At 35.7% G+C, this 144,179-nt stretch overlaps 3 protein-coding genes across 8 annotated transcripts; 1 reads left to right on the forward strand and 2 right to left on the reverse strand.

Annotated features, from left to right (window-relative positions):
- Window positions 1-8,652: 8,652 nt before the first annotated feature.
- Window positions 8,653-44,238, reverse strand: LOC123526374 (uncharacterized). 5 transcript variants are annotated; one of them, XM_053520738.1, is made up of 13 exons: window positions 44,093-44,156; window positions 37,556-37,713; window positions 31,295-31,441; window positions 30,068-30,213; window positions 29,264-29,344; window positions 28,406-28,497; window positions 23,867-23,996; window positions 21,499-21,659; window positions 20,354-20,422; window positions 19,779-19,829; window positions 18,827-19,023; window positions 15,152-15,254; window positions 8,653-10,302 (listed from the first exon to the last, which is right to left on the reverse strand). In XM_053520738.1, the coding sequence occupies exons 5-13, from the start codon at window positions 29,313-29,315 to the stop codon at window positions 10,171-10,173; spliced, it is 987 nt and encodes a 328-aa protein (XP_053376713.1). In that variant the 5' UTR covers window positions 29,316-29,344; window positions 30,068-30,213; window positions 31,295-31,441; window positions 37,556-37,713; window positions 44,093-44,156; the 3' UTR covers window positions 8,653-10,170. The 5 variants fall into 5 exon arrangements, with proteins under 5 accessions (XP_053376713.1, XP_053376700.1, XP_053376705.1 ...); XM_053520725.1 differs by lacking the exon at window positions 30,068-30,213 and having other exon boundaries at window positions 44,093-44,160; XM_053520733.1 differs by lacking the exons at window positions 8,653-10,302; window positions 30,068-30,213 and adding an exon at window positions 13,167-14,455 and having other exon boundaries at window positions 44,093-44,166.
- A 93-nt stretch (window positions 44,239-44,331) lies between these two features.
- On the forward strand, window positions 44,332-102,095 carry LOC123526360 (uncharacterized). Of its 2 annotated transcripts, none has more exons than XM_053520715.1 (17): window positions 44,332-44,420; window positions 56,823-57,970; window positions 64,040-64,189; window positions 66,300-66,410; window positions 66,866-66,966; window positions 69,245-69,272; window positions 71,854-72,325; window positions 73,464-73,617; window positions 76,215-77,866; window positions 78,558-78,609; window positions 80,529-80,615; window positions 82,309-82,523; window positions 87,182-87,335; window positions 87,657-87,764; window positions 93,136-93,242; window positions 95,945-96,056; window positions 96,365-102,095. In XM_053520715.1, exons 2-17 carry the CDS (start codon window positions 56,881-56,883, stop codon window positions 96,680-96,682), a joined length of 4,911 nt encoding a protein of 1,636 aa, XP_053376690.1. In that variant the 5' UTR covers window positions 44,332-44,420; window positions 56,823-56,880; the 3' UTR covers window positions 96,683-102,095. The 2 variants fall into 2 exon arrangements, with proteins under 2 accessions (XP_053376690.1, XP_053376693.1); XM_053520718.1 differs by lacking the exon at window positions 44,332-44,420 and adding an exon at window positions 44,512-44,747.
- A 4,229-nt stretch (window positions 102,096-106,324) lies between these two features.
- Window positions 106,325-131,576, reverse strand: LOC123526339 (regulator of microtubule dynamics protein 2-like). Its single transcript, XM_045305460.2, has 9 exons — window positions 131,227-131,576; window positions 128,887-129,052; window positions 127,305-127,477; window positions 124,684-124,759; window positions 122,404-122,481; window positions 119,379-119,477; window positions 114,756-114,809; window positions 113,479-113,559; window positions 106,325-110,922 (listed from the first exon to the last, which is right to left on the reverse strand). Exons 1-9 carry the CDS (start codon window positions 131,496-131,498, stop codon window positions 110,866-110,868), a joined length of 1,056 nt encoding a protein of 351 aa, XP_045161395.1. The 5' UTR covers window positions 131,499-131,576; the 3' UTR covers window positions 106,325-110,865.
- Window positions 131,577-144,179: the final 12,603 nt, after the last annotated feature.

Below are 144,179 nucleotides of genomic sequence, written 5' to 3' on the forward strand. Positions count from 1 at the left end.
ATATAATACATCCTGATTTTCCAGAAAGGGCACATAAAAACAACTGAACAAAATTTTTTTTAAAGAGGCATGCTACTTTCCCTTTTCTGATATATATAGTAAACAAGAGCTGTCAGTGGACAGCGCGCTCGACTATTCTCAGTGCTTGATAGTATAATATAAGCAATGAGTAAAACTTTAATTCTAAGTCGAAAAGGGGCCATAATTCAGTCAAAATAATTGATAGAGTTGCCTCCTCCTTTATACAGACTGGGATCATGATGGTAAACAAGTATGCAAAATATGAAAGCAATATCTCAATAGACTTTGAAAATATTTGGGGTGGTACGCAAACTTTAACATTTATTCTAAGTCGAAAAGGGGCCATAATTCAGTCAAAATGCTTGACAGAGTTGCCTCCTCCTTTTTACAGACTGGGGTCATGATGGTAAACAAGTATGCAAAATATGAAAGCAATATCTAAATGGACTTTGAAAATATTTGGGGTGGTACGCAAACTTTAACATTTGTGTGACGCTCATGCTAACGCTCACGCACACGCCGGGGCTACTAGGATAGCTCCCCTATTCTTCGAATAGTCGAGCTAAAAACTGATCCCTCGAGGTCACAAGGGGTTAACTTTAACCCTTATCATGCTGAACACGATTGATTCTGCCTTTGCCACCAGCGTAGATCATAATCAGCCTACACATCTGTCCAGTCTGATCATGATCTGCACAGTTCACCATTCATCTTTTTGGTAAGCACCCCTTTTTACAGTTAATGGTACTGTCCAAATTTAAAGATGGACAAGTTCATTGTAGAAATTTATTCAAATATAATATAATAAAAAAATATTCAATTTATGTAGAGTTTTAAATTAGCAATCAGAATGGAAGGGCCACAAGGAACTGCTGAAACAAGCCCAGGTATTCAGGTTGTCGATGCTTCACTGGATTTATATAATTTCATTTCGTAATCTGTTCAAATCAGATAGTGCTGGCAATATACAAAATAGATCCTTCAGAGAAAGTTTCGTTGAAATGCAGAACCAATTTTAACCTTTAGCCTAGCTACTGTTGGCAAGTGATTCTGCCTTTGTGACCAGTGCAGATCAGACCATGGTCTGCACTGTTCGCTATTCAGTCAGTAAATTTTCATTAAACACTCCTTCAAATAATAAATGGTACTGCCCAAATTGAATGATAGACCGGTCCATTTTAGAAATTTAGCAGGCTACAGGTTAATTACCAAAAACTTTAAGGCAATGACTCTATAACAATTCATACCTTGACTAGACAGGACACTGATTCATCTTGTAAAGTTTGGTTGAAATACAAACACCAATCTTTTTAGAAGTCCAGAAAATTTAAAAGGCAATAACAATACAAAAATTAACTCTTGAATGTTCAAAAGTATAATTAGTACTGATTCTTCCTACAAAGTTTGGTTGGAGTAAAAGCACCTGTTTTAGGTCTGAGCAACAGAGTTTATTTTCAAGGAAAGCCCATTTACCACAAAAAATCTCTAAAAAGGGATATTAAATTGCATTCTCAGACAACTGCCTATAAATGGCAAATTCTAGTCATCTACTGTTTTTGTGTTAAAATTAAAATTAAAAAAAAAAAAGAGGGCAAAGTAAGTTACATTTAAAGGGGTAGTAAGTAAGATGACTAGTGAAAGTGTAATAATACTTTAACCTGAATGCAATGTGTTGACAGTACTGATGTGCTGACAGTGAGTAAAGTTTTCCAGTTGTCAAAGGGTAATCTAGTGCACTCATGAGACAAATATTACCTTGATTACAAACTTTTTTGATCTTCCATATCTGACGAAATTTGAAAGCTGTATCGGTCAAGAGGTACAAAATACTTCAATTTTTTAAAGTTTAAACTTCTATCAGTATGAAATACTTTTTAGTTTAAACAAACAGGATTACAAAATAATGAAAGGACAGAATGTTATATATTGGATTATTCTGACATTAGGTCATGTTCTAGGTCAATGCCATATAATTGTATAGGAACACTGTAATGATATAAAAGTATATCACTTCATTCTCCACAAGTATTGCTGACAAACTGTCCTCAGTGTAAGTTGTTGCAGAGAACAGCTGCCTCGTCCTAGAATCAGACCTCCCACCTCTGAGCTGGTTTTCAGCCTAAGCAGTGATGTATTTAGCCCCACTATTGTGCCCCCACCATCTGCCCCCCTTAACCCACCTCCACCAACTTTGAGTTCGCTCCTACGCCACTGCAAATAGCATATTTAGCAGCAAATTAACACAGCAGGTTACATTTCATACAATCATGTACATCAGCTATATTCAGGACAGTCAAACCTTTGCTTACAGATCACCTTAAAATTTAAACAAAGAGTACCGGGTACTAAACACCACTAGATTCCTTTTCAGTTTAAACATTTGCAGAATACCAGCATTTCAATCTGTAATAAAAGATCGCCTGCAGATCAGGACTTCATTGAGGCTCTCCAAAGCACTGTTGTTATGAACAAGTTTGACCGTATTATTTTCAAATGCTTCGCAGCAGCAGAAATGACCAAATATGGACACATCACAAAAACAATGGAATCTAAGGGGATTTCTCTAAAAATTCAACACTGGGTATTTCATTTACGTAACATGATAAATCTTTTGTCAGTGTCTTATCTTTAAAAATCAGCAAATATTAAAAAAACAAATGATGATTAACTGCTGACACTTTAAAACATCAAAGTATACAAACATAAATATCCTGATTTGACTAAAAAAATTACAAGTAGTTTAGGAAGTGGTGACCCATTGCAAGATAAATTTCTTTATACAAACAACAATATATTTGTAATTAGCTACTCTGATACAGTGTTAAAATGTTTGTAAACAAAAAAAATTACTTTGATGTAATCAAAACATACGGGTATACTTTTGGGGGATAACCTGCATTCGTCTTTCATTCATAAAAGTATGTGAATTTATCGGTATAACATTTTTGGCAAGTTGACTGAATAATTACATTACATCATCAGAATTTAGGTGTCTTCTATTATCACAATAAACTATATAGGTTGTAGTATCAGCTGAACTGTTCAGTAGGATATTTTGGGGGATTTAAGATCAATTACTGAATGTTTACTAGCTGATAAAATAAATGAAATGTCAGCATATTTAAAACTAAAGTACTTTGACCTTGTAAATGTGAGCACTCTACCTACAGGGAGACACTTGTTAAATTTTTCAGCAATACAAAAGTTCACATGCTGAGACCCTTAAATTCCAATCACCATAAAAATGTGGCCTGTGGTTCAACTAAGGACAAGAAGAATATTGAAAAATGTAGGGATATTCCCCTCAACATGGGTTGGTAAAAAAGATGCAATGAAGCTAAAATGCAATAGAATTTAAAGAAGTTGACTGTAATGAATTTAAACAGGTGTTCATCCAGACATGTAAACACTTCACTTGATGTTATTCAAAACAATTAATGTGGAGAAGTTGGCAGTTACATGTGGAGACAAAGTTACAGCCTTAGGAATCGGCAAGAAACAGCTGAATATGAGAAAACATGAATTATACAAACACTATGACCAAGAGTCAGTTAACCTTCAGCCTGCTATCTCTGCGACAAGTGCAGACCATGATCAGCCTGCAATGACACCTGCATGTCTGTGCGAGCTGATCATGGTCTGCACTGTTCGCTAGTCAATCAGTCAGTAAATTTTTAGTGAACAACCCTTTGATAAACAAGTGGTACTGCCCAATTTGAATGATGGACTTATCTTTTTCAGGAATTTAGCAGGGTAAAGGCTAAACTAAAATCTGACATGATATGATCCTCCACCCCCATATCAAATCTATTTTTGGTAAATAAATCAACTTCACATAACCAGGCTTGTAGCTCACTGAGAAAAAGGGTGAACTGATATAAAGGAGTCAAGTGGTTCTTAACCTTAACTGTTTTCTGTAAGTGTGTAGTACAGGGGATAGACTAGGACCACCTCCAGTTTTCTGTAAGTGTGTAGTACAGGGGATAGACTAGGACGACCTCCAGAAAGATTTAAGTATTGCTATTCCTTGAAATTCACATGAAAACAAGGAAAATGACAAGCCTATTCAAACAAATTAACAATATTTCTCTTTCAAGGTCACCTCCAGCAGACTGACTAGCCTTTTCTAAGAAATTTCCAGTATTTCCCATCAAAGGTCAGTCTTAGCAGACTGTTTACAAAATAAAGAAAAAAAAAAAAAGAAAGCAGGTTAGTAATCTTTCTCAATTTATTCATCCATGGAAAGGAGCAAAATAACTGAAGTTCTAAGATCATTTTCTTAGTATGTGTTTCAGTGCTGCTGGTTACATATTTACGTTGCAGTATCAATTTTTCAAAAACAAGTTTTTTATTTTATAAAATCTACTTGTGATTTTATAAACTTGACAGCTCAGTGAACACAAGCATTACAGATATCAAATTATCACTAGTTTAACAATCTTGTGATACTTTTAACTGAAGCAATCTGATACATTAAGGCGGCCAGATCTAAGTATGTTAACCAGATCAATGATTTAACTAATCACAGTCATGGCTATTGTACTATAAAAACATTTCAATTATTTTAAATTTGATAGAAATTTTTTATTCTGATTTCCCCTTTTTTCTCCAAGGTTTAAAAATGCGCTTCTAATACAAACAAGGTGAATAACATAGGAGGCATTAAATCACTACAGGAAATAGTATGCACTGCTCATGCATGCAAAAAAATTGACCTATAAAAACATATTTCCATATTTTTTTTAATTTTAAAACTTCAATTATGGCCAATCCTATTATTTCGTAATCCCACTATAAATAGAAATGATGGCCAGTAACATATATAATATTGTAAACATGTTTATGCTACCACCTTGACCGACCTTATTTACAGACTTTATTGACGTATATGGAAAGTCCAGCTGATCAATGGAAAATCTTCATGATCATTGGATAAAACAGGATGTAACCTTCCTTCATTGCAATAAGAAAAACAACATTCTTTACACTGCACATGATCTGATATCATAAACTCATGCATCAAGGTTTAAATATGCAAATAAGTGCATTCTTTGACTGATAAAAGTTTCGAACATGTCCATCCGAAACTTACAAAATTTCTAAAATGTAACATTATACCTCCCACACATAGTTTCATATGTATTGGGTACATGCAATGCACTTAATCTATGCACCCAGTATCAACTAGTAAATTGATTATTCTTTCTGCTCCAATGCATGTTTTTTATTGTAAAGAGAGTTCTGATATTTATAAACATACTTAACATACATTTTTCACATTTCTGCACAAAAACAAAAAAAATCTGGACTATCTACATTTTTCCTCCCGAATACCAATTTTCATGGCAAAATATTAAATACTTTTGATACACATCACTTTGCCTAATTTAAATATTCTTAAATCAAGAACTATTTTCAATTTGTTGTATTACAATTTCGTCTGCATGTTCACTATTTTGAAAATAAGAACATTCTTTTACAACTGGTAATAGTTAATAATAAAGATTTTTGAAAAAATAAGAATTTTATGGTGTTAAGGATATTAGAAATCTTTCAAATATATTGATGTTTCGAAATAATCTGATCTGGGAATTGCCAAAATATTACACACAGGGGTATTTTTATATTTTTGACAGCATCTTTCTTTTTATAGAAATATGTTGGTTTTCTATGACATATTATTTATTCATAGAAACATGTAATAAACAAAATGTAGTAACAGGCTGGTATTTTCTGACATAATTCCTTATTAATAGCAGTTAGCAGGTATACCCCACTGTGAAACCCAGGTAATACTACAGTAACTTGTGGGTTTTTCTTTTTGGCATAAATATAAAATTGTGTGTAATTCGGACCATCTACAGAAATAGGCTCTGTTAAAATATTTTGTTTCCTACAAGTATCATCATAAAAACATGTGATACTTCTAACAGACTAGTACTGAAAACTGAGCAGTAGAGCAGAACCATTTTAACAGAGCATCCCCATTGAAGGCGAATTTAAAACTGCATTTTCTAAAAAAAAAATGCTTTAGTATGCCATCCATTGAATTCCCTTAAGTGGAGTCAGACATTGTCAAACTGTTGATGACAGACCATGAAAGTCACAGCGCACCTTAAGCTCTTTGTGGTCTGGTGATTTTCAAAATGCTAAAAATTAAGTACTAGTATAGGAAGGGAAATAACTCTAAATTCCTTTGCTCTACACTACACTTCCCGTAATTGCAATTTATCCATCTGTATCAAGTTAAGTTGAGTAATCGTCTTAAACTTAGAAGAATGTAAAAACATTAAGTACAAATAGGGAAATAATTCTAAACTAATTCAAAATAGAGTATGATTCTTGTGTTGTACACATCCTCTCATTGTCATCATTGACTGTTTCAAGTGAAGTTGAATTCCCCTTTTTTGTCTTAAATATCAAGAAGTGTGAAAAAATAGATACAAAGGGCTACTGTGAAATCATTAATATTCGTGGGGGACTAATTTTTGTGGATTTCGTGGTCGAGTCAATACACGAAATTTAATCCCAAGAAACAAGTAAAATTCCCATTCAATTTATGTTCAAAAGTTGAAATCCACGAATTCATATCCCCACGAAATTACCATTTTGACCAAAACCACAAAATTTCATGTCCACGAAATTAAATGATTTTACAGTATTCAAGAAGGAGTTATGTTTTTTTATGCTCTACATTTTCTCTCATTGCAATGCAATATAGTGTCAAGCTATATTAAATCATATTTTTGTGGTCTCAAGCCATTGCCTTAAAAGTTTCTGAGGGACATAAGAGTGGAGGGACAATGCTATTCCAATACAGCCTCCAAACTTGTTTTGTGGCTTAGGGGTGCGATAGGAGTTTGGGGTGTATAACAAGAGGACCATCATGGTCCTGAATCGCTCACCTGTCCCCACATGACCCAGTTTTGAACTGAGTATGAAGTCGTTTTTTCTATTATTTGACATAGTGACCTAGATTTTGAGCTCATGTGACCCAGTTTTGAACTTGACCTAGATATCATCGAGATAAAAATTCTGACCAATTTTCATGAAGATCCATTGATAAATATGGCCTCTTGAGAGGTCACAAGGTTTTTCTATTATTTGACCTAATGACCTAGTTTTTGAATATTCTGACCAACTTTCATAAAGATCCCATGAAAAATGTGACCTCTAGAGTGGTCACAAGCAGAAGTTTACGGACGGACGAACACGCGCATGGATGGACGCCATGCGCACGTGACAAACTGACCTAGTTTTTGACCGCATGTAACCTACTTTCGAACTTGACCTAGATATCATCAAGGTGAACATTCAGACCAACTTTCATGAACATCCATTGAAAAATATGGCCTCTAGAGAGGTCACAAGGTTTTTCTATTTTTAGACCTACTGACCTAGTTTTGGATCACACGTGACCCAGTTTCGATCTTGACCTAGATATCATCAAGATGAACATTCTGACCAATTTTCATAAAGATCCCATGAAAAATGTGACCTCTAGAGTGGTCACAAACAAAAGTTTACGGACGCACTGACGGACGACGGACGCCACACGATCACAAAAGCTCACCTTGTCACTTTGTCCAGAGGCGAAACATGGTTCACAAACACTCAACTCTTAACAAGAGTATAAAACTATCACAATACTCTATTTATTCAGCACACTAGTTGTCTATTTTCTCAACTGCGACTAATTAAAAACGAGTCATGAGTAGAGCAAGACAAAAGACTACCTGACTGGTTTTAGAAGATGGCCAAGACGATATGCCAATAAACATTCTGATTAAGTTTGGTGAACATTGGATAGGAACTACTCAAGTTAGAGAGTAGACTGTCAATTTTTGAAATTTTAAGTAACTCAAGGACCATCACTCCACAGCCACAGCGACAACCTGGATGGTTATTGAACCTGGCCAAGGTATTATGGCAATAAACCTTGTGACCCATTTTGGTGAACATTATACCAAGAGCGGTCACTGTCAGTTTTCACTACTTTGGGTAATTCAAAGGTTGTAACTCCAGAGAGATCCAGCTGGTTATTAAACTTGGCCGAGATATATGCCTACAGACATTGTGACCTTTGGTGACCTTTAGTTAAGAACTGCTCAGGTTAAAGAGCAGACAGCTTTTGTGGATGCTGCCCACTGCAAACTCCGGTAGGTAATCCAATAGTTTATCAATTTCACAAGCGTATAAAAATATTCCATCTGGAGCTCATTTCATGAAAGCTGTTCTGACCTTACTGAGAAACAATAAATATCTTCTGTGAATTAATTTCATTAACTACAAGAACAAATTTCAATGCTATTAAACTTTATTGTCATTTTCAATATAATAATCATTTATCATTAACAAAGCCTCTGCCTAACAGCTGATTTTGAACAAATTTCACTTCCATATGAGCCGCACCATGAGAAAACCAACATAGTGGGTTTGCGACCAGCATGGATCCAGACCAGCCTGCGCATCTGCGCAGTCTGGTCAGGATCCATGCTGTTCGCTAACAGTTTCTTCTATTCCAATAGGCTTTAAAAGCGAACAGCATGGAGCCTGACCAGACTGCGCGGATGCGCAGGCTGGTCTGGATCCATGCTGGTCGCAAACCCACTATGTTGGTTTTCTCATGGCACGGCTCAATTATGTATCATTAACACATATATCTCGACCACTTCAAAAACTATTAACAACCAAAAAGGTATGCTCATTTTTTTTCTAAATATCACAACAGATTCTAGTCCAGCCACATGTACTTGACACAAACTATGGGGATAATATAGAGCCTGTCCCTGTATAGTTAAAGGTATGCAACCAAACATAACAAATGCCTGGAACAGCCCAAAACAGTTACATGCATGACATCAATGTGCTTTACAAAACTAAAAAGGGTACAGGTAGTTTCAGCTGCAAGCATGCTGCTTACAATATTATGCTCATGCAACTTTAGATGGGAAAATATTCATGAATATTTTATTTTTGATAATATTCGCGATCAGAGTGACACACCAATTCAGATGTCTTGTGAATATCAAGAACCAGTATCTCCAAAGTATAAAACTAGAAGATGCTTTTGTAGAAAAGCGCATGTCTCCTCCAATGCATAGTCGTATAGGCAGACAGGAGCGATACATAAAAATATGAAGCATAAATTCTAAGTTGTAACTAGGCTGTTGTCTGTCAAATTGCAAAAACAACAGTGACATGAAAATGACCAAATTTACAGTATATGCAAAGCTGTTTCAGTGTTTTACCACTCATGTGTTTCAGGGGAAGTAACTTAAGCAATGAACACAACTTGCTCATGTTGATTTCCCTACCCTATGATTGTGCATGCTAGAGCTGTTCATCATAATTAGTAGAGGAGACAGCATGTGGATGTTAGTACTGATACAGACAATTTGAACAACATTACTATGCAATCCTTGAATTTAGTAAGCATAAAATTTTGTAAATTTCAATAAAATTGCTATTTCATAATAGATATGACTTTGTGATTCAACTTTTTATTTATTTTTGTGGATTGACGCAATCTTGAATTTCATAATAATTATTCCCCTTCATATACTTAAGAAATAATTTATAGCAAAAGAGTGTTTAAACACTTATTTATGCACGATGGGTGGTTATATGTCAGGCGTAATAATTTCACGAGGGCGCAGCCCGTGATATTATTTGTACGATGTATTACTGCCCGAGTGTACAAATAGTGTTAAAATACAGTTTTGGTATAAATTATTTCGATTCTAATATGCCCTTAATCTAAAACAGTAGATAAAATATAGAAGCGCTCTTTCTTGGTCGCAACAAAAACATTGACGTCACCGCATGTTAATGTGACATCATTCTAGCGTAAGAGTGTTTTAACAGAGAAAAGCATATTAGAATAATGATTTCACAATGTTATTAATGAATTGTGGGAAATAGATGTCTTCACAACTCTTTCATGTAACTTTTTAACTCCTGGTAGGCAAACATCTCCACATTGTCCTAACCACATCTCAACCCTTGCACTTCCATTATACAGTCCAATAGGTCCACTGTGCCATTGCCGGCTTTAATGGGATATTCTTTTCTTAAGACAGTCTCATAATTCTTTTCACAACCAATTCCCATTCCTTTCTTGATGCAGATCTAATTTCCAAAATACTATTATCTTTTTTCTTGTCCACTCCACCATTGCCCTGCAATGTCAAAATAATCTGCCTCCTCCTTATGCACTTCTTTACCTGCTAACAGGTGATGTAACGCTGAACCGTCATATTCCGGGAGACTTATAACATCCTGAAATAAAATGTGAAGCTGAATCTTTGTATTCTGGCATACTTTTAACATTCTGTTGCGATTACATTCCATTTTTCTGGAGCTCATGCATGGACAAACTATCCAAAGTCATGATATTAAACTATCTACATGTACTTCAACAATGGAACAACTGAATTACCCTGAGCTTAACCAAAGAAAAAACGATACAAAGAATTTTAAGTTAATATGTTTTCGTGAAATCACATATTATCAATTAATCAGTCATACTATTAGGTTATTTAACATTGTTCTGTACAATACAGAGATATATTTGGACGTGTACCCAGCTGAGAAAACCATATTGAACTCGCCTAACACGAGTACCCAGCTGAGAAAACCATATTGGACGAGCCGTTAGGCGAGTTCAATATGGTTTTCTCAGCTGGGTACTCGTCCAAATATATCTCGTATTGTACAGTACAATGTTAAATAACCTTTTTATTCTATATCTATTTTATCTTACTATAATAATAGTTTAAATTAACAAGAGCTGTCGGAGGACAGCAACGCTCGACTATTCAACAGTCTTGTCGATTGAATGAATACGAAAGTCGAAAAAGGGGCATAATTTAGTAAAATGCGAAGTTGAGTTATTGACCCTTTGCACTGCAAGTCATATCATGACAGTGAACAAGTGTGTGAAGTTTCAATCCTTTCCCATTAGTGGATACTGAGATACCAGCTTACATACAACAACTTAACCAAAAATTTCTATGTTGAAAAAAGGGCATAATTTTGTAAAAAAGCAAACAAAAGTTATGGGACCTGCTTTGTGCATGTTAGATCATGACAGTGAACAAGTGTGTGAAGTTTCAATCCATTCCAATTAGTGAGTACTGAGATACCAGCTTACATACAAAACCTTAACCAAAAAATTCTAAGTCGAAAAAGGGGCATAATTTTGTAAAAAAAGCAAAACAAAGTTATGGAACTTGTGCAATGTAAGTCAGTTTATCACAGTAATTAAGTGTGTGAAGCTTCAATCAATTCCCACAAGTGGTTGCTGAGATACCAGCTTACATATAAAAACTTAACCAAATAGGGATGCGGACGCATGGGCTAGTCCAATAGCTCTACTATTCTATGAATAGTCGAGCTAAAAATGTTTCACTGAATATTGTATTCCTGCCTTTTCTAGTTTTTCCAAGCTTGGTATGAGTGCAAATATATATTATACAGAACAATGTTAGGCCTTAAATAACCTTTTTATTCTATATTTATTTCACTTCATATGTAATATACGTAATTCACTGAATGTTGTTTTTTCTGCGTATCATTATTCTAAGATTCAATTTCATAAAATTACCAACCCGTGATAAGTTTTTTCAATTTATTCAATTATAATAATATCCGTTAAACCAAAACATTATTCTAATTCAAACATAGTAGATTCATTTCAGATAATATGGAGCAAGATGGTCATGTCCGCGGTAGTTTCAATAGTTAACAGCTATTGAAATTGAAAAATTCTCATGCATGGAGACAACCAAGGGCGTATAATGAAGAAAACCAACCCCCGTTGCGCTCCCGATTATTTATACCTATCGAGCACACTCCTCTCGTGCTATGAAATAGTACCAGGTACCCCTTTGGTACCTTAATAGAACCAGGTACTCCGTTAGTACCAAAATAACACCAGGTACCCCAATGGTACCATAATAACACCAGGTACCCCAATGGTACCATAATAACACCAGATACCCCACTGGTACCAATATAGAACCACTAGCGCAACGTTTTGTAATTCCTTCTACGAAATATTCCTATTAAAACGGGGGAGTTATTATAAGAACGGCAAGCCCTTTTCGCTCTGGCCAGTTCTTAAACCCAACCTAGTCACAAAAAACTATAATGTTTTAGCCACACGAGGCCAATGCCTTCAAAGTTAACAGCTCTGATAGGCTTGGACACTCATGTGTATGCAAAAAAAGAGTTTAGATATGATATTTAATGCCCCTGTTCATATCTTATACCCTCGATCGCCTCCAAGCATAAGAATTTTCCGCAGACATAACAAAGAAAAGAATAGAAGATAGAATGAGCTGTTAGATATGAATCAAGTGATGATTAAATCATATGATAAACATAAGTACATATAATATCAATCAACGTGTATAAAGTAAGAATCAATGAACATGACCTTTTACAGTATTAATATATATAGTACACATGAAGCTACTCATTAATTGTTCCAATATTGTCATAATTCCCGTGGCGCGTGAAATTAATAATTCACTTGAGACTGTAACAAATTTGTACACATAAACCTACAAGACTGGCTTTCAAACCACACTGAACTGGTACTGTAATGTTTATGCAGACAAGATATATCCACCAAGTAATTCCAATCTGTGTGAGCTATCCAGTTCCGTATTGTTCCATATATGATTAACCCAAATTACGCAGCAGTTCAGCTGTATATGTAATTGGTGTGGTAGCTTGCATGGCTCATATGTGTACTTCATGTCCGTAAAACAATGAACTGAAATATATAAACAAACTGGGCGACAGAATATGCCATAATCGTTATTAAAACAGTGAAAAAATAAAGCTTGGATTTAAACCAAAGTAATATTAACTTTCAAGGGTGCGGTGGGTGGGTTTACGTTGTTTCGACTTCTGAACAAATCGGTTGTGCGCGACAACGTGGCGGTCACATGACCTTTTATACCGGTTTCTATCCCGTGAGATATCGCGAGGATATCCATGGAAACGATCTAAGCGTCGCTTGAAATATATATATCATCCGTATACATGTGATAACCGATTCAGAAAGAAATTGTACCAGAATAAATTAGATTAATCGAGAATATTAATCCTTATTATTAAAAAAGTATATGGTGCAACCTCCCTACAACAGCCATTTGGCGATTTGGGTGGTAATACTACCTGGCTGAGATATTATGCCCACATTTATTGTCAGCAAGTTTGGTGAAGATCGGACTATAATCAAAGAGTGCCTGGTACAATTCGGCTGGTTATCGAAATTGGCTGAGATGTTATGCCCACAAACATTGTCAGCAAGTTTGGTGAAGATCCGATGAAAACTGAATTAGAGAGCAGACATGTTTTGGATGCTGACCGCCCGTCCGCTGTCATTCATAATCTTCTCCATTTTGTTTCTTGTCCATTAAATTAAAACTGCTGAGGTAGCTATTCAGACAGTCAGGGCTGATATCTTCCAATTTCTAGGTTTCATCCGGAACGGCTTCTTTTAGCGACTTTTCAAATATTCCAACATCTGATGATCTTTTTTACTGTATTTTTAAGTTTTTAATTTTTAACGAACGTTTTAATATCTAAATCAGATAGCATTGTAATCACTTGAATCATTTTTGTGTGTTGTAAACAAAAAACTCAAATTAAATCCAGATTTCAAGACGCATAATCAAACTCTGTACATAGAGCGCCTACTTCATCCGATTTACATTTGGAACATTTTCACGCGTTTCGGGCTTTATCATATGTTTAACATGGGACTGTTGAACCGTCCAAATACAGAAAATACAGGATTTTATGTATGCGCTTGCGTCCAAATACAGAAAATACAGGATTTTTGTACGCACATGCATCCAAATACCGTAATATATTGTACGGTCATGTGTTGCAAATGAACGTTCGCGATTGGATAGATAAAATAGATATAGAATAAAGATATTTACTGAGACAAGAGTGGAAAAAGCAATCTCCCCTGGTTCTCACAAGATTTAACTAAGTTCTTGTTTCAGTTCTGTGTTAGTTCACAGATCACTGGCTTTAACAACTTTAAGATAAACAACAAAGAAGGAAAAGGCTAGTTTTTTTTTTATAGCATATTACGATGATTCTTTTAAAGAATTTGCTTAAAGTCATTAGAGAAGTTATTAATAACAAATACAGGAATGGGAAAAATGCTCTTTTACATTTTTGAGTTACTGCTTAAAGGCCTTAAATCAACACCAGTACCTTTTGTTGTTTTCAGAAGAGCAGAAGAAATAAAATGCCTTGCAAACTTGAGGGCTTCGTTGGGAGACATCACATCCACTGGTACTGATTACGTGTGATTATTTGAACAAATGTAATCAATTACAGCTGCAGTGTTGTAACTACATTAAGGCACACTGAGGCAGCTACCCAAAACTCCCAATTATGCCTGCAAGTAGTTTGCACATTTCAGGCTGATTTGTACAGACTTTTTTCTAAGAAATGGCTTAAAATGTACAATTCTGTCTTGCAGAATTTCCATTTTTTCTGAGAGGACCTGAACCCCCATCTCTACTTGTACTACAAATATGCAGCAAGTAGTGTGTACATTTCAACCAGACTTGCTAAGATCAGCAAAGTATCAGAAATGGCTTAAAATGCACCACTTTATATTGTAGAATGTCAAATTCCTTGGGGAGGAACTCTGAAGCCCCAACTCTACCTGTACTCCAATTATCTAGGCTAGTAGGGTGTACTTGCCACCCTGATTTGCTCAGAATTTGTTATCTTAAAATGGACTTAAAAATGCACCATTTTATCTTGTACAATGACAAAATTTCTCAGGAAGAACCCCTGAATGCCAGCATAAACATATGCCACAATGCTATATACAGAATGAAGAAAAAATGTTAAAATTGATGCCGACTAGTTTGTTTTTAAGGTCATGAAAGCAACACTCTTTTCTGAAAAATTCTGCATCAGTGTATGGCAATGAGCTGATTAAAATTATTGGTTACAATAACCTCATGTCTAATATACTGCTGCATGAAAATCTTGCATGGAGATAAAACAAGTTGACACTTTTATATTCAAAATTAAGCCTCTCTTACATTAAGTTACTGACATTAATCGATTACTCTGATACCTTGTAAACTTGTAGGAATTGTTCACGTGGGATCTGATTAACTTCATCTGCCATTCCGTATCCTAGCTCTATCAATCCAAGACCACAGCCGGGTACCAACTTCCTAAACACAGAGGTTATACATTGTATTTATTAAAAGCTAAAATCAAACAATATTTTTAAATGATTTTCTTTAAGATTCTTCCTCCTGACATAGACTAAGACAATGTTGTTAAGATAAAACTGAAGCTGGTTTGAAAGTTTCAAAATGATGTCTTGAAACATCAATTCTTGGTTTATGCCGCAGCAGTGACAAAAAAATGCATTTTTATTTCAAAGTTGCATCTCTGTTCCATCTTGCAAAACTGTTTGGACAGAGCAAATTAATCCGAAGTTCATTACATTTACATTCACTATGCCTGCTATAAAGAAAGAAAAAAATGTTTGTTTTCATATAAATATTACTGATGCAATATAATATCAAGGGTGGCCTATTCCTTAACCCTTACCCTGCTAAATTTATAAAATGGACTGGTCCATCATTTGTTTGTTTGTTTGTTTTGGGTTTAACGCCGTTTTTCAACAGTATTTCAGTCATGTAACGGCGGGCAGTTAACCTAACCAGTGTTCCTGGATTTTGTACCAGTACAAACCTGTTCTCCGCAAGTAACTGCCAACTTCCCCACATGAACCAGAGGTGGAGGACTAATGATTTCAGACACAATGTCGTTTATCAAATAGTCACGGAGAACATACGCCCCGCCCGAGGATCGAACTCACGACCCCGCGATCCGTAGACCAACGCTCTTACCTACTGAGCTAACGGTCCATCATTCAATTTGGGCAGCATCACTTATTATTCAAAGGGGTGTTCACTGAAAATTGACTGACAGAATAGCAAACAGTGCAGACCATGACTGATCTTGGTCTGCACTGGTTGCATAGACAAAATCACTTGCCACCAGCAGGCAAAGGGTTAAGAGTGCAAATGCGAACCAACATCATTCATGAAAGAAAAGAACAAGATGAAGAAATCTTTCGAAATCAGACAGCAAAATTTCTAAAAGAACATTGAATTATAGCTCAAACTTACTTTTCTGACGGTAAAGATCCAGGGTTTTTTCTTGCTAATTTGGGAACATAGCCTATATCCCCAAAATTGGGAATATTAGCGCATAAATGTTCCAAATTGGGAAATATTTGGTCCCATAGGATATAGTAAGGATGTGTTTAAGCACTTTCTCATACACTTGTTCAACACTGTACAACCTCTTTAACATACTTCCATTACAAAATTGACCATAATCTGGTCAATGTGCAATTTTGATGAAATTTTTTTCAGAATGTAGATTGGAAATTTTGCACTCATTTTGGGAAAAATACATACTTTTTGGCATTGGGAATATAGCCGAATAATGGCTATAAAAACGGCCGAAAAAAACCCTCCTGAGATCAAAACTGAATTGACACTACTATGTGAGATTTTTCTGGATTTAAGGTCACTCTAAAGAAAAATCACAAACTGTATTTTTATCAGAAGGCAAATTACAATGTACATGTAACACAGGGCGGGTCTTTTTGGCTGTTCTATTTAGATGATTAAAATATCTATAGCTTAACCGCTTTTCTTTTATATTTTTGACACCCTCCAAATGAAAACAACTTCTTTTTCTTTTTAGTAAGCTACTGTAAAAATCTAAATATACTGACTGAATGTTATTTTTTGGTGTAAATAGATATCCCTTTCCAAGACAAAGTACTGCTATGAAATATGGGCACTGTTATCAGCCTTAACAAAAAGATAATATTGTGTGCGAGAACTTTTTTTGCAACTTATGTAAAATACATTGTATATACAGTCTAACCTGTCTTAAGCAGCCAGCCAGGGGAAACAGACAACTTGGCCGCTTAAGCCAGGTAAACGCTGATCGGAGGGGCAGCCAGTATATATACATATATTTCAGACTTCTGACCAGTGTTCAATTGGGAAAGAGTTTCTAGAAAAAGCTTATTAGCTTACTACTCGATCCCTTGCTATTGTAAAAATGTATTGTAATCACATGCTATTTGTTGAATAAAATATTGTTTAAACCAATCATGATTTTAGCCTTTACACCCATTTCTTTTTCGTTTTACTATTATCATTTTACCAGGATACATTGACATGCATTTGCCATCGCAATACGAATGATCTTCTTAGCAATCAACAACTCCAGAGTGTTTTATACAACAAAAATTGTCATAGACGATTTTCCAACTTCAAAACAAGTTTGTTTACGATTTTTCGCTATTTAAGTAAAGGGAAGCTACTCTCCGCGCTTATTATCTATGCTAAAATCTAAGATTGCTATAACATTCCATAAAAGATCAAGTGGTTTATATTTCTTTTAAACAAAATTAATTTCATATAAATTTAATAGTATTTTGATGAAAGAAATAAACAAGAGCTGTCACTTATGGCGACAAATGCCCCCGCAGCGCCTTGACCTTTGATCTGGTGACCTTGACCTTTGATGTGGTGACCCCAAAGTCAGTAGGGGTCGTGTACTCAGTAAGTACTATTAGCATGTGAAGTTTGAAGGTCCTGGGTGCAGTGGTTCGCGAGTAAAGTGCCTTCATGCAAAAAGTTAACGCTGGCCCCTGTGACCTTGACCTTTGACCTGGTGACCCCAAAGTCAGTCGGGGTCGTGTACTCAGTAAGTACTATCAGCAGGCGAAGTTTGAAGGTCCTGGATGCAGTTGTTCGCGAGTAAAGTGCTTTCATGCAAAAAGTTTACATTGGTCCCTGTGACCTTGACCTTTGACCTGGTGACCCCAAAGTCACTAGGGGTCGTGTACTGAATGAGTACTATCAACACGTGAAGTTTGAAGGTCCTGGGTGAAGTGGTTCGAGAGTAAAGTGCGTTCATGCAAAAAGTTAGCGCTGGCCCCTGTGACCCTGACCTTTAACCTGGTAACCCCAAAGTCAGTAGGGGTCGTGTGCATGATGAGTACTATTAGCATGTGAAGTTTGAAGGTCCTGGGTGCAGTGGTTCGTTAGTAAAATGTCTTCATGCAAAAAGTTAACGTTGGCCCCTGTGACCTTGACCTTTGACCCCAAAGTCAGTAGGGGTCGTGTACTCAATGAGTAATATCAGCATGTGAAGTTTGAAGGTCCTGGGTGCAGTGGTTCGCGAGTAAACTGCGTTCATGCAAAAAGTTAACGTTGGCCCCTGTGACCTTGACCTTTGACCTGGTGACCCCAAAGTCAGTAGGGATCCTGTACTCAATGAGTACTAACAGCAGGTGAAGTTTGAAGGTCCAGGGTGCAGTGGTTCGCGAGTAAAGTGGCTTCATGCAAAAAGTTAACGTTGTGACTAACGAACAGACGGACAGTTGAAAACTAATATGCCTCCCTTTGGGGGCATAACAAAACTGACACAAGGTAACACGCTTATTGCCGATAATCACTGCCATTTGATCGTAACAAAAAGAGGATCACACAATTGGTTATCAGTTTGAATTGAGAAGCTCATGTCATTGTGTCGTTTTTGCGGTGAAGTCATGCGAAACTTAGCAATCACGAGGTTCTCAAAATGTCATCATTGCACATCAAATATACAACTTCTATTGTATACCGTTAAGGCAGGTTAGACTGTATAGGTTTTAACTGATTGCAACAAGGTGACAAGGACTAGAACTTCAATAGGAACTTACTCTAAGGCTGGAATCAACCTCTGTGGTCCACTGATCAAGCGTATAAATGTCCTATATGCTTGCCTCTCATCCAGATCAAACTGTCTGAGCACATCAAACTTTGGCATGAAGTGTACAAAACATACATCATTCTGTTTTATTGTTGATACTTTCCTCTGGTGACCTACTATATCTGACTGTGATATCTGATGCAATTTCTGAAATTACAAAAATTATATGCTTGTATTATATTTGTAGAGGAATACTTTTCGTGCAGGCTGATCATGGTCTGCACTGTTCGCCATTCAGTCAGTAAATTTCCAGTGAACATCCCTCTGAATAATAAGTGGTACTGCCCAAATTGCATGATGGACTAGTTCATTTTAGAAATTGGTTAATCAGATTCAATTACAAAAATCACAACTTTTTTGTTTTAGTCAAAAATGCTTTGTTTGCACCAAGGTTTAAATCCCATTTATTTAGAATAAGCAGCACAAGTAAAACATGCAAATTTGGTTTAATGGGAATCACTTGAACTTCAGAGATTACCTCAATTACATCAATATTACCAGTATTCGATTTTTCGGATTTATTTATAATATCTGTGCAGCACTTTTTTTAATAACTAAGTCAACTGTACAAGCAATTTCAAGTTAAGGTCTTACACAAATGAGAATGTCCAATTTAACTTACAAGTGAAACATGTAAAATTGAAAATTTTGCAGCAAAAATTTTTTTAATGTAAAATCATTAACTTTTATGATCGATTGATTTTCAGGGATTTAGTGGTTGAATAAATATATGAAATTAAATCTTAGTGAGTAAGTAAAATTCCCATTCATTTTATATCCACATATTCATGTTCCCACAAAATAGCCATTTTGACCAAAACCGCAAGATTTCATACTAAACATCAAACCATTACAAAGTATTTAGTTAAACTTGGTTTTTAGATAGAAAACATCAAACTTACCTTTGAATCAATATCAGTATGAAATATTGAGCTTGTATCATCATATTTAATCTGAAAAAAAGAGCATCGTTACAAAACAAAAAGTTAAGAAGGATGTCAACTCTTTACAAAATTGGAAAATCTTGATTTCATACCTTACATGTAAAATTGTAAACACAATTTTACCATTCATGAAAATACCGCATCTGGTGTTCACTCCATGAAAGGTATTTTGATTTTACATCAAAACAAGCAAAATGTCTTCTATATATTTTCCCAGAATAGAAACAACTATCAATTCACTGAACAGTCATGGTGGTATAAATGCCTACAGTTTCAAGTAAATCTACCTATGGACCTTTCATTGATTTCCCATTGAATAGTTGGTAATAATATTACATATTAACTTTATGTCATTAGCAATTATGACAGAGGCGGTAATTGGTAATTCTGACTTCCTAAATTTCAGGATCATGTCAGTCAAAGGTATTTTCATTTATCCATACTAAAATACGTACAAAATGTATTGCTAAAACAGGCATTCAACCACTTAGACAGAAACAAAAATTTCTGCTTTAAAATTGTAAAATACTTACCGATATACCAGTCTGGTATTCATAAAATGAATTAAGAAGTGTAACAACTGTATGGCTACTTTGTAAATGCTGAAAAAGAAAAGTGCATCCTGGGTAAATCCTGGGTAATCAATAATATTAATAGGGCATTAATTTCTGTGGAATTTGTGTTTGTGTCAATCTAACGTCAACACAAAAATAAAATATCTATTTATTTCATCCATTTTGGCTAGACTTATTTCATAACTCTCTTTCTTACTTCAAACTTATTTAATTTTATTTACTAAATCAATTAATAAATACTGTTATATCATTTTGTTATAGATAATAGTAGATCAAATATGGTAGCACTATTTCTTGGCCCTTGTATGGTGTCAAATATTATATATCGACATGAAGTCACTATTACAGTGTTTTACTGAAGATAAAGAGACTCCATATATTAGAATTAAAAATTAAATTATAAATAGTAAACAAATTCTAACATGTTTAAGATATTCCAATACATGTATGTTAAAAAACAACATGCACACCTTCAATATACAAGTATATACATGCCAGAACATAGCCCACCCACTAAACTCAATAGGGAGAGCACAGATCTACGCATCGCGAGTTCGATCCACAGGCGGAACGTATGTTCTCAATGACGATTTGATAGAGAACATTGTGTCTGAAATCATTTGTCCTCCACCTCTGATTCATGTGGGGAAGTTGGCAGTTACTTGCAGAGAACAGGTTTGTACTGGTGCAGAATCCAACAACACTGGTTAGGTTAACTGCCCGCCGTTACATTACTGAAATACTGTTGAAAAACGGTGTTAAACCCAAAATGAACGTACATGCCAGAACATGGTTATGTAAATTTGTTGCAGTAATATTTAATCTATTTAACAAATTTAATAAAGTAATCACTTTAAAGCAAAATTTTTTTTCACTATATTGGCAAAATGTTTTAATTAGTGAACACAGATTTTCGTGAAAGTGCTCTTCTTTACATAAATAGCCAGATATGTTTCACTAGATGGACATAGGTAATGAATATTCTGCCTTGCTAACCTATTCCAGTTTTAACTATTGCACACTTTTAGCCTGACAGTAACAGTTTAAGTACAACATTACTTTAAGCACTCCAGTATTTCTAACTACATGTAACAATTCAGTACCTTTTTCACTTTAATACTTCTTTCAGATAAAGCAAAGAACCAGTCAATTTGATGTAGTCTGCAGAAGCCGTCTGCTTCCCTTGTCATAGTTCTGTTTATAAGGCTGCGATGTATATCCAGTTTCTCTTTATTAGAAACACCTGATGACAGTATGGTAAGACCTACAATAAACTGTTATAATGTACTATATATACAGGTAACTAGTGTTACCTTTCCCCAAATATAGAATTCAAACAAACGCGCTGTCACACATTTCATAATACAAAAATGTTGCAGTGGACAAACTAGTTGAATTCTTAAAGATAATAAATTTTAGCTAGCTTGAAAAAAAGAGCTTAATGATTACTTGAATTACATCGTTGGAACAACTGGTCCAGTTTCATATAATGTGCAGTCACAACCTCAGTGCCAGCACTGGTGTCATATATGGAGGTGCACAGTCACAACCTCAGTGCCAGCACTGGTGTCATATATGGAGGTGCACAGTCACAACCTCAGTGCCAGCACTGGTGTCATATATGGAGGTGCACAGTCACAACCTCAGTGCCAGCACTGGTGTCATATATGGAGGTGCACAGTCACAACCTCAGTGCCAGTACTGGTGTCATATATGGAGGTGCACAGTCACAACCTCGATGCCAGCACTGGTGTCATATATGGAGGTGCAAAGTCACAACCTCAGTGCCAGTATTGGTGTCATATATGGGGGTGCACAGTCACAAACTCAGTGTAAGTACTGGTGTACTGATGTAATATATCGGGGTGCTCAGTCACAACCTCAGTGCAGGCACTGGTGTCATATATGGAGGTGCAGAGTCACAAACTCAGTGTAAGTACTGGTGTACTGCTGTAATATATCGGGGTGCTCAGTCACAACCTCAGTGCAGGCACTGGTGTCATATATTGAGGTGCACAGTCACAACCTCAGTGCCAGCACTGGTGTCATATATAGAGGTGCACAGTCACAACCTCAGTGCCAGTACTGGTGTCATATATGGAGGTGCACAGTCACAACCTCAGTGCCAGCACTGGTGTCATATATGGAGGTGCACAGTCACAACCTCAGTGCCAGTACTGGTGTCAAATATGGAGGTGCACAGTCACAACCTCAGTGCCAGTACTGGTGTCAAATATGGAGGTGCACAGTCACAACCTCAGTGCCAGTACTGGTGTCAAATATGGGGGTGCACAGTCACAACCTCAGTGCCAGTACTGGTGTCATATATGGAGGTGCACAGTCACAACCTCAGTGCCAGTACTGGTGTCAAATATGGGGGTGCACAGTCACAACCTCAGTGCCAGTACTGGTGTCATATATGGAGGTGCACAGTCACAACCTCAGTGCCAGCACTGGTGTCATATATGGAGGTGCACAGTCACAACCTCGGTGCCCGCACTGGTGTCATATATGGAGGTGCACAGTCATAACCTCAGTGCCAGTACTGGTGTCATATATGGGGGTGCACAGTCACAAACTCAGTGCAAGTACTGGTGTACTGATGTAATATATGGGGGTGCTCAGTCACAAACTCAGTGCAGGTACTAGTGTCATATTAGGAGGTGCAGAGTCACAAACTCAGTGTAAGTACTGGTGTACTGATGTAATATATCGGGGTGCTCAGTCACAACCTCAGTGCAGGTACTGGTGTCATATATGGAGGTGCACAGTCACAACCTCAGTGCTAGTACTGGCGTCATACATGGGGGTGTAGTCACAACCTCAGTGCCAGTGCTGGTGTCATATATGGATGTGCACAGTCACAACCTCAGTGCCAGCACTGGTGTCATACATGGGAGTGCAGTCACAACCTCAGTGCCAGCACTGGTGTCATACATGGGGGTGCACAGTCATAACCTCAGTGCCAGTACTGGTGTCATATATAGGGGTGCACATTCACAACCTCAGTGCCAGCACTGGTGTCATATATGGGGGTGCACAGTCACAACCTCAGTGTCAGCACAGGTGTCATATATGGGGGTGCACAGTCACAACCTCAGTGCTAGTACTGGTGTCATATATAGGGGTGCACATTCACAACCTCAGTGTCAGCACAGGTGTCATATATGGGGGTGCACAGTCACAACCTCAGTGCCAGTACTGGTGTCATACATGGGGGTGCACATTCACAACCTCAGTGCCAGCACTGGTGTCATATATGGGGGTGCACAGTCACAACCTCAGTGCTAGTACTGATGTCATACATGGGGATGCACAATTAAAACCTCAGTGCCAGTACTGGTGTCATATATGGGGGTGCACAGTCACGACCTCATTTTCGGTACTGGTGTCATATAAATTTGAACAGGCAAACCTGACACATTTCCCATAGATGACAATCCTGAGATATTCGTCTCAAAAAAGACAAACCTGATATATTCTCTATGGATGATAAGATCTGCTCTTCCTTCTCGACAGCCCTGGACAGTTTCATGGTTCCTTTTTTATTTGTCCTCAATAAATCATAGTGGAAGATGTGTTTTGAACTTGGCAGCTGCTCCTAGCAAATATAAACATTACCGTTTGCCTACTTTTTCTCTTTGCATTTGCACTACAAGACCACACAATATATTTCAGTATTGAACAAGAGCTGTCGGAGGACAGCAACGCTCGACTATTCAACAGCCTTGTCGATTGAATGAATAAGAAAGTCGAAAAAGGGGCATAATTTAGTAAAAAAAGCAAAATAGGGTTATGGAACCTGCATAGTGCTTATCAGCTCATGACAGTGGACAAGTGTATGAAGTTTCAATCCATTCCCATAAGTGGGTACTGAGATACCAGCTTACATATAAGAATTTAACCAAAAACTCCTAAGTTGAAAAAGGGGCATAATTTTGTAAAATGCGAAGTTGAGTTATTGACCCTTTGCACTGCATGTCATATCATGACAGTGAACAAGTGTGTGAAGTTTCAATCCATTCCCATTAGTGAGTACTGAGATACCAGCTTACATACAAAACCTTAACCAAAAATTTCTAAGTCGAAAAAGGGGCATAATTTTGTAAAAAAGCAAAATAGAGTTATGGAACCTGTGCAATGTAAGTCAGTTTATCACAGTTAATAGGTGTGTGAAGTTTCAATCCATTCCCACAAGTGGTTACCAAGATACCAGCTTACATACAAAACCTTAACCAAAAATTTCTAAGTCAAAAAAGGGGCATAATTTTTTAAAAAAGCAAAATAGAGTTATGGAACTTGTGCAATGTAAGTCAGTTTATCACAGTGAATAAGTGTGTGAAGTTTCAATCCATTCCCACAAGTGGTTGCTGAGATACCAGCTTACATACAAAAACTTAACCAAATCGGGATGCGGACGCGGACGCCGACGCATGGGCGAGTCCAATAGCTCTACTATTCTATGAATAGTCGAGCTAAAAACAATGTATTCTATACTGGTTGTAATAGACTTGTCATAAATTCTTATAGTAAATGAATGCTGAAGGTGTTAAAAAGCATCAATAAGAAATTCAACTTTAAAAACACTTGATGCGGTTTCCATTTTACACTGAAGTTATTTAATAGTTGTTTTGGCCATCTATCATAAGGTCATGCCCATCTGATTTTTTTTCTCCTTTTCATCAACAAAAATAAGGATCATAAGAATAACAAGTGGACCAAGAAGAAACTGTATTGCTCACCTGGCCTAGTTTTAACTCCCAGATGATTTAATTTAAACTTGAAACTAGAAGAAGTCCTGTCACCCTATTAAGTTCGAAGGTTCTGGGTCAAATGGTTCTCAAGTTATTGATCGGAAATGGATTTCCATGTTCTGGTCCCTTTGACCTTGACCCTTAAAAGAGTAAACCCAAAAAACAATAGGGGTCATCTACTCTGCAAGTCAAATCATCCTATGAAGTTTCAACATTCTGGGTCAAGTGGTTCTCAAGTTATTGATTGTAAATGGTTTTCCATGTTCAGGCCCCTGTGACATTGACCTTTAACAAAGTGACCCCAAAATCACTAGGGGTCATCTACTTTGCATGTCCAATCATCTTATGAAGTTTCAACATTCTGGGTCAAGTGGTTCTCAAGTTATTGGCCGAAAATGGCTTTCCATGTTCAGGTCCCTGTGACATTGACCTTTGATGGAGTGACCCCAAAAACCACCCTATGAAGTTTGTTCTAGGTCAAATGGTTCTCCAGTTAATGATCGGAAATGAAGTGTGACATATGGATGGAAGGACTGGGCAAAAACAATATGTCTAACCCAGTGTCTCCCCACAAATATAAATAATTTCAAAGCATAGCAAATGAAACAAGAGGACCATGATGGTCCTGAATCGTTCACCTCTTCCCACATGATCCAGTTTTGAGTATGACGTCGTTTTTTTCTATCATTTGACATAGTGACCTAGTTTTTGAGCTCATGTGACCCAGTTTTGAACTTGACCTAGATATTATCAAGATAAAAATTCTGACCAATTTTCATGAAGATCCATTGAAAAATATGGTCTCTAGAGAGGTCACAAGGTTTTTCTATTATTTGACCTATTGACCTAGTTTTTTAAGGCACGTGACCCAGTTTCAAATTTGACCTAGATATCATCAAGTTGAACATTCTGACCAATTTTCATGAAGATCGATTCAAGGGTATGGCCTCTAGAGAGGTCACAAGGTTTTTCTATTTCAAGACCTACTGACCTAGTTTTTGATCGCAGTTGACCCAGTTTCAAACTTGACCTAGATATCATCAAGATAAATACTTAGACCAACTTTCATACAGATCCCATGAAAAATATGGCCTCTAGAGAGGTCACGTTTTTTCATTATTTGACCTACTGACCTACTTTTTGATGGCACGTGACCCACTTTCGAACTTGACCTAGATATCATCAAGATAAACATTCTGACCAATTTTTATGGAGATCCATTCACAAGTATGGCCTCTAGAAAGGTCTCAAGGTTTTTCTATTTTTAGACCTACTGACCTAGTTTTTGAAGGCATGTGACCCACTTTCGAACTTGACCTAGATATCATCAAGATGTACATTCAGACCAACTTTCATACAGATCCCATGGAAAATATGGCCTCTAGAGAGGTCACAAGGTTTTTCTATTATTTGACCTACTGACCTAGTTTTTGATGGCACGTGACCCACTTTCAAATTTGACCTAGATATCATCAAGGTGAACATTCTGACCAATTTTCATGAAGATTTCATGAAATATATGGCCTCTAGAGGTCACAAGGTTTTTCTATTTTTAGACCTACTGACCTAGTTTTTGATCGCACGTGACCCAGTTTCGAACCTGACCTAGTTATCATCAAGATGAACATTCAGACCAACTTTCATACAGATCCCATGAAAAATATGGCCTTTAGAGAGGTCACAAGGTTTTTCTATTATTTGACCTACTGACCTAGTTTTTGATGGCACATGACCCAGTTTCGAATTTGATCTAGATATCATCAAGGTGAACATTCTGATCAATTTTCATGAAGATCTTATGAAATATATGGCTTCTAGAAAGGTCACAAGGTTTTTCTATTTTTAGACCTACTGACCTAGTTTTTGACCACACGTGACCCAGTTTCGAACTTGACCTAGATATCATCAAGGTGAACATTCTGACCAATTTTCATGAAGATCTTGTGAAATATATGGCCTCTAGAGAGGTTTCAAGGTTTTTCTATTTTTAGACCTCCTGACCTAGTTTTTGATGGCACATGACCCAGTTTCAAATTTGACCTAGACATAATCAAGGTGAACATTCTGACCAATTTTCATGAAGATTTTGTGAAATATATGGCCTCTAGAGAGGTCACAAGGTTTTTCTATTTTTAGACCTACTGACCTAGTTTTTGACCGCACATGACCCAGTTTCGAACTTGACTTTGATATCATCAAGGTGAACATTCTGACCAATTTTCATGAAGATCTATTGAAAATTATGGCTTCTAGAGAGGTCACAAGGTTTTTCTATTTTTAGACCTACTGACCTAGTTTTTGATGGCACGTGACCCAGTTTCGAACTTGACCTAGAATTTACCAAGATGAACATTCTGACCCATTTTCATAAAGATCCCATGAAAAATGTGACCTCTAGATATGTCACAAGGAAAAGTTTACGCACGGACGGACGGACGGACGACGGACACCGCACGATCACAAAAGCTCACCTTGTCACTTTGTGACAGGTGAGCTAAAAACATACAAGATTTGAATATCAGCTTGTCAAATCAGGCACTCCAAATATAATAGGGTTATTATAACAGTAGCTGGGTCTGGGATGCAGTATTCGACTCGAGTGGATTTTGCTAGATTGGATCTCACGAGGCGCACAAGCGCCGAGTGTGATCCGACCTTGCAAAATCCACAAGAGCCGAATACAAAGTCCCAGATCCAGATACTGTTATAATGACCCTTTTATTATATACCTTTACCATTTTGATTCTTGTTTTGTTCTTGAACGAAATCTTCAATGTTTATCGATATTAATTAGAACTTAGTGAAGTTTTTATGTGCGCCATTTATAGAAATGTGTCGTGTCATGCATATTAATGAAAATAGTCCGGCAGCATACAATACGGAAGGTACAATACGGAATTCAAAAGGTACAATACGGAATTCTTGTCTGTGTGTTCATATTTAATTGTAAAATACAAGCTGATCTTTTACAGAATTTATTTAGGTATATAATAAATCTCCATATTGTACAGAACAATGTCAAATAACCTGCTATTAGTGCAACAGGTACTATTTTGGGGTTTGGGAGTAAAACTAGTCTGCTCATCTTTTTCTATGGACTAATAAAGCTTTCATGTTGATAATATTGAAATAAAAAAAAATGCAAAGATTAACCAACCTACAGTTAGGCAACCAACTAAAATAAATAAATCAAATAAATATATTCTGGAGAGATAACACTTTATAATTATGCTTCACCCTAGACAGATTTTGTTACCTGAATTTTTGAAAAATGGTCCTCATCTCTTATTGTACATGCTATCTTTTTTACACCAGCCTTTTTAAATTTTTTCACAACCTCTCCACTAGCTGAAAGACACCAGGTGTTCTGTATATGATACATATCAGTCTATCTAAAGTTTGTTTTTTCAGTTTATTACTAATACGCAATAAAAGGTGTAATAACTTATATTCTAACACTATTAAGATTTTCTTTTATATAAACAAACAAGGATTTTACCGTGTATTGTCTTGTCGGTTAGAACACATTTGGCAAAATGACCTACTTTTGACTATTCTGGTTTACTCCCTCATATTTAAAACCGCATTTTATTCCAGATTAGTATCCCTTCCTGGTGTAATTCGAACGTGTTAGAATGGAAACAGATTTTAGTTGTGTGCTTTGTTGGCAAATAAAACACGTTCTTTTCGGCCTTCGTGATTAGTTTACTATTCATCTGAACTCAAAACCAAGTTTTATTTGCCAACAAAGCACGCAAATCTGAAATCTGTTTCCCAAATACATATCTTACAACATAAATAAAGCACACTTGTAGTAACAGAACTTTTTATTTACATGAAAATTTAACACTTTATTTACTTTCCAAGTATAATTTCAGGCACAGTCTCAAAACTCTAGCATCTGATTGGTTGATTTTGAGGTCAGTCTTGAAACTGACCAATGACAACACTGAGACTGGTCTCCAAATTCAATTTTATAATCCTTGATCAGTGAGTTTCCAGTTAGAACCACCAGCTTTCTACAACTGAGCTGGAATTCTTATGATGTATAATATTCTAGCTTCAGCACCTACCTGGGTTATCAAGCACATTTCCTAGATTATCAAGTACCTACCTGGGTTATCAAGCACTAACAAATTCCTTTCTATTTTCCCTTGTTGTTTCATGTGACTGGATATAGAGGTTACCACAGCATCTGAGGAATCAAAGAAAATAAGGTTTCTCCTTGGTTCAAAATTTGTCATAAGATTATGTTAACCTTTAGCCTGCTGGACGAAAGTGATTCTGCCTTTGCTTTCAGGCTGATCATGGTCTGCAATGTTGCGCAGGCTGACCATGGTCTGCACTGTTCGCTATTCAGTCAGTTAATTTTCAGTGAACACTCCTTCGAATAATAAATGGTACTGCCAAAATTGAATGATGGAGCAGTCCATTTTTGAAATTTAGCAGGCTAAAGGTTAGAGTATGTAACCCATAATCAAAATTTAAGAAGTCACAGTTTTGTTAAGCAGTTCCTTAGCTAGTTGCTGAAACATAACATTTCCAACAATAAACACAACTAGGCTTGGCACTGAGCACTCCTGTGAAGTTTGGTGAAATTTTAACAAACGGTATAGGAAAAGTAGCACAAAGTTTGACAAATCAAGTCATAACGCTGCTGAAAATCATTAAACTAGAACATGCCGATGATACACAACTTTGCTTCACACTGAACACTTTTGAAGTTTTGTGAACCTCAGCCAAATGGTCTATGTCTAATGGTGTAAACACTGTAAAATACAACTGACCAAGGGTCATTACTTTGCTGAAGATCAATGAACAGGATCAATCAGACAATATCCACAATCAGGCTTGGCATGATCACTCCTGTAAGGTTTAGTGGAAAAAATGCCTATTAATATAACAGAAATGGTCATACCATGATAAAACTTGACGAATCAAGAGCCATAACTTTGCTGAAAATATTGGAACCAATTCATGCCAATGACATGCACAATAAGGCTTGGCAATGATCGCTTTTGTGAAGTTTGGTGTAATTCCTCATGGTGGTAACAAAGCAGTTGCCTGGACAAGGTAAAATACAACAAATTAAGTGCCATAACTCTGCTGAAAATCAATGAATTGGAAAATGTCAACAAAATGCACACTGAGGCTTAGCACTGGTCACTCTGAAAGGTTTCATGGAAATTCATCCAATAATATTAGAGAAGTGGCCAAAAACATCATAAAACTTGATGCAAGGGCCGTAACTCTGCTGAAAATCAATGAAACAGAAACTTACAACAATGTGCACATGTACCCAGCCCTGGCAATGATCATTTTTACGAAGTTTGGTCTAAATCCACCTGATTTTGTCAGAGCAGTTGCATTGTGACATACAGACAGACTGAACAGACAGAAGGACATCACTAAATCGATGTCACCCCACCACATGTGGGAGACATAATTAAAAATAAACCTTCAGATGTGACTTTAGCTGAGGTCCTGCTTAGAGTGCTTTACACCAAAATCTAATGTCTAACATCCTTCTGAATGAGACATGTATTGAGGAAACTGGTGGTAACTATAAAATGAAGGTGACTACCGGTAAATAAAGTAAGAAACACATAAAATATGAATAAAGATACTAGAATTTCTTTTTGCTGCCTTTTTGTAAAGAAAATGAACAACTGAAAATATTCAATCATAACAATTTTCAAGAATAAGTTCCTATCAACAAGGTCTACAGATATTTTAGAAATTTCAGAAGTTGCTAATACTACCCATTCCATTCTTGAGAATCAGTTTTGGTTTTTGTTGGGTTTATTGCCACAAACAGAATTAAGGTCATATGGTGTCTTTTCAGCTTTGTTTGTGCCCTTCCAGGCATTGTTTCATCACAGACTGGCATGTGGGTAGACCACTGACCTTCCATAAGCCAGCCGGATGGCTTCCAAACATGAAGAATTCTACATCTCAAGTGATGTCTCGAATCCACAGCGGTTAGAGGCAAAAGATTTGAAGTCAGCAACCTTAACCACTCAGCCTCCTCTGGAGTAGCAGGTGTAATATCAATGATGAATAGAAAACAATAAAAAACCTTGAATTTTACAGAATATTTCCTCAAAAGTGAATCAAACCTTAGAAATATTGCAAAAAAATTTACCTAATCCAGTCTTGTTGTGGTAACTCTGTTTATTTGATTTAGAGCTGTATGAGCGTGAAATGGTACATTGAAGAACTTTTTTCAGGCACAAAGTATCAATAGAACATAATCTCTTCAAGTATATAGGATTCATATTGCTGCCGGCATCTGAAAATACATACAATGTATATTGGTACATATGAATGTGTTGAACAGATATCAACATTTAGTATCTTTAATTACACAAAGCAAGAGAAAACTAGAAGATGCTTTTGTAGAAAAGCGCATGTCTCCCCCAATGCATAGTCATAGGCAGGAAGTTAATAGGGGACAGGAGCAAAAGTCTAAGCAACACTGGTGGCTGGATGCAATAGGAATCATCTATTTGACATGTCCAATCATTCCACAAAGTTTCAACATTCTGGGCTAAGTGGTTCTCAAGTTATGAATTGGAAACTGTTTTCCATGTTCAAGCCCCTGTGACCTTGACTTTTGATCGGGTGACCCCAAAATCAGTAGGGGTCATCTACTCTGCATGTCCAATCATCCTATGAAGTTTCAAAATTCTGGGTCAAGTAGTTCTCAAGTTACTGACCGGAAATGTTTTTCCATGTTCAGGCCCCTGTGACCTTGACCTTCAATACAGTGATCCCAAATTCAATAGGGGTCATCTACTATGCATATCCAATCATCTTATGAAGTTTCAACATTCTGAATCAAGTGGTTCTCAAGTTATTGATCAGAAATGGTTTTCCATGTTCAGGCCCCTGTGACCTTGACCTTCAACGGAGTGACCCCAAAATCAATAGGGGTCATCTACTCTGCAAGACCAACCATCCTATTAAGTTTCAACACTCTGTGTCAAGTGGTTCTCAAGTTATTGACCAGAAATGGTTTTCAATGTTCAGGCCCCTGTGACCTTGACCTTTAATGGAGTGACCCCAAAATCGATAGGGGTCATTTACTGTGCATGTACAATCACCTTATGAAGTTTCAACATTCTGGGTCAAGTGGTACTCAAGTTACTGATCGAAAATGGTTATCAATGTTCAGGTCCCTGTGACCTTGACCTTTGACAGAGTGACACCAAAATCAATAGAGGTCATCTACTTTGCATGTACAATCATCCTATGAAGTTTCAACATTCTGGGTCAAGTGGTTCTCTAGTTATTGATCGGAAATGGTTTTCAATGACCAGGCCCCTGTGACCTTGACCTTTGACGGAGTGACCCCAAAATCAATAGGGGTCATCTATTCTTCATGACCAATCATCCTATGAAGTTTCAACTTTCTGGGTCAAGTGGTTCTCTAGTTATTGATCGGAAATGGTTTTCAATGTTCAGGCCCCTGTGACCTTGACCTTTGACAGAGTGACCCCAAAAACAATAGGGGTCGTCTACTCCAGCAGCCCTACAACCCTATGAAGTTTGAAGGTTCTAGGTCAAATGGTTCTCCAGTTATTGCTCTGAAATGAAGTGTGACGTACGGACGGACGACCGGACGTAAGGACGGACAGGGCAAAAACAATATGTCTCCCCCAGAGGTGTGGGGGGGGGGGGAGACATAATAATTCTGGGCCAAAGAACATACTGCTTTCAACGTGTTTGTTGAATGGTGAACTTAATAGGTACAACATATATAGGGTACTAAAGTGTCACTTATAAATACATGCCATTACACTTGGATATGTATGGAAGGCCAGTGTGCCATATCAAAATCCCTTTACAGATGGCAGAGTTGTGGAGCAAATCAGTTAATACCATGTTAACTTTTGACCTCCAGGTATGACCTAAGCCTTGAGCTGAAGTCTGCAAGCTGTGCATGACACATCCTCCCATTATGGGGAACATTTGTGCCAGATAAATCATACTATAGAAAACCCTTCATGGATGGCGGTCAGGGACAGGCAAAGAACCATATTGACAATTGTAAGCTTGCTTTTTGAGCTAGGGATCTGGGTGTTGAGCATGACATGTTCTCTTGTATATTTTCCTTATTACTTAACCTATTTTCGTAAGATAAAGAGCATCAAAGACAGCAAAATGAGTGCTTTCCTCCATATATAATGTCTGCAATCAGCCCTTACAGAAGCAAGCCTCTGTGGCGTACATGCTGCGTATTTGCTGTGTATATGCCGCGAACACAGTAGTACGCCAGAGGAGTACATTTTACATACACCGCATGCCGCGTACATGCCGCGTACTATTTCGACGAGTACACAGCATGTACGCAGGAGGTCACTAGTACACTTCAAGTACGCAGCACAGACTCTGAAAATTTAAGGAGTACACTGCATGTACGCAGGAGGGACTTGTACAAGAAAATAGTACACTGCATGTACACCGCAGATACTTTGAAATTTGTGCAGTACACTTCATATACACAGGAAAGACTTGTACAGTTTCTTTTGGCATTTATACTTAGTTTTTTTTTATAAGTTAAAGTCTGAAGTAAACTTCATATACGCGGGAGGGACTTGTTCATTTTCTTTTGGTGTTTATACTTTGAATTTTTTTAGGTAAAAGTCTGAAGTACACTTCATGCAGGAAGGATTTGTACATTTTTTTTTTTTTTTTTGGAAGCAAGAACTTGACTTCCAAGTAACTTTTATAGAAAAGTTCAGATTACCGGTATTCTGAACAATAAAAATTTGCCATTTACTATTTGCAATGTTCATTTGTGAAGCTTACATCTTAGTGATTTCTGAGCTGCACCTTGCATGCAGTGTAAAAATATATTCTTTTTCATTTTGAATTAATCCTGGAGCTTTCTAACTTGGATAATTGAAAAGCCTTATTTGAACTTCGTTGCATTACATTTTGTAATACATGAAATAATTACCAAGACAATGCCTCAACAGCGCCCGAATGAGAAGAATTAATAGCTCACACTGTTATTTGAATACTCTTAAGCAAAACACCATTCTATCATGTTTTATAAAGGCTTTAATGCTCATTATGTTAACTCATTAAGGCCTCACCAGATTAAAAAGTTGTTTATCGGATTTGGCGCTCGTATATTTTCAGAACGTTTTTGGCTAATTGCGCTCGCCCCATTGGAAAAAATCAATCCAAAATTTTTTGGTGCGCTACTTTTTACGGACGTAAAAGTGTATAAATGCTTATATAATTCCAGTCCTAGAATATTGTTCTCAGACGGATTTTAATCAAAATAAATACATACTACGCACACATCGTCTATAATAAATCATAACACTTATATTTAGTTGCATTAAAGTTGTTTCCCCTTGATGCAGTTACGCCATTTTCTTCAAATGTTTACCAAATTACATGCTACAAAAATTGATTTATTTCATTGAAAAGTGGATGAAGAAAAGCATACTTATTTATTTGATAACATCAATCTACATTATTTTGGTAAGGGTAAATACTTATTGATGCATGTCACTTATCTTTTTTCTGTTTTTTTCTGTCCAAATGATCAGCATTTGCATACAAAAGTTGGTGGGGTAAGGAATTTACATTATCACAGCAGTTTCGCCACAAGAGTACACAGCATGTATGCAGCAGGAGTACACAGCATGTACACCGCAGGACTCGAGCCAGGAGTACACAGCATGTACGCCGCAGGGGTAGTACACCGCAGGCTCATTTACATGTGAAGAGTGTATGTGCCGCGTACATGCTGCGTACTATTTCCCGCATACTAAATTCCTCCAGCGTACATCCTGTGTACTATGTAGTCCACAGCATGTACGCAGCAAGTAGTACACGGCAGAGCTCATTTGCATGTCAAAAGTGTACTACAAACGTACTATCGGTGTATGTGCGGTGTATATCCTGCGTACTATTTAAAGCCCTTGATTTCAGTACACATCATGTACGCATCATATACGCTGTATGTACACAGCAAGAGTACGCAGCAGGCCTTTTTCTTCTGTAAGGGAGGTCTCATGAATTTTCTCAAACGCTTTGCCCAACCGTGAAAGTGTGTATGTTATATACACAGTTAGTCCATGAAAAGCAGTTGTTTGAAAAAAGTATTGAGAACTGATGGCAAACACTTTGTATGGAGGAACACTCACTTTGCTGTCTTCGATGCACTTTAATCAACGTAAATCCTATATACCATTGGACTTGAGAATATTTTCTACTAAGCACTGTTTTGTTGTTGTTGCTTGTGACATCGCTCGCTACTGGCACCAACACTGCTTCACAGTAGGCATCATTTGACAGATCAATGAGTCCTATGGGACTAGCTTCCATTTAATTAAAGATAACAATAATTTACAAATATATGTTTGAAAGGAAATGGAATATAACTGCCTTTATTCCTAGAAGCTGGGATCAAATGATGTCATGTTTATTGCATGACATCATTATGCCACATGCAAGGTTATGCCAGCGAAATGTGTAACAAGAGCTCCGTAAAGTAGAGCAATATACGCCCAGACTTCTAGATCAGAGGAAAAAAAAAAATAATAAAGAAAAGAAGTTTTAGTGTGCGTGTCAGAAGGAGGATATCAAGTGGCAGTTGTTTTTCTTGGAGGTGTGGGGGGGGGGGGGGGGGTGTACATTGACCTTTGACCTACAGGTCTGGTTCATGCTCTTTGTAAATTGTCTCATTGCCACCTGCCTATGTGCCGAAATTGAAGTCAATACCTTGAATGGTTATGAAGTAACTTATACTCTGGACATGGAATGTGAAGGACAATTTTGACCTATCAGCTCCATTTGTGATCTACTGATCTTGTTTATGTAATCTCCACATTGTCTCATTACTACCTACCTACTTGCCAAGTTTAAAATCAACACCTTTCATAGTTATAAATTTAAGCCCCAGAAACGAAATATGAGGGTACATTTGTGACCTTGACCTTTGATCAATACCTGGTTCATGCATATTGTCACATTACCATTGTGTTCTAATATCTTAGCAAGGATGGCATTCATCTCCTTTAAATTACCTCATGTGTTTTTCACCCATTTGTATATATGATGTACATTTATAAAACTATAAAGATTCATGTGGTTCAGTGTTCCCACAACATTTTTTCTCTAAGGGTCTTTTGCACCACCTGTGAGTGACCAATTTGAAATTCTGGGGGTTTTCTATGAAAATTGAGGGTGCAAGTATAAAATATGTTTGGACTCGCAGGAAGATTTCGTTTGGCAATTGTAAGGTAATGTAGCGTAGTATTGCCCTTAACATATCGTAACTAAGAAATTATGGATACGGTAACCAATTGTTTTAAAATTTCTATGGTCTAATCTCTTTTTTGGCACTGTTTTTTGCAACGTCATTAGTAGATAGTTAAATGTAGATTAATCCCCATCAAAAATTATTTCAGTATCTCTTTTTGAAAAAAAAAACAAAACATTTAGAAATTTTGAATAATTTGAAATTTTCATAACCTCAACAAGTTGCCAAAAAGATGTCAAAATTTGTAAAATCCTAACCCATGTATATAAATGCATCTCCATAACGATGGTCTCTAAATCTCTTTACTTTTCAACTTCATTTTTTTTATCATATAACACAAAAGCAAAAAAAAAAAAAAAATGTCATTAGTTTTAAAATGCGACCGAAACTCATAAATAACAGTGCAGACCAATATTAAAAACAAGATCGCTCACCTGTTAAACTTGGCCTTGGAACCATCAAGAAAAACATTCTGACCAAGTTTCATGAAGATAGGGTCATAAATGTGGCATCTACAGTGTTAACAAGCTGTTCCTTTGATTTGAGTGGTGACCTAGTTTTTGACTCCACATGACCCAGTTTCGGACTTGGCAAAGGAATCGTCAAGATAACTTACCAAGTTTCATGAAGATAAGGTCAAAGGTATGGCCTCTAGTGTGTTAACAAGCATTTCTTTTTATTTAAGCGGGTGATCTAGTTTTTGACCCCAGCTAACCCAGTTTTTAACTTGGCCTAGAAATTATCAAGATGAACATTCTGACCAAGTTTCATAAAGATAGGGTCATAAATGTGGCTCAAGAGTGTTAACAAACTGTTCCTTTCATTTGACTGGGAGACCTAGTTTTTGACAACAGATGACCCAGTTTTGAACTTGGCATAGGAATCATCAAGATGAACATTCTGACCAAGTTTCATGAAGATAGGGTCATAAATACGGCCTCTAAAATGTTAACAAGCATGTCCTTTGATTTGAGAGGGTGACCTAGTTTTTGACCCCACATAACCCAGTTTTGAACTCGGCCTTGGAATCATTAGTTTTAAAATGCGACCGAAACTCAGAAATAACAGTGCAGACTAATATTAAAAACAAGAGGTTCATGATGACCCTATATCACTCACCTGTTAAACTTGGCCTTGGAATCATCAAGATAAACATTCTGACCAAGTTTCATGAAGATAGGATCATAAATGTGGCTTCTAGGGGTTAACAAGCTTTTCCTTTGATTTGGCCTGGTGACATAGTTTCTGACCCCACATGAATCTGTTTAGAACTTGGCCTAGAGATCATCAAGATGAACATTCTGTGCAAGTTTGTATCAAATCAAAGCATAAATGAAACCTCTATATAATGGCTGAAAGGGCCAATATAGAAAACCACTCACTCAGTTGCCCCTTTCAAGGAAAATCTAGCTGGTTTTCGAAATGGACCAAGATCTTATTGTGACTTAAGTTCTGTGTAAGTGTGGTTAAAATCGAATGTAAAATGTCACTTCTATCGTGTTCACAAGGTAAAATTAACAAATTTTGGCTCTTTCAGGGGTAATCAGGGGCCGTAACTCCGGAACCTATGATTGGATCTGCCGGATTCATCATTGAATCCAAGATCTATTGTTCTTTAAGATATTTTGCAAGTTTGTATCAAATCAAAACATAAATGAAGTCTCTATATGGCTGCAAAAGCCAAAATAACAGTTTTTGGCTCTTTAAGGGGCCATAATTCTGCAACCTATGATTGGATCTGGCAAGTTTTCAAAAGGAACTGAGATATTATGCCAATACAAGATGTGTGCAAGTTTTATTAAAATCAATTGCAAACTTTGGTCTCTATCTTGTTCACAAGCTAAAAATAGCAAATTTTAGCCCTTTAAGGGGCCATAACTCTGGAACCTATCATGGGAACTGGCCAGTTTTCGAAAGGAACTGAGATATTATGCCAATACAAGTTGTGTGTAAGTATTATTAAAATCAATTGCAAAATGTGGTCTCTATCGTGTTCACAAGCCCAAAATAGCAAATTTTGGCTCTTTAAGGGGCCACAACTCTGGAACCCATGATGGCCATTTTCGAAAGCAACAGAGATATTATGCCAATACAAGTTGTATGCAAGTTTGAATAAAATCAGTTGCAAAATATGGTCTCTATCGTGTTCACAAGAAATTGTGAATGGCAGATGACGGACAGCTGACAGACAATCACAAAACCTCACCCTGTCACAGGTGAGCTAACAAGAAAGAACGATCTGTCGTGATAATTCTTTCAAAAGATTAATTAACGCAGATTAATTACAAAGGAAACTAGAACTGTCACAGGAGTGACAAATACCCACACAATACAGTCTTGTCACTGAAGAATGGCAACCATAAGAAAGACATGGCCACAAGAAGGTGCAATTTAAATCGAACTTGACCTGTATTTTATGATGTTACTTATGTGTACCAAAATTTATCTAAATCTGTCAAGCCTTTTATGAGTTATTGTCCGGCAACCATGAGTTTGACAAATTTTAAGTTGGAAAGGGGCCATAACTACATATAAAATTGGTGGTTTGCAGCCAAAGTCAAACTTTACCTGTATTTTATGATGTTACACCTGTGTACCAAAAACATTTAAATCTGTCAAGAACTGTCATTGGAGTGTTTAATGACTCCAATGGTGGATGAATATTGCACAGTAGCTTGAGTCTGTGTTAAAAAATATCAAATAATAAGAGAGGTACAGATAAAGTGTATCAAAACACTATATAAGTATAATTCTAAGCAAAAAGGGGTCATAATTCAGGAAATATTGGTGCAAGAGTTATGCACCTTGTGTCATATGATGTTATTATTTTTCTGAAAGAACCTAATATGCCCCATGCACAACTACTGTTGTTACTGATCACTTGTGTGAAGTTTCATTAAATTGTTTCAAGGGGATGAGGAGAGATGGAGCGCACAAGATTGTGTCTACGGACAGACAGACAACCTGAAACCAGTATACCCCCCCTTACAACTTTGTTGTCGGGGGGTACAATTAGATGTTTACAATGTGCAAACATAAATTACATCATTACTGGTTTATTTTTGTAGAAAAACTGATTAACCCGCTCGACTTTTTGTCAAGGTACAGAAAAATAATGCAGTATACTCTGCATAATTATGTGCATTGCACGTACAAAAACATCAGACTACGTTTTTTCTGTGTCTTGTGCATGTTTCATATATGTAAATGAATGGGAACACTGGTTTCTTTTAAAACATTGCAAAATAAGTTGCTGAGCAGAATAAATCAAAAGTGGTAGCATACCCCTTACCTGGTAGGAAGTGGCTATTCATACAGTTCTGTAGGAATAGCCTCGCAGGCTATTCTTACGGCTCTCTCGTAAGAATAGTGAAAAGCCCGCAGGTGGTTATTCCTGAGGCAGTTTTGTATTACAATACATTGTACTGAAGTCATTCAACTGATATATTTTCAATCGATTTCGGAAATGACTTGTAATCACATTTGGTCATCGTGTTACAAATAAAGTGTCAGTTGATGCAATCATGTCAATCTGATGTGTGACAAACGTCAAGTATAAAACTAAACTAGAGCTATCACTAAAGGTGATGAATGTACCCCCCGCATGCACTGACACAGTACCTTGCAATTTGACACACACAAGATTGCATAATTATGCGGACTGTATGTATACAGTATAGTAACAAGAAACAAAGTCCCATAACTATGCAGAATATTTATCTAAAAGAACGTAACATACACCATGCACAACTAGGGTTGGTACTGATCACTTGTGTTAAGTTTCATTAAATTGTGTGCAAGGGTTCAGAAGATTAGGCACGCACAAGATTGCATAGGCAGACTGTATGTACATTGTATGTTAACAAGAAACAAAGTCCCATAACTCTGCAATTTTTGTTGTTGAAAGAACCTAACATGCCCCATGCACAACTATTGTTGTTACTGATCACTTGTGTGAAGTTTCATTAAATTGTGTAAAGGCGATGAGGAGAGAAGGTGTGCGCATAAGATTGTGTCTATGTATATAGTATAGTAACAAAAAACAAAGTCCCGTAACTCTGCAAAACTTTTTTCTGAAAGAACCTAACATGTCCCATGCACAACTACTGTTGTTACTGATCACTTGTGTGAAGTTTCATTAAACTGTGTCAAGGTGATGAGGAAAGATGGTGCGCACAAGATTGTGTCTATGTATATATTATTATTATCATTATTATTATACCAGATTTATATAGCGCCCTTTTCATGATAAACACGTTCAAAGGCGCTTTACATATACTGCAGCCACACAGGGCGCGAAATCATCCTCTGCTAGTACAGACACAGAGCGATCTGACCAGAGGGACAGAGTGAGATAAAGCCCCCAGAACAGACAGAGAGAACTTTTCAGATACAGACGTGTCTGGCCAACTTAGCCTAGCTCTTTTCGAATAGACAGTCTGGTTCTTTATCGTGCCCGGTGTATAGCACCGATAAACGTGAAGCCGTCTTTCCTGGGAAGAACCAGTACAGGCCTCTAGTTAGGTGGGAGACACTCAAGAGCATCTCAGAAATTTCCAGTGCCTGGACCAGGATTCGAACCTCGGACCTCTGGATTGACAGTCAAGCGTGTTACCACTAGACCACCGGCCCACCCTATAGTATAGTAACAAAAAACAAAGTCCCGTAACTCTGCAATTATTTTTTCTGAAAGAACCTAACATGCCCCATGCACAACTTCTGTTGTTACTGACCACTTGTGTGAAGTTTCATTAAATTGTGTCAAGGGGATGAAGAGAAATGGTGCGCACAAGATTGTGTCTACGGACAGACGGATGGACAGACAGACAACCTGAAACCAGTATACCCTTCCCCACTTACAACTTTGTTGTTGGGGGGTACAATTAAAGGGCAATAAACATGTTTAGAGTGGTAAGAGATTTGTACTGTTGTGAAAAATGTGCACGTATATACACGAAACATAGAACTATAATTCTTTAACTAGTTTAGTTGAGAACACTTGGTCAATATTTTTTATTGTTTCAATATTAATAACATATGCAATATGTTTTTAGAAGACAAATTTCAGTTAAATAAGTATTTTACACTTACGATAAATTCATTGTATTAAAATTGTTTGTTTATGTAACAAATGGAAGCTGGAACAACTGATACACATTAGACCTTCCTGATGGAAGTAATAAAATGCATTATACTAGAGGAAATCACTTCCCGTCTATTGACATCTCTGGATTTCCTTTCCGGAAAAGTAACAAAGTTGGGTGAAATTATATCAGTCGAATGAATTCAGTACGATGTGTAACACAAAACTGCTGTAGTAATAACCACCTGCGGGCTTTCACGGGACCGTACGAATAGCCATTTCCATTCTGACCGGTATTTATTGATCAAGATTGTTTTGGGAAAAAACGTCTTCATAAACGAAAGCAAATGTAGGCCTATAGTACCTGCAAGCAACTTATTAATATATAAATACCATTAGCAGGCCCAATTAAGTTACTTGAAAATTATAATTTCTATGTTTGTGCACAGGTGGCAGAAACGTACCTAGGATACAGTATGGGTCCATGAGCCATATGCACTTAAATTTATTACAGTTATAATGTTTTCTTAGGAAAAAAATGACAAAAAGCCATTTTGAAAAATTTTTTGCACCTGTGACAATGAGCCATGAGAAAGGTAGGTAAGAACAGTTTGACATATGTATTGCTTCCAGGTCCATATATTTTTTTCAAAACAATATTTCCAGATCAATGATTGACCGTCTTTCGGGCAAAAGAATAATCTTTCAGAAAAACCTTACTTCAAAGCCCAGTTCCAAACCGTTATGCATCACGAGTGAGCAGCGGCGTACAAAACGGTACTGTTTTCTCTGTCCGAAAAAATCCCACACATTTTTCGCACCGAATCTCTCCCCTAAAACACATTAAGCACAACGTGCCACTTTAAAATAACTTTATTACCGTTCAGAACAGGCTAAACGCAAACTAACAAGACCGAAAATCAGGTTCAATCCTACTTTGTTACTTACAAATTTGCTATTTAACTTTTTCGCTTTCACAAATTACCTTCGCCTGCCATGATTACTGATGACAAGACGGTGGTTGTAAAGAACGTTTTCATTGGCGGAGACGGTTTACGCATTTCAAAGGTAGCGATAAAATCAGAAGAGTACCCGAATATAAACAAGCAGCGATGGCTCACGAAGATTATTTACCAAATTCAAATTAAAATTTAAATAGCAACTGGTAAGTAACTAAGTAGAATTGAACCTTATTTTTAGTCTTGTTAGTTTACATTTAGCATATTCTGACTGCTTGTAGTGCTATTTTTAACTGGCATGGTGTACTTGATTTGTTTTAGGGGGGAGACTATGGTGCGAAAAATGTGTGGGGTTTATTCAGATAGAGAAAACACTACCGTTTTGTACGCCGTTGCTCGTTCGTGATGCGTAAACGGTTTGGAACTGGGCTTTGAACTAAGGTTTTTCTGAAAGATTATTCTTTTGCTCAAAAGATGGCCAATCATTGATAAGGAAATATTGTTTTGAAAAAAATATACAGACCTGGAAGCAATGCACATATCAAACTGTTCTTACCTACCTTTTTCATGGCTCATTGTCACAGGTGCAATTTTTTTTTCAAAACGGCTTTTTGTCATTTTTTTCCTAAGAAAACATTATAATTGTAGTAAATTTAAGTGCATATGGCTCATGGACACATACTGTATCCTGGGTACGTTACTGCCACTTGCGTGTTTGTGGTGCACTTCTTTAATAATTTGCCACAGGCACGGGTCCAGTGTATATTTTTTTGTTTAATATAATTTTTTTTCATACAAATATACTTTATATATGTTAGTCAAATGAAAAAAATCGATGACAAAAAATCCGGTCACAGTGTCATATTCATTGAAAAGGTGAACTATGCAAGCGTAACGCTATGGGAAGCTACTCGGCAAACTTGTAGAACATTTCAAAATCGGAGTTTATACACTTGCAGTCGCTACCTGCATGATTGCTCCCTCGAAACATTTAAAGCCTTCCATAAATACTAAGCTGACCCCATAATTTGCTTTGAAATTCACAGAATAAGTCTCTAGTAGCTACACATTTCAAATATCCCCGGCGATTTCAGCTGCCAAACGAAATGATAAAAACCAGGAACATGTCTGTTATCCGGAATGAAATCACGTTCCGGGATAACTGAAATATTTCACTCCTAGAGACTTGTACTGTGTTTTTCAAAGCAATTTATGGGGTCAGTTTAGCATTTATGGAAGGCTTTAAATGTTTCGAAGGTGCGATCATGCAGGTAGTGGCTGCAAGTGTATAAACTCCGATTCTGAAATATTCTACAAGTTTGCCGAGTAGCTTCACACAGTGTTACGCTCGCATAGTTCACCTTTTCAATGTATATGATACCGTGACCGGATTTTTTTGTCATCGATTTTTTTTTCATTTAACTAATATATAAAAGGTTAACTGTGTGAAAAAAAAAGATTTTTATATTAAACAAAAAAATGATACTGGACCGGTGCCTGTGTAATTTGCAGACTCCAGTGCAATTTATATTGCACTGTGCACCAGTGCTCACCACCCTGTACTGGGTATAAATGGATAAATTTTAATAGCAATATGAACACTGTCATTGATACCCCAAAGCCTTAATGTGATCAGATGTACACCTTCTCCCAAATCCTGGTTTTTGGAAGAGCAAGTCTACTTTCGTTTCTGATTTAGTCTCTAAGATCAAATATACATCCGAAAACCCACATCATGGTGTTATTGACCTCCTGAATTATTTGAATTATTTTATTTGTATTTTAATTCATACTGATACTTTTTAAGTATTGTCATTGTCAGTTTTCTGAATAATGTTATTTTTTAAAACGTTTAGGGTTAGAGACTGTCGTATTTCCGGAACGGGCGGACGGAGTTATCGTAAAATTTATCTATTATTTTTGCATTTCCCCAATGACATCCGTGAGTAGTTTATAGATGCGCGTTTTTTGTATATGTTTAAATTAATTTCCTTCATTTTACAATTTGAAATTTGATGAAACTCATTTTGTATGGGCTTTAGCCGTAGTAAACAACTGGACTGTAAAAGTTACTTTCATTTTTGAGCTATTTTTAGACTCAGTAGCGGGACGAAAAATTAACGATAATACATGACCGAGTTATTTTGTTAATTATCTTGGACAAATATAAGGGTTGTTTGTGGTGGAGAATGGCTTTTTCAACATGGCTGATACACACATTTTCTCACAATTTAATCACCAGAGGGCGCTTCAGCCAATGAAACGAAAGGTGATTGTGCATAAATCTAAATTTAGCGCATAAAAGTAGGTCAGTATGCAAGGTGTTGTACATAATCTAGTGCAGTAAAATAACTTGTAGGTTGACAATGAACAAAGCAAGAAAGAACGTCTGGTAAGATTATGGATTTCATAAATACGACCTGTGATCTATACGTCATGCGTCTTATCGCAGTTGCTGATGTTAATTTTGCGTTTTCGACGTTATTTTGGAGAAAAAATTAGTTTAAACATATTTTATTGCCAATATATAAACAGATAACTACGTCAATTGTACATATAATAGGCAAAAGGGTCAACCGACTAGTTCTCACAACATTAGTAACGGGTCTTCCCTAAAGACTTCCCTGGAGAAAAATTTGTGGCGTTATCAGATTTTGCCCAGATGGACAATAAACAGCAAACGTTTTAATATATCTAATGGCCTTTGTTCTTATTCTTCTGACTGGGGATGAATTAACATCTGGAAAGTATAGTGGTTATTTGACGTCTTGTTGAATCACACCAGCCTGACTGACCTTTGTAGTTTTTGTGGTGATAAGTTTTTCTCAAGTTTTTACAGGTAGATCAGCTCATATCACTGTCACATAGTATGCATCTTACATTTGTTGTTATGTTTGATTTGTTTGTTTTAAACCTACCATTTTTCCAGATTAATTATTATAAGATACAGTAGAAGGCCTCAGGACTGGTACATTGACTGCTCGGGAGGTAGCTTTTCAATATATGATGCTAACTTATAACTTGTGATGGGCAGCCGGTCCGAAACAGTCAAGTAATTGTTGGCAAGAGCTTGACTATCGCGACTGCCAGCTTCCTTCAATGCTATCCAATTTATTTCTGGGTTTCTGAAGTGAAAATGGATATCTTTTGTTGTAACGTTCCTCATTTTCTGGTATTAACAGGCAATTAAAACAGGGGAAGCTACTCAAAGAACTCCCTTGAAAATTGAATCATCTATACAGGTGAAAGATTAAATTGGTTGAATATTTCAGCTTAGAGATTTTTCTATGCACTGTTAAAGTGTTATAGAGTTATAGACAGCTCTTATTGATAAGGTTTCTTGCAGATAGTAATCATAGTTACTTTTTCTCGACTTTTGGTATTTAGTTGAACCTTTTGTAATGACAGTGGTTTGAATCAGCAAGGGTTGAGCACTGTCGTCCTGATATTGTTTGGACTTTATTAATATTAAAAGTATTATACTTTTTCATCTGGAGCTCGTTTCGTCTTCGTTGAATCGTATTGAAGAAAAAGAAATTAAATACAGTTTTAAAAACAAAATATTTATGGGTCTGAGAATCGAACTCCCGATGAAAAAGTATAATACAAATACTGTTACTGCTCGGCCAATGAGGAATCTGACTGACTGCATCATAAATGTAGTGTATTGACTTAATTTTATGTTATTTTTTTGTTTGTTTACATTTCAAATCGCCATAATACTTTGCGATACCTAGATATGTGTTTTGTTTGTTTGTTTTGGGTTTAATGCCGTTTTTCAACAGTATTTCAGTGTGTGCTCTATTGATTATTAGTGACAGAAGCAAAATATGCGCATACATATGCAGTTATAGTTTCCTGCCCACGTGATGATAATGTTTACAAAAGTAAATCGTTGCAATGGTTTATAAAAGTGCATGAGAAAAACTGCATAAACTCGAATGTTCCCATAATTCTGGAAACTAGAAACTAATCAACCATAAGGTTTCAGGTAAAAAACGGAACTGTAGCGGCATATAGTGTAATCAATGCTAAAAAAGGGAAAGTCCAAATTTTAAACCAAGCCATCAGAGCTTTGAGATAACAGGCACAGTACCAATTTGCAAAAACTGATGCGAATGTACATTGAACTTTGATGACAATTAAACACAGTTATGATGTCGTAATTAGGCCATAAATAAAAATCATTTGTTTGTAGTGCTCCAGCCCTGATTTTTGGGAGTGGTTAGGCAGGTAGGGAGTTTTTTTATCACTTTTTAGCTCACCTGAGCAGTGCTCAGGTGAGTTTTTCTGATCGCTCAGTGTCCGTCATCTGTCGTCTGTCTGTCAACATTTAGCTTGTGTATGCGATAGAGGCTGTATTTTTCAACTGATCTTCATGAAAATTGGTCAGAATGATTACCTTGATGAAAACTAGGCCGAGTTCGAAAATGGGTCATCTGGGGTCAAAAACTAGGTCACTAGGTCAAATCAAAGAAAAACCTTGTGTATGCGATAGAGACTGTTTTTTTCAACTGATCTTCATGAAATTTGGTCAGAATGATTACCTTGATGAAATCTAGGCCGAGTTTGAAAGTGGGTCATTTGGGATCAAAAACTAGGCTACTAGGTCGAATCAAAGAAAAACCTTGTGTATGCGATAGAGGCTGTATTTTTCAATTAATCTTCATGAGAATTGGTCAGAATGATTATCTTGATGAAATCTAGGCCGAGTTCGAAAATGGGTCATCTAGGGTCAAAAACTAGGTCACTAGGTCAAATCAAAGAAAAACCTTGTGTATGCGATAGAGACTGTTTTTTTCAGGTAATCTTCATGAAATTTAGTCAGAATGATTACCTTGATGAAATTTAGGCCGAGATTGAAATTGGGTCATCTGGGGTCAAAAACCAGGTCACCAGGTCAAATCAAAGAAAAACCTTGTGTATGCGATAGAGGCTGTATTTTTCAATTAATCTTCATGAATTTTGGTCAGAATGATTACCTTGATGACATCTAGGCCGAATACGAAAACGGGTCAGAAACTAGGTCACTAGGTCAAATCAAAGAAAAACCTTGTGTATGCGATAGAGGCTGTATTTTTCAATTAATCTTCATGAATTTTGGTCAGAATGATTGCCTTGATGAAATCTAGGTCGAGTTCGAATATGGGTCCTCTGAGGTCAAAAAGTAGGTCACTAGGTCAAATCAAAGGAAAAGCTTGTATATGCATGGGTATATATAGTAAATCAACAGATAGTTTCTCAAGGTTTGCTCTTGACTGTGCAAGTGTTCACGCTGTCCTATTTCTTTATCCCCGCGTGGTTTATAAGACACATTTTCTAACGATGTTAATTTATTGCATTGAATGTAATGTATATAAAACTTATATTGGTTGGTGTGCTTCAGATTTTACCGTTGTTCGAAAACAAAACTGCAAGTTATAAAAACATAAGTGTTGAGATGTCTATAGCCATGAGCTTAGTCATACAAAATTGATTACAAATTAAAAGAATATGAATACTACAGATTGGTATTCTGTTCTAAACTGAAACGAAAGTGTATAAATAAAAAAAATGCTATCGTTTTAATGTATTACATGCTTGCCTCAAATAAAATACTGAGAAGTAAATACAAAAGGCGGCCGTTTTGTTTTTGCGGTGGCCATCTTGAAAACGACATTATTTCAAGTGGCCCTTGATCTTATGTTAAAGCGCATGCCAGGTAGATACTGTCCTGTAAATCTGATGCTTGTATCATCAACTGAACTGAAGTATTTTTGCAATATCCTGCTCCACTATTAAGATGCGGAAAGGAAATCATATGTGAAAATTGCATTTTGCATCAGAAAGGATCAAAACATATCCAAAAAAAATTTGTAACCTAGATGGCCTCAAAAATTGTTTGGATCAGGACCGTTCTGATGGGTCGGTAGGAGACAAACAATTTTTTAATTATGTCCTTATCAGGCAATAACAGCTGCTGCATGATCGTAAATTTGAAACAATGTGGTGGTAATTGTGGCTGAAAAATATAATATATTACATAGTGTTTTCTTTAAATTCCAAGAAGAAAATATAACTAACAGACTAAATATTTCAGCCCTGACTAGAAATCAAACCCTGGACCTCTCACACTTATGGCAGACACTCTATGAAGTGCTATAAAAGCTTTAAAAAAATAGCAAAAAAAAACATTGAAAGAAGAGTGATACTCTAAATAGATAAGAATGATGGCTGTTAGAAAATTGGGTTGGGCAGAAGTAGAGGCTGACAGTTTTGAAAAAGGCACAAACATTCATTATGTACCTGGAAACTTTGACCAAGTTATTGATTTACTTCATATCAAGAGTCAGACTATATGTACATCTGTCCAGTAAAGACAAATTTTGATTTACAGATTTCAGTCTGATTTCTTTTACACCTTCTGTTCAGTATTCATATAGGATCACAAACATGATGTATGCGTATGTGAAACAACTTATAGTAACTAAACTGAAAATGTAAAAACCTTACTTGACTGCTGAACAAAGTTCAAAACTTTACTTATTACTTAAATGATATAGCACAATGATTTATAGTTGAATAAAGTTATCATTTGGAGTTCAGATGTGAAAGAATTATATCACAAGGGCTCAGTCTTGGTTAAATTATAACGTACCTCAATGGCAATGATTTTATTCAAGAGCAAATCACTGTTAGATTCATGGGTTGGGTAATATTAAATAACACACAGTTTCCATCTTTTTTTGTTAAGTTTGTTTAATAGGGAAATAAATCAGGTTGTTTAAGAATATTGAATAAAAATCTTAATGTTGCTTACATGTTGAAAGAGTTACAGTATAATTAAAGTTATTATTGACTTGTAAGTGTAAATGGAGGGAGCCAGTTTTTTCCTTTAGCATAAGGGATATTAGTTGCTTCCATTGTGGACAAATTATGATTATTTAAGACAAGATAAAGGAACAGCAGCAGTGAGAACAATCGTGTTCATTGGTCTCAAAAGTGATTACAAAGTTAAAGCCCAATAAAATAGAAAACTCCTTTGCGGTGACATTGTCACTGCCTGGTTGTTTTTATTACGAATTTCGACCTTGCAGCCTTCTTATTTTTAAGCTTTGATTTCATACGTTACTCAGCAGAATAACTGAGTATGCAAAGCTACGCAACTTGCCGTCTGTTGTCCAAGCTGTTAAAATAATTTTAGTTTACCAAAAAATATGGCCATAATGGGTGTTGTCACCTCTCCATAATTATATGTATCGGTATAAAGCAGAAACATAATTATTTGTCAGAAACTGTTTGCCCAATTCAAAAATAATTACACAAAAATTATCTTTTGAAGACTTCAGATTATTCTGATTCATCACAAAACTTGACTCCCAGATGGCATGATCAGTTTTCCTTGTATGTATACACCGGTAATGGAAACTTCAAAGATCCTGTTGCCAGAAACTGTCTGCAATATTTTAGAATGTGTTTTACTTTACACAAATTTCCCAGGGTGGCCATTTATGAAGAATATCCGATTCTGGAAAAGCATGTCTGCCAGAGCAAAAAAAAAAAAGAACAACAACAAAAAAAAACAAAAACAGAAAAATCTTCAGACAGCATTTTCTCCTGTTTCATTTTGTTCTATTTTGGAATAATTTCACAGAAATATCCTTTGGGTAACCATCTACTAAGACTATTAGGTTATTCTTAGGTTCAGGATGAGCTATTGTGAGGGGCCACTGTCTGTCATCCGTCTTTAGCTTTTTACCTTTAAAGTTTAAACAACTTCTTCTCACGGACAGCGGGATGTATGCAGAGTAATATTCAAAAATTCATTTCAATTGGCTGTTTTTTCTTTGAATTGAATTTTTGCTCCCAATTGGGAAAAATTGCATTGGGAATAGGGCTGACCTGCTGCATACCATATTGGACATACAGTCCGACACCCCTACCCTCCATGTCAGACCTAACCTTTGTTTTTCCGACAGGTCTGACTGTCCAACTGGATTTAGCCATGACTGTTATCAAGATGATTTTCACAAAGTTCATGTGAGAGGAAAAAGTAGGTCACTAGGTTGTGCTGGGTCTTTAAACTAGAAAAAAACTTTTATACTAAAGTTGTTACCATTCATGATTCAGTGAGTGTACATACATTGTATTCAATGTCAAATTGTCAGTTTCAGATGAGCGAATTAGGGTCACTTAGGCCATCTTGTTTAGAAAGCCCATTTTGAGCTTATAATATGATTCTATCAAGCATTTTTAGCTCACATGTCACATAGTGACAGTGTGAGCTTTTGTGATCGCGCAGCGTCCGTCGTCCGTCCGTCCGTGCGTCCGTGCGTAAACTTTTGCTTGTGACCTCTCTAGAGGTCACATTTTTCATGGGATCTTTATGAAAATTGGTCAGAATGTTCATCTTGATGATATCTAGGTCAAGTTCGAAACTGGGTCACGTGCGGTCAAAAACTAGGTCAGTAGGTCTAAAAATAGAAAAACCTTGTGACCTCTCTAGAGGCCATATTTTTCACAAGATCTTCATGAAAATTGGTCAGAATGTTCACCTTGATGATGTCTAGATCAAGTTCGAAACTGGATCACGTGCCTTCAAAAACTAGGTCAGTAGGTCAAATAATAGAAAAACCTTGTGACCTCTCTAGAGGCCATATTTTTCATGGGATCTTCATGAAAATTGGTCAGAATGTTCACCTTGATGATGTCTAGATCAAAGTCGAAACTGGATCACGTGCCTTCAAAAACTAGGTCAGTAGGTCAAATAATAGAAAAACCTTGTGACCTCTCTAGAGGCCATATTTTTCATGGGATCTGTATGAAAATTGGTCTGAATGTTCATCTTGATGATATCTAGGTCAAGTTTGAAACTTGGTCAGCTGCGGTCAAAAACTAGGTCATTTGGTCTAAAAATAGAAAAACCTTGTGACCTCTCTAGAGGTCATACTTTTGAATGGATCTTCATGAAAATTGGTCAGAATGTTCACCTTGATGATATCTAGGTCAAGTTCGAAACTGGGTCACGTGCCTTCAATAACTAGGTCAGTAGGTCAAATAATGAAAAAACCTTGTGACCTCTCTAGAGGCCATATTTTTCATGGGATCTGTATGAAGGTTGGTCTGAATGTTCATCTTGATGATATCTAGGCCAAGTTCGAAACTGGGTCAACTGTGGTTAAAAACTAGGTCAGTTGATAATTCTTGTAAATTACAAACAGAATAAATGTCACTAAACTCACTATGCATTTAAGTGAATCGATACAGAAGAATTTGCAAAGCAACTTACGCTGCAAAAGTCATGTTTAAATGAGCATTTTATTGTACAGTGTGGTTTCAGATTTATTTATTTTTTTTCTTTGGTTTATGCTATACAGTAGAACCTTAAAATTTAATAGAAAAAATGTAAAATTTATTTTAGTAAATGGACATGTATAAACAAGTAGTCATAGTCAGCAAATATTCTAAAATGCTTTTTGTCTTTAAAAAACTTTATACAATTGATGATATACTCAAAGAATACTTTTTAGTTGTGTATTCATATGTAATTGTGCAAAATCAATGCACAGGCAGTTATGCTGTTACTAACTGTTTATTTAGTTTGTTTTTCGTTCATGTGTTATATGTTAAGCTGTTCGATTATATGGCATTTAATTTGTGATAGTATAGATGTACTGAAAGGTAGAAAGATGTGGATTGCCTTTTATAACAGTATTAGTAAGCTACTGAACATTTCTAGTCAGTATGAGTAATATAAAATTTGTCTCATACAACTGCCGGGGTCTAAACAATAATAGTAAAAGAATTGATATTTTTAATTTCCTGAAAAAACAGAATGCTGAATTTTATTGTTTACAAGATTGTCATTTTACTGATGGTTTAGAAAAAGTTATTTACTCACAATGGGATGGAGACTGCTATTTTTCTCATGGTACTTCAAATTCTAGAGGTGTTTGCATTTTATTGAAAAAGAATATTCCAACTGTTGTACACTCAGTTGAGCGAGATACTACTGGTAACTGTCTATTCTTAGATGTTAGTTATGATGGGAAAAGATTTACTTTATGTAATATTTATGGTCCAAATGCTGACAAACCTAGTTTCTATTCTGATGTATTTAATCGTATAGATACAATCGGTAATGATTCGTACATTGTTTGTGGAGACTATAACCTTGTATTAGATGTTGACAAAGATTATATGAATTACAGATCTGTTGATAATAATAGAAAAGCTAGGGAAAAAATCTGTACAATTATAAGGGAACGAAATTTAGTTGATACATTTAGAATTATTAATGGTGATGAAAAACGTTTTACTTGGAGGCGGATGAATTCTACACAGCAAGGTAGACTTGACTTTTTTCTAACATCAGAAAACTTGCTGTCAAAAATTAAGGAGTCTTCTATTGGAATCTCTTACCGGTCTGATCATTCTGTTGTATGTTTAGAATTGGTATTCAATGAGATTGAACATGGTAAACCTCTATGGAAATTTAATAATTCATTGCTGTATGATAGAAATTATTTAGAGTGTATAAATGATAAAATTGACGAGATTAAAAAGCAGTACTGTTTACCTGTATATTGTTTAGAGAATGTACTTAGTATAGACAACAATGATATTCAGTTTGTTATAAATGATCAGTTATTTCTGGAAACTTTGTTAATGGAAATAAGGGGAAAAACCATTGCATACTCAAGTTATAAGAAGAAACAGAGAGTTTCACGTGAAAAAAATTTAGTAAACAAAATAGAAAATATAGAAAAGAACTTAGATGAGAATAACAAAGAAGAATTACTGAATTTACAAAATGAATTGCAAATAATAAGAGCAGAAAATATGAAAGGATATGTAATAAGATCTAGAGCAAAGTTCATAGATGAGGGTGAAAAGCCTTCAAGTTATTTCTGCAATCTAGAAAAACAGTATTGTACAAGCAAAGTTATTCCATTTATAGAAAAAGAAGATGGTACTGTGGTTTCAAATCAGTCAGATATTTTAAATGAAGCTTGTTCTTTTTATAAAAATATGTATTCTAAAAATGTTTTAGAAAAGTTGTATGATATAGAAAATGACTTAAAAGATATTGCTGTTAAGAAGTTGTCTAGAGAAGAAGCAGATAGTTTAGAAGGTCTATTAACTTATAGTGAAATGCTCAACACCCTGAAAAAATGAAAAATGATAAGTCTCCAGGTTCAGATGGATTTACTGTAGAATTTTTAAAAGTTTTTTGGATGAAACTTGGTCATTTTGTTGTAAGATCTATTAATTATGCATTTACGATTGGTTCCCTATCTGTTACTCAGAAACAAGGAATAATAACATGTATCCCAAAAGAAAATAAACCCAGAAAATTTTTAAAAAACCTCAGACCTCTTACATTGTTAAATGTTATCTATAAGTTAGCCTCTGGATCTATTGCAAATAGACTGAAGTCTGTATTACCAAAACTAATAAATCATGACCAGACTGGTTTTTTTACAGGGTAGATACATAGGAGAAAATATTAGGCTACTGTATGATATAATGAAAATAACAGAAGAAAGAAAGATTCCTGGACTATTAATTACAGTAGATTATGAGAAAGCATTTGATACATTATCCTTTAATTTCATTGAAAAAGCTTTCAATTTTTTTAATTTTGGAACCACATTCAAGGAATGGCTTAGATTGTTTCTACATAATACTATGACTTCAGTACAACTTAATGGATTCCTATCAGATTTCTTCAAAGTAGAACGAGGCTGCCGCCAAGGAGATCCAATTAGTCCTTATATTTTTATATTGTGTGCCGAAATAATTGCTATTAAAATAAGAAATTCTGAGAAAATAAAAGGTATAACTATTGATGAAGTTGAGTATAAAATATCTCAATTTGCTGATGATACTTCACTCTTGTTGGATGGCTCGGAAGAGTCTTTACGTGCAGCCCTAGATATGCTACATGAATTTTCATTTTATTCTGGTCTAAAAGTTAATTTTGAGAAGACTAATGTTATTTGGATAGGTGCAATGAAATACAGTACCCGATCTATAAAGACAAAGTACAAACTATCTTGGGGTACTACAAGGTTTAAAGTACTTGGTATTATTTTTGATGTAGATCTTGATAATATGATAATGCTTAATTTCAATGATAAGTTAGAAAATGTTAAAAGGATGATATCCTACTGGAACAGAAGATTACTTACTCCTATTGGAAAAATTACTGTTGTAAAATCATTGTTAGTTCCTCTCTTTACAAATTTGTTTATAATTTTGCCAACACCACCTAAATATTTATGGATCATTTAAACAAATTGTTATATGACTTTGTATGGAATGGCCCATATAAAATAAAGTGCTCTGTTGTTGTCAAAAATTATGAAGAAGGAGGGCTAAAAATGGTGGATATTTATAAATATGAACAAAGTATGAAAATGTCATGGATAAGAAAAGCTTTTAATGGAACTGGAAAGTGTTATGTGTTGTTAAAATCAATATTTGACTTACATAGAATTGTTAATCTTGGAAATTTGTATTGCGAAAATATAATGAAAAGGCTAGGAAACAAATTCTGGTGTGATGTGTTAAGAAGTTTTATCTCTTATATGGATAAGATGCCTGTTGAAACTGTAGATGAACTTCTTGCAATGCCATTATTTTATAACAGCTGTTTTAAAATTGGTAACAAAGGTGTATTTGATAAAAGTATGTTTGATAGAGGTTTTAGATTTGTTAAAGATTTAATATCAGACACAGGTGAATTTGTAGATATATCTTACTTGGAACAGTGTATTGGTAAAAGGTTAAATTTTGTATTTTATGAAGGTTTAAAAAGTACTATAAAATCCTATTTAAGAACATGTAATATTAGAATAAGTGGTAATTGTAGTTGCTATGGACCTGTTGTTTCTTGTTATGTTTCAAAAGTTTTATTCTCAAATATGGCAAATAAGCATGTGTATAATGTACTGATTGCAAACAATGATATACCTACTAGTCAAGTTAAATGGAACCAATGTTTTAATAATATTGAATGGAAGTATGCCTATAAATCTGTATTTCTCATGACAAGAGATTCTTACATTCAGTGGTTACAATTACGAATACTCCACAGAATTATTGGTACTAAGTCTTTATTATATCATATGAATATTGTAACTGATAATCTTTGTACTTTTTGTAAAGAAGAGGAAGAAACAATTATACATCTGTTCTGGTCTTGTACTTGTATTCAAAATTTATTGCAAGAAGTGAAAAATGTTTTATTGAATAATGGAATAACTATTCAAATAAGAGCAGAAGACTTTATTATAGGAAATTGTGAAAAAAAAATTAAAAAATTTTACGTTTTGTTCTTACAAATTAAGAAATATATTTTCGCTTGTAAAGAAAAGAGATTGTACCAAGTTTTTATGGTTTAAAAGGTTATTTGAATTGTGCCTGGCAAGTATACAGAAGCACCAGTATAAAAGAAATAGAAAGAGATAACTGGGCAGTTGTACAGCTTTTTATTGTCAGTCCACATACTTAATCAACATTTAATATTATAATCTGTTGCCATTAGATTAGTAAATTGTTTTTCAATTATTTAGAATAATCAATACAGCTTAATCATCTCTTCTTTCTATGTACTTCTTTTGTATGTTTCAATAACCTGATAGTACTTATTAAAGAGGTTTCTTTTTCCTTTTAAAGTAAAGTTGAACTACGTTTTTCTAGAAAAAGACATGTACATGTTAATCTTTGAATGTTATATATGTTAAAAGTAGGAGAAATCGTTGAATGTTATATGTAATATGTGAATATTTTAATGTTGTATATGTTACATATTGAAATATAAATGTAAATTTTGTGATGAATAAACGGGCCTTAAACGTGGTTCCAAAAAAAAAAAAAAAAAAAAAAAAAAAAAAAAAAAAAAAAAAAAAAACTAGGTCAGTAGGTCTAAAAATAGAAAAACCTTGTGACCTCTCTAGAAGCCATATTTTTGACAAGATCTTCATGAAAATTGGTCAGAATGTTCATCTTGATGATATCTAGGTCAAGTTTGAAACTGGGTCACATGCCATCAATAACTAGGTCAGTAGGTCAAATAATGAAAAAACCTTGTGACCTCTCTAGAGGCCATATTTTTCATGGGATCTGTATGAAAGTTGGTCTGAATGTTCTTGATGATATCTAGGTCAGGTTCAAAGCTGGGTCACATGAGCTCAAAAACTAGGTCACTATGTCAAATAATAGAAAAAAAACGACGTCATACTAGGTTCAAAACTGGGTCATGTTGGGACAGGTGAGCGATTCAGGACCATCATGGTCCTCTTGTTTAATACGGGGCATGTGTCATACAATGTTGACATCATTCTTGTAATCTTTTCAGAAAGTGTTTGGAGGTGACGAGTGGGGTGCTTTAGAAGTGATTGCAGAGGCACATTAGGATGGCTGTAAACCTCTTTGACCATCCTTATGCTGCAATTATTGATCTGGACGAAACAGATGCTGAAGAAAACTCAGAAAGTGACACAAATTTCAAAGACTCTCCAAGAAAAGTGCTTGTTCAAGAAAACAAAGGTGCATCTTTAAATATTCTCAATGAAATAGCGCAAAACCAAGACTTTTCTTGTTTAAACTCTAAAGAAGATCTGAAAGAAAATGGGTTTCAGATAGAAAGTAATTCTTCCAGCTGTGATGAAATGGATGCAGAAACAATTACTAACGAGAAAAAGAGAGAAGGAAAATCTTCTGAAACAAAGGATTCTGATAAATTAGACTTGGATGAAACTGATATGTCAGAGAAAATATTAGATAAAGTTCAAGAAAAAACTGAAACACTGGATGGAGACAAGTTAGAAACCTCAGACACTGAACCCTCAAAAGTTCTTGATATTTTTAAAGGAATAACAGATGTGTTTGATTTAAAAGCTGCTGAACAAAAATCCAGTGACAATAAACAAACAAGGACCTTTAATGGAGTTACAGAAAATAAGCTAGAAAATGAGGGAGTTGAAGCTGAAACACATAAGAAAGAGGAACAAGAAACAAATGCAGGTGATGGAAAGGAAAATGCAGGGAAAGATTTACCAATCACAACTGGTAGTGATATGGGAAAAGAAGAAATGGATACATCAGTCAATGATGGCAATGATTGTGAAGAAGAGACAGATGATGCAGATGAAGGAGAAATGGAGTTAGACAACAGTCTTGAAAACTCAACAGAATTGACAAGTGAAATAAAAACTGGCGTTGGAAATGGAATTGTGGTTTCAGTAATGAAAAAACGAAAAGGTAGGCGAAAAAGACGGAAATCATCTGTGCGATCAAAGCCTAGTCCTTATAAGTTTAGACGACTAAATAGTGGTTCACCAAGGAGGGTTTCCATAGAAGGGACTGCAGGGAAGGAAAACATGAGTGATGCCGAGTTGAGGGGTAAAAGTTCTGTAGATGCAGATTTGAACAAAGATGGGAATGTTGGAACTGAAACCCATGAAGATGATAGTGCTCAAACAGAGGAAGGCGTGAACAGTAAAGGTAAATAGTTATATTATACCGTTAAAATTAGCTATTTTACTTGTGACTAAAATGGTTGCTTCCTTACATTGATCAGACAAGATTAAGATTGACCAGATGTGATATTTATTATGCAGTCCTTTAGGATTAGCTGGCATTTGCTAATTTATAGAGATCTATAAGAGCCGCACCATGAGAAAACCAACATGGTGCATTTGCGACCAGCAGTCTGGTCAGGATCCATGCTGTTTGCTTTCAAAGCCTATTGCATTTAGAGAAACCATTCGCAAACAGCATGGATCCTGACCAGACTGTGCGGATGCGCAGGCTGGTCTGGATCCATGCTGATTGCTAATGCACTATGTTGGTTTTCTCATGGTGCGGCTCAATTATTATTAAAGATATTTTATTTTTAGCACACCTGAACTTTGTTCAATGTGAACTATTAATTTAGGGGGATTATCCGTTGTCTGTAGAGGATAAAAATTGAGATGCCTTTAAACAACTTCTGCTTATGAACAGCTTGATTGATCATCATTAAACTTGGTCTGCAGCATCATTATAAGGTGCTGTCCCAGTTTTGATCAAATGGAGGGGTGCTTAGCCGGAGCTTAAAGTAGAAAAAACGTTGAATGACTTGTTATGGATTTCATCAAGCTTAAGTCTTTATCATCTTATAATGGCCTTTCCATTATTTGTTTAAGTGGGGGCACTCTGTCCCTTTAAAGAGTTACTAGACCTTAAAATAGAAATGCCTTTTAGCAGATTCTCCTCATGATCCTTCAGGATCTTCATCAAACTTGGTCAGGTGCTCTCCCATTTTTTTTTTTCAAATTTGGGTGCTACATGCAGGCTCATTTTAGGCACCGCTAGAACTAAGAATAAAAAACCTTAAAACAGCTTCTCATGAGCCTCTAGATGGATCTTCATGAAACTTGGTCAGAAGCATCATTGTAAGGTACTCTTCCAATTTTATGCAAATGACTTGTCTGCGCTTGGCTGCATGTAGGGGCAGTTAAACTAAACAGAGGAAAATCAACTTCTTATGAACCTCCAGATGGATCTTCAAGAAACTTGGTCTCAAGCATCATTATAAGGTCCTCTCCCAATTTAATGCAAGTGGGGGCACTCAGCCTCTATATTAAAGTAACTGCTAAAGGTGAAATGAGAAGATCCTACTGAATTTACAAACTGAATGAAAAAATGCATATGTTTGCCGGCTAAAAAGTCCCAGGTCAGACATAGGAACTCCACACCCCTGACAAAGTATCTGAAATACATCAGACTGGAATCTGTTGAAGGGAGCTGATTAGAAAAAGGGAGCTTATTAGAAATACGGATTCTGTAAGCTGATCAGATGCTAACAATTGTGCTTACAAATTATTACAAATGTAAGAAAACAAAATGTTAACACTGTTTAATTTCAACACCTCATATGCATATGTCCTAATCATTTGTGCAACACATTTACTTCCAGATTTATATCAGAATTTTCAAAATTAAGAGAGAAATTTCTTTTGTAAGTAAGTGTTTTTATCTCACCTGAGCCAAAGGCTCATGGTGAGCTTTTGTGACCGCTCAATGTCTGTCACTCGTCGTGCATCTGTCAACAATTTCTAAAAAAAAATCTTCTTGAAAACCACTGGGCAGAATTACACCAAATTTCACAGCTATGATCCTAGGGTGGCCCCCTTTCAAAATTGTTCAAAGAATTGAATTCCATGCAGAACTCTTGTTGCCATGGCAGCCAAAAGGAAAAACTTTAAAAATCTTCTTGTCCAAAACCGCAAGGCTTAGAACCTTGATATTTGGCATGTGACATCATTTAATGGTCCTCTATCAGGGGTCTAGCTAGATCCAATTTTTTGGGAGAAGTCACTTCTCCCTCAAGCTGATTAAGGGAGAAGTGGGGAGACTTTAGGGAGAAGTGGGAAGACTTTTCCTACCGCAATGATGTTGAGTGATTAGAAAGGTGGCTGTAATTTTCTTGTTTTTAGATAAAGAACATTGATGTGACTATTCATTCTTTTAGTAGATCATTTCCCATACAGTGGTTATTGTTTCGTTACAAAATTCTGAAAAAAGTCGTTTTCAAAATTCCTGCCGATGCTGTAAATCTAACACGCCGATTTTTGGTTATATCTTGTATGAAGTGATTATTATAAACACCGGGTCACCACCTCGGTGATCAGTATCTCACTCGAATAAAACTGAAAGTAACAGGGTTTTCCCGGACGCAGGTTTTCTGCGTCTAACGCGCTTTTACTGCTTTGAACTCGCATTTTTTAGTGCCTCTGCGTCCCACTGGACCCGCAAAATCGGTCACGAAACTCCTTTGCACTGAAGCCTCCTTCGCGCAGATACCCATGTAAAATGCGCAGTTTTTTACCACCGGGACCATCACGGAATCGTGGGTGCTCATTATACACAGGTATAGACGATTTTCCAACTTCAAAACAAGTTTTGTTATCGATGTTCGCCATTTTGGTAAAGGGAACCTACTCTCCCCGCTAACTGTCACCGCTAAAATCTAAGATTGCCGTTACGTTCCGTAAAAGATCGAATGGTTTATTTTTTTATTAAACAACATTAATTTCATATAAATTTAAAGTATTTTGATGAAAAAATATTAATAAATCACAGAAATTATGATACTAATTAAGGATCGAGTATTATTTTAACCGAAATAAAACTGTGAACAACATAATTGACACGGGGTGACACGTTAATTGCCGGTAATTACTGGCTATTTAATCATAACAAAAAGACTATCACACCTTTTGTAATCAGTCTGAATTGAGAAGCTCATGCCATTTTGAAAGATACCATTCCGAAATATTGAATCAACTGCTATCTAAATTAAAAAGATACAATTAAGTTCATTCGGTTTTAGGGTAAATTTTTATAGTAATAATGTCCATTTTCAAGATCAATACTTTGTGGACCCCCAAAAATTATTAGGGACCCTTAAATTAGCAGCCTTGGGAGTCCATGGACTCCCAAATAAAAAACCCGAGGGAAAACCCTGAAGTAAACTGTGTAAACTAGAAATACATTACATGTCATTCTTTTACCATAGATAACAAATAATTGTGTACAATATTCCAATTAACCGCATGGTTAATCAGTGGTTTCTTTACAAGCACTCGAACATGTTGACAATAAATGCAAAGTGTCAAAAGACGTCACCCCGTCGCTAATTGGCTGAACACAATCGACTCTGGTGTATCGGATAATTTGATTCGCTTTCACACATTTCACTGAAGTAGGCAGAGCTTAAATTATGCTATCGGCATGTGTTTGTGTATTCAACTCTCATTTTGACACCGTGCAAATTGCCAACAGCCCGATAAGCGGTAATTACATGTAGCAAGTGCGGATATCAAAGAAAATCGGGCGAATTGCATTTCGCTTTGAGGTTAGATTAGAGCGAAGTTTGAAGTTCCAACTCGCCTATTTCACTCAAGTCGCCCACTCGCGAGAGCCCTGTCTATGAAGATTGTTCAAATTGTACCCCTGGAGTGAAAAGAGGCCCCGCCCTGGGGGTCACAAGTTTTACAAAGACTTATATAGAAAAAAACTTGGTATGTAGCATTGCCTTGTGGTCCTCTACCAAAATTGTTCAAATTATAACCCTGGGGTGAAAAGAGGCCCAGCCCCGCGGGGTGGGGGGTGTCTCAAGTTTGACATAGCCTTATATAGGAAAAAAACTTCTTGTCAAAAACCGCAAGGTGTAGAGCCTTGATATTTGGCTTGTGACATCATCAGATCTAATGGTCCTCTATGAAGATTGTTCAAATTGTGTCCCGGGGGTCTCAAGTTTTACATAGACTTATATAGGAAAAAACTTTAAAAATCTTCTTGCCTTAAACTGCAAGGCCTAGGCTTTTGATACTTGGTATGTTGCATTGCCTTGTGGTCCTCTACCAAAATTATTCAAATTATGCCCCAGGGGTGAAAAGAGGTCCTGCCCTGGGGATCCCAAATTTAACATAGACTTACATAGGGAGAAAAAAAATCTTCTTGTCTGAAAGTTCAAGGCCTAGGCCTATGATATTTGATATGTAGCATTGCCTAGTGGATTTCTAACAAATTTGTTCAAATTATGTCCCTAGGGTGAAAAGAGGCCCTGCCCTGGGGGTCACTTGTTATATGAGTTACATAGGAATAAATATTTAAAAAATTATCAGATCATATATCCTAGACTGTTTAATTATAATTACCTGATGACCACAAGCGATTAGGGGTCACTTGACTGTGGCCTTGGCCTACTGACTACTTTTTAGCTCATGGTGAGGTATTGTGATCACGCTGTGTCTGTCGTGCGTGCGTGCATGCGTCAAGTCGTCCGTCGTCAACATTTGTGTTTAAACGACATCTCCTCCAAAACCACTGAATGGATTTTGATGAAGCCTTGATGTTCCTTGGGTGGTCCTCTACCAAAGTTGTTCAAAGGGTTCCGCTTGGTTGCACATAGGGGCTGCCAGAGCTAAAAATAGAAAAAACTTCAAACGACATCTCCTCCTAAACCGATGGTCCGATTTTGAAATAATTTCACACAATGGTCCTTATGTCACCCTCTATCAAGATTGTTCAAATTATACCGATTCGTCAAAAAAAAACTTGGCTGCTGAAGGGCGTGGTCACTTTTCCCTATATTATAGTGGAAACTTTAAAAATCTTCTTGTATGAAACTGCTTGCCAGATTTTAGAATAATTTTACACAAATGGTCCTTGTATGACCCTCTACCAAGATTGTTCAAATTATTTTGATTTGTCAAAAAGCATGGCCGCCAGAGGGCGTGGTCACTTTTCCCTATATGTATATAGTGGAAACTTTAAAAATCTTCTTGTTTGAAACTGCTAGCCCGATTTTAAAATAATTTTGCAAATGGTCCATGTGTGACCCTCTACCAAGATTATTCAAATTATTTTGATTCGTCAAAAACATGGCCGCCAGAGGGCGTGGTCACTTTTCCCTATATGTATATAGTGGAAACTTTAAAAATCTTCTTGTTTGAAACTGCTAGCTGGATTTTAAAATAATTGTACACAAATGGTTCTTGTGTGACCCTCTACCATGATTGTTAAAATTATTCCGATTCGTCAAAAATAATGGCTGCCGTGGGGCGTGGTCACTTTTCTTCTCTGAATCAATAATAGCTAGAGCCTTGATATTTGGCGATATCAGATTTGTAATGTCTACCATGATTGTTCAAATTATTGCCCTAGGTTCAAAAGTGTGTGTGACATGTATATAATATAGGCTAACATAGAAGAAACCTAACTCTGTACTTATACAAACACACTTAAAGCCTTGTACACAGGTGAGCGCCTTAGGGTCAATGACCCTCTTGTTTAAGATACAGCCTTTAAATTTGGATGACATGTACAATTTTGCACACCCAACTTAAAACTGACTTTCGGTGACCATGAATGTGACCTACTGACCTACTTTCTAATATTTTAGCATCAGTGTGCTATTTTAAACGTGGCTGATATTACTCAGGTGAGCGATTTAGGGTCATCATGACCCTCTTGCTAAATAAAAAGTAGACAAAGGTTAATTCTAGATTTAAATATTTATAGGAATACTAGTACACATGTACAGATTAATTTGAGAAAACTTAATTCTCTCCAAACAAAACAGTTTAGAGAGAATTTGGTCCAGGATATATCCTTCTTTATTTCAATGAAACTAATTCTGACAAAACCGAAAACTGAGAAATTTGAATCATCATTTTCACTTACTGGCTTAAGTAAGCCCAAATCACAAAGAATGATTTTGATTGATCATATTTTAGCGAGCGAAAAATCTTTCAAATATTTATAAATCTTGTTGAATTGAGTAAATTAAATTGCATGGTAAAGGTGTGTAGTAAAACAAACTGACCACAGCTGTATGTTACTTCATAATCTTAGAAATACTTAATTTTAGTAATATTGAGTTATGAGTTTTGATAATGTCACAGACATTGATGCATACAACAACTTTGGTGTATACTTGGGACAGAAGCATGCCTCTTTCAATAAAGGCACAATGCCAGGCATTTATGACACATTTTGCTCAACCTATGCTATATGTGACAGGTGAAACATCACAGTCAGACGGGCAGGAAGGAACAGATGAAAGGCTACGCAGCAGAAGAAGTAGAACACCAGGGAAGAAAGAAGGCTACTTGGTTGGTGAGGAGCTGGATGAAATAGATGCTTCTCCAGCCTTTTCAGGGCTAGACAAAGGTATGGTATCAGAGGTTAGCTCAAGACCAGAAATCTGAGGGTCATAGGTTAGGATGTTTGCAAAGGTGTATGACATATACCTGTATGTTCTCATTGAAGATGAGTCGTTTGTCCTCCAGTTCTGATTCATGTGGGGAAGTTGTCTGTTACAAAACCTGCAGAGAACAGTTTGATTTATGGAAGACTATTAGTTACATGGTATACAATCATTCCCAAATTATAGGGGTGTCACGAATCGCCTGAAGCGTACCACGATATATTGCAATACATTATCGCTGTATTGTAATACGTACCACAGTATATTGCTTCATGAACTGGAAATATGACTGGAGATTCTTTTATTACTGCAAAACCTTTACACACCTCCATACTTATAAAATAAGTTGTAGAAAGTTAACATAAGCTGAAACAAATATCACTCTCAAGGTTTTGACTAGAAATATGAGGGTTTCATGACTAGAAACAGAAACTAGAAAGTAATTAATATAAGAAATTTATGTATATATGTGCAGAACTGTTAAATATTCAGGGCTTTTTCAGTGTGTCGCACGGGGCCGAAATTCGGCCCCATTCCCAATGGCAAATATGCATATTTTTTCCCAATAGCCGTTCAAAAATTCCTAATCAAAGCAACAAAAAAAAAAAAAAAAAAAAAATTTTTTTTTTTTTTTTGACCTAATCTATTTTGTTGCAAATTATAGTGGTGCAACCATCATGACCATTGTATTGTAGATTTTATTGAATTTTCAGCTTTAATTTGAATATAAAGCAGTTTCCTTTTATGAATATTAGCAGTAGAAATCACAGGAATATCTGTAAGGGAAAAAAAAAGACTGATTTTCATGGAAATACTTTCCTAATTTGGATGTTTAACCGATACACATATTTCCCTATATGGCAGTATTCACGAGTCGAAAATTCCCAAAAAGCACAGGGGCCTTTTTCCCAAAATGGCCAGAAAAAAGTCTGATATTCTACAAGATATTGCATGTAGAATACTGCACTGCTTCAACATGATGAGTTCTTAAAAAAAGCTTATGTTTACTTTCTACAACTTATTTGAAGAGTATAGAGGTGTGTCCTACTTTCAATTTCACTCTCAGATGATGCCGGTAAGTTAGTTGTCCCACCGCTATACTTCAAGGTACCACTGCACAACTGACAGATTGCAATACCATCGACAATTTTCTTTGCCTGCAGGTCGAATTTCAATCCGAAATGAGAGTCTTTGCCGTTTTGTTCGCGACAGTTTTAAAGCCGGCACTTTTGTCTGCCATGTTGTTTACATAAAAGTTTGGATTCATACAGTAATCAACAGTTACTGCTGTAAGCGCCTGCATGACCAGGAATGCTTATCTATTCGATTAAATTACTGGAACTAATATTTCAATCGAACAAACCGAGAGAAAAAAAAACAGTTCGCGACACATTTGACAAAGAAAAAATGCGAGGAAATACCGTATAAACCCAGCATGTTGGTTGCATATCGCGGTGCAATACAGCTTTGGCAACATATTGCAATATACCGGTTTATCGTGACACCACTACCAAATTATTTGGAATTTTTAGTTAAATGGACAAGCCCTGCAATTATTTTATTAAAACTTTGAAAGAGAGGGGATGACATGAAGCAAGTTGAGGAAACACCAAGAAACCTTATAATCAATTTAATTCAGTGTTTGTGGAACCCGGGACTTGTATGACTTAATGCTTACAGTACTATTTAGTAGCTAAACAGTGTCATTTTTGCTTGTAAACTTTTAGTTTTAGTTCTTCAAAGTGTTTTAGAAGATTTTGATAATTGATGAGAATTTACAACTTTTTATACCACTTTACCTTCATTCTTCTAGAAACATAATTTACAGATAGATGGACAGTTTTTATTTCATAAATAATTGTGAATATGAAGACTGTGCTGGCAGTGCACACTGTATATTATCTAATCTTCAGTTTACACTGTGTTACCTACCAATTTTAAACTTAAGTTTGTTCACACACTGGGATAACCTGGCTTCTGATTTATGTGCCAAAACCATTGTAGAGGTCAAATAACATTTTAAGGATGGTCCCAGAAATGAAACATTCTGGTTATTGAATTGTTGTATTACAGGGCATGGAAGAAGACCCTTGTTGTTCCACAAAGGGAAGAAGGCATCACCAGCCCAGATAAAACCCCTTACACCAGAGGAGTCCGAGAGATACAAGGAACCCTTCAAGCAAGGTAAAATATTCCCGTTTGTGCCTAGTGACAGTGCTTTTGAATATAGTAAGAGTATTGCTGTCCTCGTCGGACAGCTGTTGTTTTACTATTACTTTATAGTAAGGAACTACCTACATCTTTAGAAAATTGACACAGATCTGGCGGCATGGCCCTTAAAGTGTTGTGGGTATAGATTTTTTGTACTGCCAATGGAACTTTTCTATAAATGTGCTGTAGTTTTGTCCTTTGAACAGATGTAAGAATATATGCATATATGTACACTTTTGAGGAAACATTTGCAGGTTGGAAAAGAGAAGTTGTAATTCGAGGAATATATGATGAGATTTCTTCATGCACTGGAACCCCTAAAAGCCGACCCTGTGATGTCTATTACTTTCCACCTGTGGGAAGCAAAATCGTAAGAACTGTTCATTAACCCCAGTATTCTCAGTTAATACTAATCTATTACTTTTTAGGATGGAAACGTGAGCTTGTTTTTCGTGGGGCATATTGTGAGAGTTCGGTGAAAACCCAAGCGGATACATACTACTTTCCGCCTTCGAAGGGTCCGAAACTTGTAAGCAATATCACTGTTCTAACATCTTTGTTGTTACTGATTAATTATATATTGTACACTTACTGAATGACATGCTGCTTGAAATTAAAACTATTACACCAGTCCCAGTGACTATTGACCGTCCAGTCATTCAATAAAGTGTTTTATTACATGACATCAGAAATTAATTTTCATTGTTTATTGTTAAATTGGGAAATAAATCTTAGTTTTGCGTGCTTTGTTGGCAAACATAAAAACACGGTTTTGAGTTCAGATGTGTAGTAATCTAATCATGAAGGCCGAACGCAAAACTAAAATCTATTTCCATTCTAAACGTTCGAATTACACCAGGAAGGGATGCTAATCTGGAATCCTTTTTAGCTGATCTGATTTTTTGAAAAAAAATGATGAGTTATTGTAATCACTTGAGCGGGTTGTCGGCGTCGGCATCTGCGTCGGCGTTGCCTAGTTAAGTTTTATGTTTAGGTCAGCTTTTCTCCTAAACTATCAAAGCTATTGCTTTGAAACTTGGAATACTTGTTCACCATCATAAGCTGACCCTGTATAGCAAGAAACATAACTCCATCTTGCTTTTTGCAAGATTTATGGCCCCTTTTGTACTTAGAAAATATCAGATTTCTTGGTTAAGTTTTATGTTTAGGTCAACTTTTCTCCTAAACTATCAAAGCTATTGCTTTGAAACTTGGAATACTTGTTCATCATCACAAGCAGACCCTGTACTGCAAGCAACGTAACTCCATCCTGCTTTTTGCAATAATTATTGCCCCTTTTGGACTTAGAAAAATAATTTTCTTGGTTGAATATTATGTTTAAGTCAGCTTTTCTCATAAACTATCAAAGCTATTGCTTTAAAACTTGCAACAGTTTTTCACCATCATAAAGTGACACTGTACATCAAGAACCATAACTCTATCCTGCTTTTTGCAAGAGTGATGGCCCTTTTTAGACTTAGAAAATCATGGGTAGGACAATATTTCTATTATACAAAAAAAATCAGATGAGCGTCAGCACCCGCAAGGCGGTGCTCTTGTTTTAGGTGTAATAGCTAAAAGTAGGTCATTTTGCAAAATGTGTTTTAATTGACAAGACAATGCACGGTAAAATCCTTCTTTGTATATATACAAGAAAATCTTAAAAAGAGTCAGAAATTTTGACTTGTTAGTCCAGAAAACAAATGTTAAATATAGACCGTCATATAACACAAAATATGGACCATCGATTTTATATGAAGAGTCATGTAATAAAGTATTTTGTAATTATTAAATAGTTTTTTGCATGATATTCATAGGGTAATGTTTTACCACTATTATTTTAACAGTATTCACTAAGGTTATAAATGTAGAAGACAGGTAATGACACTTGGCTGTTTCTGTATGATTACATAACCTTGTTAGGCAGTTTGGCTTTCTTAGGATGTAGATGTAGCTCAAAGCACACGTTGCTTTCTGTAAAAAGCAGAGAATGCCAAAATTCATACGGACAATACTTTATGTCTCCCACCACACAGTGGTGTGGGAGACATATTGATTTTCTCCTGTCTGTCAGTCAGTCAGTCTGTGTGTGTGTCTGTCACAAACCTTGTCCGCACTCTTAAGTCGAACATTTCTCATCCGATCCTCACCAAACTTGAACAAAATGTGTTTGCCAATAAGTGCTCGGCCAAGTTTGATAACTAGCCAAATCGGCCTCGGCACTTTGGAATTATGGCCCTTGAATTACCAAAAAATGCGCAGATTTCTTGCGCATTTTGGACCTCAAAACTTTTGAGGTCAAAAAAGCGCATGCGCATGTGCTCTAAGTAAACAGTATATAAAGACTGACTTACTATTTAGATGATAAGGCAGTTGTGGGAGACATGCGCTTTTCTCAAAAGCAGCTCAATTTTGCAGATTGTCATTACCTGTCCACTACATTTATTTATTTTTAACACAAAATGTCATCATGTTCCATTCCATCCACAATATATACACCTGAAGGAACATAATATATTTTATTATGACGCTGGTGTCTGTCTGTCCATCTGTCTGTTGGCAATTTTGTGTCCGCTCTGTAACTCTTGAAACCCTTGAAGGATTTCGAAGAAACTTGACACAACACAAATTTTGACCACATCGAGACGACATGCAGAGTGCATGCATTTGATGGCTCGCTTCAAGGTCAAGGTCACACTTAGGGGTCAAAGGTCATATTACTTTGTTTTGTGTCCACTCTTGAAACTCTTTCAATGTAAATAGAGCTCTGTCATGTATATGTAACAGATTTTCTTATTTCTTTCTAGCGGTCGATGGTGCAGATTTCAGATTGGTGTAAGTAATAACTTCATTGTTTTGCCATGTCTCATAAAATAATAGTTATTATACCTAAGTTTGTGGGAGAGGGGGGTATATAGGAGTGAGCTTGTAGGTCGGTCAGTCAGTCAGTCTGTCGGTCCATTGGTTTTCATGGTGTCCGGACAGTGACTCATGAAAGGCTTGACAGATTTAAATAATTTTTGGTACATAGGTGAATCATCATAAAATATAAGTCAAGTTTGACTTTGAGGTCAGTAGGTAAAAGGTCAAGGTCACAATAACACGGAACAGTTAAATGGTTTACGGATGATAACTTGAGAATGCTTGGGCATAGGATCATAAATTTTGGCACACAGGTGTAACATCATAAAATACAGGTCAGATTCGACTTTGAGGTCGGGGCCAAGTTGTTAGAAACTTTTAACAACCTGTTAAACTAACCGCTGGTTAAAGTTTGAATCGAAATATTAGACTTGGTGGGAAAAACTAATATGAGCCGCACCATGAGAAAACCAACATAGTGGGTTTGCGACCAACATGGATCCAGACCAGCCTGCGCATCCGCGCAGTCTGGTCAGGATCCATGCTGTTTGCTTACAGTTTCTCCAATTACAATAGGCTTTGAAAGCGAACAGATCCTCAGACTGCGTGGATGCGCAGGCTGGTCTGGATCCATGCTGGTCGCAAACACACTATGTTGGTTTTCTCATGGCATGGCTCATATGATGTTTTGATTTTACTGTAAAGACTTTTTAGTGTTCATAATCCTGAACTGATACTTTTGTTTTTCGAAGTCTTCTAAAATGTTGAAATATAACCTTAAAAGTCAGTCGGACGTTAGCTTAATCACCTGTTAAAAGTTTTGAAAAACTGGGTCCCATAGATCAAAGGTCAAGTTCACAGTGACCTGGAACAGTTAAACAGTTTCCAGATGATAACTTGAGAACTCTTGGGCCTAGGATCATGAAAGTTGATAGGGAAGTTGGTCATGACCAGGAGATGACCCCTATAGATTTTGAGGTCAGTAGTTCAAAGGTCTAGGTCACATTGACCCAAGACAGTTAAACCGTTTTTGGATGATAGCTTTAGAATGCTTGGGCCTAGGATAACGAAACTTAATAGAGAGGTTGATCTTGACCAGCAGATGAACCCTGCTGATTTTGAGATCAGTAGGTCAAAGGTCAAGGTCACATTGACCCAGAGCAGTAGGACTTTTTTTGCAGGGTTGACAGATTTAAATCATTTTTAATACACAGGTGTAACATCATCAAATTTAGGTCAAGTTCGACTTTGACATTAGCTTACTGCTGTGACAAGGCTGTATTGTGGGGGTATAATTTGTCACTCCTGTGACAACTCTAGTTTGCCTTTTGTAGAATTTGTATCCTTACATATTTTAAGCATGCATTGTGAATAAGATCACATAAAACACTCTAGAAACTTAAACCTTTAAAAACCTTGTAATTTAGAGCAAACCTTTAAAACTTTAAATTTCTGAAAAAACCTTTGTAAATAGGCCTTACTGTATTTTCAGCATCATAAAACATAATTTATATTGTCAATTGCTATGCCGTTGCAGTTTAAAGTAGAAATGGTATACTACTGTATTTCTTCCCCCTTTTAAGTGTTGTTATTAGGATACTGCTTGTGTATCTTCATCTTGAGTTTTTCAGAATGCTGTTGTGTTCCCAGACCCATACATGTAGTAAATACCTATATATATTATATGTTTTCAACGAGAATTCCGACAAAAATAGCCTTTATTTACTCTTTATTTTTTAATATTTTACACTAAAAGGCCTTTATTTCCATAGATTGGAGCCTTTATATAAACCTTTATTTTTGTTTAGGCCTGCTAGGAGGCCTGCATAAAACTTAGCAAAAATTCTTGCACAATGCCTTGGGTTTGAAGTAGGTATGACACATACTGTAAATTAGATATTTGCACAAAGCTTATTCTTTATCTAAAATTGAAATTAGTTTGCATTGTAGAATATTTGTGTTATATGGCTTACTTGTGATGTTATAAGGCTATTTAGAAAAATGATAACAATTTGAGTATTGACATTATTGTGAATACAGAGTTAGCTAATATAGAGAAAAGAAATCCCTCACAAAGACTATTTTACAGTATAAGGTTGTAAGGTAAGTTCCAAGTTTTTTAGGTGGAAACATTGTGCAGCATTATTTCAGACTTAAGTGATCACACAGATACAAGTTAGCTTCTTCAAGGCCGCTGAATAAGTAGGCAAAAGAGTACCAGAATCTAAAACGAGAATTCCTAGGATCATTTATCAGCTTATTGTCAGAATTTCATACTTCTACATTTAACTCTATTGTAAAATTGTTCATTTGCATTTTTTCCGAAAGTATGAAGGATACTTTCTAAGACTAGCAGAAATGTGGAACATAAGATTAGTACTTAGTGCTTAGAGAGTGATGCAAAGAAGAATAGAGAACTTTCATTTTTGAGTCTAAAAGAAAATACTTGTATGGGTGGAAGACGTAGGATGTTAGGTCCTTAGAACTATGAGTGTTTTTCTGATTGCTGTTACACCTACATTTTCTAGTAACTAAAATCAAGTATATATTTCAGTGGCTACGCATGACACAACTTTGACAACTGATAACTTCACGTTTATGAGACGAGCAATAGGAGTGGACGGTGAAGTTGTGCGTAATGCTGCACACAGTCGTGGAAGAGCTTCAATGGAGGCAGCGCAAAAGAAGCGAAAAATAAGACACACCAACGATGCTCATGTACACGATGACAATGATGGTCAGTATGATAAACCAGAAATAGTAATCGAAAGAGACTCGGATGATTTCTTAGCCCCGATCATGTCAGCAGCTGTAGAGAAAGATACATCTGTAAAAATAGAACCTAAAAAGGGACGGCCTCCAAAGAACAAGGAGCCTTCTAATATTCCAAATCTGGAGGAATTGAAAGAGGAAAAAGTTGAGACGATGCATCCATCAAATGAAGAAGTAATTATTTCACCTTCAAAGAAGAAAAAGGAACATAAGGCAACTGCAAGGAAAAGCACAACTCAGAAAATGTTTAGAAAGTAAGTGAATATTTGCCAGTGGGCTACGGTTAACCCTTACCATGCTGGACACAATTGATTCTGCCTTTGCGACCAGTGTAGATCATGATCAGCTTGCACATCCATGCAGTCTGATCATGATATGCACTGTTCGCCATTCAGTCAGTATCTTTTTGGTAGGCACCCCTCTTAACAGTCAATGGTACTGTCCAAATTCAAAAAATGGACAAGTTCATTATAGAAATTTAGCAGGGTAAGTGTTAAGGAGTAACTGAAGCTCAGTCAGTGCATTCTCTCTAAGGTTAATGAAGATGAGATTTATGGAGGGTAGTATTTCATTTCCAACTAATGAGTTAATTACTAAGCAGTAAATGATTTAATGAAATAAGTTTAGTTAATAATTTATTTTATGTTTATTTTGAAACAAGTTTTACAACTTATATAAATATTTCTCAGCTCCTCATTTATATGAGCTGTAAAACCAGTTTCTCTTTAAATGCTCAAGCAAGGGAACCATACTGGTAATATTTATTTACGATGTGGCTAGGGATCAAACCAGAGACCTTCCACACTTGAAGCAGAGGCTCTACAACTAGGTTATCCGGCTTTCTTTAAATAATTGAATACAATGTTATTTTACTAAAGTAAGTGGTATTCAAGTATAGTCAGAATATGAAAAACTCCTATAGGATTGCAAACTCTTGAACTTGCTAAGCAGCCACCTGTATTAAGCAGGCATTTGCCTTAAACAGCCAGAAATAATTTCCCCAACTTATGTTCTGATTTCAACTTATCTTTAACAGCTTCTTTCCGAAGACGGACAGTCGTCTAACTTCCCAAGTTGACTTCATGCTCTAATTTCAGCTTGGCACAAGAAGCCAAAGTCGATTGCTTTCTTGGCTGACAGCTTAATACTGTTTGACTGTGACTATGTACTAATCTGTGATGGACAGCATTTAAAGAAATTTGTAAAACATTGTACTACGGTTCAAATCATATGGTAACTTTCAAATGTTTTAGTAATGGTTGAAGACCCATAATGCATTTTAGGCATTGTTTTAGTTAGTAGAAGCAACCTTACATATATAGGCAGGCAGTTTGCTTGAAAAAATTACCATACAACATTTTTAAGTTACGCTGAGATATGATTATTTTACAGACCTGTGCCATATACTGGTATAGAGAACCTGTGTTCATTGACATGTCCGGGAATGGAGGGAATACCACCAATGTTACATTGCAATGTCTGCATGTGTTTGTTTCACAACGAATGTGTAAACTACTATGGGCAAGATGATGATTTTGTTTGTCTGGCAAGTATACTAATTAACACGTCTAAAATCTTGTATGAAGAAAGAATGTCAAAGAAGAAAGTAAAAAAAAAAATCAGATTGTGGGAATACTTTAAAAGTCTTGTTGTACCCCCCGACAACAAAGTTGTAAAGGGGTATACTGGTTTCAGGTTGTCTGTCCGTCTGTCCGTAGACGCAATCTTGTGCGCACCATCTCTCCTTATCCCCTTGACAGAATTTAATGAAACTTCACACAAGTGACCAGTACCAACAGTAGTTGTGCATGGGGCATGTTAGGTTCTTTTAGAAAAGAAATTTGCAGAGTTATGGGACTTTGTTTTTTTGTTACTATACTATATACATAGACACAATCTTGTGCGCACCATCTCTCCTCATCCCCTTGACACAATTTAATGAAACTTCACACAAGTGATCAGTAACAACAGTAGTTGTGCATGGGGCATGTTGGGTTCTTTTAGAAAAAAAATTTGCAGAGTTATGGGACTTTGTTTTCTTGTTACTATACTATATACATAGACACAATCTTGTGCTCACAGAACATCTCTCCTCATCCCCTTGACAAAATTTAATGAAACTTCACACAAGTGATCAGTAACAACAGTAGATGTGCATGGGGCATGTTAAGTTCTTTCAGAAAAAAAATTTGCAGAGTTATGGGACTTTGTTTTTTTGTTACTATACTATATACATAGACACAATCTTGTGCGCACCATCTCTCCTCATCCCCTTGACACAATTTAATGAAACTTCACACAAGTGATCAGTAACAACAGTAGTTGTGCATGGGGCATGTTAGGTTCTTTCAGCGACAAAAATTACAGAGTTATAGGACTTTGTTTCTTGTTAACATACTATGTACATACAGTCTGCATATGCAATCTTGTACATGCCTAATCTACCAAACCCTTGCACACAATTTAATGAAACTTCACACAAGTGATCAGTACCAACCCTAGTTGTTCATGGTGCATGTTACATTCTTTTAGATAAATATTCTGCATAGTTATGGGACTTTGTTTTTTGTTACTATACTGTATACATACAGTCTATATACATACAGTCCACATAATTATGCAATCTTGTGTGCGTCAAATTGCAATGTACTGTGTCAGTGCATGCGGGGGGTACATTCATCACCTTTAGTGATAGCTCTAGTTAATTAAATAGTATATTTCAAGCACTATTAGTATACCATATAACCATTTTATTGTGCCTCTCCCCCCCCACCCCCACCCACCCAGTTTTTTGGGGGTAGGGGCACTTGAGAGTTGCCCTTGTCCATCCGTCTGTCAAAATTTGTATCATTCATATCTCAAAAAGTATTTGACCCAGTCATCAAACCTCACAGGATTGTTATTCAGCACGTGAAGCAGTGCACCAAGGGTTTTTATTTGGATCTCACACAGTTAGACCAGAGTTATGGCCCTTGACTTAGTCTAATATAGGCATAAAAACTTATGTTTGTGTTGCATGTATCTGAAGAAGTATTTGAAGTTGTGCATCTGGGGTTTTGTTAGAGATATCACTCAGTCAGACAATAGTTATGGCCCTTGACTAAGTAAAATAATATGCATAAAAAGGCATAAAAATTTTGTAAGTATATTACATAGGGTCATAAAACATCATAGGAATATTATTCAGCATCTGAAATTGTGCACATGGGATTTTTGTTTTGATAATTATCAATCAGGCCAGAGTTATGACCCTTGATTGTCAAAACTATTCATGGATGAGATACAAGTTTGTGTCACTTACACCTCAAAAAGTATATTTTGACATAGAGTCATAAAACATTAGGATGTGTACCTGGTGTTCTGTTTGGAGTTTCTGTTAACCAGATTGGAGTTATTGTCAATGATACACAAAAAGTGCTTGTATTGCATAAATCTTAAAAGAAAAGAATTCTAGAGTCATGAAATCATGTAAGGGTATTATCCAGCATGTGAATTTGTGCTCCTGATTTTTTTAGTGTTTTTTTTTTCACTTTTCTTGACCAGAGTTATTGCCCATGACTTAGTCAAAAAATAAAAGTTTGTGCTGCATGTATGTAAAAATGTACTTGGCCTAGAGTCATAAAACATTTGAGGATTGTTTAATAGCCTATGAAGTTTTGCATCAGGTGTTCTCTTTGGGATTTTACTCAGCTAGTTTAGAGTTTTTGTCCTTCACTAAGTGAAAAATACACATAAAGTTCTTAAGTTTGTGTTGCAAACATCTTAAAACATATTAAACAGTCATAAAACTGTGTGCAGTGACAGGAATGGGTGGGGGGTGAGGGGCACCTGTGTCCTATGGACACATATCTAGTTAGATATTGTTCTGCTTTGTTATAATTTTTTAAAATGATATAATTTTTTGTTTGTTTTGAAAGCAAGTCCTTACAACAGCAAGCATATCGCTTCAGCAGCATTTCTAGTGAAGAGCTTAAAGATACCTCTGCTTATTTAAGAAGAACTTTATATGTTACAGGTACATGATTTAATTTAGAGACAATTTTTTTAACAGAATTTTTCCCTTTTCTTGCCATATTGAACTACGAAAATCATAATAAAATACTTTCAATGGACATACAAATTTATTTATTCTAAATTTTTCAGAGGTGTAAGGATATGCAGCCTCCCAGTGCCGGTGGAGCCCCGTTAGTAAATGTACACACTGAAAACAATGTAATGAAAGTTTCAAACCCTGCACTATTAAGTCAGTTGCAGAGAAGTATGCCTGCCTCTCGATCATCTATAGTGCGTGTTTATCCCACTGGAGAGATAAAAACTGTTGCTAGTGCAAGCTCTAGTAGTCCTGGATTGAACAGTAAAGGAACACTTCTTAAAGCGACAACCCCACCGAATTCCATGTTACCGTTGTATAAAATGTTACCAGTTATTGCGGGAAGTCCAAAACCAGCAGCATCTGGTAGTAGCTCTCCATTTAATTATCCTGTGTTGCTAACGCAAAATACATCTGCTTTTAAAGTATCGTCTTCATCATCACCATCATCGTCAATTCCATCTGCAGCATCACCAGTTATGAGATCAATATTGGTAACAACAGCACCAAGTGCAGCAAGAAAATCACCAGCTTTAGCAGACATAGTGAATTCAAAACTTCAAACCGATTATCCGGAAATTAGACCACTTATTAAACAGGAACCAATTGACGATTCTTATGGGGACGCAATTAAAGACAATAAGAATATATCTAAAGGACCAAATACTACAAAAGCAAGTACTGAAGCTTTAGACAACTTGAAAAGTGTTTTGTCATCCAGACTTGGAAGCCCACCGTTTCCTGATAGAAATGTTTCTAACCAAAAGGGCAGACCAGTTGTAACAAAGGTAAATTCGTTGAACCAGCAGTCGTTTGCTCCTATACCAACTCCAGTTCGACTGATGAATAATTTTCTCAATAGTATCAATACTAACAGCCAGTTAACCATCTCTCAAAATATAAATCAACCAAGAATGGCTTTTGGTCTAACATCACCTCCTCAGGGTCAGTTCCCACAGAATCAAGAGTACAGAATTGTTCCGATCGGACCCCCAGTGCCTTTAAATAAGCTACCAACCCGTATGCCTGTGCTACATGGACAAAATTTTATGCCCATGTCATCAGTGCCTGTTAGGCAACCTGTCACACTTTCTCCACAGATTCCTCCAAGAACAGATAAACCTGTAGTATCATCAGTAATTGTGACAACACAGGATGATACTGCAGCTTCTGGTAATGCAGGACCATTAGTTGTTAATGCAAAGTCAGTCACACCAATGAATGGTCAGTTGTTAACTTTGCCACCACCTGTTGTGAAAAAATTAACACTGAACAGACCCCTTGCTTTGAAAATAAATAATCGTCAGATTACTGTTCCACCTTCTGGATTTTTTCAGTCAACAGAAGGTTTAAAAGTTTTTCTGCCACCAAATACGTTTCCAACAGCAGATGAGAACACTGTTGATGTCTCTGTTTCAAATGAAAAATCAAATGAAGAGGAAAATGCTACAGTCCCGAAATCTGCAACAGAAGAAAAGAGTGCTGAATCTCAAGAAAGTGCTAAGACTGATCTTGATACAAACAAAGATCAGACAAGCAAAATCGATGAAAAATCTGAAGTTGCTGAAGAAGTGACTAGTGCTAAAACAGTAGATATTAAGAAAAATAGATTTTATGGAAAATGTTGTCTCATACAGAGGTTATATGGAGGTTACGATTGTATGTTCCACATATTCAAACACCTGGAACTTAAAGACTTAGTTAGGTGAGTTGAAAGCAATAATTCAGATGTAGAATGTATAACTAAAAGTTTGGACTTATTAATATTTGAATGTAGTCTCAAGTGTGTGTAGTTTTAGTTCTTGAATAGTAGTCTTTTACACTAGATAAAATTGAGAATGTACGAAACTGCTGGTATTCATCCAACTAACAAGTCCAACAAATATTTTACATCTCTTTATGATTAAAGTGAATATAAATTATTTTACATTTTTATGCCCTCCACTATGTGCCTTACTTTAGTATGACATGGTGATATATCATGTGCAAGAACCATAACTCTACCCTTCTTCCTTATTATCCTATTATCTCTTGAATGTTCTTGCCCAGGGCATAACTTTAAGACTGCAGTAGGATACGTATGCAAACTGCACACGATGATGGAGGACTTTTAGGGGAAGTGCTGTATGCATATATAATCTGCCCCTCATACTCTGAGTTATCTCCCTTTATTGAATATCCATCCCCATTTCATGTCTGGTCTGTATCTTTGTTCTTGGATGGATTAGACCAAACGTCTACCCAGATATTACATATTGGCCAACACTTCCATTCAAATGAAGCCCTATGGGAAGCATGCACTTTTTCAAAATTGTCTCTTGTTAGTTTATTAAAACGGCTCCAATTCCTTTAACTGACAGTGTTGTGTATGGAACAAGTTTTTTTTTTTTTTCCAGGGTGAGCCAGGTGTGCAAAACATGGAGAAGGATCTCACTTTTACCAGATCTGGTAAGTTATGCAGAGTGCTGACTTTTTTAAGCTTTTCAAAAGTATTGCACGCATTCATGTGCTGGTTTTTGTTTCCGGATTTAGTAAAGTATTTGTGTGTTTGCTAGGATCAGTATCTTCGTACTGTAACTACTGGTGAGCAGGGCTTCGGAAATTTGTCAGTTTTGGATTAATTTTTTACTTTTCAGACCGATTCGTGAAGTGAAAAAACGAAAAAAATCGGTCCCGTAAAAATGGAGAAAAGTATAAATTTCTGTCTGATATCTCAATACACGATCACCTGCCAAGTAGGAACTTGTTGGTCGCACCTTCAGATAATCAATAAACTTGTCAATCGGTCTGATTGTCACTTTGATAATCGGTCCGTAATTAGCACGTGACGCAATCAGCGCTCGCGCAGCACATCCTTTAATGTTTGCAGACAGCCGACTGCAATGTATTAAACATTTTTGACTGGTTTCCAAATGTTTCTGACTGGATCCAAATCACTTTGACGGGGATCCACTTCTTTTATTTAGAATCCGACGGATGGTTTATTTCAAAAGGCTATGTTTGATCACGGTAACAAACAAATGGTCGCTGCATTTAATCAAAGAGCTATAATTGTACATTATAGGTCTTTGATTTAAAGAGATATCACACGGAAAACCGATAAAAATGTTTTTTATAATTACTTGATTTGAAAAAGTTGCATGATTCATTTGTTGGGGCTCCAGTTGAAACAAGTGCAGAAAATCGTCATTGAAACCCGACTGTACAAAAAAGAAAAAGAAAAAAAAAATGGACTGGCAAACATGAATGATAAAGAAAACCGGAGTGGCACTGTTTATCAAACTGGTCTTTTAAAAAACGTTTCAAAATGAAATTTTGTTTACATCAGAAGAGAACATAGAACTTTATAAAATGTAGTTGCTTATTGAAGTACAACGTAAGTGAAATGAAATATCTGTGGCCAACTCGCGTGACCTTTTGGTACTATAAATGCGGGAAATTCGATCTCGGCGTTCACATAACGTACACATTCGGTCCGCGGCAGAGTATTCTTAAAATACTGAGGCTGTTTAGCAGAGAATATGTGTCGTGTAATTCACTTTGACGCATTGTATTTTATAGAATTCCGTCAAAGAATGAGGAAACATCACAAAGTATCTGCCGTGTATATGGTACCGAAGTCACGTGCGTTGGCTTTTAGACTAGTTACGTACACGGTGTCAATGCCGGCAATTTTATCCTTGCAGGAAAAACATCGAAATTTAACATAGTAACGATCACACATAACACTGAATAACTGTCTTCATTGTATGGTAACTTGCGGTGACCGGTAACTCATTTTTAATGCATGACATGCTTATTTCTTTATCACGTTTTACAAAATATGTAATATTGGGAATGTGGTGGGTGGGGTAGCGCCGATGTCAGGATTTTCGTTTCGAACCGATTGAGTTATCTAAATTTCCGGAGCCCTGCTGGTGAGAATGGATTTAAATTTTCTGACTTGTTCACTGTGATAATTTGACCTGCATTGGATAAGTTTCATAAATCTATTTTGATTTTTTAGGAGAATTTACCTAAACGCTCATCGTTACAAGTAGACACCATCATTTATTATATGACCGAAAAATTGTTAAGAAATACACTACACTTGAATACACACACTCACACAAACACTCCCGTATTGCTTGCAACATTGAAATTTAGCTCTGTCTTGTAAATATCCATCACTGAATGAATGTTCATTACATACAGAAGCAATGGATGGCAGAAGGAATACTTACAGAGTTTCATTTTCTTAATTCAAATTCTCGTTCAATCATTAAAGATCTGCTGTAAACCTCTACTTAAGAATATGATACGAAAACTTGACAGAAATAAGTTACCATTGCGTCTAATGCATATAGTAAATGTTCTTTCTTTTTCAGTGGACCAATGTGAATTTCAGTGACATTAGTGTATCAGATTGGGGAAAGGCACTAAAGTATGTGAGCAGGAGAGATGTACAGTCTATTGTAAGTGTTAAAACTCTCAAATAGATTTGATGTTGGTATAAAAGGGATAAATTATTGATGGTAGATTATTTTGCTTTAAAAGTAACAATTATGTCTCCCACCACACAGTGGTGTGGGAGACATATTGATTTACTCCTGTCTGTCTGTGTGTCTGTCACAAATCTTGGGTGCACTAAGTTGAACATTTCTCATCCGATCTTCACCAAACTTGAATAAAATGTGTTTGCCAATAAGTCCTCGGCCAAGTTCGATAACTAGCCAAATCAGCCCAGGCACTTTGGAATTATGGCCCTTGAAACTTGTTTTTGATAATCAAAGCACTGAAAGTCTGACAAGGCAGTTGAGGTCTTGGTGCATGGTTGACTTATATACTACTATTCAGATGATTAGGCAGTTGTGGGAGACATGTGCCTTTCTCAAAAGCAGCTTTAGTTTGATTTGTCTTACAGTAGGGGAAAATGATATTGTATGTGAAATATAAAAAAAGGATATTTGCTGTTAGTTATGACCAGACTGGTCTATGTTTGAGACTGCTGTTGGAATAAATTGCAAAATAACATATGTTTAAAAGTATTTTCATTTGAGGGTTTCGACAACAACACTGCAAGATTGTCACACATCAGTCATATACAGTTTAATATGCATAATTATAAAGAATGTTATAGATATCTACTGATTATATCTCCTCATATTGACAACAATTATCTTTGTCTGAAACAAAAACATTTTTGGGTATTGTAGAAAGTGAATCATTTGAATATACGTTGGCTACAATATTCCCAGTGTAAATATTTGAAATAGATCTTGTGATTTGCCAGAGAAACCGCCTCCCAAACAGCTAAAGGTTTAGTACTCGAATGGTGATATAGACATGGAAAAAGCAACTAAGGAATTTTAATGTTTAAGAAATTATATCGTACTCAGCCATTTCAGGTTGTTTGAGAAAAGGGTATGTATGATTTACATAAGAAAATGGCCCTTAATTTTCGAAATTTTGAAAGTTGACAGCAAGTAAAATAGCTTTTTATTATCTAACATAATAAAAAAGGTAACAAAAAACCGACATTCTGAGTAACAGGTACATAAATTGTTTCACAGTTACAACAAATAGAAAAGAAAAAGTACAAAAGCACCAAAAATTAATTGAAAGGAGCTCAGCTCTCAATATTTGACTGACAGCAAAATAGTTTGTGATGGATAGTGTCCCTGAAAATTGAATTTGAAGATGAAAGTCCAATATTTGACATTTTTGAACAGGGAAAGGCAAAAATTGCTATATCTGTTGTAAATTTATGTTGTAGTTTATGTATCTGTTTCAAAGATTGCATGCTAAATATGACATTTTGTATTTGAAAAAAACATCAGTGTTATAAAAGACAGTTATACTACATGTTGTCAAGGTATCTGAAAATTGGAGGCCATTTTCTTATGTAAATCGTACACACTTAATACTTTTGCTTCAAGTTTTATGCAGAAATTTATGCACTTTTACAGAGATTGGGAAGTTATACTATGAGTTTATTGACACAACTTCCTCTTGGGGCACCTTGGGTCTTCCTTCACAATCAAAGCCGGAAAGTCACCATATGACCTATACTTGTGTCGGTGCAACGTTAAACCCAACAAAAGTAAAACAAAACAAAAACAACCTTCCCCCGTAGAATATTACTACGCTTTCTTACTATTTATACAGAGTCTAAAGGGGCTGTCACATTTTGGAGAACCCAATAGAACTTGGCATCAGCTGGTTTCCTCTTTACATGAGTTATCTCCTGAACTATTTATGCTGAAGAAGATCTCATTCGGCCTGGTACCAGCGGCCGTTCTTCAGTCAGTGGCAGGAAAGTTGACTCTACTGGACTCCTTTGTTGCAGAATCCATATCAGACTTTACGGATGATTCCATGTGGTAAGTTCTTTAAGTTGAGTAATCAGTGAAAGATTTACTGGTGTCCATATTTCTTAAAGATATCCAATGCCCTTCTTTCACTAAAATATTTTAGATTTAATTTTACTAAATACATATAGGAATTAATGGTGTATGTAGAGCTGCATTTGTAATTAAATGTCATGCAGTATCAGTCATTTGTTAAAATGTTTTTTTATGCCCCCGAAGGGAGGCATATAGTTTTTGAACCGTCTGTCCGTCTGTCAGTCTGTCGGTCTGTCAGTCAGTCCGCAATTTTCGTGTCCGGTCCATATCTTTGTCATCGATGGATGGATTTTCAAATAACTTGGCATGAATGTGTACCACAGTAAGACGACGTGTCGCGCGCAAGACCCAGGTCCGTAGCTCAAAGGTCAAGGTCACACTTAGACATTAAAGGATAGTGCATTGATTGGCGTGTCCGGTCCATATCTTTGTCATCGATGGATGGATTTTCAAATAACTTGGCATGAATGTGTACCACAGTAAGACGACGTGTCGCGCGCAAGACCCAGGTCCGTAGCTCAAAGGTCAAGGTCACACTTAGACATTAAAGGATAGTGCATTGATTGGCGTGTCCGGTCCATATCTTTGTCATCGATGGATGGATTTTCAAATAACTTGGCATGAATGTGTACCACAGTAAGACGACGTGTCGCGCGCAAGACCCAGGTCCGTAGCTCAAAGGTCAAGGTCACACTAAGACATTAAAGGATAGTGCATTGATGGGCGTGTCCGGTCCATATCTTTGTCAACCATGGATGGATTTTCAAATAACTTGGCATGAATGTGTACCACAGTAAGACGACGTGTCGCGCGCAAGACCCAGGTCCGTAGCTCAAAGGTCAAGGTCACACTTAGACGTTAAAGGTCATTTTTCATGATAGTGCATTGATGGGCGTGTCCGGTCCATATCTTTGTCATTCATGCATGGATTTTAAAATAACTACGCATGAATGTGTGGCACAGTAAGACGACGTGTCGTGCGCAAAACCCAGCTCCATAGGTCAAAGGTCCTAAACTCTAACATCGGCCATAACTACTCATTCAAAGTGCCATCGGGGGCATATGTCATCCTATGGAGACAGCTCTTGTTATTGGTAGTACACAATTATTATATATTATGCAAGATTTATATAGCACCCTTTTCATGACAAACGCGTTTAAAGCGACTTTACATACAAAGGCAGTCACTCAAGGTGCTAAATTCATCCCTTACAAGAACAGATGCAGAGCATTCTGACTACAGGGACAGATTGAGAGAAAGTCCCCAGGCAGAGAGAGAGAAATCCTTTAGATAACTGAAGACATGTCTAGCTAAATTAGACTAGCTCTTTGCAGATTGACAGTCTGATTCTTTAACTTGCCTGTTGGTTAGCTATACATGTACATTTCTAGCTGCACCCGCCTGCTTAGCTCAGTAGGTAGAGCGTCGGTCTACGGATCGTGGGGTTGTTAGTTCGATCCTCGGGCTGGGCGTATGTTCTCCGTGACTATTTGATAAACGACATTGTGTCTGAAATCATTAGTCCTCCACCTCTGATTCATGCGGGGAAGTTGGCAGTTACTTGCGGAGAACAGGTTTGTACTGGTACAGAATCCAGGAACACTGGTTAGGTTAACTGCCCGCCGTTACATGGCTGAAATACTGTTGAAAACGGCGTTAAACCCAAAACAAACAAACAAACATTTCTAGCTCCACTATTCGGAGAATAGGGGTACTATTCTACTCGTCCCGGCGTTGGCGTCGTCGTGAGCTTTCTTGGTTAAAGTTTTTCGGCAACCTTTGTTTTTCTGTCATATCTTTGTTACTATTGCTGATATCTTACTGTAAGTTCACATAAACATTGTCCAGTATACAAACAATGTATGTGCAGGGGCTGGGCCCATTATAAACAAGGTCAAGGTCACCAAGGCTTTTAAGATTAAAGTTTTTCGGCAACCTTTGTTTTTCTGTCATATCTTTGTTACTATTGCTTTTATCTTACTGTAAGTTAAAATAAACATTGTCCAGCATACAAACAAAGTATGTGCAGGGGCTGGGCCCATTATACCCAAGGTCAAGGTCACCAAGGTATTATGTTCACCAAGTGGTTGGAATATTGTTTCTCGGTTGTGTTGGGTCGCACAAAGCTGGTGCATCTAAGGAACATTATTGATTTCACCAACTGAGATAAATGTGTTTTGCACATAATCCCCGTTGATATCTAGCCAAATTGTCTCATAAAGGCGATTACCTAAAAATGGTCTTTGAATTACTCTGTCCACTTGATAAAGCTCTAAATTTCTCAGTCACAATTTGCCCTAAAGTTAACCAAAATGGGTCTTTTACTCTTGCACACACTCTAATGATTCCATCAATTTCCAATTACAAGTTGACCATGAACTCAGCCAAGTCGATAACTACATCGTCCAGGCATTTTGGAGTTACGGCCCTTGAATTATCGAAAAATCAGCCTTTTTACTCTTGTCCGCACTCTAAGTCGAACATTTCTCATCCGATCTTCACCAAACTTGAACAAAATATGTTTGACCATGAGACCTCGGCCAAATTCGATAACTAGCCAAATCGGTCTAGGCATTTTAGAGTTACGGCCCTTGAATTACCGAAAAAATCTGTCTGTTTACTCTTGTCCGCTCTCTAAGTCGAACATTTCTCATCCGATCTTCACCAAACTTGAACAAAATGTGTTTGGCCATAAGACCTTACCCAAGTTCGATAACTAGCCAAATCCGCCCAGGCACTTTTGATTTATGGCCCTTGAATTACTGATTGGATCCACTCATCCAGACCATCTAATTGGATCCACTCGTCTAAAACATCTAGAGAAACTAACATTTTTCATAGGGGCAGTTGTGGGAGACATGCGCTTTTCTCAAAAGCATCTCTAGTACTTAGGTTATTTTTAGTACTTAAGGTTAAAGTTTTTCGGCAACCTTTGTTTTTCTATCATATCTTTGTTACTATTGCTTATATCTTACTGTAAGTTCACATAAACATTGTCTAGCATACAAACAAAGTATGTGCAGGGGCTGGGCTCATTATACCCAAGGTCAAGGTCACCAAGGTGTTATACTTGGAATTATTTTCATGTTAAATTTTTTCAAAAGCATCATTTATAGACATATCTTTGGTACTTTAAAAGATAATGACTTGAAATTAAAAATATTTCTTTATAATCATCATGTGCATATGTGGTTACAATCCCCATAACTCTTATGTTTTTGACAAAATTATGCCCCTTTCATACTTCAAGCTTTTTGGCAGTCTTCGCTTTCTGGATATAACTTTAGTACAATATAAAATAAAGACTTGAAACTTAAAATGTATCTTTATCATCATCATCTGCATGTGTGGTAACAATCCCCATAACTCTGGTTTGTATTTTTGACCAAATTATGCCCCTTTCATAACAATCCCAATAACTCTAATTTGTGTTCTTGACAGAATTGTGCCCTTTGGTGTATCTTCCTTTTAAAGTAGAGGTCTCTTATTGAGACATATTTATATTCATTTTACTGTCAAATCACCAAATAGTGGAGCTACGACAGCTCTTGTTTGTATAGCGTGCTATTTTAACTGTTAATACATATGAATTAGTAAATTTTAAGTTAATATAATCTGTATGTAGTAATTGTTCATATTTTCAAATAAAAAAATTTGGGTAAAGTACTCCTTTAAGTATGTCTTTGGTTGGAGATTATGAAAGATGAGATTGAAGTCTCAGTCTGCAGCCTTGCCATAGGTTAATTTTTAAGACTGTTTGTAAACAGCCAACCAGAAGTTATGTTTTGAGATAAGTCAATATATAATACAAATGTTTCACAAATTACATGGAATATACTTATTTCTTTATAAGACTGTAAAATGTTACTCGTTTTATTAGCTCATCTGATTTTTTGAAAAAAAAAGATGAGTTATTGTCATCACTTGATCGGTGTCGGCGCTGGCGTTTTCTAAGTTTTGTTTAGGTCAGCTTTTCTCCTAAACTGTTACAGCTATTGCTTTAAAACTTGCAACACTTGTTCATCATCAATAGCTGACTCTGTACAGCAAGAAACATAACTCCATCCTGCTATTTGCAAGAATTATGGCCCCTTTTTGGACTTAGAAAAGATCAGATTTCTTGGGTAAGTTTTGCGTTTAGGTAAACTTTTCTCCTAAAAGGTCAGAGCTATTGCTTTAAAACTTGGAGCAGTTATACGCCATTTAAAGCTGACTCCGCACAGCGAGTACCCTAACTCTACATTGCTTTTTGCAAGAATTATGGCCCCATTTGGACTTAGAAAATCAGATTTCTTGTTTGTTTTGTGTTTAGGTCAGCTTTTCTTCTAAACTATCAAAGCTATTGCTTTAAAACTTGCAACTCTTGTTCACCATCAAAAGCTGACTCTGAACAGCAAGAAACATAACTCCATCCTGCTTTTTGCAAGAATTATGGTCCCTTTTGGACTGAGAAAATTTCATAAAAACACACGGGTAGGACAATATTTCTATTATACAGAGACAAAAAAATCTGATGAGCGTATGCACCAGCAAGGCGGTGCTCCTGTTCTTAATATGTTTGTGCCAGGTACGTTCTAGGAAAGTAGATGTTATGTTCAGCAAAACTGTATGTAAGGAATATGTATACTTTTAGGAATGTTCCAACCAAGTTAGATGTAGGAAATTTCCGCTGTACGTCACAGTTGAAGGAGTTGAAGCTGAGGGGTACTGGTGGTCTGTCACTGCCCTCGTTCAGTTTTGGTTGTGGTCTTGCAGATATAGGAAAACTGACAGCACTTCAGACTTTGGTAAAAATCTATTTAGAAAACAAAAACAAAAACTGTTAAAAGTAAGGACTTCAGACAGTTAGTCAGGTTCGGTAATGAGATACTTGTAGAACCTGTTTTTGAAGGTAAAAACTATAAATTCATTTTAGTATGATACTCATTATATTATTGAACAATTTTAAGTGGTTGTTTGGTATTATTTTGCACAAGCATTTGCTATATATGAGTGCTCATATATTTAAATAGAAGCCTCAGCCTGTCTGCTAAAATATGATATCCTTTGTGTTTGGTTTTCTGTTCACTTTGCTTAAAGTGTTTACTCATGTTGATACTTGTTTTCAGCATCTCACCAGTCTGAGGAATTTGGATGGTTCAGATTTCAACTTCATATCAAGTCTTACCAATCTCAAGGAACTGGCCCTCGGAGACTGCGAGAACTGGACGCAAGAGGTCAGTTATTAATGATATGTAGATGATTGTGAAGTGATTTATGACTGTTTGTTTTTATGAGGTTTGTTATTTTCATATGTTGAAGCATATTGAGCAAGAGGTTTGCATTTTTGCATTTTTGACCCATCAGAATGTTTTTAGTGAAGACCTTGTTAGCTCACCTGTCACAAAGTGACAAGGTGAGCTTTTGTGATCATGCGTCGTCCCTCCGTGCGTCCGTCCGCCCATAAACTTTTGCTTGTGACCACTCTAGAGGTCACATTTTTCATGGGATCTTTATGAAAGTTGGTCAGAATGTTCATCTTGATGATACCTAGGTTAAGTTCGAAACTGGGTCACATGCCGATAAAAACTAGGTCAGTAGGTCTAAAAATAGAAAAACCTTGTGACCTTTCTAGAGGCCATATATTTCACAAGATCTTCATGAAAATTGGTCAGAATATTCACCTTGATGATATCTAGGTCAGTTTAAAAACTGGATTACGTGCTGTTAAAAACTAGGTCAGTAGGTCTGAAAATAGAAAAACCTTGTGAACTCTCTAGAGGCCATATATTTCACAAGATCTTCATGAAAATTGGTCAGAACGTTCACCTTGATGATATCTAGGTCAAGTTCGAAACTGGGTCACGTGCTTTCAAAAACTAGGTCAGTAGGTCAAATAATAGAAAAACCTTGTGACCTCTCTAAAGTCCATATTTTTCACAAGATCTGTATGAAAGTTGGTCTGAATGTTCATCTTGATGATATCTATGTCAAGTTCGAAACTGGGTCACGTGCGGTCAAAAACTAGGTCAGTAGGTCTAAAAATAGAAAAACCTTGTGACCTCTCTAGAGGCCATATATTTCATGAGATCTTCATGAAAATTGGTCAGAATGTTCACCTTGATAGTATCTAGATCAAGTTTGAAAGTGGGTCACGTGCCATCAAAAACTAGGTCAGTAGGTCAAATAATAGAAAAACCTTGTGACCTCTCTAGAGGCCATATTTTTCTCAGGATCTGTATGAAAGTTGGTCTGAATGTTCATCTTGATGATATCTAGGTCAAGTTCGAAAGTGGGTCACGTGCCTTCAAAAACTAGGTCAGTAGATCAAATAATAGAAAAACGTTGTGACCTCTCTAAAGGCCATATTTTTCATGGGATCTGTATGAAAGTTGGTCTGAATGTTCATCTTGATGATATCTAGGTCAAGTTCGAAACAGGCTCATGTGCGGTCAAAAACTAGGTCAGTAGGTCTAAAAATAGAAAAACCTTGTGACCTCTCTAGAGGCCGTACTTATGAATGGATCTCCATAAAAATTGGTCAGAATGTTCATCTTGATGATATCTAGTTCAAGTTCGAAAGTGGGTCACGTGCCATCAAAAAGTAGGTCAGTAGGTCAAATAATGAAAAAACGTTGTGACCTCTCTAGAGGCCATATTTTTCTTGGGATCTGTATGAAAGTTGGTCTGAATGTTTATGTTGATGATATGTAGGTCAAGTTAGAAACAGGGTTAACTGCGATCAAAAACTAGGTCAGTAGGTTTTGATATAGAAAAACCTTGTGACCTCTCTAGAGGCCATACCCTTGAATGGATCTTCATGAAAATTGGTCAGAATGTTCACCTTGATGATATCTAGGTCAGTTTCGAAACTGGGTCACGTGCGGTCAAAAACTAGGCCAGTAGGTATAAAAATAGAAAAACCTTGATGATATCTAGGTCAAGTTTGAAACTGGGTCAACTGCGTTCAAAAACTAGGTCAGTAGGTCTAAAATTAGAAAAATCTTTTGACCTCTCTAGAGGCCATATTTTTCAATGGATCTTCATGAAAATTGATCTGAATGTTCACCTTGATGATATCTAGGTCAGTTTCGAAACTGGGTCACGTGCGGTCAAAAACTAGGCCAGTAGGTATAAAATAGAAAAACCTTGTGACCTCTCTAGAGGCCATATTTTTCATGAGATCTTCATGAAAATTAGTGAGAATTTTCACCTTGATGATATCTAGATAAAATTCAAAACAGGGTCACGTTCCTTCGAAAACTAGGTAAATAGGTCAAATAATAGAAAAACCTTGTGACCTCTCTAGAGACCATATTTTTCAATGGATCTTCATGAAAATTGGTCAGAATTTTTATCTTGATAATCTCTAGGTCAAGTTCAAAACTGGGTTACATGAGCTCAAGAACTAGGTCACTATGTCAAATAATAGAAAAAACGACATCATACTCAAAACTGGGTCATGTGGGAAGAGGTGAGCGATTCAGGACCATCATGGTCCTCTTGTTTTTGTAATTTTTGTGGGAGGATATTGAAGTATTTTTATCTTTATCTAAAATCTAATTTTGTTCAAACCAAGGGCAGCAAAACTGTTAAGTATATAACACTTAAGAAAATTCAAACTGCATCTTCCATTTGTGGCAAATATTTCATTCTTGCAAATTGTACGCAAACGTTTTGATATATGTGGGCTTTGCCACCTGTACGCAAACGTTTTGATATATGTGGGCTTTGCCACCACAAAACCTGTCTGGTCAAAATGAAAAAAAAAATGTTAATGAAGAACTTTTCTTTTACCTTTTACATATGAAAATTTGAGAATGTCTTTAACATTTCAAGAGTTGAAATGCTTTTAAGAAAGTCACTGAATGAGTCTAGAGATTTGTGAAAGCAGTGTCACATTGTCATGCATAACATGTATATATTGTGTCATTTATGCAACAAATTAGGTATATCACTAACTTTACATCATATTTGAATATTTAGAGAGGATTGAAAACATTTTGCTGAAAAATAACATAAGCATTTATTTTTGATCACAGGCCTTTCTGCTAAAAACCCCTGTCTGCTCACAGTACAAAGGTGTTTTGATATTTTGTTGTCTTGACAACATGAATAACATTTATTCATAAAACATGGAATTTGTTTGATTTGGATAACTGAATAACAGTATTGTACTTTCTAGTTTTTTGCAATGAACCCAAGAAAAACATATTTTTGCAGTTTTTTTTAAAGTATTTATTATGTAATAATGTCATGATCATCCGTCACTAACACAGGTTTTCTCATTGAATTGCCCATATTTATTATGTCTCCCACCACAAAGTGGTATGGGAGACATACCGATTTACTCCTGTCTGTCTGTCTGTCCTAAATCTTGTCCGCACTCTAAGTCGAACATTTCTCATCCGATCTTCACCAAACTTGAACAAAATGTGTTTGACCATAAGACCTCGGCCAAGATTTTCAGATTTTCAGATTTATTTGTAATCCATGGCATATAATATGCATGTGGATAAAACAAAGTGAAATAATGAAATAGTCACAAATCAATATTGTACAAAATATTGTGCAAAATGTTGTGCAAAATGCGGTACCAACTGAACATGTCAGATTACAATGAACATGTCTGACTAAGAAAAAATTGAATTGGACCAACCACACTAAAATAACCAAAGATGAAAGGGAGACAACTCAAAACTACTAATACAGAAATAATGACAAAGTATATTCTCCCAGATATTGCCTATTAATTGACTTGAACACTTAATATTCTCCCTTATACCACATATGAACCAACTCAATAATGGGGGGGTCCAAAACATTTACATGTTACACCAGAGATCAAAAACAATGATGCGTTATAATTAACTTCTACATAGTCGTAATATACAAGTTTATACCCAAAACTGAAGCATGTTTATACTATCTGTACATGTTTACAAGTAAAGTAGTTTCTCGAATCATTAATACTAAAAAAATATTGAATCTGGAGAATGAGCTATTTAACATTTGACATTAAAATTTTACAAAACAGTGCAAATTTAACAAGTAAAAGCTTATCTTTACTATTCATGAGGTTATCAAGTTGATAAGTATTAGAACGAGTAGTAAAATTATTGGGAATAAACACGATAACTAGTCAAATCGGCCAAGCACTTCGGAATTATGGCCTTTGAACGGCCTTTTTACTCTTGTCCAAAGTCGAACATTTCTCATCCGATCTTCACCAAACTTAAAGAAAATGTGTTTGACCACAAGTCCTCGGCCAAGTTCAATAACTAGCCAAATTGGCCCAGGCACTTAGGAATTATGGTCCTTGAATTACCCAAAATCGGCCTTTTTACTCTTGTCCATGCTCTAAGTTGAACATTTCTCATCCAATCTTCACCAAACTTGAACAAAATGTGTTTGCCAATAAATCCTCGGCCAAGTTCGGTAAGTAGCCAAATAGGCTCAGGCACTTCGGAATTATGGCCCTTGAATTACTGAAAATCAACCTTTTTACTCTTCAAAGGTATATTTGTAGTGAGTAAACAGTATATAAATACTGACTTACTATTTAGATGATTAGGCAGTTGTGGGAGACATGTGCTTTTATCAAAAGCAACTCTAGTTATTCATTAAAAAAGATCTAAGATGATGGTTTCTTTTATCAGAATGGAAGCCTGACCATTGCCACCTGTACACATGAAGGTTGTTTTGTAGTTCATGTCATACAAAGTCCATATTGTGCATTTACAAAAAGGCAAATGATATTTCATATTAAAGTCAATTACCAAGTCATAAACCACTGTTTCTTTAAAATTGCCTAACTTTCCTAAATTTAACCCTTACCCTGCTAAATTTCTATAACGAACTCGACCATCTTTAAATTTGGACAGTACTGTTAACTGTTAAAAAGAGGGTGCTTACCAAAAAAAAAATACTGACTGAATGGCGAACAGTGCAGATCATGATCTATAATGAACTCGACCATCTTTCAATTTGGACAGTACTATTAACTGTTAAAAAGGGGGTGCTTACAAAAAAAAAATACTGACTGAATGGCGAACAGTGCAGATCATGATCTACACTGGTCGCAAAGGCAGAATCAGTCGTGTTTAGCATGATAAGAGGTACATGTTTATTGAACCATTATTAACTTATTCTTGTCGAAAGTAGGCTTATCTGAAAACCTATTGCCTCTCACCATTAGTATTTCATTATGGAAAAAAACATTCTTAATAATGTCTGTATCACCAACTAAAGCATTTTGCAATGTTGAAATCAAATCAAACTTTTCTGGAAATCTTAGTCATTTTACGGTAGTACGACTTTTACAGATATTTGATACTCCTTACCCCCAAGCAGATCTCTGTATGTATACGAATGAAAGTAATATAAATACAAGTTTCAAGTGTGATAGTCGTGCTTCAAGTAGCACAGAAAAATTGTCATTGATACACTTATTTATTATGCAAAAATAATTTATATACGCATTTAGAAATTCTTCCTGCAACAAATTCTTTCAATGACTAGTTACGGTGTTCTTACTAAATTTCTAGAGCGTATAGTTTTTAAAGCTTTAGGTATAGTGTGTTAAATTTACTCTGTTGTTTATTACAGACTTACTCGCATCTTCAGAAGTTGACATTATTGGAGAGACTGCGACTAGAGAATGGTGGGGAAATACCTGACACTGGACTTGGTCTTGCATTGTCTCATCTCTCACAGTATGTTGAAATTACTTAAAAGCTTACACTATTGAGGGGGAGTTTGGGCTGATGTGGCTAAGTTTTTAAAGTCATTGACTTTGAATCCATTACCTGTCACTGCTGTATGTTTGAAAACTCACTTGGGGCATAGCATTCTTTCAAATTAGGAAGACATCTAGCTGGCTTGCAGAAGGTTTGTGGTTCTACCTAGGTACCTTCCAATACTTAAAATAATGCTCAAAGGGGCACCTTGAATTATCCTCCACCTTGAAAAGCTGGAAAGATGCCATTTGACCTATAATTGTGTCAGTGTGATGTTAAACCAACAAAAACAAAATACTTACTTCCATTTCTGCTGCTGAATCCAAACAGTGGTATTCTTTTGTGTTACCTTTTATTTGCAACTTTGACAGTGGTCGTATTTATACCCCCACCAAACATGTTTGAGGGGGGTATATAGGAGTCAGTTTTGTCGCGTTTGTCGCGTCCCGTCCCGTCCCGTCCCGTCCCGTCGCGTCCCGAAATCTATTATCTCAGTTATTACCAAATGGATTTGATTCAAACTTAAAATACATGTTCCACCTTATCACCCACATCATGTGACACAAGGTGCATAACTCTTGACACCAAGTTTTCATGAATTATGTCCCCTTTTACTTAGAATTTAAGGTTAATTTTGTTGTATTTTCACTATATCTCAGTTATTACTAAATGGATTTGATTCAAACTTAAAATAGATGTTCCACCTCATCACCCACATCATGTGACATAAGGTGCATAACTCTGACACAATTTTTTTTTATGAATTATGCCCCTTTTTACTTAGAATTTAAGGTTGATTTTGATGTATTTTCACTTTATCTCAGTTACTACTGAATGGATTTGATTCAAACTTAAAATAGATGTTCCACCTCATCACCCACATCATGTGCCCACATCATGTGACACAAGGTGCATAACTCTGACACCAAGCTGTCATGAATTATGTCCCCTTTTACTTAGAATTTAAGGCTAATTTTGTTGTATTTTCACTATATCTCAGTTATTACTAAATGGATTTGATTCAAACTTAAAATAGTTGTTCCACCTCATCACCCAGATGATGTGACATAAGGTGCTTAACTCTGAAATAAATTTTTTATGAATTATGTCCCCTTTTACTTTAAATTTAAGGTTGATTTTGATGTATTTTCACTATATCTCAATTATTACAAAATGGATTTGATTCAAACTTAAAATAGATGTTCCACCTCATCACCCAGATCATGTGACACAAGGTGCATAACTCTGACACCAAATTTTCATGAATTATGCCCCTTTTTACTTAGAATTTAATGTTAATTTTGATGTATTTTCACTATATCTCAATTACTACTGAATGGATTTGATTCAGACTTAAAATAGATGTTCCACCTCATCACCCACATCATGTGACACAAGGTGCATAACTCTGACACTATTTTTCTTGAATTGTGTCCCCTTTTACCTAAATTTAATGTTAATTTTTATGTATTTTCACTTTATCTCATTCTGATTGGCTTAGAGCCAAAGGGAAGTAACCTTTTTTAACCTTTGTACTGAGTTTCTTCCCCTTAAATTCCAGGAATTAGTCTATTTTTAGAAATCCTATTTTTAGATTTTCAATCTTTTTTATTATAAGTCCTATGTAAAAAGTAAAAACATTTTTCCGTGGTAACATGGGTCGGTAAGACACTTCTTTGTATTCACTTTTAGTGTATCTCTAATATTAGAGATTTAATATATTTACTAGTATTACTATACTAGTATTATACTAGTATTACTTATATGTGGAAGCCCAGGATGAAGTACTCCAAAGTATTTTTAAGATTCCTTATGGTTGCCATTCTTCTGTGACAAGACCGTATGGTGGGGGTATGAGTCACTCCTGTGACAGTTCTAGTTTAAAATGTTGCACTTTGCAGATATTTATGTCTCCCCATTCACTGGGGCAGACATACTGTTTTGCCCTGTCTGTCCATCCATCCGTCCATCACACTTCATTTCAACTCAATAACTTGAGAACTATTTCACTTTGATTTTGGGGTCACTTGATCAAAGGCCAAGGTCAAAGAACATGGAAAACCATTTCCAATCAATATCTGGAGAACCATTTGACCTGGAACCTTCAGACTTCATTGGGTGTTAGGGCTCATGGAGAAGATGACCCTATTGATTTTAGGGTCACTCCATCAAAGGTCAAAATCACAAAGGCCTGAACATGGAAAACTGTTTCCTATCAATAACTTGAGAACCACTTGATCCAGAACATTGAAACTTCATAGGATGATTGGACATGCTGAGTAGATGATCCCTATTGCATTTCAGTTACTAAGCCAACCATCAGTATGACTTTGACTTTTGCTCCTGTCCCCTATTGACTTCTTGTCTATTACTACTATGCTTTGGGGGAGGCATGTGCTTTTCTTTAAAAACATCTTCTAGTTTTTAATCTACATCAGTTTTAAGTGCAAACTTACCCATCAAGAATTTCCAAGTTCATCCCCCCTGGCAAGGAAATGTTTTCTGTGAAGATTCATTAGAATAAAATGCATCATCTACTGATTTAAATGGAAAGTTGTCACTTACTTGCGCAGAATAGATTAACAGGAGTATGGAAAGCAGGAGCATTGGAGAGGTTAGCTGATAACAGAAATCCTGTTGAATGAAATTAAACATTTTGTTGTTGTTGTTTTTTCCAGATTGGAGAGACTGGAGCTGATAAAGTATACAGTCGCATACACATTTGGTAACCATATTGGTGGACTATCAAAACTGCGACATCTGTGTATTTTCCCTGTGAATATGAATTTTGTAAGTATTTATACTTTGAGGGCTGAACAGAAAACTGTCACAACTCATTAAATATAAAGGACAATTTGCAACAGTTTTCTTTGTAGTCTTTCATTCATGGGGAAAAAGAAAAAAATGAGTGTAACTTTGAAGCTGTTCAGTTATGTTCTTATCAGGTTTTATGTACAATGTAAAATTTGATTATTTTCATATTGCTTGATTGGATTTAAAACCATATGTACCTCAGACAAATTTTCATGAGGCAAAAATACATTTGAAAATTTTGTTGAAACTAATATTCTATTTTTATTTCTATATGCTCATTGTAGATGGGTGAAGTCAATACTAACACGCTACATGCTGTAGAAAACCTGAAGAAGTTGAAGACGCTAGAATGGATAATTCCACAAAGCAGCACTTCATCCATCATCCTTGATGACAACAGCAACTCTGGGACAGATAAGTCGATCGAGGGAAATCAATGGATACCATTTCAAACAGTTCTGGGGCTCGAACTGACTGATAGCAATAAAAGTCCTGCAGCTCAGTATATTAGTGTACAGCAGTTAGAGAGTAAGCTGGAGGCATCACTACCCGAGACAAAAGTGAAAGTATGCAGTGCAAAATCAGAGAGGAAATTGATTTAGATATACATGTTCTGATTCTACAATTTCTTATTTATCTTAAAACCCTTGGCAATTTTAGACTTCTGCCTCCAGTATTTTTACACTCAACAAGAAAGTGTTGTTGGGATTCCTCTTGTGAGTACAGAGGAAGTAGATAAAATAGGTTTATTGTCCAAGTAGTCATTATGATATACAAGGACACAGAAGGGACCTCTGGTTGAGCGGTTATGGTCATCACTTGCCCCTCACTGCTATGGGCTCGAAGTCTTGCTTGGGATGTAGGATTCTTTCATGTGAAGAAGCTGTCCCTTTAACTTGAAGGCAGCTTGTGATTCTACCCAGGAAACTGCCTATGCCTGAAATTATACAGGGGGTGGGGATGGGCACCTGGGGTCTTCGTCCACTATCAAAAGATGGAAAGCCACCTAAAAAGTTTTCAGTCTTTAAAGTACACATTCACAATAAAAGGTTTACACAGTCCAGTGTTTGTGGAACTCATAAAATGAAAGTATGAAGACCTGTCCCAAAACTCTACTGTAGCATCTGATTATACTTTCAGCTCAGTTAGGCTGAGAAACAATACAGTAGCAGTTGTTGGTTTGTTGTAGTTAAATTTATTAGAGAGAAATACAGGAATTGTTGTGGACCAAATATACTATATTCTAATCATACCAAGTTCTGTCTTAGTCTTCTCAAAAATGTCCAAAATTTATAACCCTTCAAAAATTTCAGGCTATGTGATATACTTGGATATGTAATAGAAATGTAGCTGAAGTGTATAAAGTTTTGTGATACAGGGTAAAGGCAGTATACTGATCTCTTAGGTCTTACGGCCCGAATTTTAAGGCCTTGACTTTGTACTGCACTGCATGTTAGTACTGAACCTGAAGCAGCAGATTGTTATCACATCATACATCAGCTCCTAAATATCTCTTAAGTACATGTTTCAGTTGTTTATGGTGTTATATTAATCCCCCCCCCCCCCCCCCCCATGGGGGAGACATATTGTTTTTGCCCTGTCCGTCCATTCGCCCCTCACACTTCATTTCCGACCAATAACCGGAGAACTATTTGACCTAGAACCTTCAAACTTCATAGGGTGGTAGGGCTTATGGAGCAGACGACCCCTATTGTTTTAGGGGTCACTCCATCAAAGGTCAAGGTCACAGGTGCCTGAAGATAGAAAACCATTTCCGATCAATAAATTGAGAACTGCTTGACCCAGAATGTTGAAACTTCATATGATGATTGGACATGCAGAGTAGATGACCCCTATTGATTTTGGGTCACTTGATAAAAGGTCAAGGTCACAGGGACCTGAACATGGAAAATGGTTTCCCATCACTAACATGAGAACCATTCGACCTAGAACCTTAAAACTTGGCTGTTTCTAAACATGTACAGTTTTTAATGATACTGAGTTACATGTTTTAGGAATGTCTGTTAAATTGAACAGGTGTATCTATATCATAGGCTTGAGACAACTTTGTTTATTTCTGCTATTGATAGTAACAATTTTGATTTTATGCCCTTGACAAAGGGAGGCATATAGTGTTTGAAATGTCTGTTATTCAGTCTGTCACTCTTGGAAAGAAACTTGGTGAACATCATCAGCATGCTGTAGACATGTGCATATTGTCAAGACTTCCATGTCAGATTATTTTTCTGGAGTTACAGCACTGTTCTGGACTATTTATTATTATGTCAATCATTTTCAGGTGGAATATGTCGTACAATATTGATAACATTTTTGCTTGTTTTATTTTACAAAAATATTTTGCAAAAATAGATTTACAAAAAATAGTGGAATTAAACACTACAAGTACAGTGATGTTAGAGATAACTGAAGTAGGACATAGATTTGGATCATTCAGTGTTGTAATTCTATTTTCCTATGTTAATAAGGCTTAGTGTTTTGTAACTGAAAAGGATGAGTAGAGAGTTAGAAACTTTATTGTGTTCAGGATTAGTTGTTTGTTTTCACATTTTACTGTTTTCCACAGCTGTATAATGAAATATGCTGGCTGTGTAAAGTTGTTTTTTAAAAGTGTATATAAAACAAAGTTTTTTTTTCATGTACATATTATGCATTTAAGAGTATATTAAGAAAATTTAGTTACTATGCAATGCACGATCTTTTCTATAAATACAAATATTGCACTTATTTCTTTCCAAGCATCGACATTTGTTAGTTGTAATATTCAAATAAAAACTGTGGCGAGTCCGGATTTTTAAACAATTATATGCCATACCTCAGCTTATTGCTTGTAAGCCTTGTGTTTTTAGGTTTAATGCCTTTGCAAATGATGTCTCTAAAACTGAGGTGTAATGTGCATGTTTACAAATAATTTGAGCTGCGCTATTAAGCAAAAGTATTACTTCAACAGATATTAAAAAAAAAGTTCCAAGTGTAAGTAATTTTGAACATAGTTTGCTGAAACTAGAGCTGTCTATAAATGCAGGGGAAGTAATCATAATGAAGAACCTAAATTAATGCATACTTTTGTAAAGAACTTTTTGTTTTACACGTGAAGCATCTGTTCACACTTATTAACATATTTGTTGTGTTTTGCGTACTATCCTTGCTGTGAGTCTTTGAAGTGAAGATTCCATTCAGAATAGTTAAACTTTTCTAGCAGTCTTTTGTCTGTCAGTGAGTACATTATACAGTATATCACAGAAAAAAGTCAGTGTTTCAAGGAAAAAAGGAAATCAACTCTTACGAGATATTTTTGCTTAATGCATGATGCAGTTAAAGGGACACATCTTCAGAGGACCTTCGAAGTTTTCTTAAAAACGGCAACATGTTAATATAAAAAATAATGAACCAATCTTTTTTCAAGTTAATGATAATTATACAAGTGTGATGATATGTGAGGCTGAATTCTTTTTACTCAAAAACAGATTTCTATAGAGTGAAGAAAAGCATTTAATATTGTTTAGAATTCACTGACTGTCTACACATTTTCTCTTTGTTACAGTTTTACTATCATTAACTGACAACAGCTCCACGTTTCGAAAAATTTGATGTAAATCTGGATGCGTGCCCCTTTAATGTTTGTTTCTATTTGTATGTTTTTCTATGTTTAGATTTTTACACTGGTTGATCTTTTCTTCTCCTGTTAATATTCTTGCCATTTTAAAAGATTTTTAAGATAGTGTATATGATAGAAATTCCTATTTTTCTTCTCCTATTTCTGTTTGCTTTACTTGTATATAGCTTGTTGACATATCTGTCAGAAATATGAATCTTTGTGAACAAAGTTTAATACACGTATATCATACATAATGTTGAAGTATTCGTTGAGCTTTTTGAACAGTCCGTAGCATCCTGAATTTTTTTTTAAAGATGTTTCAGTTTTAGCAAATAGTGTTAGAGGAGGAGTGAACAAAAACATGAAGTTTTGGGCATTTATACACTTACTTTTATTCTGTTAAATTCTGTCATGACTTTTGTAACATGTCTTTCTATGAGTATTTCCCTACAAAGTTGTCTTTTTATACACCCGTCTCTGAAAGAGCGGAGCATATTATGTGAACACCGGTGGCAGCAGGCGGGCTGTCGGCGTCCAAAGCATGTTCGCTCTCTTAGTCGAACAGTTTTCACCCCGATCTTCTCCAAACTTGCTGACAATGTTTGTGGGCATAATATCTCGACGAAGTTCGATAACCACCCAAATTGTCCCAGGCATTCTTGGATTATGGTCCTTGAATTACTTGAAAAACTGCGAATTTAGCCTTGTCCGCTCTCTTAAGTCAACAGTTTTCATCCGATCTTCACCAAACTTGCTGACAATGTTTGTGGGCATAATATCTCGGCCAAGTTCGATAACAAGCCAAATTGCCCAAGATACTTGGATTATGGCCCTTGAATTACTCGAAAAACTGCAAATTTAGCCATGTCCGCTCTCAAAGTTCAACAGTTTTCATCCGATCTTCACCAAACTTGCTGACAACGTTGTTGGCATAATATCTTGGCCAAGTTCAATAACCAGCCAAATCGCCCCAGGCACACTTGGATTGTGCCCCTGGAATTAGTCCAAGTTCGATGACGGGCGTATTTTGTTACAGTATGGCACTCTTGATTGAAGTTGGGAAACATTTGCATCTTTGAACCATGCCTTTTGTCGAGCCCACTTGCGGAAGCGAAGGCAGAGTTGTCCAAATGTCTGTTCGGTGTATGTGCGTGCATGTGTGTGTGTGTGCGTGCTTCCGTCCAGATTTGTTTGTCCGGATCATAACTTTGACATGCATGGAGCAATTTTGTTTATATTTGGCATGAACATTAACCTCAGTGAGATTGAGTGTCATGCGCAAACCTCAGGTTCCTATCTCAAAGGTCAAGGTCACACTTACAGGTCAAAGGTCAAATTCAAAAATGACTGTCAAGAGCATTTCTTCTTCTTGCATGGAGGGATTTTGATGTAACTTGGCATAATTGTTCACCATCATGAGACCGAGTGTCATGCGCAAGAACCAGGTCCCTAGGTCTAAAGTCAAGGACACACTTAGAGGTCAAAGGATACAAGAATGACAACTTTGTCCCGAGCATTTCTTCTTCATGCACGGAGGGATTTTGATGCAACTTGGCACAAATGTTCACCACCATGAGAGGGAGTGTCTTGTGCAAGAATCAGGTACCTAGGTCTAAAGTCAAGGTCACACTTAAAGAGGTCAAAAGTCAGATACAAGAATGACTTTGTCTGGGGCATTTCTTTTTGATACATAGAGGGATTTTGATGTAACTTGGCACAATTGTTCATCATCATGAGACGGAGTGTCATGCATAAGATCCTAGAATTACTTCCCTTTGTTGTTACTATAAATAGCTTATATTTGTAACTTTTTTATTACTGGTCATAGGGAAAAATCAAGACCACTTTTCTGTAGTACAACATGCATGTTACATCCAATTTTCATGTGTATTTTGACCTATCTCTACTGGTGAGGATTTTTGTGTGGACTTAGAATTTTTTTTTTTAAGATTTACATCCCTTTGTTGTTACTTGAAATAACTTATATTGTAACTTCTTGCAATCTCTTTAATATTTGGCATAAATGTTTGCCTCAATGAGACAAGGAGTGTCGTGTGCAACTCCCAGTTATTTTGACAGCTGGCGGGCTCGACATGTTGCCCGTGGGCATCTAGTTTCATTACCTTTTAAGGTGAAACATCATTAACATAACTTCATCCTACACATTCTATTTATTAAAGCATCTCCATATTCACAAAGAGCATAGAAATGAACCATTTGATTTTCATTTCCAGATGTAGCAATGCTGTATTATAATATATATTTTGCAAGGAAGAGCAGTTTTATATAGAGAACTAAGGGCAGAAAATGTGGTTGATTCCTATGCTACAAACACACAATATGTCATAGTATTTTCCCTGTATAATGACAATGGTCAAACAATAAAAAGGTGAATACTGTATGATTTGTCTCTGTTTTTAGCTCACCTGTCACATAGTGACAAGGTGAGCTTTTGTGATCACTCTTCGTCCGTCGTCCTTGTGTATCGTGCGTCCGTCCGTCCGTGCGTCAACAATTTCTTGTCTGCACAATAGTGGTTTCATTTATGATTTTATTTTAACCAAACTTGCACACAACTTGTATCACCATAAGATCTTGGTTCCTTTCTTGAACTGGCCAGATCCCGTTATGGGTTTCAGAGTTATGGCCCCTGAAAGGGCCAAAATTAGCTATTTTGACCTTGTCTGCACAATAGCAGCTTTATTTATGATTTTTTTTACCAAACTGGCACACAACTTGTATCACCATAAGATCTTGGTTCCTTTCTTGAACTGGCCAGATTCCATTATGGGTGCCAGAGTTATGGCCCCAGAAAGGGCCAGAATTAGCAATTTTGACCTTGTCTGCACAATAGCAGCTTCATTTATGATTTTATTTTAACCAAACTTGCACACAGCTAGTATCACCATAAGATCTTGGTTCCTTTCTTGAACTGGCGAGATTCCTTTATGGGTTCTGGAGTTACGGCCCCTGAAAGGGCCAAAATTAGCGCTTTTGACCTTGTCTGCACAATAGCAGCTTCATTTATGATTTGAATTTAATCAAACTTGCACAAAACTTGTATCACCATAAGATCTCAGTTCCTTTCTTGAACCGGCTAGATCCAAGGATGGGTTCCAGAGTTATGGCCCCTGAAAGGGCCAAAATTAGCTATTTTGACATTGTCTGCACAATAGCAGCTTCATTTATGATTTGATTTTAACCAAACTTGCACACAACTTGTATCACCACAAGGTCTTGGTTCCTTTCTTGAACTGGCCAAATTCCCTCATGGGTTCCAGAGTTACGGCCCCTTAAAGGTCCAAAATTGGTTATTTTGGCTTTTGCAGCCATATAGAGACTTCATTTATGGTTTTATTTGATACAAACTTGCAAAATATCTTCAACAACAATAAATCTTAGATTCCATGACAAATCAGATCCAATCGTAGGTTCCAGAGTTATTTTATATCTGATTACCTCCCGTGATTGTAATCAAAATGGATTTATATCAGTAAGTACTCATAGGACTTATTTGAAATTTCATAATTGTCATTAGTTGGACTGAGACAATCAGGGTAGATAACTATGGACTGATTTAATGTCAAATTACCTCCCTTTATTTCAAATTAAAATAGGTATATCTCCGTAACTAATGAAGATACTGATCTGAAATTTCATTTATGTCAGCAGATTTATTTGGCAGAGCCTTCTTTTGTTCACTTACAATATATTTTTTTAATTACTTCCCATTTACGTTACTATAAATAGCTTATTTTTAGGAACTTTTTTATTATTGGCCGTAGGGAAAAAAACGAGACCACTTTTCTGTGGTACAACATGGATGGTACCTCCAAGTTTTAGGTGCATTTTGACATATCTGTACCTTGTAAGAATTGTTTTTTCTTTTTGGTTAAATTTCTTCCCATTGTTGTTCCTGTCCTTTGGACTTAAATATTTTTACTGAGGACCTTCTTGTCCTCAAGTGCAATGATAACAGGTGAGCGATATAGGGCCATCATGGCCCTCTTGTTTTTTTTTGTGCCCCCGCAAATTTTGGGGACATATAATTACCATGTCAGTATGTCTGCCCATTCTTTTTTAAGTTGTGTATATCTCCAACAATGCTTAACTAACCTGCAACCATGACACTTAATAGGATTGTTATTCAACATGTTAAGTTGTGCACTTCGGTTATATTTGGAATTTCACTCGGTAAAACCAGGGTTATGGCCCTTGATGTAGTCAAAAATATACGTAAGAAGTGACTATTAGTCTCTGTCCCAGGTCTCAAAAAGTATTTGACCTACAGTCATTAACTTTATAGGAAATATTATTCATTATGTGAAGTTGTGCACCAGTCCTGGGTTTTGTTTGGGATTTTGCTCATTAAGGCAAGAGTTATGACTTGATTTTGTCAAACATGCATCAATAGGCCTAAAAGTGTCGTGCATATCACAAAGTATTTGACCTAGAGTCTTAAACAGAGACTTGTTACAGAGCATGTGAAGTTGTGCACCAGTTCTGTTTGGGACTTCACTCAGCCACACCAGTCATGAAAAGAACCATAACTCTGTCTTGCTTACTTTTTGGGTTCTCTCCCTTTATTAAGAACATATATCTTTTCAGCTGGTGGGACTTTATTTGAACTTCATGCAGCACTTTTGTCCAGGGAATAGCTCTGAAATTATCAGAGGGATTTTGTAGAACTAAACACATTGACAGACATTGAGAGGAAGTGTAGTCTACAGAATCAAAACTCCACTGTGAATTGAGAAAAGCAGTGCACGAATCATTACTACCTTGCTTACATTTAGTAACTTTAGTTGACCTGGTTAAAACTTTCAACTGTACATGAGCTGAAGGCAATTTAATTTAACTGCATACACAGAGGACATTAAAGGAAAGAGCCATGTACAAGAATCATATCTCTACCGTGTTTGAATTATCTGATTTTACTTTTATCACTTAGGGGTACAAAAAATACTGACAGAATGGTGAACAGTGCAGATCATGATCAGCCTGCACTGATCGCAAAGGCAGAATCAGTCGTGTCCAGCATAAGAGTAATCTGCTTAAGCAATGAGTATTGAATTTCATGTTTCTGTGAAATCATTTATTTTTGTTGGCACGAAATTTCGTGGATTTGGCTAAAACAGCTATTTATGGGCATCTAAACTGAATTTCAACTCCTAACATTAAATGAATGTAAGGTTTGGAAAAATAACAAATAATATTGTAACATTATAAATTTACTTTTCAACATCTGTGAGTCGCATAATTATAACAATTCTGCAATGCTGAAAACTGCAGATTGACTTTTAAGAACCCGCATGACCTTGACCTTGAATACAAATCGTGACAATGTATCATGAAAGGGAACAACTTTTTTCTATGAAATTTACATTATAACGTATTACAAGAAATCGGATATAAAAGCTATGCGACCACATCAAAACCATCTCTACAACTAAAAAGTAGTTAAAATAATATTCTGAATAATGTTTCATCTACATAGACTGGTTATAACTTATATAAACTGTTGGATGAAATATAAACCTTCAAATCCCAAATCCGAGTTAAACTTTTTAATTGCATGTTTAGCAGCAGTTTGACCTCTTCTACATTCAGTGCTTCCAGTTTGTTGTTGTCGGTGAGGTAAACTTTAGGGTAAATTGAATGACAAGGTATATTATTAAAAATTGCAGCCAAAAGATTTCCATTATCTACAGACCAAATTTTGTTTTGTTTCCTCTACTTTCAGCTCTGATGGCCCCTAAAAAAGGTCAAGGGTGAGTTTTTTAAAAAATATTTGAGAGAGATCTATACAAGGACGCTACAGACAAAAGTTGATGGTCAAATGGTTCATTAGAAGTCGTTTAAATTCCTATATTTAGCTCTGATGGCCCCTAATAGATGTCGAAGTGAAATTGCCATGGGAACTTGCCAGGATGCAATGGACCCAGTTTGGTGTTATTCTGTACATAAAGTTTCAGAAAAGTTGTTTAACATTATGCCGGACTATATACCTATACCAACAGCTCACCTTGAAAGTTCGGTTCAGGTTCGCTCAAAATATGAGAGCGATCTACGCCTTGCAACAAGGATTTTACAAGAATTTATGTAGGATTTCTGTAAAACAGAACTGTTTTTAATTGTAAAGAATTCACAAAACATTATGTTACTTCTGTCGAAAGTCCAGAACACATTAAAACTGTTTTCGATGTGATAGTGATGTGAACATTCACTGAACAAATGAAACATCAATAAAACAATCGGGCACCAAATCTTTTCTTCATTGCAACTGAAGAATAATATTCTGAGTAAATTTCTTTATATATATTCAATATAAGCTGGACAAAAGGCATCTTCAAGGTCACAGTTGCAAGATGAAATTTTGCCCCCTATATCATCCCTGTGATAGGGAATGATATAAGGGGGAAAAATTGGTGCAACACCTGTATTCAAGCCTGTTACCACTGCCAAATCAAAGAGAGGCATAGATCTATGTATCAGAGAAAGTACATTAAGTTCAATTTTCTAGATATTCTAACCAGCTATTTCAATGCATAAAAATGATATTGTTTTTTATACTGGCAGAGGCAGAAAAAGTAAATATTGTAAACATCATAAAAATTTAACAACTTCATAATGTGCTACTCAATTTAATTCAATAACACTGTTTTTAAATTTAAAAGAGGATGCAATTTCATACTTGTATGGATAAGCAATAAGCCTCCACCCCAAAGATGTTAAGATTCAGAATATTGCCTCTGTCAATACAATCCAGCTATACACATGCAAAATACACTTGAAAAAAGAATCTAAATTATAAACTGATTCCTATAAAATGTATAAATTTCAGACTATGCTTATCATTGTGTAGAGATTAACCCCTATCCTGCTAAATTTCTATAAATTAAATGAACTTGTCCATCTTTCAATTTGGACAGTACAATTAACTGTTAGGCGTAAAAAAGATTGTTTGTTTCCAGTATCCCAACCAACCCTAAATTTTTGGCCCGACCCTATATGTTTTTATGGCCTTGGAGAATATTTTTTTCAACTTTTTAACAAGAAGTTACAAAACTGCTCTTTTTATCCTTTAAAAATGGCCAGTGATGTTGGAAATGAACTTACTGATGCTCTAAAGGCATAACCAGGGTTTGTATCCATTTTTTGACACAAAAATAATTTACGAAAAGTCTCGCTTTATAAAAAAAATCCAATCTAACTAGGTACCCTAGTTTTTTGAGCATGTTACCAGAAACAAAGATTTTTCTTTAGGCCTTAGAAGAGGTGCATACAAAAACAATACTGACTGAATGGCGAACAGTGCAGACCATGATGAGATGGATAAGCAGGCTGATCATGATCTACACTGGTCGCAAAGGCAGAATCAATTGTGTCCAGCATGATAAGGATTAACTACACGTATGCGTACACATTCAGGTACTGAAATAGCAACACCTCTTTCAAATTAGCAGTAACATGTTATTCAAAACTAATACTGTACAACTTTCAACAATACATAATATAATAATATTCTATCTAAATCAAGTTTCATTTTTATAATCTTTTCAAACAGTTCCTTGTAAAAATAGATTTACAAATATATAAATCATAACAATTATTTATGTAAAGCAGGAACAACCTTTATATATATATGTAGCAGCATAAAAAAAGATCTATACAACTATATAGTAGACACTTACTGACCAGCAAGCCATTCAATAAGTGTTTTATCTCATGACACCAGGAAGTAATTTTTAGTTTTATTTTCAAATTTCTGATTTATTAAAAACGTATTGAGTATAGGCTGTCATATACATGTAGCACAAACTATGGACTAGCGATTAATATAAGGAGTCATAGTCCTTTAAGTCCGGTTGGAGCTGTATTTTACATTTTAACCTTTTACATTAAAATGGACTGGCCCATCATTCAATTTGGGCAGTACCACTTATTATTCAGAGGGGTGTTCACTGAAAATTTACTGACTGAATAGCAAACAGTTGCAGACCATGATCAGACTGCACAGATGTGCAGGCTGATCTTGGTCTGCACTGGTCGCAAAGGCAGAATCACTTTCTGCCAGCAGACTAAGGGTTAACAAGTGTAAACAAAAAAGATCTATTACAGAAACAAATTACATAATACATGTTACATTTTTTTTGTCCTTTGGAATCATAAAATCCATTCAATATTTCAGTATAATAAGAGTATCTCTTAAGCTAACGCTAAGGGACCATGAGCCGCAGAGCCTTGCACTTTTTGTTACCGTTTTCAATTATTTTGCTTAGTTGTATTTCATGTTTCAAAAGGATCTTCTCAAAGATCTATTTTGTTATGTCTACTTTTACATCCTGTAGAAACAAATGCACCACCATGAAGGGTCACTGCCACTCGCAGCAGACGCTCATCTGATTTTTTTGTCTCTGTATAACAGAAATATTGTCCTACCCATGTGTTTTTATGATATTTTTCTAAGTCCAAAAGGGGCCATAATTCTTGCAAAAAGCAGGATGGAGTTATCTTTCTTGCCGTACAGAGTCAGCTTTTTATGGTGAACAAGTGTAGCAAAGTTTAAAGCAATAGCTTTGATAGTTTAAGAGAAAAGCTGACCTAAACATAAAACTTAACCAAGAAATATAATTTTCTAAGTCCAAAAGGGGCCATAATTCTTGCAAAAAGCAATGCAGAATTATGGTACTAGCTGTGCAGAGTCACTGTTAAGGAGAAAAGTTGACCTAAACATAAAACTTAACCATGAAATCTGATATTTTCTAAGTCCAAAAGGGGCCATAATTCTTGCAAAAAGCAGGATGAAGTTAAATTTCTTGCCGTACATAGTCAGCTATTGATGGTGAAAAGTGCTGCAAGTTTTAAAGCAATAGCTTTTATAGTTTAGGAGAAAAGCTGACCTAAACAAAACTTAACCATGGCAGGCAATGCCGACGCCGACCAAGTAATGAGAATAACTCTTTTTTTTCTTTTTAAAAATCAGATGAGCTAAAAATGATTAGGGAGTAAATTTTACATTTCACTTAGCATCTTATCAAATAACCTTTAAAACGAAACTAAACCTTATACAAATACATAGAATTATGAAAATACACAATTTACAACATCAACAAAATTAAGAATATTTACGTAATGAGAACATAATTATTATTATTCTAGTAAATTATAAAACTGTAAAATTTAGATCAGCAGAGTTGCTAGTTAAATTTAAAAATTCAAAAAACAAGTAATTGCACCATTTAGCTGTCAATTAATGATATCATTGTATGTATGAGCAATCTATGTATATGTCACGACCGTGTATGTGAGAATGGTTAATGCTCTTGGTCCCTGATTACTATAAATTTCTTCAACTCATGCTTTGGTTTTCGACGAAAACAACAATAACATATAAAACAAAACATACTTGTATATTGCAATTCAATCCTGATTTTAGAACTCTATCCAGAGAAAATGAATGAACATGTGTACCAGTACAATTTTTGTCTGCAACATTTTAAAGGGTCAGAATTCATGGCAATAAAATCATACTTTATGAAAAGTTTGTAACACAATCAATGTCTACAAATATTTACATGCCATCTTAAATTATAAAAAAAATCTATTTTTATGGCACACATTATGTATTCAAACCATGTATGTTCTGAGCATATTTGTAAATCTCTTTTACAGAGTTGTTGCCTCTACGCTGTCATCTCCATATACATCATCAAAATACTACAAATGTCGAATGTCTGATGGCTATAACTTTAACAATTCAAGCAGCAGATGACATCAAGTAAAAGACATTGAAATATAACATAATGACATGTTGTCACTGTCAAAGACTGGTTTGACTTAAAGTGGGCAGAGGAAACTAACAAACCTGAAGAATATCTAGTGTGTACTAGACTGGCTCCCGTCCCTATGTTTGTTCTTATCTACATATATAGGCCTATATAAGTTTATTCATTAAGAGGGAAGTAACTCCAGCAGGTTGTTTCTACATTGATATTTTTTATTGCCCCTGGCTCTGAACATAGGGTTCAGCCATCAGATAAAATGTGCTATTTTAGAGGCGTAAGATTTTCATATTTTGCCTGCAGTATCTATATAAAAAATAACCATGCAGCCAGGGAGCCAGGCTAAGTGTGTACCTGTGACAAATTTTACAAGAACCAATTCACTAGAACCAGCCAAGATATAGAGGATATTTGTTTCTATTAGTCTAAGATTGAAATATCTTTCACAAGCGAACATTTGATGAAATATTGTCACTAGGGGCATAGCCACAAGTGAAAATGTAAGATATGATATTCATGAGTGAAAGATATTTTAATCATACATGAAAAACATACAATTTTCTTTTAATTTCATGTTTTGACAAAATTTACCCATTTTATAGTTTCTTACCTGTGAAAAATATGTTTGATATTCTTCACTGAAAATATGTTTGATATACCTTTAGAATTTTCACAACTTTGCAACTTTCTTGGTGGATTACATATATCAATAATACTTCAAGCAATATCTTAATTACTTGATAAGTATAGTATATTTAACTACGTGTTGAAGATGTTAATTTTTAATCAAGATTCTTCAAAAGAAACTAGGCTAAGGCAGACATAGAAGAGCAACAAATCTGTATGGGAGATTTCATAATTGTTTCAAAAATGAGCAATAAACAGTTCAGGTAATCTTAGACAGAAAATATAGCTCTGTATTAAATTCAATCCAAATAACAACCACGGATTTCAATTACTACTATTCAACCTTTAACATACTGTGAAATCATTTTAATGTGTTTGTGGGGGACTATTTCTGTGTATTTCTTGGCTATGTCAATCCATGAAATTAAACCCTAATATATCAAATTTCGCATTTATCAAAATTTGATAACCATGCAACATTCATACCCGTGTGAAATAGCCATTTTTTTTTTGCAAAACCCCTGACAATTACACCAACAAAATTACACAATTTCACAGCATAAAACAAAACGAGACTATATTATCAATACTGACTGTTAAAACACAGTAAAACATAATCTCAAGAATAAATCCTTTTTGAACAACCTCATTTTGTCACAATTTGTTCCTAGTCGAAGAGAGACAAACCATTATTATGGCAATTAATAAATATAGTTTATAGCACTTTATGTTGAGTAGATTCTAGTGACCCACAGATTCAGTAGGACCTGTATTTTGCTAACAGTGTTCCAATTTCTATCTCTGACTCTTTATCCTGGAAACACAAAATACATGAAACATTACACATCTTTTTGCAAAAAAAGTTATTATTAATCTGGTACTGCCCTGATCGTTTATCAACAAGCATCTGACAAAAAAAACAAGAGGACCATGATGGTCCAGAATCGCTCACCTCTTCCCACATGACCCAGTTTTGAGTATGACGTCGTTTTTTCTATTATTTGACATAGTGACCTAGTTTTTGAGCTCATGTGACCCAGTTTTGAACTTGACCTAGATATTATCAAGATAAAAATTCTGACCAATTTTCATGAAGATCCATTGAAAAATATGGTCTCTAGAGAGGTCACAAGGTTTTTCTATTATTTGACCTATTGACCTAGTTTTCGAAGGTACGTGACCCTGTTTTGAACTTTACTTAGATATCATCAAGGTGAACATTCTCACTAATTTTCATGAAGATCTCATGAAAAATATGGCCTCTAGAGAGGTCACAAGGTTTTTCTATTTTTATACCTACTGGCCTAGTTTTTAACCGCACTTGACCCAGTTTCGAAACTGACCTAGATATCATCAAGGTGAACATTCAGATCAATTTTCATGAAGATCCATTGAAAAATATGGCCTCTAGAGAGGTCAAAAGATTTTAATAATTTTAGACCTACTGACCTAGTTTTTGAACGCAGTTGACCCAATTTCATACTTGACCTAGATATCATCAGGATGAACATTCAGACCAACTTTAATACAGATCCCATGAAAAGTATGGCCTCTAGAGAGGTCACAAGGTTTTATTATTATTTGACCTACTGACCTAGTTTTTTAAGGCACGTGACCCAGTTTCAAAACTGACCTAGATATCATCAAGGGGAACATTCTGACCAATCATCATGAAGATCCATTCAAGGGTATGGCCTCAAGAGAGGTCACAAGGTTTTTCTATTTCAAGACCTACTGACTTAGTTTTTGATCGCAGTTGACCCAGTTTCAAACTTGACCTATATATCATCAAGATAAACATTCAGACCAACTTTCATACAGATCCCATGAAAAATATGGCCTCTAGAGAGGTCACAACGTTTTTTCATTATTTGACCTTCTGACCTATTTTTTGAAGGCACGTGACCCACTTTCAAACTTGACCTAGATATCATCAAGATGAACATTCTGACCAATTTTTATGGAGATCCATTCATAAGTATGGCCTCTAGAGAGGTCACAAGGTTTTTCTATTTTTAGACCTACTGACCTAGTTTTTGACGCACATGACCCTGTTTCAAATCTGACCTAGATATCATCAAGATGAGCATTCAGACCAACTTTCATACAGATCCCATGAAAAATATGGCCTCTAGAGAGGTCACAAGGTTTTTCTATTATTTGACCTACTGACCTAGTTTTTGATGACACGTGACCCAATTTCGAACCTGACCTAGATATCATCAAGGTGAACATTCTGACCAATTTTCATGAAGATCTCATGAAATATATGGCCTCTAGAGAGGTAACAAGGTTTTTCTATTTTTAGACCTACTGACGTAGTTTTTGACCGCACGTGACCCAGTTTCGAACTTGACCTAGATATCATCAAGATGAACATTCTGACCAATTTTCATGAAGATCTTGTGAAATATATGGCCTCTAGAGCGGTCACAAGGTTTTTCTATTTTTAGACCTTCTGACCTAGTTTTTGAAGGCACGTGACCCAGTTAAACTTGACCTAGATATCATCAAGATGAATATTCTGACCAACTTTCATAAAGATCCCACAAAAAATGTGACCTCTAGAGTGGTCACAAGCAAAAGTTTACGGATGGACGGACGAGGGACACCGCGCGATCACAAAAGCTCACCTTGTCACTTTTTGACAGGTGAGCTAAAAATCTGGTGGTAATGAGATGCTGTGAAAATTCATTCTTTGTTCTAATTAGAGTTACATGGTATATTCATTCTTTGTTCTAATTAGAGTTACATGGTATATCTTAAAGATCTTTGGGAAATCAAACAAATGCTTTAAACTATCTTTATTACTCCTGAATCTGCTTTCTCGAGAAATTGATGTCATATGAGGTGGTTAAGGCTAACCATCAGCAGTATTTAAACCTATGACTTTCAAAGTGAGCAATTGATACTTGATCCAGTATGCTTTAATCCTGTGGAATAAGCTAACTACTGGTAGGTGGTGTACAACACTACCCACCTAGAGGTTTTCAGTTCCATCCAAAAGCGAGGCAATTCTCTATGATGTTTGACATGACACAATATACCTGTCCGTCACTGATTCGTGTTTACTTTTAGAAAGCTAGTTAATATCAGTATGGAGTCTGGAAACATCGATTATAATAACTTGTTACTGTAATTACATAACATCAACCGAGTTGAAAAATGGCATTATGGCAGTGAATCCATAATAACAATCAGAAATTTCTGTTTATTAACTGATTTTGGAATTACCCAGCTGGTTTTCTTGAGCTACATTTACAGGTGGAAACTACCAAAGTAGGATACGGATATACGGTAATAGCAAGTAAAGTACCAACTTTTGTTATTGGTCCAATACCTTAAACTAGTATCAGACATACAAACTTACATCTTGACTAACAGTTGGAATCTGTTGTCCTTTTATCAGCCATTTTACTGCTTCTTGATATTGTCTCATCTCTATATAACACTAAAATGGAAACATAACATTTTTTCCTACATTATGAAAACATTTTAACTTTTCCTTACTTCATCTATGTGTCATATAATGCCACCAAAATTGCTGCAATACATTTTGTATAGATTGACTATCTGAAATGTGAGGGTCTACCTTTTCAAAGCAACAACCTTAAGCAAAATATCTGTAATTTAGGTCAATTTCAGTTATATAAAATAGTCAATTTCTAATGTTCTAATGTCATGAAGCACTAACTGCAAAAGACATCAAAATGAAACAGGAATTAAATGCATATAATATTTCTTTTTTTCCTAAAATCTCTATAGTGTGTTTAAAAAGGGAGTTTACTGACATGCCTTGTTTCTTTATTTCATATATCCCTTAAAGAAATATACTATAACTAGAAATGTGTCCATGGGACACAGATGCCCCCACTTTATGACAATGGACACAAATATTTTCCTAGGTCAGGGGCCATAACTCCTACAATACTGAATGAATCCAGACAAGAAACCCCAGGTGCACAATTGCACATGCTGACCAACATTCCTGTAAACTTTGGTGACTCTAGGTCAAATAATTTTGGAGCTACGAGCTACACAACATTAAAATGACCAATTTTTAACTAAGTCAGGGGCCATAACTCCTACATGACTGAATGAATCCGGACGCGAAACCCCAGGTGCATAACTGCACATGCTGACCAACATTCCTGTAAACTTTGGTGACTCTAGGTCAAATACTTTTGGAGCTACGTGCGACACAACATTAAAATAAACAATTTTTTACAAAGTCAGGGGCCATTACTCCTACAGACTGAATGAATCTGGACGCAAAACCCCAGGTGCACAAATACACATGTTGATCAACATTCCTGTAAAGTTTTGTGACTCTAGGTCAAATACTTTTGGAGCTAGGCCCGACACAACACTAAAATGACCAATTTTTACAAAACCAGGGCCCATAACTCATACATGACTGAATGAATCCAGACGCGAAACCCCAGGTGCACAACTACACATGCTGACCAACATTCCTGTAAAGTTTTGTGACTACGTCAAATACTTTTGGAGCGACACAACATTCTCGGAAGGACGGACAGACGGAGGACGAACGGAGGACGGATGGATGGACAAGTGCAAATCTATATCCCCCCCCCCAAAAGTGGGGGCATAAAAATAATCATAATTTGCATGAGGGAATTTTACCTTAGCTATAAACAGAATATTTTCTTTCCACTTTCCAGGATTCAGTTCATCTGCCTGGAAAATATCAATTATGCATAACATTAATATAACCTCATAAATTAAAGTTTTACAGTCTTACAAACTTTACTTTAATAAGCAAGGACAATCTTCATCAGGAAATTACAAGTACTTTCTTTGGTCATTACAACAGAAAAAGACACTATTTCTTGGCCATTCACAAAACTCAGATTAAGGAGGTAGGTTACCTTAATATATGTATGTGCGCATGCCCAACCGGAAACTAACGTGACGATTTACGATGGCGTTTAGGACAAACTAAATGTGTTTGTATATCCATTCTTCTGAAAACAAATCATGAACCTGTCTCTGATCTGATGCTTTATGGTTTAATAATGCAGAAATAATGAATAAATTGCCGAAGAAACGCTTCAAAACAATGATGCCTTAAGGAGGTAGGTTACCTTCATATTTGTATGTGTGCATGTCCAACCGGAAGCTAACGTGACGATTTACGACAACGTTTACGACAAACTAAATGTGTTTGAATATTCATTCTTCTGAAAACAAATCATGAACTTGTCTTCGATCTGATGCTTTATGGTTTAATAATGCAGAAATAATGAATAAATTGCCGCAGAAACGCTTCAAAACATTGTTGCCTTAAAATGACGTCATTGACGTCATGACGTTACGTGTCAGTTACCGCGCAAAATTAATAGCTTTTATCTTGAAAGTATGTAATTCTGTACATTTTCTTTATTTTAACTATTTTCAAATAACCATTATTTGCTGAAATATTTTTATGAGTCTTTTGCTCTGAATAATAATCAATATTTTGCTTCTTTTATGTAGTTATATTGAAATGTTATGCGGAAGGTAAGAAAATGGATGATGGCAACCAATGTTATTTGGAATATAGTTGGGTAAAAGGTTACTTGTTACGGCCATTTTCAAATAAAAAGTCTAGCAGTTTGATTTGTAATACCTATTTTTCAGGTTCCATTGATAATTTGTTACTTACATACTAAAACTAAGATCTAAAATTGTTCAAATTTCAGTAGAAAATTGTGGTTTCTTAAATTGAATTGATGTTACCATGGAAACGAAGCCCGTGACCTATGTATCTAAATGTAAAATTCAAAAGCGTTGACACTGGTCTATTTCAGAAACACAGCTTCGGCTTTTTATTTTCATTTCAACAATATCCATGAGAATAATAGCAGCACGCTGAACAATTTTTCCATGAAAAATGGCAGACGAGGGGTACTGCTGTACGTATTCTAAGCTATGAAATTTGTTTGAATAAATGCAAATAGCACGAAAATGTAACCTACGTTAGAAATAATATGTTTTAAAGCTACATCAACCAGAAAGATAATCTCATTCAATATTTTTTTAAAGAAATTACGATAAACATCAAGATATAAGCTATTTTAAACATCTCTGTTGCCATGGTTACTTTAAAATTTAAGAAAAATAGGGTACCATATAAAGTGCTTGGTATTTTGCTAATAATATTACCCAAATATTTCATGTTGGTCATTAACAGAATGGCACTGAAGCCGTCGAAAACCCCTATTTTTATACATAGTTGTTTAAAAATGAGAGAAAATGCGTTACCATGGAAACACGAGCCCCGCGACATATACATTTTAAGCTTATATTAGAAAGATAACGTGCATACCAGTAAAATTATCAATTATGCAGACTTCTACGGATATCAATGAAACTAAAATACACTGAAAAGTGTTTAATATCCATATTTTCCTTCTTCTTTCAATATGAAATACCTTTGGAGGGTCATGTTCTTCAAACCTGGATAAAAATTGAACTTGAAGGGACAAAGACAAACGAAATTGAGATTGTAGCAGTTAAAACTTCATATTACACGAAATACAAAAACATGCTGCGGTTCAACTAATTTGAGTTTACCCTTGTAACAAGGTATCCTACCTCCTTAAAATGACGTCATTGACGTCATGACGTTATGTGTCAATTACCGCGCAAAATTAATAGCTTTTATTTTGAAAGTACGTAATTTTGTGCATTTTCTTTATTTGAACAGCAATTATTTCCTGAAATATTTTTTATGAGTCTTTTGTTCTGAATAATAATCAATATTTTGCTTCTTTTATGTATTTAAATTGAAAAGTTATGCGGAATGTAAGAAAATGGATGATGGTAACCAATGTTATTTGGAATATAGTTGATTGAAAGGTTACATGTTACGGCCATTTTCAAATAAAAAACTAGCAGTTTGATTTGTTATACCTATTTTACAGGTTCCGTTGATAATTTGTTACTTGTATACTAAACCTAAGCTCTAAAATTGTTCAAATTTCAGCAGAAAATTGTGGTTTCTTGAATTGAATTGATGTTAACATGGAAACGAAGCCCATGACCTATATATCTAAATGTAAAATTCAAAAGCGTTGACACTGGTCTATTTCAGAAATACAGCTTTGGCTTTTTATTTTCATTTCAACAATATCCATGGTAATAAAAGCAGCATGCCGAACGATTTTTCCATGAAAAATGCAAGATGAAGGGTACTGCTGTAAGTATTTTAAGCTATGAAATTTATTTAAATAAATGCAAATAACACGAAAATATAACTTACGTTAGAAATGATATGTTTTAAAGCTACATTAACAAGAAAGATAATTTTATTCAATATTTTTTATAAGAAATGACGACAAAAAGCAAGATATAAGCTATTTTAAACATCTCTGTTGCCATGGTTACTTTAAACTTTAAGAAAAATAAGGTACCATGTAAAGTGCTTGGTATTTTACTAATAATATAACCCAAATATTCCATGCTGGTCATTAACAGAATGACACTGAAGCCGTCGAAAACCCCGTTTTTATACTTAGTTGTTTAACAAGAGCACCGCCTTGCGGGTGCTGACGCTCATCTGATTTTTTTTGTATAATAAAAATATTGTCCTACCCATGATTTTCTAAGTCTAAAAAGGGCCATCATTCTTGCATAAAGCAGGATAGGGTTATGTTTCTTGATGTACAGTGTCCACTTATGATGGTGAAAAACTGTTGCAAGTTTTAAAGCAATTACTTTGATAGTTTATGAGAAAAGTTGACTTAAACATAATACTCAACCAAGAAAATGATTTTCTAAGTCCAAAAGGGGCAATAATTATTGCAAAAAGCAGGATGGAGTTATGTTGCTTGCTGTACAGGGTCAGCTTATGATGCTGAACAAGTGTTGCAAGTTTCAAAGCAATAGCTAGAAAAAGTTGACCTAAACATAAAACTTAACCAAGAAATCTGATATTTTCTAAGTCCAAAAGGGGCCATAAATCTTGCAAAAAGCAGGATGGAGTTATGTTTCTTGCTGTACAGGGTCAGCTTATGATGGTGAACAAGTGTTGCAAGTTTTAAAGCAATAGCTTTGATAGTTTAGGATAAAAGCTGACCTAAACATAAAACTTAACCAAGAAAACTGATTTTCTAAGTCCAAAAGGGGCAATAATTCTTGCAAAAAGCAAGATGGAGTTATGTTTCTTGATGTACAGGGTCTGCTTATGATGGTGAACAAGTATACCAAGTTTCAAAGCAATAGCTTTGATAGTTTAGGAGAAAAGTTGACCTAAACATAAAACTTAACCAAGAAATCTGATATTTTCTAAGTAAAAAAGGGGCCATAAATCTTGCAAAATGCAAGATGGAGTTATGTTTCTTGCTATACAGGGTCAGCTTATGATGGTGAACAAGTGTTCCAAGTTTCATAGCAAAAGCTTTGATAGTTTAGGAGAAAAGCTGACCTAAACATAAAACTTAACCAGGCAACGCCGACGCCGACAACTGCTCAAGTGATGACAATAACTCATCATTTTTTTTTCAAAAAATCAGATGAGCTAAAAATGAGAGAAAATGCATTACCATGGAAACACAAGCCCCGCGACATATACATTTTAAGCTTATATCAGAAAGCTTACGCTCATACTAGTACAATTATCAATTATGCAGACCTACAAATATCAATGAAACTAAAATAACCTGAAAAGTGTTAAATATCCGTATTTTTCTTCTTCTTTCAATATAAATACCTTTGGAGGGTCATGTTCTTCAAACTTGGATAAAAACTGAACTTGAAGAGACAGAGATAAACGAAATTGAGATTGTAGCAGTTAAAACATCATATTACACGAAATACAAAAAATTGCTGCGGTTCAACTAATTTGAATTTACCCTTGTAACAAGGTAACCTACCTCCTTAAATCACATGTTTATTAACAATTTTATGCCATGCAACAGGCCTCGGGAGTATAACAGGATACTGTGAAATCATTAATATTCATGGGGGACTAATTTTCGTGGATTTCGTGGTTGAGTCTATCCACGAAATTTTATCCCAACGAACGAATAAATTGCCCATTCATTTCATGATCATAAGTTGAAATCCACGAATTCATATCCCCACAAAATTGTCATTTTGACCAAAACCACGAAATTTCATGCCCACGAAATTTATTGATTTCACAGTAATGGTCAAAATATTTGAATATTAAAGTTAAATCAACCAAAGACACCAGTATCTGTGATTTCATTAGTTACTTCTGAATAAAGTTATGTCTATTTAAATAAGGCAGAAGCTATTTACCTTTAAGAAATGTATGACTGCTTCCTCTGCAGTAGAAGTGGGTGGGGTAGCAAACAATGCTGCAGCTGCCTTTCTCTCAATCCACGATAACATGTATACCTGGTAAATATAAAACAGCTTTTTTAAATATTCTGCAACATACAAAACAGACAACATTTTCTTTCGTAACTTTTGAACTTTGCACATACAATTTCAATGAATTATTGGCTACTGCAAAAACCTTCCAGTAAATATGAAAAAAAAAATACCTATTATACTTTCAAAGTTTTGAAGTTCATAAAAATTTGTAAAAATAAACAAACAAGTATCATTAAATATTCACCATAAAATTATATATTTTTGTAGCAGTATAAGCAAAGCATACTGCTAATAATGGGATGGTACTTTGTTCAAAATTACTCCTGCTACTATTTTACTGTTACAAAACTGGGTTACAAAACCATTTTTCCCACTCTTCAGTGCAGATTATTCGATATTACTAATGTACACTTATTGAATGGCTTGCAAGACAATAGTCAAATACATTGCTGGAGACCCAAAGGTGTGTCTGCGTGCGTGCATGTGTTTAAACTTCTTTATAGCTACCAACAGTAACCCATATTGGCTGCACCTCAAGGAGACTGTTGGTAATTATAGTGGGTGGAGAGTGAAAGATATAGAAGACACTTCAATACCATAAGCTTCCCAGGTTGTTCAGCGTGCAAGGTGTAAAGCACCCATACACCCAGATGTGCAGGCTGATCTTGGTCTGCACTGGTCGCAAAGACAAAATCACTTGCTGACAGCAGGCTAAAGTTTAAACAGAGTCATGTAATATCAAGTGACAGATAATGGCATGCTGGAAAATTGCCACCTATTTTGTTATAACTTCTATTACAGATAGCATAGTAACTGTTGTCTTTTTATGCCTGATTTCAGTGTTTTACAAGCAAGTATGTAGTATTATTACTCAATTTTTGCAGCTACTTGCCCAATACTGTATCAACCTACACATCAGTTCTGATAATTTCCAAGCTGAATCAAGTGTGCAGATTTGAGGTGCTATGCTTTCCATTTCTTTATGAAAAAGTGGATAAAATTCAGATATTATTATTAAGGCATTTCATTTCATTTATCAAACAAGGAGCTGCGTTCAATAAACACTTGATGCCCCCGGTGGCATCCTTGTCGATACAAAGCAACCTAAGTCCAAAACGAGGTTATGGTCAAACTGAGGTCAGGTGATGTTTGAAGATGAGGAATGGTCACAGGTTACATCTGTATTAGTATCAATTCATTCTTGTAAGCAGTATTGATAGACGAAACAGTCCCATTTGGTTAACCAAGAGATGGCCCAGCAACCTAAGCCCAAAATGAGGTCAAGGTCAAAGTCAAGGTCAAACTGAAGTCTAGTGATGTTTCAAGATGAGGAATGGTCACAGGTTACATCTGTATTAGTATCAATTCATTCTTGTAAGCGGTATTGATGCTAGACGAAACGGTCCCATTTGGTTAACCAAGAGATGGCCCATATAAAGCAACCTAAGTCCAAAATGAGGTCAAGGTCAAGGTCAAACTGAAGTCAGGTGATGTCTGAAGATGAGGAATGGTCACAGGTAACATCTGCATTAGTATCAAGTCATTCTAGTAAGGGGTATTGATGCTAGACGAAACGGTCCCATTTGGTTAACCTAATATGGACGGACGAACGAACAAACGAACGGACAGGACAATCACTATATGCCTCCCAAATCAGTAAATGAAGGGGGCATAAAAAGACTTATTTTACAAAGCATATATTACAATAAAGGTACAGATGACAATTTTAACCCAAACATAATTTTTTTTATTTGCCTTAAAGGCACTGACCTCCAGATTTGGCTAAAAATAATCTTTCTTTCAAATTGGTCATATTATGAACATTAGAATATGAGTTTTTGTTTCTAAAAAATTCCAAATCAAGAAAAAAAGACGACCGCGTCAGGAATCAAACCCTGGACTGCCGCGGCAATAAAGACATTTTACCATAGTTGTAACCAATAGTGCTATAGTGGAATTAGTGAATACTGGCTTCAAAATATAGATATTTATAATCGAGACAGTTTACATGCAGTAAAGCCTTACAAACGCTTTTCGATTTTCATCGTAAGAAGTAGTAAAAAGAGTAAAAATTCTCATGTGTTTCCATAACATATAGTTTGCTAGTAATTAAGTTTTAAGGCCTTCTTAAGAAACAGCACTTATTTCCTGATATCTATAAAAAAAAAAAAAAATTATTGTCAAACGATCTGGAGGCCAGTCCCTTTAAAAATATGTGATGTCATTTTCTTGTTTAGTATGTAAACTTATCACACTTTGTTTAAGAAATAACATATCCCAAACAGTGATTGTCATTCAATAAAATCATTCTTTGTTTTGATGCGAAGGAATTATATCACGAAGGCACAGCCCGAGTGATATAATAATACGCATGTAAACAACAATGATTTTATTCATGAGCAAATCACTGTTTGATAAAATATTTTGATTCTAACATATAATCAAGGATTATTATGTACATCCTTGATGACATCAAATATCTGCCTGATATCTGTTGATTTCTTTTCCAGCGTGCCGCTATGCCATCTAATGCTATGACATTATAATAATGAATTGTTGAATAATAATATAGTTTTCAGCTTTCCTTGTTTAATAGGAAAACAAATCAGGTTGTGTTAGAATTCAACATAGTTTCAAGTGAACAAAAAATTCAAGTAATTTTCTAGAATACAAAGAATTATACAATCAATATGTAGCAGTATTAGGGTAGACAGTGTCGAGGAAAATATGACAGACATGCTTCAGTAGGCCTGCAATTTAAATTTCTAATGGAGTGCTGACTAACCTAACATACTCATCCTAGGTCCAAATTTTAGGGAGAAGTGACTTCTCCCTCTACGGAATTTAGGCAGAAGTGGAGGAATTTAAGTAAAATTTAAGCAGAGTATTTCTTGTTTCACCCCTATAATCTTATATTTCAGACAAATTTTGTAATTCTTATACTTACACTATAGCACCATCTACCTAGCAGATAATGATTGGATGGGTCTTTTGGTTTCAATGATATTGCTTTCCCTATATGTTCCTGAATTATATAAAAATATTGTTCATAGAATATGGTTATACAATAAATCCACAAAAAGTACTGCTATAAAATAAACAAAGTCACAAAACTGGGAAACGGACAAAATCCCCCCTGGACAAAATCCCCCCTGCTATTTTTAATCTACCCGGACAAAATCCCCCCTGTGAAATTATCAAGGTGGACAAAATCCCCCCTGTGAAATTATCAAGTAGGACAAAATCCCCCCTATGATAAATTTTTGAAGTGGAAATAATCCCCCTTTAACCAAAAGTATCCCCGTATTAATAGTTCAGCTGTAAAACGCCCTTGACCCTCAAGACAACTGCGGTTCAAGATTTGAAGGTTCCAAATTCAAAGATGTTGTTTCTTTCTCGGATTTATTTACACTAATTTTTATCATTGCAAGTTTTTCATTATTAGTTAATTTTACCATTTAACTTTGTTATTACTACTTCTAAATTTATTGTACTTAGATAATAATTTCTAGTAATGGATGGTTTACATTGAAATATTTTATTTGCATATCTGTGTTGGAAAAGTTTGTCTTAAACTACAGAATATTTAATTTGACAACTTTTAAAGTCATTATACTAAAACAATTAATAATTAAAATAATTATCAATTGATGTACTACTGGTTTGCCTTTAAGTAGTATAATTCATTATCCATTTACCACTTGATGTTTTTCAAAGTTTTGTACATGTATGTCAGGATTCACTCAAATATTATTTTGGTAAAGTATATATAATAAGATAACTATATTCTTCATCATAACTAAATTCATAACCATGGAAGTAATAAAAAGTAACAAAGGTTCAGTGAAACCAAGTATTGATGGTTATTTTTATACCAAAAAGAAATCTTCAAAGACCACAATTGCATTAGAATTGCTTAAGTGATACATGAAAGACATTCCATATAAGATGAATAAAAGTAGATTGCCAAACTGACAGTCATTTAAGGTGATAATTATCTGGTCCATGTTTTCAATGTTTTTAATTAATTTTTATCATGTGTTTATTACAGTGCTTGCTTTTTATGTAATTAAGTGGTTACACAATAGAATGCATTTCCTTTTGATATTGTAATAATATAACAAAGTGCTTTAAACATGTGCGGTAATTGTTTTTGACTGTAAATATTTATTTATTCCAGTCTCATCCATATACATTATAAACAAATATACATGTGTACAGCCATTCTATACGAATTATTTGAGACTATACAGCACATAAAACAACATCATTATTTGTTTGTGTATATAATTATGTATCCATTCTGTAATAAAAAGATAAAAAAAGTTTCCGTTTTTAATCACTGGGACTTGATCTCAATCCTGGTTCCGATCAGCAGTTTTCACCAGTCCCAATTCTGAGGGAAGTCTCTTCCCTGGAACAATACCAAGATACAAGGGGGATTTTGTCCACCTCAAAAAATTATCATGGGGGGATTTTGTCCTACTTGTTATTTTCACAGGGGGGATTTTGTCCACCTTGATAATTTCACAAGGGGGATTTTGTCCAGGTAGATTAAAAATAGCAGGGGGGATTTTGTCCAGGGGGGATTTTGTCCTAGACTCCACAAAACTCCATCACTACTTGCAGCTACTTGAAGTTCAAAACCTACTGCCTTTATCAAAATGAAATATTTTCAGTTCTAAATAACACTGTTAGTTTTGGTACCCATACATATCAACACAATCTCAACAAAAATTTCTAAGATTATGCAAATAATATTGAGTGCAACAATTTCTATTTACGTTAATTGTCCTTTTAGTAAATAAGGTCATATATATAGAAGTAATTATTTCAAACTGATTAAATGAACAAATGCTTTTTTTCCTTTGAAATTACTTTTTTTCTGATTCCAGTATCCATTACTGTATGCTAAAATGTCAAATTCATTAATCCATTGTTTTCTTTAAATCCTTTCATGCAGATTTGAAAGTTCAGAAATAGATTTTAAAAGTTACTTTAACAATCCATGTGTCTAAATTCTACAACAAAATAATGTTCATTATTTTGGTACAAAAGAATCAAGATATAACATCATAATTATGCATATCAGCATGAAATTATTTCTTTTCTTAACTTCATGACAATGATTTGTAGTCACACTGAAAATAAATCTACTTTTCTGCACAGAAATCAAAATGTTTCAAATTTTATGTTCTGGACTAACTGGATATAGAAAGCAGTTTACCTTATATATAAATCCATTTTTGATTTTCTCTTGAGTTCCTTCATACTCTCCTATACTACCTATCGTTATTGCAAACCTAAAATTTAGAAAATACAATACAGCCATATACGTACTGTGAAACAATGCTTGTTCCAGTATTGACAGCTCAAGTACCTTGATTCACTTGTTACTATACAAGTTTTATAACCTTGGGAACGAATCTGAAGATCAAGTCTGTTACTATACAAGTTTTATAACCTTGTGACTAAATCTGAAGATCAAGTTTGTTACTATACAAATTTTATAACCTTGTGACTAAATCTGAAGATCAAGTTTGTTACTATACAAATTTTGTAACATTGGGACTAAATCTGAAGATCAAGTTTGTTACTATACAAGTTTTATAACCTTGGGACCGAATCTGAAGATCAAGTTTGTTACTATACAAGTTTTATAACCTTGGGACCGAATCTGAAGATCAAGTTTGTTACTATACAAGTTTTATAACATTGGGACCAAATCTGAAGATCAAGTTTGTTACTATACAAGTTTTGTAACCTTGGGACTGAATCTGAAGATCAAGTTTGTTACTATACAAGTTTTATAACATTGGGACTAAATCTGAAGATCAAGTTTGTTACTATACAAGTTTTATAACCTTGGGACCGAATCTGAAGATCAAGTTTGTTACTATACAAGTTTTATAACCTTGGGACCGAAACTGAAGATCAAGTTTGTTACTATACAAGTTTTATAACATTGGGACTAAATCTGAAGATCAAATTTTTTACTATACAAGTTTTGTAACCTAGGGACCGAATCTGAAGATCAAGTTCGTTACTATACAAGTTTTATAACCTTGTGACCGAATTTGAAGATCAAGTTCGTTACTATACAAGTTTTATAACCTTGGTACCGAATCTGGAGATCAAGTTCGTTACTATACAAGTTTTATAACCTTGGTACCGAATCTGGAGATCAAGTTTGTTACTATACAAGTTTTATAACCTTGGGACTGAATCTGAAGATCCAGTTTGTTACTATACAAGTTTTATAACATTGGGACCGAATCTGAAGATCAAGTTTGTTATCATACAAGTTTTATAACATTGGGACTGAATCTGAAGATCAAGTTTTGTTATTACCGGTATACAAGTTTTGTAACCTTGGGACTGAATCTGGAGATCAATTTTGTTATTATACAAGTTTTATACCATTGGGACTAAATCTGAAGATCAAGTTTGTTACTATACAAGTTTTCTAACACTGGGACTAAATCTGAAGATCGAGTTTGTTATTATACAAGTTTTGTAACATTGGGACTAAATCTGGAGATCAAGTTCGTTACTATACAAGTTTTGTAACCTTGGGACCGAATCTGGAGATCAAGATCGTTACTATACAAGTTTTATAACCTTGGGACCGAATCTGAAGATCAAGTTTGTTACTATACAAGTTTTATAACCTTGGGACCGAATCTGAAGATCAAGTTCGTTACTATACTAGTTTTACAACATTGGGACCAAATCTGAAGATCAAGTTTGTTACTATACAAGTTCTATAACATTGGGACTGAATCTGAAGATCAAGTTCGTTACTATACAAGTTTTATAACATTGGGACTGAATCTGAAGATCAAGTTCGTTACTATACAAGTTTTATAACCTTGGGACCGAATCTGGAGATCAAGTTTGTTACTATACAAGTTTTATAACATTGGGACCGAATCTGAAGATCAAGTTTGTTACTATACAAGTGTTTTATAACATTGGGACCAAATCTGAAGATCAAGTTTGTTATTATACAAGTTTTATAACATTGGGACTAAATCTGAAGATCAATTTTGTTATTATACAAGTTTTATAACTTGGGGCCGAATCTAAAGATCAAGTTTGTTACTATACAAGTTTTATAACCTTGGGACCAAATCTGAAGATCAAGTTTGTTACTATACAAGTTTTATAACCTTGGGACTGAATCTGAAGATCATGATTGTTACTATACAAGTTTTATAACCTTGGGACCGAATCTGAAGATCAAGTTTGTTATTATACAAGTTTTATAAAATTGGGACCAAATCTGAAGATCAAGTTTGTTACTATACAAGTTTTGTAACCTTGGGACTGAATCTGAAGATCAAGTTTGTTATTATAAAAGTTTTATAACCTTGGGACCGAATCTGAAGATCAAGTTTGTTATTATAAACGTTTTATAACCTTGGGACCAAATCTAAAGATCAAGTTACAAAGTGCTTCCAACAAAAATGTTCCGACTTACTGGACTTACTATGTTCTTTAAAATATATATTGGGTATGTGTGGCATTATCTTTTAAAAAAGTCTTATTTCACTGCAAGATCTAAACAAATGTCATGCAGACATACATGTATGGTACATCTTTATGGTCAACTGCTAGATACACTAAAAATATCATTAAATGTACGATGCATTCAAATTTTTTTGACAGTAAAAAATTAAAAAACAGAACAGTTTTCATGTAACAGACTTGATTTTGCACTGTGATCTCACTATAAATAGCCTTGCGCACAATTTTTTACCAAACAGGCTCCAATAACCGAAAATATTTCCTTAAAAATTCATGAACAATAGTATTACAAAGAGTACATGTAGTAAAAAAACATACCATTTATGAGCATTAGCACATTGGTCATCAAGATCAAGTGCTTTTTGAGCTAAATCTTTGGCAGTGTATACGTATTCTTTTTTCTTCTCTGCATCGCCACGTGCACCAAGTATTTGTGAAACTTGAAATGTGGTCTTTGACAGCCTCCAGTAGAAATTGGCATCTGTTAAATACTGCAAGTACAGTTTTCAATTCAGAATTCATAAACAACAGAACATAATTAACAAGGAGCTGCGTTCAATAAACACTTGATGCCCCCGGTGGCATCCTTGTCGATACAAAGCAACCTAGGTCCAAAACAAGGTCAAGGTCAAACTGAGGTCAGGTGATGTTTGAAGATGAGGAATGGTCACAGGTTACATCTGTATTAGTATCAATTCATTCTTGTAAGTGGTATTGATGCTAGACGAAATGGTCCCATTTGGTTAACCAAGAGATGGCCCATATAAAGCAACCTAAGTCCAAAATGAGGTCAAGGTCAAACTGAGGTCAGGCAATGTATGAAGATGAGGAATGGTCACAGGTTACATCTGCATTAGTATCAAGTCATTCTAGTAAGGGGTATTGATGCTAGACGAATTGGTCCAATTTGGTTAACCTTGTACGGACGGACAGATGGACCAACGAACGGACAGGACAATCACTATATGCCTCCTGCATCAGTAGATGCCGAGGCATAAAAATCTTTATAGTAAGAATGTTCTATTACCAGTATCCTTTTTTCTCGTATTCTCAGGGTTTCTCATACTCTCATTGTTTTTTTTGCCTTAAAGTTTTCGATTGATACAATGTTTTATTTCGTAGACATATATGGTACAAAACTGACACACTGAAAATTTCAAGTGATTTGAATAAAAATTGATGAAAATATTGGCATTTTACTGAATTTTCCGAAAAATTCTTTTTTTCTGGTGGTGTAAGCAAAACTGCCATGAATTATTCACTATGCAATTAATTGTCTTTTCTTGATTCATTTACTACAGAATATATCTTTTTATTACACCATGGTAATTTTAACGTTTTAAATTCTACAAGTTAATTGTGCTGAACTGAGGGAATAGTCAATTTCTAAGGTTTAGGGTGATATCAAATACAATATCAAAACAATTAATTCGGATAATTTCTGTAACTTCTCCTGGCTCCATCTGAAAGACGAGTGAATTTTCTACAAAATATACCTAAATACTGTTTATTTTGGGATATAAAACAACCCCTAAGGCCCCTGAGAATATGAAAAAACAGCATAAATGTCACAATCAACAGTCAGCTAAAAGCTGGCTGCCTCCAAATCCAACTAAGTAGACAAAGGTATAATTCAGACATTATTTGGAAAATGCCAGAATCTTATTTTAGGTATTTCAACCATGAATAAAACTTTTATTGGGACATTAAAAAAAATCAGAACAACAAACATTTAAACAAATCTTTAAAGTTTAATACAATGTTCTTTTTATGTAATGATATCATGTACAAATGTATATTCTTCTGCATTGGGTGTTTTTGATTTCCCAAAGTGGAAGTTTCAAGTATTCTGGTTTCACATAGCAACCAAATTTTTTTATTAGCTTTTTAGCAGCAATACCTTGCTTTTATTTCTCTGAAGAATATCGAAAGCTTTTTCTTTGTCTTCGTCCGTCCCTTCCAGTAACTGATCAACTTCTGTAAACACTTCGTCTCTTGATTCAATTTCTTGTTCTGTTTGTGTTGGTGTTATTATAATCTGCTCTTCCAGATCCTCTAAATCACTCCTAAAATTGGGAAAACTGGACATCAGTTTCAGCAACATCTTGGAAGAACTTCACTATTATATTTTTGTTGTGAATAGAGAAATCGTTCAAGAGTTCCAGTCATCTGGACATGCTGAACAGAAGCAATCTTAAGTTAGACCAATACATGTTTGTCATACAGAGAATTGCTGATTAACAGTAAATAATTTCCAAGGTGGCATTTGATAAAGTAAAATTACTTTAAAGATAAAATTCTATTCAATCTGCTTCTTACTGAAATACTCGTATTCTCTTTAAAAGTTATATTTTTGGAGTTTGATACTCTGCATGAACATTGTTTACTTGAGATGAACAGTCTTAATTATAAATACCTATATTTAATGGTCATTACATACATAAACCTCTGTGGCAGTATTGTTAAAGACAGCAGAAAATATTTTATTGCCACGGCGGCCCGGGAACGATTCCTGACGCAGGCACCTTTTTTTTCTTCATTTGGCATTTTTAAGATAGCTTAGAAACAAAAACTCATATTCTAATGTTCATAATATGACCGAGAATGATAATTTTTAGCCAAATTCTGGAGGTCAGTGCCTTTAACATGCCATGGCATCCTGGTCCATTTCGCTTGTTTGTTTTGTTTGGGTTTGACCAAAGGTGTCCGGCACATGAGTGGATTGAGTTTAATGACTTAATTTTATTTTAGTGTCCTAGACACTTATTTTAATGTCCTAGAGCCATAATTATCAAAAACCCATACTAATATGACTACTCCCTAGACCTAATTAATCAGTGTTCCTGGATTCTGTTCCAGTACAAATCTGTTCTCTGCAAGTAACTGTCACCTTCCCCATATGAATCAGAGGTGGAGGCTGAATGATATATATCAGACACAGGTTTGTTAAACAGACCTCTAGACTCAGGGTCTAGATATTGACTTGCCTGATTATCGGATCCCTAGTTATGGTAGCCAGAACTAGGGATCCGATAATCAGGCAAGTCAATATTTAGTTATTTTATCTACCGACAATAAATGAATATTGAATTGTCTGATTATTGGATCCCTAGTTCTGGCTACCATAACTTAACTGACACTGTTTTTATTTTCTGATGGTTGCGTCCAAAGATCCATGATAGCAATATAAACATATCTGAGCTGAAATGTTTCAGCTACCCGAGCCCTAGAGGCTAGCCACTGCCTTTAATTATCACAAATGAAAAAGATACAGTCAACTCGCCAATAGAGAATCACTGCCAATAGCGGGTCACTTGAAAATAAAATGTGAATCTCTCTTAAACATATCAGAGTATTCAATATTTAAGTATCCAGTTATATAAACTTATCATTTAGCAATTATTAGACAAAAGAAAACAGATCTAATCTAATGAGTTTGAGTTCCATGAGTAGATAACTCTTGCAACCATGTTTCATGACTTGGATTTTAGCATTCTTGAATTCTTCAAAGTAGAATATTTTTGAGCATACCTCACAATTTCTTAGATAAAACCACACAAATTTGGTACCATTTTGAAGAGTGAAACGCACACTTTCGTAGGAATAATATGATTATGAATTTTTGATTGACTTCGATGAAAAAAAGTGCCATCAAACAGAGGCGGTCATTCAGCCAATAGAGAATCACCCATTTCAGGGATAATCAAAAGGTTGTTTATTTTGCTTAAAAATACAAATCAAAGGTTGACTTGATGTTGTACTGGTTTGAACTGGCAAATCTAGATAAATAAATAAGGTTCCATGAGTCAATATTTTGATTTTAGTTTTAGATATAGGTGGTGCTAATTATGCATAGAAATACAACTGTGAAAACTAGTGCTATATTCTTTGACTTAATATCTCCTCTTTGAAATGTAAACGTACTTGAAATGTTTATTTCTAATACCACAGTCATGTTTTGTCAGAAAAAGACAAATTTCAAATGGATAATAAAAAGATAAACTAGGTGACCCGGCCCCTATTGGCAAAAGTGACCCCCTTTTGGTAAATCAGACAGGTATAATATTTCATCATAACTTCAGACATAAAAGAATGATTCAAATAAATCAAACATTGATATGAATGTGAGCAATAGTTTTAAATGTTAGTAAGTTTAGATATCATGAAAGTCTAAACATTCTTCACTATATGCTAAAAGTTTAGATAGTGACCCGCTATTGGCGAGTTATCTGTAGTTTACCCTCCATAAGCTTCTTCATAAACTTCCTCATCGTCATCTCCACTGCTTGCTCCCAAAGAAAAGAAGCCACTTCCTGGACTTTTACGTCTTCTACCAGCGTTGTCAACTTTCTCTTTCAGCTGGCAGACCTCGGTTTGAAGCTCTGCGATCACCCCCGATAGGCTATGCAATTCGCGCATAATTTTCTGTGTCATCCGCCAATACATGATGCCTATGACCATACCAGCACCAAGAGATGCAAAGAAAGCATTGTTCTGTCGAAAGAAGTTCATTTTACTGTGCAGGTTTTGAACGAGGAATTTCGACCGCAGAGCTGTCAAAACATGTAACTCTTTTCATCCTCCAATTGAAGAGTTTGCAAAATTGTCAACAAGTATTGTCAATCGAAAAGCTTATTTTTTCTTTAAATAAAATGCCGTACGTACTTATTAGCACACAGATTCGTCTGGTAAGTTGTAAAATATTCTTTCTCTTAAATTGCTTTGCGGTTGTCAAGCATTTTCCTTGCATAATTCTGGAAAAACAACTAAATTTTTAACGACCTTTCCAGCAGATTGAATTGACGTAGTAGTCAGAATTCGGATTGTCTACATTTTTCGGATATTTTGTAGATTTAATTGGTGGGTAACAGAACTAAGCATTTTCAAGTTGTAATTTTTTACAGTATTTGCTTTACTGTCAGATCAGTAGTTCTACATAATACAGGGGCGGCCAAATCTGATTTTGACTTGCTTGTTCATGTTTGTCATTTGATTTTTTTTACTTGTCCGTATGATAGTTATATAGTAGTCTGGTCAAATTTCACTTGTCAGTACAGGCTTTGGGACAACCTGGGCAATTGCAATACGGACAGTTGAATTTGCCGCCCCTGCATAATATATTAGCAGTGATACAGGTATTATATGTACATGTTGCAACAAATTATAAGGGGTATGGTAGAAGGAAGTTAGTGTCTAGGGGTACCCCTTACAGAAATATTCTAGTTTGCCGCGAACACTTGCTGCGATCATGCCGCAAATATCCGGCGAACATGCCGCGAACACTTCTGATACAATTGGTATAATTGTTCGCGGGATGTTCGTTTAGTGTTCACTTTTAACATGCAAATTAGTTTTGCCGCGAACAAGCTGCCGCGAACTTCCTGCGAACAAGTAGCTGTGAACTTCCTGCGAACAAGCTGCTGTGATCATCCCGCGAACTAGTTGCTGTGAACATCCCGCAAATTAGTTGCTGCCAACATCCTGCGAACTAGTTGCTGCGAACATCCCGCAAACTAGCTGAAAACCATCTCTACAGAAATTGTGTACAAAAAAGCATGTACAGAAAAAGTGCAAAAACAAATAAATTAGTAGGAATCAAGGATATAAATTTATTGAATAAACTTGAACACTGAGGTTGTAACAAATTCAAATTGTCAATGTCTGAACTTTTTCATATCATATTTGGAGCATTTTAAACAAAGTTTTAATGATAAAATATGTTTGAATTTTAACTGTTACTTGTCATTTCAATAACAGTGTCAGAGTGCATGTATTCATTTCATCCCAATGTTTATCTTCATACTGCTTATAAGTTATATGTATCACTACAAATCTGTCATAGTTTTACATATTAATTATCAGACTTATGAAGCTTAGAAATTGTCAAAATAAGCTAGTTTTATATTTCTTTTTAGATAATCTGATACAGCTCTGCAAAAGGTTAAGCATATCTATTTCATTTTCAAAATTCCTTATGTTTACTGAGATATATGAGTATAGATATTAAACATAAATTTTCTGACTTACCACAAAAAAGTATATATTCCTATCAGCCTCTAAGAATCACTTATGAAAACTGTCTGTAATGCACACAGATTTCCTTCTAAAACATGTCCAGAATATCTAGTTGTAATTAACTTATCAGACTCATACTGTGACCTTACAGATAATGTTACAAATTAATTGATCTACAGTTACCCACTCTTATAAAAGTTCTTCAGTAACAGTTTACCAAAAGATTATAATCTTCTGAGTTCTTCTTGCGAACATGCCGCGATCATTGGTCTTCCTGCGAATATCCCGTGAACTAGTATCAAACCAATCACGGCATGATCGCGGTAGCAGCGAATATCCCGCGAATACTTCCTGCGAATAGGTATGTTCGCGGCATGTTCGCAGCATGTTCGCGGCATGTTCGCAGCTTTTTGACCATTTCGTAAGGGTGTTTATTATGTATAATTATATATTTTGATCTCGAAATCGGCTGTAAATCATTAATCAAAATGTCTTGTCCACAGAAGTTGCTTAAAAATGAATTGAATTTCAAATAGTTACTAACATTTAATACACAATTGCACGGTGCATATCCATATTGGCGGACTCTTTGCGAAATATGCTTTATCGGCGGTTTCTTGCGTGGGCACCGGCGATTCTTTGCTATAAACAGGTTGGCAGTTATAAAAAGTCAGATAAACACACGAAATTAATAAAGCTATGTTTCCAGATTGTCATTAGCCTAGAGCCTCTTTGTGCGTAATGCAGAGAGCCTGCCTGTGCATCAAGAAAAAAAAAAGAAAAGAAAAAAAAACTGGTATGCAGAGAGACCGCCGGTGCCATGACAAAACCGAAAGTAAGTGGTTTTGAAAAATTCCATTTACATTTCGGCCTATTTATCTTTATTATTTGGAAGAATATTGATAAATGAATACAAATAGTGCGCTTGATATGTATGATATCAAAGCAAAAACTGGTTAAAGACTGTGGAAAAAGTTGGGCTATTGTTCTATGTCAGTACACCATCAACAAATTTCATCGAGTTGCGAGCAAAATCGCTGATAATTAAAAAGTAAACACTATAAAATATAGAAAAGACAATCTTATGTTCCGTGCTCTACTTATTTTGAGCAGCATACCTATGATCATGGATGGCAGGTCGATGTTTCGCCTCCCATACCAACCTGGGCACTGTTTATAGCGAAAAATAGCTGGTGCCGACGCAAAGAAACCGCCGATATAGCAGATTTTGCAAAGAGTGTGTTGATATGGATATGTACTGTGAATTTGAGAGAGCATCCTGAATATACATGTCATCTAGGGAAGGTTTGAATCCATGGAGATGTTGTCAAAAGTTATGGCATCAGAATCTTGCAGACATGCAGTAATTTCAGTTGGAACCACCACGCCACCGCAAATCAGGAGAGATATTTTTTTTACTTTTTCCTGAAATCCGACCTCACAATAGGGCCAATAGAAACGCGCTTTTTCTGGAAAAGTACAGCATTTCCCAAACTGAACATGTGCCCGATTCTTTAGTCTAAAGATCAGAACATTATGTATATGAGGTGTTTAACATAATTATAATGTTCGGGAAATCCTTGAAAAAGGACCGAAGAAAACATTCATTCCCAGATTTTTATTTAAAAAGAAAACGCCATATACGCTGATCAAACTGGTATTTATCTGCAGGAAAATTATCGCTTAACATAAAAAGTGGTAGAGCATCTGACTTGCAAGCAGAAGGTCACAGGTTCGAGTCCTGTATCGGGCTGCACATTTTTCCTCTTCTATTACATTGGTGATGTGATTGTGGTGACTAGCCTTGGAATCCTAGAGCTAAGATGAAGCAATGGATGGGTTAGTCAAAAGAATCTGAGTTTGTCTTTGAAAAAAAGGAGAGAGGGAATGAAGCAGTGTGTATATAATTAGTCTATGATATCGATTGTCCAATTAGCTCAGTTGGTAGAGCATCTGACTTGCAAGCAGATGGTCGCAGATTCGAGTCCTGTATCGGGCTGCACATTTTTTCGCTCCTATTACACTTTATACATAAATTGAAGATTTCACAAATAATTCCTTTTACTTGTGTCTGTTAATTGTGACTGAAACAAATTGTTCCATGTCTGTTTTTTTTAGCTCATCTGTCACGAAGTGACAAGGTGAGCTTTTGTGATCGCGCAGCGTCCGTCGTCCGTGTGTGAGTCCGTGCGTAAACTTTTCCTTGTGACATCTCTAGAGGTCACAGTTTTCATGGGATCTTATGAAAATGGGTCAGAATGTTCATCTTGGTAAATTCTAGGTCAAGTTCGAAACTGGGTCACATGCGGCCAAAAAGTAGGTCAGTAGGTCTAAAAATAGAAAAACCTTGTGACCACTCTAGAGGCCATAATTTTCAATGGATCTTCATGAAAATTGGTCAGAATGTTCACCTTGATGATTTCTAGGTCAAGTTCGAAACTGGGTCATGTGCGGCCAATAACTAGGTCAGTAGGTCTAAAAATAGAAAAACATTGTGACCACTCTAGAGGCCATAATTTTCAGTTGATCTTCATGAAAGTTTGTCAGAATGTTCACCTTGATGATATCTAGGTTAAGTTCAAATCTGGGTCACATGCAGCCAATAACTAGGTCAGTAGGTCTAAAACTAGAAAAACCTTGTGACCACTCTAGAGGCCATATTTTTCATGGGATCTGTATGAAAGTTGGTCTGAATGTTCATCTTGATGATGTCTAGGTCAAGTTCAAAACAGGGTCATGTGCGGTCAAAAACTAGGTCAGTAGGTCTAAAAATAGAAAAACCTTGTGACCTCTCTAGAGGCCATTTATTTCATGGGATCTTCATGAAAATTGGTCAGAATGTTCACCTTGATGATATCTAGGTCAAGTTCGAAAGTGGGTCACATGCCATCAAAAACTAGGTCAGTAGGTCAAATAATAGAAAAACCTTGTGACCTCTCTAGAGGCCATATTTTTCATGGGATCTGTATGAAAGTTGGTCTGAATGTTCATCTTGATGATATCTAGGTCAAGTTCGAAAGTGGGTCACATGCCATCAAAAACTAGGTCAGTAGGTCAAATAATAGAAAAACCTTGTGACCTCTCTAGAGGCCATATTTTTCATGGGATCTGTATGAAAGTTGGTCTGAATGTTCATCTTGGTGATATCTAGGTCAAGTTTGAAACAGGGTCATGTGCGGACAAAAACTAGGTCAGTAGGTCTAAAAATAGAAAAACCTTGTGACCTCTCTAGAGGCCATACTTGTGAATGGATCTCCATAAAAATTGATCAGAATGTTCACCTTGATGATATCTAGGTCAAGTTTGAAACTTTGTCACGTGCCTTCAAAAACTAGGTCAGTAGGTCAAATAATAAAAAAACCTTGTGACCTCTCTAGAGGCCATACTTTTCATGGGATCTGTATGAAAGTTGGTCCTAATGTTCATCTTGATGATATCTAGATCAGGTTTGAAACTGGGTCAACTGCGGTCAAAAACTAGGTCATTAGGTCTAAAATTTGAAAAATATTTTGACCTCTCTAGAGGCCATATTTTTGCAATGGATCTTCATGAAAATTGGTCAGAATTTTTATCTTGATGATGTCTAGGTCAAGTTCAAAAACTAGGTCACTTTGTCAGATAATAGAAAAAACGACCTCATACTCAAAACTGGGTCATGTGGGAACAGGTGAGCGATTCAGGACCATCATGGTCCTCTTGTTTAATAATAACATAATTAGCTGCTTATGCCTTGTCATGGGGGCCTCCGTGGCCGAGTGGTTAGAGTCGTTGACTTCAAACCATTTGCCCCTCATCGATGTGGGTTCGAAACCTCATTTGGGGCGTAGAATTCTTCACGTGAGGAAGCCATCCAGCTGGCTTACGGAAGGTCGGTGGTTCTACCCAGGTGCCCGCTCGTGATGAAATAGTGCACGGAGGGGCACCTGGGGTCTTCCTCCACCATTAAAGCTGGAAAGTCGCCATATGACCTAAAATTGTGTCGGTGCGACGTTAAACCCAACAAAATAAATAAATAAATATGCCTTGTCATGTCATAGAATTTGTTTTTAAACATTTGTTTGTTATTTTTTTTCTGCTTGATTTCCAGTATAATTCATTCAAACATTCAAAAAGCTGGTTATTGTTTTATCAACAGTTTATTTAAAAAAAAAAATAATTGGCATGGAATATATTCATTTGGAGTTCCTCGGTTATTTACGTTTCAAAAGAAAATATAAACAATCAGGAGAATGCTGGTATCTGTAAACCATAAAGATTCAAGATTTTGGTGAATAATTCTTAGTCTTATTCAATATTTTATTTTCAACAAAATTAAAGATGTATATAACCCTAAATATCGGGGAAAATGAGGTACATGTACATACCCCTAGACAACCCCTAATGTCTAGGGGTACAGGTCCACAGCTCTAGGATCAGATTCTAGAGGTACGGATCTGTACCCCTAGACACTTCCTTGGTAGAAATTGGAAGATAGCACATTGAAATATTAGAGGTTTTTATTCACACTGGGATTTGATATTGACATACTAAGAGAGCTGTTGGCCTATACCATAAATATTGGCCTTGCCAGTACTTGATTTATAAACTGGTTATATATAGTCTTAAGGCACACAAGCCCAGAGTGTATAATTAAATGCTGAGCATAAGAAACCTGTCTTTGTATAAATCTTATGTTGAAAGTTATCTTGCAACTGAATTATATTTTGCAGGAATGCGGACCAACCATAGTAGGTGATGAATGGAGTGATAAGGAGCTTATGGAATATCTGGGTGCTTCTCTTATCAAATCTTTGGGCAATAATTTGTAAGTTAGTCTATGTAGCTTGATGTTTGGCGCCAGAAATATTATTATGGTTAAGATAAGTCAAATAACACAAAAAAAACAAGTCCAGTAAGAAAGGGAATTTTTGTAGTAGTGGCTTTATAGGAGCTGGGGCCATGATGGCTGAAGCTGCAACTGCAAATATTTCAGTGAGTTATGATGATTGTTGCCAGGGATTTGCGACACACATAAAACATTTCATAACAAGGTGCTATGCAGGTGGTACATTTTGTATTGAATGTACACTGTGTCATTTATAAATGACTGAGGTAGTAAACAAAAACTAAAGATGTTTACATAGTATTAACTGAAACCAGACTGTGTTTAATTGGATCAGTTATGATTTTTTAAATATCTTAGTTTTTGTAATTTTTTTTAACACAGCTTTTAATTCTTTTTAACAAGGTTGATGTCAGTGATATATTATAGTTCCTGAAAACTGTGATAGTGCCATATCAAAGTGCTGTGTTTCATTGTCTCTTATAACTCTACAAAAAGAGTGCCAACTTGCATGATATGTTAGTAGAACTGGACAATGTTTTCTTACTACCCGTTAAGAAGATCTTTCCTGTTTGACGATTTTCCTGCATTTCACTTTGAACAACTTCAAACACAAAACCGATAGTTTGATATTGCTGCAATATATACGTCACAGTCACCAGCTGTCGTTTACTTTTACAGTGACAAGCGTATAGGCCAATCAAAGATTAGTTGTGTGTTTAAATTTATGTCTTGGTCTCTTATTTAAGATTACCGTTCAACATTTCTATTTACACGAAACTATAAAGTCAACATATAACATTATGTATGTATTCGCAATCTACCGAAGGCTCTTGCAACGTTCCCGCCAGAATACGCATAAACTAGCTGTTGTTATACAATACATTCAGAAAATGTGTCAGTCTTAATAACAGTAAGCAAAATGGGGTTATAGTAGATAATGTATACTGTATAGCACTGTTTCAACAAAATACAATTTTGAAAGTATCATTTTCAGTCAAGAACATCTTACATAAAAATGTATGTCATGATTGATGATTCAGGTGAGGATATTGTGTGGTGCATGTGTGACCAGTTCTATATTTTAGATATATTTTTATTATGAAATTCATTAAAATAACATTAAGTCATTATTTTATCAGAGTGCCCTTACCTTTCTACAGTTTATTACTTATCTAGATATAATTATAGCTTAACATATGTGCATTTGATTTGGTCTGCTACTTCAAAAGATATTCCAGACAGAATTTGATATGGTAATAATTTAATTAGTAAGTGTTAATTAGTATCAGAAAGTAATAAGACTGGAGTAGACAAGTACTGGTCAGGTTTTAATGTATGCATGTGTGATATGATTGGTTGAAGTATGAGGTGGGCGTGAATGAAAATGTTGCAGAGTTTGGAGGGAAAGTTGAAAGAAGGCAGTTTGGAGTTTGAGTTAGAATTTGAGTTTTGTTTTAGGCACCAGACAGTCAAAAATTAGTCAAAATTGATATTTTAATATTTTAGGCAAGAAATACTTTGGAAACTTTGAGAATAATAAATTATGATGTACTATGAATTGATAAATTGGAATTATTGAAGTAATATAACATTATTATTTAGAATGGAATAAAAGAATATTAGAACTCTACCACTTGTTTAATAATAGCCTAATTCCCCGAAAGAAAATGGACCCCGGTTACACATGTTTTGGCAAAACATGTATTAAATGGGTATGGCGCAAAATTACCACTTTGTGATATATTTCAGATACACAATTTCTAATATAGACGATTTTTATGAATAATAAGAATAAGTCAAAAACTGTTTGGAAAAGCATAGGAAATATTCCCTGAGTCTAAAAATAGTTTAACTTGCGTTTTGAGTAAATCATAAATCGAATTTTTGACAATACATGTGCGCTGATCATGTCAGAAGTATTTCGAATGTGGAAATAAAACGGATATTACAATATTTGTCTCTGCAATCATTTACCCAGCATTAGGGTAAAATACAAATATTCTTAATGACATGTTAAGCATATTAAAAAGCAGTATGCTATAATTAACTGGTTTTAGCGATGGGGCGATTCGACTATAAAATAAGTACAATTCACAGCGCACAACAGTTTTAATGTACATCAAATTTGTGCTAAAAGTCTTTTTAAAGAAAACATGTGACGCCAGTGTAATTTACAGACAATAAATCACATATATATTTTTGAGCCAACACAGTTCTGATAAAATATGTTTCGGTACGTATCTTACAATTGCAAAAATAAGACATTGATAGCTTTCTGTCAATGTCTTAAAGCAGCATGCCTCCAACAGTGTGTTACTTTTTTAGCTCACCAGAGCCAAAGGCTCAGGGTGAGCTATTGTGATCGTTCACTGTCCGGCGTCCGGCGTCAATTGTCCGGCGTCCGTCCGTAAACTTTTACTTTAAACGACATCTCCTCATAAACCGCTAGGCTAATTTCATCCAAACTTCACAGGAATGTTCCTTTGGTGAAGTTCTACAAAAATTGTTCAAAGAATTGAATTCCATGCAGAACTCTGGCTGCCATGGCAGCCAAAAGGAAAAACTTTAAAAATCTTCTTCTCAAAAACCAGAAGCCCTAGAGCTTAGATATTTGGTGTGAAGCATTGCCTAGTGGACCTCTACCAAATTTGTTCAAATCATGACCCCCCCCCCCCAGGGGTCACTTGATTTTACATAGGAAAATCTTGAAAAATCTTCTTCTCAAAAACCAGAAGCCCTAGAGCTTAGATATTTGGTGTGAAGCATTGCCTAGTGGACCTCTACCAAATTTGTTCAAATCATGACCCCGGGGTCAAAATTGACCCCACCCCAGGGGTCACTTGATTTTACATAAGAAAATCTTGAAAAATCTTCTTCTCAAAAACCAGAAGCCCTAGAGCTTAGATATTTGACATGTAGCATTGCCTAATGGACCTCAACTAAAGTTGTTCAAATCACGACTCCGGGGTCAAAATTGACCCCGCCCCAGGGGTCACTTGATTTTACATAGAAAAATCTTCAAAATTTTTCTAAAAATAAACCAGAAGGCCTAGAGCTTAGATATTTCACATGTAGCAATGCCTAGACCTCTACAAAATTGTTCAAATCATGACCCCCGGGATCAAAATTGACCCCGCCCCAGGGGTCACTTGATTTTACATAGGAAAATCTTCAAAAATTTTCTAAAAATAAACCAGAAGGCCTAGATCTTAGATATTTGACTTGTAGCATTGCCTAGTAGACTTCTACAAAATTTATTCAAATCATGACCCAGCCCCATGGGGTTACTTGATTGTACATAGAAAAATCTTCAAAATTTTCTAAAAATAAACCAGAAGGCCTAGAGCTTAGATATTTGACATGTAGCATTGCCTAATGGACCTCTACAAAATTTGTTCAAATCTTGACCCCCCCATGTCAAATTGACCCAGCCCCAGGGGTTGCTTGATTGTACATAGGGAAATCTTCATAAATTTGCTAAAAATAAATCAGAAGGCCTAGATCTTAGATATTTGATATGTAATATTGCCTAGTAGACTTCTACAAAATTTGTTCAAATCATGAACCCCGGGATAAAATTGGCCCCGCCCCAGCGGTTACTTGATTGTACATCGGAAAATCTTCAAAAAAATTTTCTAAAAATCATCAGTTTGACATTTGAAACATGTAGCTCATATTACTCCAGGGAGATGATCCAGGGTCATCATGACCCTCTTGTTCTTAATTTTGCTGCTGTATATCTTTAGGAGTAATGAATCTATTTATGACCTTATATTTTCAAACATGACCACTAACGTCGTCTGTTCAGGATCGCGGGGTCGTGAGTTCGATCCTCGGGCGGGGCGTGTTCTCCGTGACGATTTGATAACCGACATTGTGTCTTAAATCATTCGTCCTCCACCTCTGATTCATGTGGGAAAGTTGGCAGTTACTTGTTACAGGTTTGTAGTGGTACAGAATCCAGGAACACTAGTTAGGTATATGCCCGCTGTTACATGACTGAAATACTGTTGAAAAATGGCGTTAAACCAAACACAAACAAACAAAGCAAGAAAACGCAAAATGGCAGACCTGATTTAAATTAATTCAAATTTAGTTTTTGATTATATTGCTAGATGTAATAAAATGATAAAAAAAAGTTGTTATTTCATAGCATGATTCTTTCAATAGATAAATGTTTTCGATAAGTGCTCTCCTATACATGATACACGCAAGTTTTATAGTATGCGAGTGCTCGTGTCCAGCTCAAACACACGGGACCTCTGTGGGCGAGTGGTTAAGGTCACTGACTTCGTACCACTTGCCTCTCACCGATGTAGGTTCAAGCCTCACTGAGCGATGATTTTTCATGTTTGGAATCCATCCAGCTGGCTAATGGAAGGTCGGTGGTTCTACCCAGGTGCCTGCCCGTGATGACAAAGTGCACGTATGGGCACCTGGGATTCTTCTTCCACCATCAGAGCTGGAACCAACAAACTCAATTACATGGACTGAGACGACTAATACATTAGTGCATGACACGGTAAAATAAAGCGATGACACGATTCTGTTACATCTTTTATTTCAGAAACTGTACTGAGAAAACAGAGGTCACGTAAAACTTTTGACGATAAAGGGCACTCGACTACAAATCCGATAGGATGATACGATAATAGGAAAATGGGATAGGATGATAGGAGCATATTTTAATAAACAGAAATAAAAACAAATTAAGCGGCAAAAAAACAAAATTTTGGTTTAGGCCTAACCGAGTGTTTTGCAACATGCTTGTCGATAAAAACCGCCAATAGTGAAATGTACAAGCACAATTTCCGATGTCATGCCCGTAAGCTTCAAAGACATGTACATGTACATGTAGGAGAAGAACTCTATAAGACTTGTCTTCCGTTCTAATCCTTTTCATCTACTGTACATGTAATGTTTGTATTTCAATATAATTTTGTATATTTTTGGGAATAAAATATGTTTAAACCAAAGACATGTACCGAGGTCACGGAGGGTGTTCGAAGTGATTCACAAGTATATGACTGAAAACTGGCAAATGGGGAAACGTCTCCTTAATGGGTAGTAAATACTTGATAGTGCTGATTTTTGTACATTGATGAGACATTAATAAACTATAAAATCTAAAACAAAGTACACCAGATAAAACATAATTATCATATTGTAAAAAAAAATCAAATAATTATAAAAACTATGCCCACACCCTGCGCAAACCAATGTTTAACTGTGTAATAATTTTGGCAATGGCATTGATAAATTCATTGATAGGTGTGTTTATGTGCCACCACTATGAGTGGTGGGGGCATATAGATTTGGTCTTGTCCATGCATATGTGTGTTAAAAAATGTTTGTAAGGTGTCTAGCTCAAAAAGTATTTGATATAAATTGATGAAACCTTGCATGAGTCTTTATCATGATATGAACTTGCACACCTCCTACTTTTTATTTGGCTCCGCCCCTATTTCCAGGGTTATGGCCCCTAAAATAGTCAAAAATGCACATTTTCAACTTGTAACGTGCCTAGCTCAAAAGTATTTGATATAAATTGATGAAACCTTGCATGAGTCTTAATCATGGTATGAACTTGCGCACTCTTATTTTTTATCAGGCTTTGTCCTCTATTCCAGAGTTATGGCCCCTGAAAGTCAAAAATGCACATTTTTACATTGTGACATGCCTAGCTGAAAAGTATCAGATATAAATTGATGTAACCTTGCATGAGTCTTTATCATGATATAAACTTGTGCACCTCCTATTTTTTTTTGTCAGGCTCCACCCCCTATGTCCAAAGTTATGGCCCCTGAAATAGTCAGAAATACACATTTTCACCTAATCACATGCCTAGCTCAGAAAGTATTTGAAATAAATTCATGAAACCTTGCACAAGTCTTAATGATGATGGAACCTTGCACACTTGGCATTCTTCTTGAGATTTTAGCACTTATTACAGAGTTACAGCCCTTGAAATAGCCAAAATAGTGGATTTTTTGTTTGTATGGCCTAGAAGAATGAATCTTTTATGTAAAATGTTTGTTGAGGCTATACCCCCTTAAGACTGCCAAAAATTGAATTATTGCCCCTTATTTGGGACAAATGTACCAGTGGGGGCACACCCTGTGTCCTACTGACACATTCTAGTTATCATTTATGTTGTTTGTTTTATTTGTCATCGCTTTTTAGCTCACCTGTCACATAGTGACAGGATGAGCTTTTGTGATCACCCTTCGTCCGCTCGTCCCAAATTTCCTTGTGAACACATTAGAGACCACATTTTGTATTTGATTTTAATCAAACTTGCACTCAACTTGTATGGGCATAATTCTTTTCAAACTGCATTGAACAAAATTCTC

This window comes from Mercenaria mercenaria, chromosome 1, assembly GCF_021730395.1.
Source record: "Mercenaria mercenaria strain notata chromosome 1, MADL_Memer_1, whole genome shotgun sequence".
Taxonomy (NCBI): domain Eukaryota; kingdom Metazoa; phylum Mollusca; class Bivalvia; order Venerida; family Veneridae; genus Mercenaria; species Mercenaria mercenaria.

What these genes read in the sequence shown, in the direction of transcription:
- LOC123526374 (XM_053520725.1), bottom strand. Translation starts at nt 37,592, where the DNA reads ATGTTTATCTTGATGATTCCAAGGCCAAGTTTAACAG. An exon ending in AGGTTGATTCCAGCCTTAGA is followed by an intron (nt 15,255 to 18,826) that starts GTAAGTTCCTAT and finishes CTCTGTGTTTAG; the next exon opens with GAAGTTGGTACCCGGCTGTG. An exon ending in AATTCCTACAAGTTTACAAG is followed by an intron (nt 10,303 to 15,151) that starts GTATCAGAGTAA and finishes ATTTTATTTCAG; the next exon opens with GATGTTATAAGTCTCCCGGA.
- LOC123526360 (XM_053520715.1), top strand. Translation starts at nt 56,881, where the DNA reads ATGGCTGTAAACCTCTTTGACCATCCTTATGCTGCAATTATTGATCTG. An exon ending in CAAGGAACCCTTCAAGCAAG is followed by an intron (nt 66,411 to 66,865) that starts GTAAAATATTCC and finishes ATTACTTTTTAG; the next exon opens with GATGGAAACGTGAGCTTGTT. An exon ending in GGAGAGATGTACAGTCTATT is followed by an intron (nt 80,616 to 82,308) that starts GTAAGTGTTAAA and finishes CTATTTATACAG; the next exon opens with AGTCTAAAGGGGCTGTCACA.
- LOC123526339 (XM_045305460.2), bottom strand. Translation starts at nt 131,498, where the DNA reads ATGAACTTCTTTCGACAGAACAATGCTTTCTTTGCATCTCTTGGTGCT. An exon ending in TATGAAGAAGCTTATGGAGG is followed by an intron (nt 129,053 to 131,226) that starts GTAAACTACAGA and finishes TCCCAATTTTAG; the next exon opens with GAGTGATTTAGAGGATCTGG. An exon ending in CAGTCATACATTTCTTAAAG is followed by an intron (nt 114,810 to 119,378) that starts GTAAATAGCTTC and finishes GATATTTTCCAG; the next exon opens with GCAGATGAACTGAATCCTGG.